Source organism: Cucumis sativus, chromosome 2 (assembly GCF_000004075.3).
Source record: "Cucumis sativus cultivar 9930 chromosome 2, Cucumber_9930_V3, whole genome shotgun sequence".
Taxonomy (NCBI): Eukaryota; Viridiplantae; Streptophyta; class Magnoliopsida; order Cucurbitales; family Cucurbitaceae; genus Cucumis; species Cucumis sativus.
In genome coordinates this window covers 6,740,887-6,885,065 of record NC_026656.2, presented here as the reverse complement: position 1 = coordinate 6,885,065, position 144,179 = coordinate 6,740,887, and the positions used below count along the sequence as shown (strand labels likewise).

The window sequence follows — 144,179 nt, the reverse complement described above, 5'->3', positions numbered from 1 at the left end:
ATTAAAAGAAGACAACATATAAGAAGAAGAAAATTTCTTATCCACTTTCCCAATTCCAGTTACCTTTGGTTGTGTGATGATTCCCTAGAAGAATATTTTTATCCTTAGTTTCATTATATTTTTAAATAGACTAAGGTTAGACCCCCCCGGTCACATTTATCTCTATCATAGTTATTAAATCCTCTTCTATCAGGTTTCTCTACACAATAAGACATTCTCATTTCTACAATTTCTAGCTAGGTGTCCAGTTTATTACAATTATATTAGACAATATATCTACCGTACTTCTAGTTGTTGGGACCTTAGTTCTGAACCTTCATTTTGTTTTCTTTTAATTCTAGGTCTAATTTTAAAATAGCCAACTTCTTATTGGGGACAACGTGTTCACTTCCTCGTTTTGATCATGCTTACGAGCTTCCTCCTCAATCCTTAGTGATTAGACTCTTCAGTGAGAAATCCTTCGTTTTGTGTCTTAGAGTATTCATAAAATCCTTCCACAATGAAGGTAACTTGTCAATAATAACAGCAACTTGAAACTCCTCATTAAGTGGCATACCTTCAGTAATTATTTCATGAGCAATTTTTTGCAACTTGTCTGATTAGGCCCCTACAGATTTATCGTTAGTCATTTGGTATATCATAAATAACGACTTACTTCATACTTCTTGGATCTGACCTCTTCGATGTCATACTTCTTTTGCAATGCATTTCCCATAATTCTTTCGCGATGAGCATGGTATTGTAGTAGTCATAAAGCTCATCAGTAAGTCCATTCAGAATTAGATTCTTACATATGAAGTATGACTCTATCTATGCAATATGGTTCCAAATCTCCTCCTTAGTTTGATTTTTAGTTGGAACTAACGGTGTGAGACTAGTGTTTTTAGATCAGAAGCATCAAAAAATTTTGTTTAATGTACAATAGACATTTTGAGAAGAAGCTTGCGTTTTGAAAGTTTGCCTTAAGTTTGGGCGAGAAAAGAAGGTATTATGCGTTTAAAAGACTTTTAGGCGTTTTGGAAGCCTATGCGATATGAAGTCAGACAAGAAGATGTCAAATCTTATTTAACATGGGTTTATGTGTAATATTAAGGATTAAGTAGGGTTTAGTGAAATATAAAACTTACACGTGTAAAGTTGTAAGTAGGAGCTGACAAAATTTTGAGAAGCTTAAGGATGACTAATTCGTTGTGGGGACTTGGACTTAGTAGTTTCACATTTGTATAATGTGATTGCAATACGTCACTAAGTAGGTTCACTCCACTTAAAATGTTCACCATATGTTTTTTTATTGTGCGAAATCTATGCGACAGGTCATAGGGCATGATCAGGGCATGTGAAATGCTCACTATATCTCTCTTCATCGCATAAGAGCTAAGTCCTCGTTGATTACAAGTTTTTCTACTGTTAGCCAAAGTGTAAGCTAAACAGTAGGTTTACTTGGGTGATCCAGGGTCAAACACAGGGAGAATTGTTTCTTGACATCAATTCTAGAGGTCTACTCATCAGTTAGGCATTATGATGATTGTGGTAAAAGAATATATAAAAAGAATTGAAACTACTTACTGGAACCTAGAGACTCGTGCATAAAGGAATAAATTATGGCAAGATGGAATATTGAGCAAACTAACTTGTGTTAAGAAGGAGGATGGAATATTGAGCAAACTAACTTGTGTTAAGAAGGAGGTGAATGAATGTCTCATGTTATCAAACAAACCATGTCTCACTACGTATAACTCACCAAGCTATCTTATGTTTAATGCATGCTCCTCTTGGAGTTATTGAACGCAACACTTGGTTTTCCTTTCAGAATCTAAATGTCTAAGATTGGATAAATGGTTTATATCTAGTAATACTTATTTATTCTACTTAGAGTGTTTCGCATTTAAGGACAACAACCTCTCAGCGTTTTAGTCCACACTTGTTTGGGATGTTGTTGATACAATAGTCTAAACGCGAGGTAATGAGACCAAGCGTAGAGAATGATTTGGGATCCTTGGCTGAATGAAATGATTTGTCAAGCATAAAGAAAGGTTTATGCGAAATGAAACGATTTGCTAGTATGTTTAAATGATTTGATATTGTTTTTGTGAAATGATTATGAAAAGGTATATATTGCGAAATGTTTTCATAAAACCTCACTAAGTCTTTTATACTTACATTTAAAAAATTTATCTTTCAGAATCAAACGTTTACTCCAAGTAGAGAAGAAGGTTGAAGGATTTGCGGCGAGGTGATTCAAGGTGTTTTGGAAATGGTTAAGCATTGGTTATTTGGTCAAAATATTGTAATAATGTATGAAACGCTTGTTATTAATAAAGTATATGTTTTTGTTCGTATTTATTTTACTTGGCGTTACATTGACCACCATTGCGTTTTGAGTGTTGTTAATAGTTTAAAAGGAGTTGAGAATAAGATTTGCAATAAGAAAATTTCATGGTTGTAACTAACTCGTATCCTATTCCCACTACTTCGGCGTTTTGGTCGCAGTGCGGATTGGGGTGTGACAAATATAGCTGAAGAGGATTAAAAAAGTCGGTTGATTTCTAAAAATTCGCCTAAGTGTTGAAGTTGTGAAGGAAGCTCTAGGCGAGAAGAAGAGGTGTAGTCAGACGGTTAATTTAAAGGAAATCAAGTGTTGTGAGTAATTTTGAAATGTGTTCTGTACTTTAAGCTTTCTTATAATTTTGTGTTGTTTTGTAATGATGTTTTAGACATGAATATTTCAAACAAAGGCTTATGTTTATTGAAGTTTCATGTTGTTTAGGAATATGAAAATGTGTTTCAAACCATTAGTCTTATATCTATCGTTAAGCTAATGTTTTGTGCACATTAAGAGTTTAGGTAGACATAAAAGGTCATCGCAGTAGTCTAAACACAGGGCAATGAGTCTTCGTGTTGGAATGGCCATGCTCTCGGCGAGAATGATAAAGGACTAATGTGTGTTATGCAATGATGTTATTATAAAACAAGGCGGTGAGCTTTTTTTTTTTTTTTTTACTGAAATGTTGCGTTTATGAAATGTGTTTCTAAAAGGTTTTCTTAAAACCTCCCCACTAAGTATATTGACTTATGTTTTAAATTTTCCCTTCTCAGGTCACAAGGCGTTCAGATCAGGTAAGAAAGGGCATTATGTTCATTCGGTGAGAAGGCTTGGTGTGATGCTTAGTTTTAAGTTGTTATATTTTGTATCAAGGAAGTTGTAAAGTATTTTGTATATCCTAAATAGCTTAAGTTAATAAAAGAAGTGGTTTAAGATTTTTGTATATCCTAAATAGCTTAAGTTAATAAAAGAAGTGGTTTAAGATTTTTTTTTCTACTGCGTTATGATGTTCTTGTCTCGTAATAGTTAAACTTTATGGTATTAAGATGTCGACTAGACTACGCAATAAGATCAAAAATTTCAAAGACTTAATCTAAATCACGTTTATTTTCACTTTACTCTTTATGTTGTAATGGATAGTTTGTGGATCAAGGCGTGACAGACGATTCTTCAATAGTGCAAGCGGTGGCAACCATTTTCAAGGTTAGAAATAACAACACATTTTGTTTCCAACACTTGAAATGAGCTCCTTCGAAGTAGAATGATCGATTGAGATCTCAGGTCATCGTGTCACCTTGATTTACACTGACAATCTAGCATAAGAAACATCTTAAAGTTGTTGTAGCACTTTGGTGGAGCTAAGCGTCAAAGTAAGACAAAAATTTGCAAAATGGAAGCACATTAATAAATTGGTTGAGTCGCGAATCTCGCTTTCTTTAAGACGTTTTGCGACTTTGCTCGAATGTACAAACAAATATTGTGTGTCTTGTATTCCCCAAAATAAAACAGCATCATTCGTCGATAAAAACTGCACCAGAACCAACCGGTACACCAACACTCAATAGATACCCAGTTGCTCGAAAAACTAAAAAGCATAAGAGACTAAAGTAGACAGAAAGAAAAGAATTCAAAAGAGAAATAAGAGAGCTTAGAATTTTGGTGGTATATCAAATGAGAAGAGAAGGTAGGTATAGATAGTCGATAAGGGAGACTTCCAACAACAAGAAAAATTATGAGTAAAAAATGATTTGACATTATGATAGTAAAAATGGGTTCAACAAATTAAACATGTAATTGAATCCAAATCGTTTTGAAAAAATTCAAAATAAACTTTTAGCAAAAATTCATGATCAACTAACTAACCAGATAGCAGCACATAGAAATATCATCAAACTCACTGTTGACTATCTCCTCTCCTCTTCTAAAACTTTGATATCCCTTCGAGCTCAAACCCATAAATGAAAATATGGGTATTTGATGGGGCTACTTTGATGTCCCTTGGAGCTCAAACCCATGAATGAAAATATGGGTATTTGATGGGGCTTCCACACGTTACTTTCTTAGCTTCGTGGAATCCCATCTTAGTATAAAATAATATTATATTTTTGCTTTTTAAAAAATTTTCATTAACATCTCTTTCTTGATCAGATGGACAGAGATTGAATGAAAAGCAAAAATAAATTAGAAGAAAACAAAATGGAAAAGGTGTAGCTTTGTGAAACTTGAATCGGGTTACTGAGAAAACCCTAAGGTCATATGAAGAAGAAGACGAAGTGGAATGAAGTTTGATGAGGTTGCAATGTCACAAATAGAAGATTCTTGGAAGCCAAGGTTTTTCTTTTTTGTTGTTGTTTTGAACTGAGGAAAGGGGTTTGTTTGAAGTTAAAGATCACAAAGAAGATGGTTTGAGAAGAAGAAGTTGAAATGGTGAACACTGATTGCAAGGTTAGAAGAAGAAAGTGGTGAATTTCGTTGCAACCTCACGAGAAGAAGAAGACGAAAAAGGATATATAAAACAAATTTGAATAATACAATTTTCACAACCTTATATAATGCCGAAGAAGAAAATAACAATAATGCTTTGTTTTAGATAACAAAATATCCTAATTTTTATAAATATAACAAATCGAAAAAATATTTACGGTCGTGTAACAAAAAAAATTCATTAAACTGTCATTCTTTTACAAAAATATTTCAAGTATCAAATATAAAAGATTTTTTTATTGTTTTTTTAAACTGTTATTCGATTATTTATATCGTGTAACAAATATAAAAGATTGTAAAAAAAAAATGTTAGATAATGAATAGCCAAATCGTCTACCAAAAATAGTTAAATTTACACCACCGTGTACTAAACAATCTTGAAAAAAAAGATCGTTTAAATTTAACGATCAAATATAAACGATCGTTTACCAAATATATTACGTGTTAGGTGTGAATTAATCACTGAGCATTTTTAGTATTTTTCATTGTTGATTTATCAGTTTTTTTCGTTTTTGAAATTGTTCTGTACAGTGTAAATATTTTGTCGTTTTGTTATATTTTTTAAAAGACTCAAATAAAAAACTGTATTTTAATTAAGATTGATCAAAAGTAAAAATTTTGTGTTAAAATTTTCTTGACAAACTATTTACTCTCCATACAAACTTTACGGTTGAATTTTAAGTTTTAATTATATTTCAAAACCTTACCCTTTTATTTTAGAGGTGGTTGGAACCATGGATAGTTACCTAATTAAATTTCATTACTTTTTCATCAATATCAGTTCATTTTAAAACTTCACATCATAATTGTTTTCAATTAATTAACATACATGAAAAAATTTAATGAAAATAGAAGTTAAAAGTGAAAATTTTAATATCTAAAGTTTAAATGAAACAAAAAAAATGAAATTATAATATTCTAAAATTTAGGATGAAAATCAAACTAAAAAATTCCATAAAAAAATATATTAATTTGAAATTTACGTGAAAAACAAAAACTTAAATCCGAACCTTTGGTGAAAAGTATATTTCTAAAAAGTAAAAGTTAGCTATGGGATAGACTTTTTATTAAAACCCTAATAAATATAGTATTTATTACTAAAAAGAAAAAAAAAATCAAAACACTACTTCTAGTTGTTGGAGAATTATAATTTGATAGAGAGATTTCAAATTTATAGATACGTTATTAAAATATTGATATTGATGTATACTTTTAAAAGTCACTAAATTTATATTTATTTCAATTAATAGTTACGTGACTTTTATTATTATATTTCAAACTAAAATAATCCACTCCTTAAATTCAAATTATTATAAATTTGAAGACTATAATAACAAACTCTTCGTCTTAAACACTTCATTTATATCCTTATAGATGAAAATGAATATAAACACACAAAATAGTATATCCGATAATTGGAGTTGAGAAAAAGAAAATTATAAACCAAACAACGTGTAAAAATTGAAAAGAAAAAAACTACAACATAACCCAACCTATGTCACTTGTCTTCATTTAATTATTTTCATGTATGTATTTAGATTTGTTCACGTGAGTCAACACAAATTTTCAATTATATTTTATCGGCATAATTTGATAAAATCTCATAAATAATAATAGTAATTTATAAGAATCTTATCAAATCGAAAACTAAACCTAAAACTTTTAGCGTCAAAGGAATGAAAAAACTTCATTACATTATACATGAATTACTGATTGTCATCAACTTAGGATGAAACACCATGCATATAAAATCACAATCCTCTAATTAGTAATTAATACTCATATGTTATCATTATTGTTAGTAGCATGCTCTAAGATTGCAAGAAGTGCTTTCTTAATACCTTCATCGCTAGAATATCCATGGCCAGAAGGAACTCTAACAACCAAATCTTGCAATGTAAGATCCTTCAAATTCCACATACTCCCATGTTCAACCTTCAACTCCAAATCTCTAAGCGCTTCCATTAATTTCGCCACAGCGTAACTCAAATTCCTACTCTCAACTCTAATAACAGCCCGATCTCCACCAATAATCTTCACATCGATCTCAATTCCCCTCTCTCGCCGATCTCTCGAACTGGCTTCTTCCTCCATTTCATTTTCATCAACACCGTTCTTCTTCTCCTTCTTCTCCTTCAAAACCCGAGATTCCATCTCCGAGATCTTCATTTCCAACTCGTTAATATACGACACGGCGTCCGATAACAACGACGCTTTATCCATTCTCGAAACATTGGGAACTACAGATCGAAGTGAATTGAACCGATCATTAAGCTTCTCCCGTCTCTGCCTCTCTGCTTCCACATGGGTTGAAGGATTATTCTCTGGTTTCTTCAAACTAAACCCGAATTCGGTTCCGATTCGTTTTAATAACTCGAAATCGTGTGGGATTGAATCGGGAGAGCCCAATTCCAAAACCCCATCCGGGGTTGGAATAGAGACGAGAGTATTGATCCCCAAGGATTGGAGTTGTTTCCCTCGGTGGGTTTGTTGGAAAAACAGAGAAGGGTGGTTGAGCCAGACGACGGCGGGGGCAGTGGTGAGATCGGAGAAGGGGAAATGGGGAGAGGAAATGAGGGAGTGGGCGACGGAAGAAGGGAAAAGAGAGTGGGGATGGAAACAAGAATGGGAAGAATAGGGAGTGGTTGTGAGGTTCCAGAAAATGGCGAAGGACCAATTATGGAGTTGTGGGTTAAGGATTAAGGATTGGAGTTTGGATTGAATTGGAGAGATGAGGTCTTGGTCCATACTTGATTGTATTATTTTCTATTTCTTTTCTTGGGGTTGCAAGGAAGAGAAGAAGATAAGAGAGTAATGGAGGGATGAATTCGTATGAGTGTGAATACTCATTTTTCTTTCTTGGAACTTAGTGGTGACTTGTCTTATCTAATGATATACGTTTTGTTTTTAAAAAAATAGGATGATATAGGTAGGTGGGGTTATGTTTGATGATTGGTGCAGTGTAGTCCCAAGTTTAAAACGTGAACTTTCTACACTCCATTCAAGTGTAAACTCAACCACTGCTATTTGTTTTTATGGACATGGAAATGGCTATCATGGATGGTTAATTTTTTCTGTTTTTAAAAATTATGTTTTATCTTTGTATGGTTTATCATATTTTAATAAATATTTAATTTCATAGTAGTCGATTTTTTTTAAATAAAAGTTTTCAAAAACTAGATTTCTTTAAACGTCTTAGGAAACAACTTTATTTTCATTTTTAATTTTTGAAAAGTAAATGTATTTTCTATTAACTTCTTAAAACATTATTTATATATATATCGTTAAAAATGTATGATAACAAATTTTAAAAATTAGTGGGGAAAGGAGTGCTTGAAGACTTAATTCTAAAATAATCAAAAACAAAACTTGCCTATGCCTAGGTTGATTTAATAAGAAATACTTTTTAAAATAGAATAATTAGGCAAAATATTTACAGCACATAACAGATTTTTAACTCAAGTTCAAACCATATAGTGAAACACTAAAAAAGTCCCTGGAAACTTAAATTCCAAAAACTAATCACGATTTTTTATTTCCATACTCAACACATAAAATGATATCTTTTTATCAATGATAGAATCTGATATTTTACTATCAATGATACAAACTGATATCTATTTCTATCAAAGTTTATATATCACATGTAATAAGGCTTAACTTGACTTTTCTTGACTTGAAAAGAGAGACGGATGTTGAATTAGCTTAAAAATTAGAGAGAGGTCAAGTGAGAGGATTAGAAGCTACAATTAAAAAAATGATTGAGAGTGGGTTTTTGGTCTTTTTGGTTCAATAGGGTTGAGAATGTATTTGTCCCTTCCTATGCACAAATAACTAAAAATAGAAGACTCGATAGCATGTAATTGATACATGGAGTTTCTTTCTATTGGTTTCTCTGTGTTCTATCAATATTGTTAGAAAATTATTAGTTTTATCAGTGATAGACACTGACATAAAATTATTAGTTCTATCAGTGATAGACACTGACAAAGAAATGTATCAGTTTTTATCAGTGATAGAAATTGGTATCAATGTTTATCGATTCAATTCTATAGGATTTAATTTGGAAAAAAATACACATGGAGTTTCAATGTGGTAACTTTGGTAGGCACTAAGATAAAGGTGCCAATGTGTATAATTGTATAAGTTTAATACACCACATGTTTCAATTCAAAGATGAATACAAACAAAGACATTGACGAGTTTTATTAATATAAACAATTTGAAAATAACACTCATAAATTTCCATATAAATCCATTTGGCAATACAACATAAAAAGTGCAACTATAATTATTACATCATTGATTAATTTGACTAAGTTTGCAAGTCCTAGAATTATGACCCTTGCCATGACAAGTACTACATCTTGTGGCACACAACCTAAATATGTTGACAACAATGTTAAGCATCCAAAAGAACATCAAGAGCATGAGAACAAAGAATCTCATGGAAATCCCATACTCGACAGCTACAAGATTCCAAGTTCAACTTCACTATAAATTGTTTATCACCGTCCATTACATTGTATTCAACATTGTTGATAGGATGAACCTAATAAATGAAAATAGAAAAAGAAATTAATATTTGCAAATAACCGTCCATTAATTGTTCTATCACAGTTTATCACTGATAGACAGTGATAGACTTCTATCACTACCTATCAATAATAGACTTTTATCACTGACTTTCTTTCTTCTATCAATTTGATATATCTAAATAAAAAGAATTAAAAAAAAAAAAAAACTCTTACCAAGAAACTTCTTGATTCTTCATGTTGCTTGTATAATATATTTTCAGCTCAAGGGGTTAAACTTGTTTTCATTGACAAACTAGCTTTTCTTCGATTGCTTTCCATCAGTGATAGAAAGTGATAGAGCTAGCTCTATTGCAAACTAATTTTGATCACTATATTTTCACACAAAGTATAATTGATAGATAAACCCTAAATCCTACGTCTTCACATAAAATAAAGAAAGAAAGAGAATAAAATTTCAAATTATATGTAAATCGTTACACAAAGAAATTGAAACCAAGGATGAACTATTATTATTTATGAAGAAGTTTGATTACAAATAATTAGTGGTAATTTAGTTATGGGATCAATTTGAAAAAGAAAAAGAAAAGGCAAGGAAGGAGGTGAGAAGGATGGGAGTGAAAAGCAAAATAGTTGGAGTGAATGAACACATGGCCCATCAACTTGTGAGAAGAAAGATGTTTTCATGGAAGCTGGCCTTCACCATTGCCTCATCAACCCATTAACCATTCAAAACCTTCAACCTCTTCTTCAACAATTTCAAAACTAATAATCTTATCAACGATTTCATTTCTTATATATTGTTGTACCACTTCACTTACTTTTGATTTATTTATCCCCATTTACCTTTTCTTTATCTTTTACTCCTATCTTTTACAATCTCATGTTTGCAATGCTTGTCCTTAATTTGGTTAATTTTCTTAAGTGTGATTCTCTTTGGTGCCATGCATATTTAGAGGGTGCACTTTTTAGTTTATCGTTTTTAGGTATGATTACAGTTTTGGATGGAATCTTATTCATTTGAATTTTATGGACTTGACTATTTGTCAAACACAAACCATGGATGTTACTTATATACATGCAAAGTTTTGAAGTTTAATGAACAATAGGAATGAACGCTTTTAGTAAAATGAAAACAAGTCAGCCATTTCATTGAGAAATGAGAAAACAATTGGAGAAAACGTTTAAACTCAAGGATTCCATAAAATTTTATATGCAACAAAATAAGGGTTTTATCAATAGAATCTTCTGATGGACCATTTTTTTTGGGTGTTCACATGAACAAGTGTAGAGACTATATAGTAGACTCTAATACCACACTGTCATAATATAGCTTTCCATGACACCATAGCCAAGGTTAATTACAAGGTGAGGGAGAGAAAAAATGTTATAATTAAAGAGTGGAGAAATGTTTTTAATTAGCAATGAGAAATGTACACAATTTGGGTCATTTGATCTTTTCTAATATGAGAACTTCGATCATGTAAAAATGTAGTATTTAATGCTATAATTTAATTTGGTTTTAATGATGATTTTATTTTTAGTAAATTAAACCAAGCAATATATATCAAAACCTAAATAAGAAGAAAAAAAAATTAATAGAAACAAAATTTATAAGATAAATTTCATAAACAAAATAAGATATTGAAACTAACATAAATAATAATAGTCTTATTCATGTCAAGAGTGGGGATTAATTTTAATCCACATCTACCATTTCCTCACTAATTAAACAAACAATCAACTAACTAAGCCCACCCCCACATCACAAGAAAAACAATAGGGAAAAAACTTCAACTAATTATCTCAACACTTAGATAATTTTTGAACCCCAATGGTAAACCAACTCAAGAACAACTCAACTTCAATAAAGTATATATAAATGTTGGATAAAGAAGAAGGCATATGAGCAGAGCCAAACAGAAGGCCAAATAATAATAATAATGACAATAATAATAAAGTAATGTGTGATTTTAGGTCCTTGAGTCCATAGCCAAAATGGTGCTGAGGTTCATTGGATGCATATACTCTTGAGTGCCTGTGAGGATTTGTTGAACAATTATTCTATTGGCTCTCTCTGAAGGATGGAATGGATCCCAAAATGCATACACATTTCTGTTACGGCATAAGTTTGAGGCTGGAGTGCATAATCCTATTCCATTGAATGGCCCTTGTCCACAACATGCCACCTTTGATGTTATAAACCCTATCACCAAATTCAGATTACGGGTTACCATAATCTTCGTATCAACATTTTGAACTATTTAAAGTTGTGACAAATACATTCTTTAACTTCAAAAGTACTTGATTTAATAATATTTTTGTTTTTATAAAACTGAAGGAGGTATTAGGTGGGAGAATTAAAAGTAAGAGACAACTATATTGAAATTTTAATTAAAAACCTATTTTCCTACTTCACAATCAAATCATAAGTTAGAATTTGTGTATCTTAAAATGTAAAAGGTGCGTCTAGATTTGGTATATGTGTTTTGCTTAATTATTTCAAACTAAAAATGCATGAGTCACTCAATTCCGAACCTAACAAAACTGAAGTTCATTATAGAGTGAAGGAAAAGAAGGACGTGGAAGTTTAAGAGAACAAAGTAGGAAAGAGAGAGAAAGAAATAGTATACCATAGGCTTGAGGATTACTGACGAAATCCATATGCATCATTTGTGTATTAACAGCAATGAAGACATGGGAACCAATTTCTTCGTTGAGAGAATTGATTATTTGGGCAAGCTGTGGGTTGAACAAGGCGGCAGCTCGTTGCAGCTCAGCCGAGCATTCACCATTTCTTCCCCTCATGGCCAACTCCGCTGGCACGCACCCTAGTGGCCCGGTTCCGGTCACCAGCACCCGTCTCGCTCCGAACTCATACAGGCTCTGCATCATCAAAACCAACACATGTGTTTAGGAGGGGATGGAGAATGCGTTCCCATTCCAAACTTGAGAAATTTTTCTTCAACTTTGAAAGGTAATATATATCTTATTAACTGAAATTGGTTAAATATATAATGATTATTATTAATATGGTTCAAAATTTATAATGCAAATGCTAAAAAGTAATAATTTTTTTTATAACAACTCAACAGTAAACTAATCTAGAAATAGTGGAGAATAAATATAAGATTTATTGAGAGGAGATGAACACTCAAATTCAACTATTAAAAGTATTTTTAAACACTTTGATTTTCTTATAATAAAACTATAATTAAAGTATTAAAACTTCATAATCTGAATTTGGATTTCCAATATAGAGAAAAAAGAATGGAATTGTTTTTTAACAAACATGAATAGTTGAATTTGTTAAAAGTCATAAAAGGTGAATCAAATATTATGTATTGGTTTATATTATTGACATAACTTTATATAGCATTTATTATATATATATAAAGAGAAGGAGAGAGAAAGTATCATATTGGATTAAATGAGTTGAAGGTTGTCCATAAAAAATGTTCACAAATTGGGTAAAGGCATTTATGGAAAAGCCATAAAAATAACTTGAAATTTTAATTAGAGTCACCAACCAAACAGATTGTACAAATTGACATCAAGTCTCATTACTTACTTTTCCCTCTACTCGTAGTCTCATACATTATTATAATGCACACTTTTATTTCTTTTTCTCATAAATGCTATTACCCCACTTTCCCCATTAATTCATTTCTACTTCTCTTTACCCAACAAACAATTTTATTTTCATTTATGGACTTGTTTGAATCAATTTAAGAAACAAAAAACAAAGAAAAAAAACCTTTGTGTTTATGTATGCAAAATGTGGTCATTTTTCTTCATTTTTCTTCATCATGATCATTTGATTAAATAAATATATTGATTTTAAGAGGTCAGTGGTTATGTGAAGTCACATCCAAGTAAATTAGAACCCTCATTAGTATTGTTTAAAGACATTTGGTTAGAATTTAATAAACTAATGTACGTACACTTCAAAAAATAATTAAATTGAACCCTTAAAAATATGGATAGAATTAATATAATTATATATCGAAGTCCATGGAGAAAAAAATGATATCAAATAATTTTTTGAAAGAAAAATGGAAGGAGAAATAGAGTGTAGAAGAGTAGAATATTAATGACAAATGTCTTCTTTTCCAAATTAAAACTTACTCTCATTAGTTAGAGCTAAATGTTCCCAAAAACTTCCAACATTAATTTTATTTCACACAATCTAATATATAATGATGTTGTAGTAGTTTTATAAACATAATTAAAGTAAAGCTTAATATTATAAGTTTTAGGGTATGTTTCAATTAACTTAATTAAGCACGTAAAACATTATTTATTATTCATTTAAAAATAATTTTTAAGAACTCGAGGAAATCAATTCAAACATGTCCTTAAAGCATGGTCCAATCATTTAATTTATCAAAAAAGGGTACATCTCAACTATCATCATACCTAAAACCTTACTAGTTGTCTCTAGGTTACAACCTATGAATTGTGTTATGGTGTACATACATTGTTGACAAAACCATAAAACGGTATTTGAAAGAAGGAACAAAGTAGTGAACTCCTACGTTCATCATATACGATGTAAAAGTGTAGTTAATTTAAAATGCAAAATTGCTATTATTATTTTAGTTGTGAAGCCTTCGAGTCATACAGAGTCACTCAACCTTTTCGAGGAGTCAAACATTCTAAATGTTTTTAAATGGTTTGTTTTAGGTAAGAATTTGAAAAATTGTCACAAACAAATTTCGACAAAAAAAAAACAACATAGAAAAGAAAAACAACTCATTAAAAAAGGAAGAAAACGAGAGAAAGGAGTTGTCATTTACCGCTAGGACTTTGCGATACTCGGAGATGATATAAACAACATAATCAGGGAGAGTAAATTGGCGAGAGCGAGCTGAGACCGGGACCAAATAATAGTTGTTTACGAAGTCATTTCCTCCCAGTGTTATGAGAACCAAAGCTTCATTCACTAGCCTTACTGTTTCTTCTTCTCCAATGAGTGCACTCACTCTCGCTTGGTATTGCCTGAAATACTCCAATTGCTGTCTGATTCTTATTATGTTCAACTGCAAATACAAAACATCATCTCATTATAATCAATAGTCTTCTATCCTTCTCTCATTTTCGTGGTAATTTGTTGAGTTATATTGAGGTTACTCGAGCTTTTCTGTATTAGGGCCTTTCTTTAAAAATATTTGGGTGTATAATTTAGATTACTTAACTTTCTGCATCTCAATCAATTGCTCAATCATAACTTTCATCTAGAAACTCCTCAAACAATTGGTTGTTGTGTGTATCCAAATATCGTTTCTTTTCTTTGGTAAAAGAAAAAGATGATGGTAATGAAATGAGTTTAAAAAAACTTTTGGATAATGATAATATTGGCATTTTGAAAGTGAGAGAATTCAACAAATATATATATATATATATATATAATAAAATAAACAAATAACAAAAAATACTTCAAATTTGTTTCTATTCAATCTCTAAGTTAGTTTCAAGAGGAAACCTTTAAGTCGTCCTTAAATTTTGATTTCATTTCAATTTAAGAAACAAAACCCAAATTTGAGAGCAAGATTATGACATTTTGACTTCTTAACTTCCGAAGGAATAAAATGAGTTTGAAAAAAAAGACAGTTACCATTTTAACAATGAATATAGTGACATTTTGAGAGGCAAATTTTGAAGAAAATGATATGATGAAACTTACGAACTGAATTCCAGTGTCATTGAGAATCCCAATTCCAGCAGAGGCAAAGTTAGCACCAACCAAAAGGTTCTCTCCTCTAAGTTGAGGGCTCAAATAAGGCAATGTAGATGGAGATCCCATTGCCTCACCTAAAACAAACACAACACATACATTCACTTACTTAAATTACTTTTATATGATAATGTGACAGGAACAAAACAAAGAAAACAAACTAAACTGATTAGATCAGGTATGTTGAGGCCATTGGAGAAACGTCCGGTGGGCCGACGAGTCGGGTAGTCAATGCCGTATGGGTAGTTATCGGCTCGGGCGGTGGTGAGCAAGTAGTTGTTATTTCCATTGTCGACAAGAGAGTCTCCGAAGACGAAAAAAGCTCTAGCTTGTGCTTGACAAACAAAGCTAGCAAGAAAAAACAAAATGAAACCCAAAATTGGGAAAAGGGAGAATGTAGGAGAAGGATTCTCCATTTTAGGGAAATGGGAGGAAGAGAAAAAGAGAGAAAAAAAATTGTGAAGAAAAGGAAAATTGAATAACGTGGTGTGTTGGGAATAGTGGGAGAGTGGGTGTTTATTTATAGGGCTTTGGTAATACAATCAACTTCTTTTCCTTTGCTTTGCTGTTTCTAAGCTGTGTCAATGTAAATGGGTGGGGGTTGGGTTCGGACCACTAAACCAATTTAACATTCCATGTGAAGTAATTTTATCATTATTTCATTTTAGATTAATTTTTCTTTTTTCTTTTTTCTTTTTTGTGTGTTACTTTTTGTTTTTGTAGTTTCATTAAAGTTATATACAACTTTAATAGAACCAACTGATTCAAAACAAAGGTTGTTGAATGACCATTCAAGAAAATGAGTGTAATAGTTTCAAGAAAACTCCTCCTTGGGTTTCATGTTGATTATGAGTTAACAAAGGTGATTCTAGCTTGAGCTTAAACAGTAGTTTTCTCCCATGTTGTAACTTGTGAGATTTTGATCATGTCGTTTAATTAATTATAATTTCATAAACTTTCTTTGGATTCTTTTTGTGTATTTGAATATTTATGGTTGTATTTGTGCTTAAGGTTGTGTGATCAATTGCAATACATGACATATAGTTGTCATTTGATCTAAGGTAGGAAATAGTTAGATTAGCTTTGTGAGTTATTGCTTCTCATATATAGTGAATAATGCTCCAATTGACATAGGAAGAATCATATATTGTGCAGTCAGACAGCATGTTAATTATGAAAGTAAAGACTTAGTTGCAGTAAAGGTTTGGTTGTCGTTTTAGCAGTGATTTATTGTTTAATAAAACTCATCTTCCTCTCCGTTAAAAGGTTTTGGTTTGAGTGGATTAGGGGCTCCAATAACTACGAAGAACGCTGTGATTGTTCCCAGAGAAGGGTTCTTTGGATTACCAATGTTCTCTCAAACGTACGAGGGAGAATGAATTCTTGCGCCTCTCAACGGGGAATATTTTGCAAAAGCATGTGTGACAGCGTCGCTTGTGTTGGCCCATCTAAATACCACTTTTCATCTCAAAATTCATTTTGGAATTCTTCATGAATGTGGCTATCAATTTTAGGTTGCCTACGTTTGAATTTGTTTTTTTTTTATAAAATGAGTTTAAAATCTAAACACTTACATGTTTGGTTTAATCTCTTTATAAATGTTTATATGCAAAATTGTGTTTGGTTTCTCCTACACTAACAATGTTTATACTTGAGTTAAATTATCATAAAAGACTATTAAACATTATGAACTAATTCTATAAAGAAATACACACTCCTTTCAAAAATATATTTTAAAATTAATGGCAGGTTATTTTGAAATTATTAATTTTTTAGTTACTTGAAACGAAACAATAATTTTATTCTTTTATTAATTTTTTGGACAATTCAATTTTTAGAAGCATAAATATCTTGAAATGTAAATATATAACCATTAAAAAAATAGTTGATTTCTAATTGACAAAATATAAATAAGAACAATATTTTTTCAAGACAATATTATATCAACTAGACAATAAGGTGTGCAATTCGATTATGTTCCTCATTCATCTTTATTTCATGAATTGAATGATCATGTTCTTCATTGATGTCCTAATTATTTCTTTAATAGATGTTAAGGCAAAGTAGATTTGTTTGAGAGAGGAAGAAAAATAGATATTTGTTCTAAAATTTGGTTGCATGTATTTTCTCTAAAATGATTTATTTCACAATCTCATTTTTTTAAAAGTTATTTTGAACTAATGTCAAACACTTCAAATTATCTTAAAATAAATTATTTTAAAAATTAAACACTTCAAAAATCAATCCAAATATACTCTTAAATGGTCCGCTCAAATAAATATGTTTTTAAAGTGATTTTTATGTTAATTTTCATCTGTTTCTCGTCGAATAGGGAAATTGCTACAAATAACCTTTTGAGAATATAATATATTTCAATAATGTTTTTTCTCTCTTAGGTTGTGTTTGGATTACCTTTTGAAGTTTTTAAATTTGAAAACAAAAAATCATTTAAAAAAATTTGAAGTGTTTGGTAACTTTTCAAAATGTATTTTTTAAAATTGAGATTGAAAAATAATTCATTTTAAAGAAAATGCGCAAAACTAAAATTTGAAAAAATTATGTATATAGACACTTATAAAAATATTTAACTCAAACGTGTAAGTGTTCAAATTTTAAATTCATTTTAAATAATTTTTTTTAAGAAAATGTTAATTTCTACAAATATAACAAAACGCTAAAATATTTATGGTTCATGTAACAAATCAAAAAGCCCATGAAGCCTGCCATTTTTTAAAAAATATTCCTAGTTTGTCTTTTTCCTTTCCATCTTCTTTCTTCTCTCTTCTTCCTCTGCAATTTTTTTTTCCTTTTCATCGTTTTCTTTTCTTTTTTTCTACAAATTTTCTTTTATATATATATTTTTTGAAATCATGATATTTATTTTTAATCAATCATAAATCTTTTATTGTTTTTTTTCAAAGTGTTATTTAGTTCAAGATCATATACCAAATATAAAATGTCTCGAAAAAAATCATTGAAATATTAGTACACGATCGTTTAGGTTTTGCTACCTAAACAATCGTGTACCAAAGATAATCTTGAAAAAAAAATCATTTAGATTTGACTAATCAAATCTAAACGATCACATACAAAGAATCTTTAAAAAAAATCGTTTAGATTTGAGTAGCCAAATCTAAACAATTGTGTACCAAGAGTCTTAAAAGAATGTTTAAGTGATCTATCCAAATCTAAGTGATCGTGTACTATGAATCTTGAAAAAAATCGTTTAGATTTGGGTAGCCAAATCTAAATGATCGTTTAGATTCTACACGATCGTGTACCAAATCTAAATGATAATGTACCATAGAATCTTGAAGAAAAATTGTTTAGATTTGGGTAGCTAAATCTAAACGATCATGTAGTCAAATCTAAACGATCGTGTACCAAATATATTACATGTTCGAGTTGACAATTAATTGCGTGTTAACTGAAACATTTTTTATATTTTTCATTGTGAACCTATGAGCTTTTTGTCGTTTTCAAAATTGTTCTATACAGTTTAAATATTTTACCGATTTGTTATATTTTTTAAAAAACAAAAAAAAAAATATTCTTGAAAGATATTTTTCTCCCTAGATAATCCAAATGCACTCTAATCTTCGTTTTGGGAAATCAATATTAGCATATCAATTGCAATATGAAGTATAATTGTTGTCGATATCAGAGTAATTTAACTTTGTTATTTGTGATTTTTCTCTACTTTATTCATGTGTATTTTGAGTTGAAGTTGATTTTGAATAAATTTGTATTTACAACTTTATTTTTTCTATCATTTTCAATTTTACTAATTAAATAGTTGAATTCTTAGCGAAATAGCTAAAAGAAAAATTAAAAATTTCTTTTAAAATTTAATCAAACTATAAGTAAGGGAAAGTAGTGCCTATAACTTAATATCATATTTGGGAGTTATTTTGATATTGTTAAAACCATTTTTAGCATGTTCAAGTTACTCAAAACATGTTCTATAATTCCTTAAAATTAATTTAATATTAATATTTTGTACTTTTAGCTTGAACAATTTAAAAGCATGTTCTAGATTTATTAAAAAAAAATGATACTTATAAACATTTATTTTAATATTGTAAAAATCAAATGAGTATCCAATTTTTTTAAATTAAATTCCAAATAATTTAAAAATGGTTAATTTAAATCATGAGTTAATAAATTGCAAATATAGCAAGCAAACGGAAACCCTAGAGTGTTCCCAAATACAACACAATTAACAAAAATGTTATTCAATCATGTAATTTTTGTTTAATCAAAAGAACATAGAGTAAGAGAAGAAAATAGTTTGTGAGAATTAATTAGTCATATATGTATTTTAAAACCCTACCAACTTAAGAAGGCGTTTAAATACAAATGTAAAGAAAGACACCAAGTGAAGTGATCGTATATCCACCCGACGTTTCAATAATTATTTTACTTTTATTTTGTTGATTGGATGATATCCTAAAAGTTCAATAATTGATGGTCTATACAGCTTCAATCCTTTTATGTTTTTCATAACGTATGTTCTCTTTCCCCAACCACCCTTTGGTAATATCTTAATTTTTGTATGGATTGTTTTTAAGTATAACACAATGTATCGGATTATTTACAAATAATACAGTAAAACTTTACTGCATAGAGGTTGATGAGCCTTTTTTCTTTTCCTGAAAAAGGGGCCTTGAGAGAAGCGATGGTCTACGGTAATGGCAAGAAGAAGAAGAAGAAGAAGCCCTAAGTTTATCGGGAAGATGAAGCGTTATGGTGTTCGAATTCACTTGAAGGCCGTACTTTTACGTTCATATTGCAAAGACTGAAAAAAGATTAAAATAAAGTAGAGTTTAAAAATGAGGTTCCTATTTTCCAATTTTCCAATACTTTTAAGTATAATTTTTGTAATTAAAATTAGGAGAAATTGTCAAAAATAGAACATTTAACAAAATATTCACACTTCAGGGTCGTTTACATTTAATACACGATTGTTTAGATTTTGTTTAGAATTGGGTGCATTTTTTAAGATTCGTGTACACAATTGTTTAGATTTGGCTACCCAATATTTCAACAATTTTTTTTCATAATCCTTTATATTTGGCACACGATAATATATATATAATAAATATTTTATATTTGGTACGCGATCTTGAACCAAATAATAGTGGAAAAAAATTGCAGAAAAAAAAAGAATAAAAGACAATGAAAAGGTAAATAAAAATTGGAGAAGAAAGAAGGTAAAACCCATACATATGTTAAAGAGTAATGTAAACTAAGTGTTTAAAGAAAGGGCGTTTTCAGAAGTGTACGCGATAAAAAGTTAATAATTAAGAAAGTTCACGAAAGAGGTTAAGCAACAAGACTTTTGAAGACTAGGTGTTACTATGCGAAGAAGAGTCTTCACGAGATTGTATTAGGCAAGAAGCTAAGGAGCTTTGCAAGAAGAAGTAAGGAAAACTTAGAAATTTCCTAAGTATACGTGTGAAGATTAAGTTAAACATGATTAAGGTTAAATCTTAAGTCAACACGTTCACCACTAGAGTAGGAGATGGTAAGCTAACAAGAGCTTGAAGGTGACTAAGCTAATTTTGGAAGTAGTATAAATAAAGAGTTCCAGCTAAATTATTTATTATTGTTAATTATATTTGAAAATTTTTTAGAAGAAAGTTTATGAGTTGAAGTGCTGACTTTTTTTCTACACGAGACGAAGTGAAAGAGGGTATTTTGGGTCTAAGTAACCAAGTGAAGTGAGTGTTTTCTTGAAAGAATTTATATGATTTTAAGATTCTTTTATAAAGTCATTGATTTGAAATGTTGATTTCAATTCAAACATTTACGTAAAAGATTTATATGATAAGCTTATATATTTTAAAGTATGTTTCATGTGTTTCAAAGCATGACTTGTTATGAAATGAAGCTCAAACCATTAATTACTTCCTATATATGAGTTAACTATTATGTGCACATAATACGTCAAGACAACGGGTGAAAGGGGTTACATGGTGATGAAAAGCTGGCTAATACATTGAAAGGGGCGTATAAGCTTAGCAGCCTGAGCAACAAGGACTGATTTGTGTATTCTTGGATGTTGTTTACAATTAAGAAAATTTGTTGGTACAAGTTTAACCCTAAGTTTTTAAAATTATGGCTAATAAATATATCAATATTCAAGAAAAATGGTTAAAAATTGAAAGAGTTTTGGAATAATTGTTGAAAATAAAGAAATTTATGATAAATGAGGCAGTGAAATATCTAAATTATCCTTATAAAAAAGAACCATAAACTGTTGGTCATTTTCCTCTAATTTCCTCCATCTTCCCTTTTCCTTTTCCCATATTCTCTCTCGCCACAGGTGACATTGACGAACCGACGACGGGGCTTTAGACGACGGGGTTTAAAGATTTTCCAAAATTTGTCTGTTTTCCTTTTTTTCCTATTTTACTTTGAAAGTCATTTTCACATTCTTTGTTGCACGCTGATCTTGTTCTCAAGAGAAATGGAGTAGAATGTAAACTTGTGTTAGCTTCTATTTCTGGTAATGCATAACCTTTTTTTACTGGCATTCACATTGTTGTACTCAATCTTGTTGGCTCAAACATGTTTAAAGAAAAATGTTGCCACATTTTTCAGTGGGTGAAGTAAAAAAACAAACAGATGAGTATATATATGATTGATATAGAGTGAGCTACTACATATTTTGAACTTACTTTGTTAGCTAGTTTTTCTGGATTAGGCAAAGAATAGCCCCATGGGAAAAGGAGATTGTGACTTTGTAGAGGATAAACGGGTGGAGGAAGGATAAGAAGTTCACTACAACAAAACACTCATTTCTGGATGCATGAAATCGTCGAAGAATGTTCAAAAATGTGTCAGGAGTTCGAATGTCTGGTGACAAAAGCGTTGTCAGAAGTGTGGTCGGGATATCCTCATTAGAAGACCATCTCTTGACTCTCAAATATCAACCGTCAGAAGTGAATGAATAATTCCCAACGCCTACATATGATGTCAAGAGTTGTAGAATATTTGTCGAGATTTATATGATCTTTCGATGATGCAAAAGATCTTCGAGGGCTTGATTTTTTTAAAAAAGATACCTTCAATTATGATCTCCCGACGATACCAAGTTGAGAGTTATCTATAATTCCCAACGCCAGAATCACCACCCATCGGGAGTTACTTCATTTTTTTATTTTAGATATCCAATTTTCAACGACATAATCACCCATCGAGAGTTACCACTAATCTGCACACCTTCATGTATGGCATCGAGAGTTACCCTCATTTTTTTTTAAAATTTTAGATATCTAATTCCCGATGGCATAATCACCCATCAAGAGTTACCCCTAATTCTCGACACCTTCATGTATGGCATCGAAAGTTACATGTCACACCTCACCCTAAGATCATTTCTTGCAACCATGTGAGGGCATGACCATCTAGACATTCAACATGAATCTCTCTGCAAGATAGCACGCAGAACACCTAGTAAGTGAAATACAAACCATACTTAATGCAAGATGGGAACTTATTTTGAAATAACAAAAGACTTCATTAATTTATGAAGGGTGTACATCTTTAACAAGTACAAGGAGTTTCTTTAAAACTAAAAGTATACAAATCTCAAAAACCATAAAATCTTGATTATCTCGCTTAGGACACTTCATGCTATGCAAACAGGCTAAGAATACTAACAAATTGATGCAACGCAATTATGGCACATCAGACGTAATTGGACACACATAACTCATTCTGGTACCAATTGAAAAACAATAAATGTTTTCTCAGATAACAAAGTTGGATCTAATGTTACAACAAATAATTAACAAACCGAACGGTTTCGAAGTTTGATGGCTTAGAGAGGTTGAACTAAAATTTAGTTTAACCCTTTGGTCATGAGTTCCAAGCCCACTAGGTACCAAAAAGAAAAAAAAAAGCAAGATAATTAACAAAGTAAATAAGTAATAACACAAGTGACTTGCTAACCCAGTTCAAAAGTTTATCTCGATATACAACAAGATTACTCCTAGAAGATCACTTAAGCTCCTCCTAAGTAATTGATACTTGATTGATCATTCTTATAAAAGGAGGCTCCTTCTAAACACTATATTCCAACTTCTCAATCAGTCATTATGAAAAAGAGCAACAATCTTTCTTCATAGCTTAAAAGTTTCTTTCACGAACACAAAAAACATACAACCACAACACACGTGCTAGGTATATATATATTCTTTTACTTCGTTACAAAATATAAACGCACAGAGCTAATAAACAAACCACAGAGAAAAGGAAAGACAATCAACTAGCCATAAAGGCCTCCCACACAATAATATGACCAATGCAATAAGGAAAGTTCAGAACGTGGAAACAAAATAATATAAGAAGATTTTTTATTGGCAACAAATTAGAAAAAAACATTAATAGAAAAAACGTAAATTTTTTGTTTTTATTTTAGATTGAAAGTTGGTTGTAGAATTAGACAAATAGAAAAAAATGGATTTCTTAAAAAATAGATCGAACAGTGTTTACACCGTAGAGAATAATTTTGAAAAAAAAAAAGTCTACAAGCCTACAACGTGAAATAACAAAAATATCCATGCAATTAATTGATCACACAAACTGAAAAAACGATTTTGTATCAAGTCTAAACAATCTTATACCATTGTATCTAGTCTAAACGATCTTGTACCCATTCTAAACAATTTTGTACCAAGTCTAAACAATCTTATACTAAATCTAAACGATATTTACCATTGTAACTAGTATAACTGATTTTGTACCAAATCTAAACCATTTATTAGTGATAGTGATATATCTTTGCCTATTTGGGATAGATAACTATCTGTTAGATATATCCTATATCAATTTTACTTAGATCTTTTACCAAGAAGAAGAAAAAAAAGATGAGAGATGAAGAAGAATGAAAAAATTCTAAAAGAGAAAATGAATAAATCACGAATAAGAAGAAAAGTGAGATTATGAAAAAAGAGAAGTAATAATATGAATGGAAGAATAGTAAATTGCAAAAAAGAATAAAAAGAAATGAAGTGAAGAATGCCGGAGCAATATTAAAAAACAACAAGAGGCAAATCTGAAATTTATGTAAAAATAATAATGGTGGTTGCATGGGCTTTAGTTCTTTTTGTTATAAATGCCGTAAATATTTTTATATTTTATTACATTTATGTAAATCAACGTAGAAGAAAACTAGGATTGTCTATACTTTAAAATTAAAATGATAATTTCTAAGGCCGGCTTGATAACCATTAATTTAAGCTCATAAACACTACTTCGTCTTTAAATTTCTTTCTTTTGTTTATATCTATTTTTTAGATACAAACCATCGAAAAAAATTAGAAGAAAATAGACTTAGCTTTTAAAATAAAAAACAAAAAACAAAACCCATTAGAAAACGTGGCCTAAGTAATTTGTATGTTAACAAGAAGAGTAGTTTTTTTAATATTTTTATGTTTAAAGATATTTTTCATAATCAAAAAACTAATAATTTCTATCCAAAATACTAACAAGAGTCTTTTTAAAAAAAAAAAATAGAGAAAAAGTTTAAAGATACTTTTCAAAATTAAAGTTACATCTACCTAACTTTTTAGCATAAATGAGTTCTTGACATAATGAAAGTTTTGAAAAGAAATTTTCAAAAAACATAATGCAAAGAAAATGCATGGCAACTATATTATAAAAGAATTGTGGATCCTCTATTTATATCTATCCATTCAAAATTATTTTCCTTTTATTTCTTGTATTATGAATCCACTAATGATATGAAAGCTTCAACAATTTCTCCATTCTAAAGATTTATTACATCAATAAAACCATTGTTTGTTTGGTTGTTTACTTGTAGTTTGCTTCTTAATCTTTTTTGGGTTTTAGAAGGATTGTGATCAATAATATATGAATGCAACACTAGAGGTCGAAAGAGATAGAAAGAAAGAAGTTTTTAAGTGACATGTGATTGCATTGAATTGGGCAGTTAGGGTTTTGGGGAAGATCTATAATTATTGACCAACCCCATTTTAACCATTTCCAACCTATAAACTTTTAGATCCATCTACTAATGTGATAAAGTTGTTTACTATTCTTAAACTATATATATATATATATATATATATATATATTTATATAGGTGCTCTAATAATTTTACAGAAGATTTGAAAGCAACCAATTTAGAAGTTGATCAAAAAGGTAGTGGATTAAATTTAATAAGCTTACCCATTGGAAAACAAAGCCAACTCATTCACAGAGTTAATAATTAAACTACTAAACTTTGGTTCCCTCATCAATATACACTCATCAACCTAACTCTCTCTACATCATTTAGGATAAATGATGTATCCTAAGTTAACAGAAACACCATTTAAATTACATATCAAACTAAAATGTTAATTTGAATAGAGGTTATATTAATCTTAATAAATATATACACACATAAATAACTACATGTAAAAATCGTAAAAATAAATAAATTAGGAGATAAAGTAAATGCTAATTTAATTTAAGAATATATAAATTTGAAGTTTTTTATATTACAAGAATATACAAATATAGATTTAATCAACAAATAAATTGATCAATATTGAATAACTTTGTTAGAGCTCATAATTTCAATAAAATTAGTTTAGCTTTAATATCTTTTCTCTCATCTTAAATAGATTACTTAGAGTTGAATCTCCAAAGCTACAATGGTCTTAAATATGGAATTAAGATCGTAGCAATTTCAAAAAATTAATGTTGAGATTGCAACAACATATGACAAGTTTGAGATGTGCAAATGTATGAAACCAAAAGTGTATGATGAAAATTGATATAAGTTGAGGAGTTTTTTGCTCATTTTTTTCTCCATATACAAAATTGTTTTCGCAACTGTTTCGAAAGCGTAAATTTACAGCATCCATCTACTTTGTTACTTCATAACACCGAAGAAAAATAAAAGTATTAGAATGTGATGATAAAAGAAAATTATTAAAATTTTTAGTTTTTCTATTCTGACTTCAAATCTTCTTGAATGTGATGATAAAAGAAAATCATAGCTTTCGTTTTTTTGTTTTACTGATCGTTCCATCTTCTTCTTTAATTGTATCTTCAAATTCATGGTATCAAGATGCGTCTCAGCATCAAGAACCCATGGTTAATAATTGCTACTTTGAATGTGGATGGTCGTAAATTCTAGTTTTGCAATATTTTTTTATGGTAACACTACCATAAAATATTAGAATTATATGTTAGAACTTTAATATCCATCAAATATGCAAAATAACATTTATTTTATTAATTATAATAAAGTGAGAAAATTTGACCTATCTTTAGAAACTACATTATTTGGCAAAGGTGACAATTGAATCTCGTTCTGATAACACATATTGTTAAACTAAGGAGCACAACGATGCACGACAAAAATATGGATATGAATAATATAATATATATAATAAATAAACATGATGCGCGACAAAAGAATGGATATGAATAATATAATAACAAAATCGCTCACATGAAATTCTTGAAAAGCACTCAAAAATTTTCACTATCTCCAAATTTTTTTAAACTTCAACCAATATACATGGTATATCTTACAAAACCGATCAAATACCATTGTTTATAGGTAATTTGACAAGCATAGGATGAATTAGATAGACATTAAAGGTTCATACCTCAAAGTCATATGACAATACGTAGATGACATGTGGAGGAACGGACACATAGCAATAGACTCTTAGAGATATATGACAATATAGATGTAATTTGAAGAGAGTGACGCATGATAAATGGGCACTATTAATATCTATTTTAATAATATTTATAATATTAATCTCATTCTCTATGGTGTAAATGTCATAATTAAATCATAATTATACTAAACGAAATAATGAATGAAAGGTAGCCTGAAAATGGCAAATAACATAGATTTAGAGTGAATATAATTTAGAAGATTTTTTTAGTAATTAGCTGTCTTAATCTCTATTGATAGGATATTGAAACGTAATTTATTTATTAGACCCTAAATTGAAAATCCGAAATTAATTGCGATAGTTGCAAATTTAGCAATTAGATATAAAATAATTAAGTATATAATAACATTTTAAAAAAAATTACAAATATAACAAATTTGTCAAATATTATCGATGATAGAAGTCTATCACTGATAGATCATGTTGTAAATATTAGTTTATCATAGATCATACAAATGTATCAGCGATACAAGTCTATCTGAGATAGTTTTGCTATATTTGTAATTTGTTTTTAAATGTTATTATATTCTTAATTATTACTTCTAAAATGGTCGTCAATTATAATTATTCAAATTAATTAAGATCGAAATATGTGAAACAGTCAGAAGAAGTCATATTGAGTCCAACCATTTTGGATTTTGAATGAAATATTAGAGAGAATTCCATTTATTTATTAATTTGAATATAACATATTAGAGTGGAAATGGTTTGATTATTTTGGACCAAACTTTGCCATTTTTATTTCTAATTCTTTAATGTATTTATCTTAGATATGTGTGACTAGTTAATACTCAAATATTACTAGGGAGCACATTAAATAAAATGTTGTTTAACATATTTAATAATGCAACAACCACATTTTAATTATTACAAACTTTTGTGATATGCTCGTTAAATGAAAGTTTGAGATTAGAACAACAACTTATTTAAACCTTTTTAAGATTGTTTGAAGAGTTGAAATATAACGTAGATTAGTAGAAAATAGGTGAATCTTGTATTAGTAGTCGAAGATAAAATGAAAATGATATCGTAAACTTTAAAAATAATAGAAAAGAGGATTCAAAATCGAATAAACTTTATATTATAAATCGAAAACCCAAAACTCAAAACTCCACGTTACAATCTCATCTCATTACCTTACCTCTTTACAAAATATAGGTTAAAAATAGTATTTTATCTTTGCCTCCTAGAATTATGAGATTGAAAAAAATTATTTGCAAAATATAGCAAAAAAAAAAAAATTAATTAAATTAAATAGAAAAAGTTTAATAGATTTTGCTACCGTTCGTAAATAGTTTTAATATTTTGCTATTTTGAAAATGTCTAGAAATATTATCTTTACTATCGTTGTATATTCTTTGACTATGAACTTTTTTTTAGTTTAATACATTTTTTTAAGACTGATTTCAAATACAACGAAAATAAACTAAAATATCTACAAATGTAGCAAAAATTGACAAACTATCAACGATACTACTATCTGTGTCGAAATATAGTCTCAGATAGTAGTCTATAGCGATTCGTGATCTATTATTTTTCTATATCTGTAAATATTTTCAATAATATTATCATTGAATACATTTTTTATAATTAATTTAGCAACAACAACAACAACCTTTGCAAGGAAGGTAGAGATACAATAAGTAGTTTGTTGTACTCAAATTGACAACCATCATATGTTATTATGATGATATTTTTGTTCTTAACTTTGATGCATACTTAAAACAAATTTCTTTAATTTGTAACCTACATATCCAAAAGTGTTTGGAAACATGTAGTCACCAAATAACTCAAAACAAATGAATTCATTTCAAGACCACTTTAAACATCCAATTAACCAAACATAATACAATAGTTGGTCTTGAAATTAAAATGGGTACCTCAATTATTGTACGATTTTTCAAGCCCAAACATAGATTTATTAGTTAATTAAGTTCTTTACTATTTTGAACCTAAGAAATTTTACCTTTTTTTCAAAGTCTTTTTGAGTTTCATATATGGTCTTTTTTTGGCACTAGAATTTAAGTTGGTGAAGGCACACTCATAACTCAAACAAAAAGAAAAAGGGAAGAGAAATATACATACATACATATATATTTATATCTTATGAATTTAAGTAAATGTAATGAAGAGAAGTGAGATGCTCAACTTTCTTTAACCTTTTACAAAACTTTCCTCAAGTGGTTGTTGTATTAAAGATGAGGGGAACAAATAAGTAAGCATGAATTTTAATGTCATGCATGTGAAGATCATAAATGAATTTATTAATTATCATTCAACAACACTTTCACCTATATATATATACACACACACACACACACACATGCATACATATATATTTGTACTCAATAGTCTATTCTTCTTGTACAAGTTTACAATGAACTTTTAAATATATAATGCATCTTTATTGTATTATTATTTTAGTTTTGTAATAATGTACTTTTTCAAAATTTTACCCCATTTCACAAACTTAGCTGGTTGCATGGATATTCTTACTCTATATATGTGTGTGTTTTTTAAAATAGTTTGTTTAAATTTAAAAATAAAAATGTTTTATAACTCTCTTATTAAGGTTTTTTGTTTTATCAAGAAATTTTTAATTAAAATGATTTTTCTATTAAAAAAAACCTTTTTTTTTTATTGTCTCAAATGAATGTTAAAAATCTACTTCCATAATTAAACATTTTTCTTATGAGCTATAGTTAACAAATTAGGCCTTTTAACTTTCAAAATCAAGATCATTATTTTAAGTGTGGACTAAAGATTGAAAAATGTAATGGTAAATAAGAACCTTCTTAAACATTCTTTAAACACCCTAATTTCTTTCTTTGAAGCTTTAGGTTCAAAGTTTTAAAATGCCAATTATAAAAAAATATATATTTAATGTCATTTATAAATACTTTAAACAGATATGTCAAACAAAAGGTCAAGATAGCACTTGGAAAGTACACTTCAGGCCACAGGGGAGGGTTTCCTAAATTATATAATAAATACTCATCGACTTTCTGGTGAGGTACATGTTGAGATATATCACATTTGAATAAAAGAGATCTTGAATACATGAAAGTATGGTTAAAAAAACTAAAAAAATACCATAAAAAATGAAAGTTAAGCCTGCTTAAGGTAGACCACCGGAGGTTTTTGAGAAAGCATGAAATTGTCCGGGTGACGTAGAGGAATGACAACACCATTTAGATTTTGAATCTTTATTCAAATCCTAAGACTAGAGCGTTATATTAGAAATAATGTTGACATTGCCTAGGTTAGAATCTGCGTTTTCTTTGAACTAAAAATTCTCTAATATGCTGTTAGGCAGTGAAGATTGGGTGTGTTTTTCTCCATTTTAATTTGGTATCAACACAAATTTGTTCACTGTACACACCTTAACAAACTGAATATTAAACTAGAAGAGTTTTAGGGATATTTTCTTTCAATAAACATTCTCTTCCCACCTTATTTATAGCTTATTATTTCGAAACCAAGTTTATTGTTTTTCTTAAATTTCTTTCTAATCTTCTAGCCTCAAACAGTTTATTAAGCCATATTGGAAAAACTTTAAGACGAGAAGCTTTAAACGTTTTTCTTTTCTTTTTTCTTTTTTTTTTTGTTTTAATATACTAAAATTAAGAAAAGCTTAGAAAATATACGAGAGATTAGCAAACCCACGAGAGGTAAGTGAATTGATAGGGTAGGAGATTCATATAGAGCTTAGAGGATATATGAGAGATTGGTGAATTGGCCATGAGAGAGTAAGAGAATCTATAAAAAAGCTTAGAGAATCCATGAAAGAGCTAAGACGATTTATGAGATAAGAGGACGACTCATGAAAAACCTCATTAGCATTAATGATGGATTAAGAGAACCTAGGAAAGAAGTGAAACGTGCAATCACATGTACATCAAGTAAGAATATAGTTTTAATGACATTAACTAAGTATCATGTTTAGGGAATCGATTATAAATATTATTAATTATTAAAAGATCGTTTCAATTTTATTTATGGAACCAATTTGTTATGAAAACTAATCCAATCTAGACCTAGGAAAGCAAATGATAGTAACTAACCAGGCCAAACTAGACAAAAATACATCATAAGGCAATGACTTTATTAATGGATTAACTAAACTAATTGTTTAATTCTTTGAACAATTAAATGCTATCTATAGACCTACAATCTAATATCGTATGTATCCTTGCCTGGGCTAATTATTTCTAACACCTAACCATTAATTTTACTTTTAAGCAATAATTAATTAATTAGATGAATCATTAAGTTCCTTCGTTATCAATGATCTCTATTAATCTCCCATCACTTCCATGCATACTTGATTAATAATCTAGCATGTTTGATCGTCTAACCTAACACCTTTTATCTCTCTCTTTGAAGCACCCCAAACTATCACCTCTGCCTAAAAAATTGGCTCTTGATTGTCACTCAGGAGGCTCTAATGGAAGCGATGCTGTTGAAACATGACGTGAAACTCTGCACATTGAAATCACAGTGTTGTGGTGCCACATGTTTTCTGCCCTATGGGTCATAAACTCATGAGTATGGCGTCGTTGTAGCACTGAAGAATCCTGATTTTTGTCTCTTTTGAACAAATGTTGACCTTCCTTAGACATATTTTTGTCAGTTTACTCTTCAATCAGCTCATTTTCTAGTCTAAGCTACATTCTTGCAAATTAAACGAGTATGTAGTCATATCGAAGCTCAATTTTCTTTATTAGGTGGCACATTCTTATGATTTTATTCCAAAACACAAGTTCACCATTAGTCTTTTTTTTTTTTTGGTATGTATCAACACAACAAGAATCTCATATTAATTAAAAACAGTGAATTTCAAGAGACTAGGAGAAGAAGATTCACCACCATGACTCAGAAAGTGCAGACAAACCTAATTAATTTGTTATTATTAAGCCTACAATTACACAATCACAAGCAATGAAAAATTACAAAAAAAATGAAGAAGAAAAATATTGTGAAAATGAGGCATAGATGGAATATTGAAACCCAGAAAACCCACTGAATGTCAATGTTTATAGGCAAATTGAGAAGCATGAGGTGAATTAAATAACCACTAAGTGTGAGTATTTGATAGACACATGACATAAATGTTGAATGATTAAGGAGTTGACATGTGACTATAGCCACTAAGCATGCTAATGGACATTTATAATAAAAAAAGAATATAAAGGTAAGTGATGAAAAATAAAAGAAAGAAAGAAATGGGATGGAGTATTTGTATGATTAAAGGTGATGTTGTGTGGTGGGGTAATAACTTATCAACAACTTTACATCCCAATCATTCAACTCTGTTTGTAAGAAAAACAAGAAGCTGTAAGGGCAGTTTTGATTTGAATGAAACCTAACTAACACAACTTTTAATACCAAGTAATAATCATATTGCATCCATACCCCCATTGACCCTACAAATTTATTTTACTTTCCCCATACCATAAATAATGCCCTACAATTTCTATTATTTACTTTAATATTCCTACATTTTCCGGCGCTTTATTCTCTCGACTCAATTTAGTACTGTACGAACACATCTATTCCTGTATTTTGTAAATTTTAGCGTCTTTGGTTTAGCAGTGAAACATAAATGAATCAAGAAAGATCCTGAGCAGGATATGAAAGTATGTTAAAAGTATGGTTAATAAAGACTTAAAATAAATGAAAATTACTATTATCTAATGCTATGTAGAGTGACTTCTTGAAAAAATTTCTAAGATACGTGTGAGTGAGAAGAACAAATGCATGCGAAAAAGAAGATTAATAATCACTAATATGTTTCTATTAGTGGTATTGATAAACAGTGATAGAAATTTATCAGTAGCTATCATTTTAGCAATTCCTGAGGGGGGGATGAATCAAGATAATTTTGAATCAGTGTTCTCGATTTTTTTTCATCTTTTGCTGTAATAATATCTCGGGGTTTGCACCGATAACTTGGTATATCCACTATAGAACCATTAACTAAAATATGTCTATGATTAACTAATTGTCGGGCTTGAGGAATAGTCGAATTATCACTATATTTATTCCTTTTTCTACTTCTTCTTCCAAGTGCAGAATAACCCCAAGAGGTTGCGGGTTTTTTTCTACCAATTGGGGCCCTCCCTTCACCACCCCATGGGGGATGGATAAAATTTTAAATTTTATCCTAACTTATTAATATTTTAATTTATTTTGCTATTTTTAGAAAATGTCCCTAAACAAGAGATGAAATTTAGTGAATGCATGATAACTTAATTAATTTAGAGAATTGACCCTAAACTTGGTCAAATTTATGAACACAATATATAATAAACCCACAAATTTTACGAGAGAAAATATTAATTAAAAGTAAATAGAATGGGATTGTCTCTTTAATAAATTGGGTCCAAAGTGGAACCCAATTTGAGTGAGAAAAAATAAACATTGGTTGAAAGCTAAAGTTCAATCGTTGGACCCAAAAGCTATTAGACCCTAACCCACCTTAAGGATATAAGGCCCAAGTGAACTTTACCACCTACATCTCAACTTCTAGAGCTTCCAAAAATAATTATATAATATGTACTTTTACACAAGTTATAACTTTTTTTTAGAGAGTAACGTAAATTTTGAAACATACGTGAAACAGTAAATGCAAAAGTTATTGACAAAAATAAGTGAGTTTAGGTGAAGTCGTGTACCTTATCCATGACTTCCATGCAGTGGACTCCACATTTTTTATTTTTTTTCTTTATCTTTCTTTATATATATATTACATTAGGTTCCACATATTTTTATTTTCTCATTATTTATATACGTTATGCGTGAGTTCCACACATTATACTTTTTCTCATTATTTATTTATACATGTCCACAAAGAGATGTATATTAAACATTCAAATTCTAAAAATATCTCTATTAAATTAATTTCTTATTTTTCTTTTTTCTTTATAAATATCTCAATCTTCCATCTTCAATTTTTCTTATTAAATTCATTTTTTAATTTATTTTAATTATTTCTTAATTAAAATTATACATATTTTTTTTCAATTTTCAAGTTTTTTTAACAAAATATGTTATTAAACAAATGAAAATAATAATAATAATAATGGAGAGAAGTTGAAGTTACTCTCCAATAATAATAATAATAACACTTGAAGCCACCAATGCACATTGAAATAAAAAAAATTAATGTTTATGATAAAAGAAAAAAAAAATAAAAATTGGTTGGATTACAAATTAAATTTCAAAAACTTAACTAAATCAATATTTTTCTTTTCTTTTCTTTTTCTTTATATATATATATATATATATATATATATATATATATATATATATATATATATATATTAAATATCTCAATCTTCCATTTTCAACTTTTTTTTTTATTAAATTCATCTTTTCTGATTTAATTTAATTATTTTTTAACTAAAATTATACGTATCTTTTTCTAATTTTCTATTTAAATCGATCTTTTCTAATTTAATTCAATTACTTTTTAACTAAAATTATATGTATCTTTTTCTAATTTCTATTTAAAAAGTATATATACCAATAAAATATGTTATTAAAAAATATATTAAACAAATTAAAATAAAATAATAATAATAATTAAAAGAAGTCGAAATTTACTCTAAAAATAATAATAATAACAATTTTACGATAAAAAATTATTGGTTAAGTTTTTTAAATTTAGTTTGCATTCGAAAATTATTAGTTAAGTTTTTTAAATTTGATTTGTAATCGAACCAATTCTTTTTCTTTTTCTTTTGCCATAAACATTAAAAAAATTTATTCAATTAGTGTATTTAAGTGTTATTATTATTATTTTTTGTTGGAGTAACCTCAACTTGTCTAAGTTATTATTATTATTGTTTTCATTTGTTTAACATATTTTGGTTAATATATGATAAAAAAAAAGTTGAAAATTTGAAAGAAAAAAAACAATATGTATAATTTTGATTAAGAAATAATTAAATTAAATTAGAAAAAATGAATTTAATAAGAAAAATTGAAGAGTGAAGATTGAGATATTTAAATATATATAAAGAAAAAAAGAAAAAAAAACTAATTTAATAAATATGTTTTTAGAATTTGAATGTTTAATATATATATGCGCGTGTACGTATATATAAATAATGAGAACAAGTAGAATGTGTAGTACCCACGCATAATGTATATAAATAATGAAAAAAATAAGAATGTGTGGAGATCCGTGTAATATATATATATATATATATATATATATATATATATATATAAGGTAAAAAATAGAAGTTGTGGGACACAACTTCACCTGAAGTCACATATTTTTGTCAATAGTTTTGGATTCACCCTACTATTTTTGACATGTGGTTCAAAAATTACATTATTTTTTTTTTAAAATCAAAATTAACATAATATTTATTCATAACAATAGAATGCAAAAAAAAAAAAAAGTAAAAAAAAATCAGTCCCTTGAATTAAAGATTTAAATCCCCACATTTGGAAGCGTTAGTTAAGAATATAAAGTATTACTATTGAATTTGATTTTGTTACAATAAACTTTTTTTTTAGAAATGTCTTAACGCCTCACTATGTGGTAAACAACACAATAATCACATTAGTCTCTACTTATTTCTAACGCCTGGACATTGAACTTCCTCAACACAAAGACTGTTGTGAATATGATGATTACAACTTCACCATCAACATCCCTATAGACCCTTATTCAATACCAGTTGCTTGGCAATTAACTTGAACATGAACCACTCAATGCATTCAACCATCTTTCTACCAAGCGGACCACTCAATGCATGGCATCCTTTACTCTTATGTACATATAATAGCTCGCTTTGATCAGAAAAAAGGCTAATTGTTTTGCATACATACAAGCATCACAACAATACAACTTCACAAACAAAAACATACTTCAAATCGGTCATGTTCTTTTATATGTCTATATGAGATTACAACATGAGCATATTTAACAACATGACTTTGGTGATAAAAAAAATTTCAACTTTTGAAGGGGTCATTCACTCAGCTAAGCTTTTCTTTTTTCCTTTCTCTCCTTCTTATCGTCGAACTCTTTTAATTCCTTCTTATCATCTAGTCCTACAATGAACTTCATCTTTACTCCTCTAACAGACCTTCCTCTAATCTAAACACTAGAATTAATCTATCTTCAGACCTATTTATACTCTCCCCAAATTAGGTTAGTCAGCATTACACTTCTCCTAAGCTCGACAACTCCTACATAGTGTGTTACTTGTGTTAGTTTAGTATCCTTCTTAAACTATGCTTAACTTAAATCAAACTTAATCTATGTTTAGCTAATTAACTAGACTCCTCCTCTCCTAGCTCGTCACATGATAATTGGTTAAGTGTTCACTGTCATATTCCCTTATCGTGTGTTTTAATTTGGAGATTTACTTTTTTACCTGTGTTTTAAAAAATCAAGTCAAAATTTGAAAGGAAAAAAGGAAGTTATTTTGAATGACAAAATTACTAAAAATATTTATAGATATAGCAAAATATCTCCGTTTATCACCAATAGATCACGATAGACTATTATCTATGCATATCTTTGTCGTGATAGATAGAAATAGTAATGTATCACAATCTCTATCACAAATAAATTATGATATTTTACTATATTTGTAAATATTTTTATTTATTTTTTTCTATTTCAAAAAACACGAAACACGTAACCTTAAAAATTTTGTTTTTGTTTTTCGAATGGGTTAAAAATGCAACTCTTCTAAAATAAAAGAAAATAAGCTCAATTTTTAAATAATAATAATAATAAATTAGAAATAGTTAATGAATAACCCCATAACAAAAATGAAATGGCTTAGTGGTGGCTCTTCACATTAACTTGATCTCCATACAATATGAGGATTTTGAAATCCAGTTTGATTGTTGCATTCTGAATCCGAAATTTGAGTATTGAAATTCAAGCTTCATATTCTCTTCTCACATTTCCTTTGGGTTGCAGTTTCTATTTTATTTTGGTTCCATTACATTCTTTTTTTATTTCACTTTTTAAATTAGTTTTCAACCTCTCAATATCTTATTTTTCCTTTAATTTTATTTTGAGTTATACTTTAATTTTCATATGGTACCACCATTTCAAGATTCTACATGTGATGTTACAATCATATCATTGGCTGAACTTGACCAACATGTACTTTGGAAGGAGGATTTTGATGCATCTAGGGCAGCATTGGATTAAAAATAGATGCTTTTTTTTTTCGAGTAATCGAGAGTTGGAAGGAAGTAAAAGGCCAAATTGACCTTGCTCACAAATGTTGTAATACACCACAACACATTAATGGTCACAAAGCTCTTGGGTAGGGGCGTGGTGAGGTATAACTTAGCACTATATAGTATACAGCACTTGCCTTTTTTTCTAGAAACATCATCGCAATGTTACTAATAGCATCACGACAATCTCTTGATAAACTATATAAAAATTTCCTTTATATCATTTGAGCTTTGCATTTACTTGATTTTTGGTGAATTCCTTGAGTCTTACTCAATTTTTTCTTTGTTTGGAAGATCTAAGTTTCGATGTTCGAAAAGGCTCAGAGTGCCAATTTTGAGGTTGGTTGGGCATATAGTACTTGTAGTTTTTGTGATATTTTTTAACCAAATGCTACGAGTTCTTCAAATTACCATTTTTAGATCAATTATTGTTATGATTTAATCTAGGGCTTTTGCCATAGTTATCATATTGAACTATAATGAATTTTATAATTTTAGAACTGATTAAGTGAATTTGATTAGTTCAATTCATCATCCTAATTATTGGTTTCCAAGATTAATGAGATTAATTCATCATATATTTAATGAATTGGTTACATACTCCATAGATGGAGTCTATTCGACTTTTTGAAACTAATCAATTAGAGTATTAATTAAAAAATCTTATTTATGTTATAATAAACCAATGAACGACATCACTAAGTAACATAATCACCTTGAATTGGAAACGTAATCTCTTCTACCATGATCTCTTCTAAATACTACAAAATATTTAGTGTTAGATTTGGTATTATATAAATAAATTTGGTTCACATCATAAGTATAAATAAAGAGATGGAAGAAAAAAAAGAAAAGAAAGACAAATGAATCTAAAGTTTTACTAGAGAAACACAGAATTACCAAAAGAAAGAAGCAACAAGAGAGAAGGGAAAAGAAAATTAGGAAAGGGAAAGAAGAGGAGAGAGAAATAGAATATGTTTGGAGAAAAGGATGAGCCTATCCTTAAGATATGGATATGTTATCTACATGGCAACATTCAATTGGTTTAAACCCAACATTCAATTTTTCCATAGGCTGAGAAAATTCCACCAACAATTATTACCCATAAAACATCTGATTCTTTCTCCTTCAACATGTGGTTATCATTATTTCATTGGGTTTATCTCTTCATCTTCCAAAACCATTAACATATTCTTCATTCATCAGTTATTTGAGGGCATAGAGAAAAAAGATCATTCAAAACACAAAAGGGCAATGGCAATGGCTGCCTCTAACCTTTCTTGCATTGCTTCTGGAGTTGTCATCCCTTCCTCAACCACCATTTCATCTTCCTCTTCTAGGTTATCTTCTTTGGCCTTCTTCCCCAAGAACTCCAACTCTATTTCTAGATCTTCTCGATTGGTTATCCGTGCCTCCGACGAGGCTGCTCCCCCACCCGCTGCTACTGCACCCACTGCCGCCACCACCGAAGAGCCCAAGCCTAAGCCTGCCCCTATTGGTCCCAAGAGAGGTGCCAAGGTGTGTGTGACAACACTTTTCTTTTTCTTTTTCTTTTTTTTTTTTTTATTAGTCAATGGAGATTAGGAATCGAGCCTCTTAACTTAGGTGTGGAATTTGATTGATGCTTCATTATTTTTTAACAGGTGAAGATCTTAAGGAAAGAATCTTACTGGTACAAGGATGTTGGATCTGTTGTAACAGTTGACCAGGTTAGACCCTTTCATTTTTATTCATTCCTTTTGGAATAATGAGATTGAGACTCACAGAATCAAGTGAGGGGAACCATGTCCTGTTTAAGGGTTAATTAGGTTGCTCTGTTTAACTAGGGATTTAGATTGTGCATATTTGATGTTACAACTGATATGTTTCTAACATCAAATGTAGCTATACTAATGGTTAATATATGTATAAATGAATTTCTGCAGGATCCCAACACTCGATACCCAGTTGTGGTTAGATTTAACAAAGTAAATTATGCAAGTGTATCAACAAACAACTATGCACTTGATGAGATTCAAGAAGTTGCTTAAGCTTTTTTAATTTGCTTGTGTACTTTTGAGTTAAAAATGTTTGTATAATACTCCAATTTCAATCTATTTCTCCCTCTCTCCATGAGTGTGTGTTTACTGATTCTAAACACTGTTTCTCTTCCCTTTTACTTACATGGTTCACAGCAATCAGAATTTTGCAATGCTTCTAATTTTAGGAGATTGAAATCATTTTTACTTTCAAAACATTCTCGCTTCTGAAGTAGAAGCAAGGGAAAACAACGGTGGAAGTTTGAATCGTGTAAATATATCTCTTTCTTTTCTCTTTTTTTTTGGGACATTATAGAAATATCACTTTAAACTGATTCTTTTTTTAACAAGAAACTAGAAAGACATCAGTTTATAACCTGTTGAAGTTGTATCAATTTGAGCTTTCACATGTAAACTCGAAGTTAGATTTTGTTTAAAACATATTCTGAAAATTATAATTATATCAATTCTAACTCTTAAATTATTGGAATCAATTTAGACAATTGATTAAGGAAAGTTGGAGCAGCAATCTTAGATTATAATTTATGGAAAATAGATTTTGTAGAGGTGATTTTCCAATACTATAACCAACCAAACTTCTCAAGCTAATTTTTCAATACATTATTAGGATTGGTTTCAATTTTAAAATTGCCAGATTATAATTTATATTTGAAATTTTATTTAACTAATTAATTGTGATAAATATTTTTTAATAATTTATTTTTTCATATGTTTTCAAAATTGTTCTTTAAATAAGAGTTCCTAGCTAATTATAGTCGAAAATTTGACTGGAGGCACTTGGTGAAAAAAATAGCTGTTAGAAGTTAGCCTTCAATTGTCATGAGGAAATAGTCAACGAAAACGAGATTGAAAGTTGACTGTTGGCATTTGACGAATGATCACCTGAAGTTGGTTGCTTATAGTTATCGAATAAAGTCGTCAAAAATTGTACAAAGGTTGTTAGAAATGATTGCCAATCGATGGTCGTCAGAAAACATCACTGAAAGTTGGCGTCAACCTCCAAAAAATGGTCACTAAAAGTTGGTCAGTGGTAATGCCGAAATATGATCATCGAAGATTGACAGCAATTAATGTCAAATGTTGGTCGACGACAATCACCGAAAAATAAATGTTGGAAATTTACTAGTGAAGCTTGCCAAAGAGCGGTCATTGAGGGTTGGTAGAAAACAGTTGTCAAGAAAAACAGTCACCGAAAAGTTGGTCGTCGATAGTTGCTGGGAAACAGTTGACAAAGATGTGATCGGAGGTTAGCCGACAACAATTGTCGAGGTTTGTCCATGACCGTCATTGAAAAAGGAATAGGGTAAACTCATCAACGAAGGCCACCAGAAAATGGTGATTGAAATTTGGTTAGCAATGACTTTCATAAGTAGTTGTCAAAGGTTGATTTGACAACGGTTGCCACAAAAATGGTAATTGAAAGTTGATGGAGTCCATCGGAGAATTTTAATAAAAATCTAATTTATTGTTTTATTTTATTTTATTTTATTTGGGCCAAATTCACAAATTTGAGTAGTATGAGAAAAATGTCGGAGATGGTTTCCATTCAACACTAAAAGAAAAATCACTTGGCTAGCGATTCTTCAAATAATTTAAATTGGTTTTTTACTTTTCAAAAATCAATTTCTTTTCTTACCAATTATGAGTAAAGTGATTTTAACCTGACAAAAATGATTTTAGTCATGTCAAAATCGCTCCAAACATAACCCTAAGATTGCTTTTGCAAATCAATAACATGTACATTAGCTCTTAAATCATGTGTAGACTTTTTCAAACATAGCATTAACTAAACAAAAAAAAGAAAAATTGAAATGATGCATGGTCAATTTCCAAATGAAATCTTATCTAAGATTCATATTTAATTGAGTTAAAGTTTATGGTTCAATTTAATAAAATTATAGGTCTCACTTAATGTTTATTTAAACAAAACACAATGAAAAGGGTGTAAGATATAGATTTTAGTTAACGGTTTTAATGAATGTAGATGGGTTGGGTCGAGTCAACCTACCTAATTTGGATTTCGAATTATGGACAAACTTGACCAAACCAGCTAGAATCAAATTGGGCCACTCTTAGTATTTGTGGATCAAATGATATTGGCATTTCCTTCTTCTTCATCATATAAATTAATGACAAATTGCATCAAATGACAAAAACATTTTAAAAGAACAGCTCATAACACTAATTTTTTGCATATTGCGAATATAGCAAAATTAGTGATATCATACGGTAATCATAGGACTATCAGATGATCGTCATTTTTATATTTGCTACTTTTGCAAATTTAGAAAATATTGTGTCGTGGACTCTATTATTGTAAACTTTTTTGTTATTTTTGCAAAAATTCCTAAATTAATTTTCATCTAATGAGAGAAAAAAAAATCCACAAAGCCAACATCTCTCCTTCTCCTATAGTAAAATAAGCTCCATCATCTTCTTCTCCTTATTAATCTTCATCATGTCTTCTTCTTTTTAATCTTTTACTTCTCCATCGTTTTTTTAATCATCTTTCACGAGAGAGCATAGAAGAGATAAAGGGAGAGGGAGACATGGGAGACATATTAGAAGGGAGAGAGATGGAGACGTAAGAGAAAGTGTAGAAGAGAGAAAGAGGGAGATGTAAGAATAAGATGTGGGCGGCTTAAAGAAGTTGGAATGGAGAAAATAGAAAATTCTCTAATTCTTTTTTAAGTGAGTTTGGTTCGAGTAAAATGGGTGGACAAGTTTCAATGCTTACTCAAGAGGTTAGGTTTCATTAGAAAGCGTCAGGGATTTTAGGAAATAGAGAACGTCTTGTCACTAGTTAAGTTCTTATACTTCCAAGACGTAAAGAGTAGGTCGTACCTCAAGCCATGAGTTATCTGTCAGGTTTATCATGTCATATTTAATACGTCAATACATTAACCTTTAGATAACGAAACGGTAACCCTAGTTATGAATGCCTATTTAAACTTTTCAAAACCATGAGTCTCAACATTCAGACAAACACAACATGTCACAAAATCAAAGTTTACCACCTTATTCAAATCACTACCAACTTAAAAATTCGTGTTCTGTTTCTTCAAGTTATTCCTTCTCTCTTTCAACAAGGAACACTTCCCTTACAAAATCCATGGTAAGAATACAATGTTCTGGAAACCAAGTAATCCAACCTTCTCGCCATATTATGCGATAAGTTTACAAGAGATGAAGGAAGGCGAGAGAGGTTGGAAAAGGTCGAGGGAGAAAACACATAAATAAAAGAAAATGCAAGGGAAGAAGTAAAAGAAAGTGAACCTGCTAGCTTCTTCTTACATGTTATTTTATTCATGTGTACATAATCATCTCAACCTCATTCAAGCTACAAGTCACATCTCATTACAGGCGCAAAGCCCAATATAGAAAATTTGAGAGCTTGAATGCATACATAATTTAATAAATAGCCATTGTTAAAGATATGATTTGTATACATGATTTAATAAATGGTCAATGTTAAAGAAATGATTTGTTTTTCACTAGCATTAGAAGGAGGTATTGAAGAAGGAAAACATAAAGTAAAATCCCAACGTTTGAAAAATTAATTTGGAAGAAGAGAGATAAAAAGATTTGACTCTATTTTGTCTTGACAATGAAGGACAACCCCAAATTCTCTTCAAATTAATTTGTTGTTTGACTATTTCTTATAGGAAAACGTACGTTTGTTTTAATGACAAATGCAAACGAGAGTGTAAGATAGTGAAAGTTATAGAGTTTAAAAGTAGGATTAAGTTTGGTCGCATGAAGATTATTTATGGGATAATTTAGTTATCTGATACTGACTAGTAATTGACAGTAATCGTTACAGTAATTTGTGACTAATCTGCTTTTAAATTTGTCTTTTTTTTTTTAATTTAGAAAATGTAGGTGACATAGGCTCTATTATCATAAATTGTTTTGCTATTTTTGCAAACTCCTCTAAAAATTTTGAGTAAACAAATATTTATTATTATTTTGTTCTAAACATGCATTTTTACGTTGCTAAGATAGTAGTGTGGAAGTCTCATTTATAAACCCATACATTGACTTCTGGGTTTGGTCCTAAGGGTTACCTAGGTTTTGGAAGGGGAGAGGAGATAGACAAAAGTAGGTTTGTCGATATCTCCACACACGTGCATGTCGTCAGTCGGGTGGGCTAGACGACTCAAGGAATTAAAATAATACTTTTGCTAAAAATTTATTTTGAATTTTCAATAAAAATGTTTCAAAAAATCATAACTGACCGACACAACAAACACAAACAATTTCTTCCTTTAAAAAAATCTCATGTACCTCTTCGTCTACTACCCCTCTCTATACTGAGCATAAAAGTATCTATTTGAGTGTTGGTATTCTGATCAGTATTCAATGCAATTCTGATTGACGAAACACAACCCTTTTATTCTGGAAACAACAGGGCTGTACAAATCTATTTGCACAAAAGAGCAGAGTCGCGAAATGTTTTCAAGAAAGTGAGATTCACGATTGTTGTTGCAAATCGCCTAGAAGGAGTGATGCATTGAGAAGGTTTAACGCCTAGAGAGAATGTGTGCTTTCTTGCCTTGTATTTTGCATAAGGTACTGGTATCTTGCTTCGTCATAATACCTTCTTTAATTAGCTCATGTTAAGTAGATCACCAACTTATTAGCTCGACTACTGGTCAAAATGCCAACTGATCAAGTCGCCTGGTCAAAACATGCACTGCAAAACATAAACAAGTTAGAAGGAGCACTAAGTCACGGATCTCGCTCTCTTTAATTAAGACGTTTTGCGACTCTACTCCTTTGTGCAAAACTGTTTTGATCCCCCCATCATCTCCAAGATAAAACAATCTTGTTCTTCAATTAGTTTTGCACTAAAACTAACTGAAATTCTCAACACTCAAACAACCACTCTAATGCTCGGTATACTTAAAGATAATTTTGGAAGAGAAGGAAATCGAGTTTGTATCAAAAGAAGAAAGAGACCCAATATATCTATAGTAAGCGTGGAGAGACCAATGACAATTAGGAAAAAACATATTGAAATAAATATCATTTATTTTGAAACGGTTTCGATTTTAAAAAGTTTAATATATCAAAAAACGTTTAAGAAAACAATTTTGAAAAATTAAAGGTAGTTTTATAAAAAAAAACATAATACATCATTATTTTATTCCTCTCCTCTCTCACCACACTCGACAACGACGGCAACGGCGCGCGTGTAGAGATATTAGCAAACCCTACTTTTGCCAATCTCCCCACCTCTTCCAAAACTTGGATGCCCTTGGAGCCCAAAACCAAAAATGAATGTATGACATAAAGGAGACTTCCACGTTGCTATCTAATCAATGTGGGAATGCATGTTTAGAATAAAATAATAATAAATATTTATTTGCTCAAAATTTTCATTTAAGAGCGACTCAACCTTTTTTTCTTAACTTGTTTTTATTTTGCAATAGGTGAATTGACCAGGTGATTTGACTAGGCAAATTGATCATTAGGCTAGCTATTAACCATGCAATATACAAGGTGAAATAGCACGTGTCTTGTCTAGGCATTCTGTCAAACCAACATCACAATGTGAAATAAGTATGTGTTCCGTTTAGGCGTTTCATCTAGGCGATACTACTTCCAAGCGTTCCAACAATAATTAGATTTTACGTGTTTTTATTAGGCTCTAGAGTGCTTGTGGAAATGCAGTGTATTTGCCCTTATCGGAGAGTTGGGTCCAAAAGTCTTATTCACCTACATTTGGCCATCATGATCCTATCTTGGTCTGGATCAAATTTTAAAAATGATGCATAATTATCCTAAATTGCAAAAGTAATTGAATTTTAGGTTCGTATACAACTTTACACTTGTGTGCCAGCCTTGGTGCATGTGCCAAAGAAGGCATCAAGTGAAAGATAAAGTAAGCGAAAAAACTCCAATCGGCTCAGCGTTCACTCCTCTTTCATGACTCTCCTATGTGCATTACACTTCGTTATCAAAAATCGTCAGAGTTCAAGGCTTTGATCTTGCAAAATTCATCTTTCTATGACGGAACTGGTCTTTTGTCAATTTCATTTCACCAATTTTGGCTAACTCGTCAAATTTTAAAAATGATGCATAATTTTCCTAAATTGCAAAAGTAATTGAATTTTAGGTTCGTCTTTAATCGACATACTAAAGGAATGAAATTTCTATAACGGAAGCATGTGAACACATGTAAAAGGAATTTAATTCGAAACACAAAAAAATTCAAAGAAAACATCTAAATATGTTTCTAAGGAGGAAAAGAAAAAAACTGACTTTTGTAGAATTTCTCTCAAGAACAAATCTTTGAATCTCCGAATACCATGAAGTCTTCCTTGTTATTCTCAAGATGAAAATCAACAAATAGTTGTGGGCTTCTGTGATTTTGTTTTGGTAAAATGGAAATTTTTTTGTATATTGAGAGATTTTGCGGAGAGATCGTTATGCAGAGTAGAGAGATGAGGTTTTTCTTCTCTATCTTAACCCTCTTTCTTAACAGAGATGGAGGGGAACGTTATCAAATAACGTTAATTAAAAATAAATTTAATTCATATAATATAAACTTTATATTGTATCATATATAATATAACCAAGGGTTTAGATATCTCATATGATCCATAGTTCTAATATAAATCCATATTAATTTTAATTTATAGTTTATTTATGAATTTTATTTATATTATTATTATTATTATTTAAATCATGTGCAAATATTAACTTCTCTCATGAAAACTTTCTATTATAATGTGTCATTTACATCGAATTAATTGTATCATATACAATTTATTCTCTTTAATCAATTTGAACAATTCAAATTAAACTAAAATAAATTTAGTTCTCATTTATCCTTATTAAGCTAACAAGGAGACCTTATGAAAGTACATGATATAAGATTAATTTAATTAAGATTAATTAATTAAACTCTTTAATTAAATTAATCTCTATTAGTTAACTATCAGTTATTCTACTAAAGACTAATATTTGCACTCTTCTTAGTGCATATATATTTTTGTGTCCGTTAGATATAACCAATCAACAGTGCAATGACTCTTTACAAATTGTTCGTAAGTACAACTAGGTCAAAAATTACAGTTTTGCTCCTATAGTTACATCTAACTCCTTAAGTACCATCGATTCCTTTAATGAACAATAATTATAGTCCCGCTATAACTGTCAGGCAGGGTGTGATGCCATATTATTCAAGCCTTGAAATCAGCTCTTAAGAGAGCAATTTTCTCTACTTATTCTATCTATAGAGAATGAGTGAATTCCTTTTTGTGTAGTTTTGTCCTCAGCTCTCTATTCAGATGAATCCCTAAAATGGTAGGCATATTGAGTCGACAACATAGGCCAGTCTCACCCATTCAAATCAAAGGACTACCTTCATAGGTAGGAGTTCACAACTCACTTATGATTCAGGTTAAGTTACCTATGGTCATCCTGGTGAAATGTAGTCTCAACAAGTAATGGTGTTAATAAGAGAGATTATTCATTTCATGGTCCGGTCTTATACAAACTCTTTGTATATAATACCTCTGCTCAAATATCTCGACATGAACAATTAGGATCAAATCATTTGCATCACTTTAGAACAATTGTAACAACTACAAAGCAGATTGTATTCATAGTGTCACTAGGATAAAGTATCCAACCTTATCCATCTACTACAGACCATTTAGGTTATCACTTAAACATGATCCACTTGTATGTCTCCACATACATGTTTAAATTACAGAAGATAACATTAGATGTTAGTTTATTAGTTTTGTGGGTTAATGCAATTAAATGTCAAATAAAATAAACACTTTATTTTATTAAATAAATAAAATGTTGGTATAATATACAATTACAAACTACAAGACAACAAGATTTAGGACATCAACCCAACAATAATGCAAAGTGGATGTCATGTAATGATTATAAATAAGAAATTAGCAAAGTGGATGGTATATATGAAAAACAATGAAAAGCGAAAAGAAATTATGTGACGTATATACTTCATTCACTCTAAATTTTCTTAATCGAAAAAATTCATCGGCATACTATAATTCACAATTTCATAAACAAAACTAATAATATAAAACAAATATGCATTCACCGAAAAACTTGAATGAGATGAACGAAATAAGAAAGAATGGACGGAGAGAAATGAAACGAAAGGAGAGTAGAATGACACTAAATAAGGTTTTAAGTCTTAAGTTAGGTGTTTTGTATTGATTTTTTTTCTTTTAAGAAATGATGTGCACTCGTGTGTGTGCGCCTAAATGAAATTATAAAAGAAAAAAATCTCACTTCTTTATCCGAAATTCTAGAGCTCCCTTGGGAGCTTCATCATCAACCTCGCTTCATGGGTGTTCCTGAAGCTTGTTCGTCGTCTCACCATCTCGTATTGCACCGCCGCTTCCATCTCTCTCACCCTTGGCCACCATGCGCCCACAAGTTTCTATCTCCATCTCCGTAAGTTTTCAATTAAGGCATCCCGCGTTCTTCGTTGTGCGTTTGAGTTTTATTCGAAGTAAGAATGTTACTGTTAGTTGTTAGTTATACTCTGTTCTTAATCTGTTACAATCAGTTTACTTTACAGTTGCAACAACCATCGTAAATAGCATTACAAATATCACTCCTGATCTTCTCAATTCTCTTCAATATGGTATCAGAGCAATACCTTTCCTCCTTAATTCTTCTTCCTTCGGCCATCATAATTCCCTTCACCATTTCACCATTTCACCATTTCACCATCTCCACCATCTTCCGCCAAACCCATAACCATCATGACAACCCCCCACAGACCACGTCGGAAACCCAAGAAAATCCCACCCCAATTCAGTCTGATACCTCTCCCTAAACCTCCCTTTATCAGAATCAAGGATATCTAAACCCCTATTTTCTACCCCATAATGATAACACAAATTTAGTGTTAGTCACAGAACAGCTGACTGAAGAAAACTATGTTTCTTGAAGCCTAGCGATAATCATTAGCCTCTCAGTGAAGAACAAGATTGGATTCATTGACGGATCCATTACCCGCCCAACTAGTGACCTTTTCCCAGCCTGGGTTAGAAACAACAATATTGTCATTTCCTGGATACTAGACTCCGTGTCCAAGCCCATCTCAGCAAGCATCTTGTTTGCCGCCGATTCAGCAAGAGCCATTTGGATTGATGTTAAAGAAAGATTCCATAAGAAAAATGCACCAAAAATCTTTAAACTAAAACTCTCACTTGCAACCTAGCACAAAATCAAGACTCCATTAGTATGTATTTTACAAAATTCAAAACTCTGATTGATGAGTTAAATACAAGCAGACATTGGTTAACATTTTGGTTTTTGGTCTGTATAAGTTCAATGTTCTGATGGGTTTTCTTTGTACGGACTTGTTTTGATGTTAATGGGTTATTTGTGTTAAATAGCTGCTTTAATCCTTATTGTATGTCATTCCAGAAGAGAAGTATTTATTGGTTAATTGTACTTCAAGATTGTTTTGTGAAGCAGGTTGGTTTTCATGGATAACTGACTACATGTTGGTGTCAACTATCCATTGAATATATGCATGAATTTGACAAGTTTGTAGTTTAAGACCTACTGTATTGAATTCTCAGTCATTGTACTTTCATGAATGTAGATCATTTTCTTGCATGATTGTAGGACTTTTAAACTTTCTCCTGTCTCTTTGAGTGGGTTTGAAATGGCTTTTAAGTGTACACTTTAAGGTTAGTATTTTAGGTCAAGAGTACTTTCAAAAGTTCTCATTAAATAATTTAAATTGTATTTAAGAATCACTTTTGGATTTGGTCAAAAGATAAACTATGAAGTGTGTGAAAAGTACTTTTTGGCTACTCCAAAATTTAGGTCACGCTTCCTCTCTAAGACCTACAATGTAAAAGCAGGTGCATACACCTGCATATGACCCTTGGAAAGATGATGTTCCGTCTCTGCACAGGGCAGAATAATTATGTTGGAGGATCACCTGTAATGTCGACAATAAAAGGTAACTAGTTGCTGTTGTTGATTATTTTATTCTATTTTTAAATTTTCACACACACAGAAGTTGATGGTCAGATTTTGCTTGAAAATTTTTACATTTCTGGAAGTCGTAGTGCAAATTTTGCCACTCGTATGACGAAGTAAAGATGACACATAGCATTGATTGTGTTTTCTGTTTCTAAAGTAATTTCTTAATGACTGAAAAAAGTTCGTGTTAGGTCACCAATCTTACTGAAATATCATAGGATGGGTAAGATGGGAAGATGGGAACAGTTTATGTAATGGGAATTATAGCTTCAACATCTAATAGTTGAAGAACGGGCCCCAATGTTAGTTAGAGAAAAGGTGGGAGCATAGAAGGCGGCAACGGGGGGGGGGGGGGGGGGGGGGGGGGGGGGTTCAGTGGGATTACTTATCATTTTGAGTTTGTAGAATCTTCTTGTGAGGGAGAGGAAGGCCTTAGCTTCTATGTGAGGCTGGGCATTGTATCTTGACTTAGGGCATTATTATACTATGCAATAAGAATCTTGTTATCTTCTTCAATACCTATCATATTGATATCAGAGCAACATAATGGGAAAATGGCACGGAGGAGGATGGAGGAACACATAGATGCCCAATGGATCGAGAGTTTTCTGAATTCCGAGTAGATGAACAGCTAAAAGTGTAGGCAATTAAGTATCCAAGTGGAAAAGCAACAACAAACTTCAGAGGATACTTGGAAAATGATCTCTACATTCTTAGCATAAAGAAACGTTAAAATTCTGGTTGGATCGTGGTTGAAGAGTCGAGTGGTGAAGGGAGAAACTTCAGCCATGGTTGCTGAAGTGTTGAAGACTGAAATTGCAGACTCCAATCAGCATATCAAATTCAATTTTATTTCTAGGAGTTCTTATCTTATTTGCAATTTGCATAGATGTTCTGAAATGTGAATGATGGTATTCTGATTGCAATATAATGCGAATGATGTGCAAGCAGGTGCTTGTGGGTTTTAGTTTTTTTGAAGCTTGAAAATTTTCCTCATATCCATTGCTCCAACAGTAGAAAAGGGTCATACAGTTGAATATGAATGTAAAGTTTCAACGTAGCTTACATGTTCTTTTTAGGTGAATTGGGATATAATTAGGTTGCTATTGGCAGTCATCTAGTAGCTAAGAGTGCAAATTTGATATTAACCACTTCAGGACCGAGGACCATGCCTCATGTAATGTGTTGGATGTACACTTCCTATATCTTATCATAAATATAACATTCTTGCTCTCCTATCATGTGTCTACTTTCCTATTAATTAGAAATGCTGACAGAACATGAATTGTTTCTGAAGGAGTATGCAAAGTAGTTTGGACTATTGAAGCTGATTTGGAAGTTGATCAACTTCTTTATCTAACTGGGGACCCTATCACATTAGGCTCCTGGGAACCAAATATGGCGATTCAAATGTCTCCTACGCATCATGCTAACTTATGGAAAGCTGAAGCCAAGGTGATGACATAAGCCACGGTTCGTTGTATGTTATGTGGAGGTTTTTTCCCTGAGCTGTAAATATCTTCACATCATTCTCTTTGGCTATCAATTTATCTATGCTTCTTACACTTCATGTCGAGTAGTGAAGCATATAATGACTGTTGTCAATACCATTTAAGGTCTTACGACGTATTTTTGGATTATTGATCAATTTGCTAAAAAACAAAAATACATAACACGATATACAGTCTTTTTGTAATTGTGAACAATGCTTTCTGCAACTTAATAATATCAAATGTTCGATTTTATTCTTACATAAGAGTGAATAGGTAAATGGAGTGCTTAGTTCATTCTTTATCGTTGTTTATTTTCATTTCAAAGGCCCCACTTTACATCATTGGCAGATAACTTGTGGCATAAATTTCAAGTACAATTATTTTATCAAGGACGAAGCATTGCCTTCATCAGACATCATTTGGAGAACTGGACCTGAGTTTTCTCTATCCCTGCCTCAAACTGTTAATCATGATAAACATATAACGGTGAGGGATTCATGGATGAGGTTTGCTGTCACACCCCCTTCAGTTTTCACATGGGATTCATGGATAGAGGAACTACCACTGAAATCTCTTCCAGCAGAGGGTAATATCTCATTTTGATTTTCATCTTCGAGCAACTTCCTTTCTTAAAATGCCTCTAAACACTTAGGTGCTTCCATTGATTTGACAGATGAACGTAAAATTGAAGAAGAATGTCTTGAGAGTGATTCTATTGAGCCCTATGTAAATTTGAATGGTACCATGATATATGATAAATTGTACTCTGATCATGAGGAACTGATGGATTCTACCAGTCAAAGTTCAGATTTTCATAGACATCAACCTGTTGAGGAACCATGGTTACCCCTCTCTTTTTATCTGCCCAAGAATGTGTTGGAGCCTGATCTGCTGAAAAATGATGTCAGTATAAAAGAAGAGGCAACAGTATTAGAAACTCGAGATCCACTATTGGAAGATGCAGCAAATCTGTTGCCTACATCAGGGGCTGATACAATGTTGAAGGACCCTATTTCTACCATCATACTGATTAATTCGTCAATATGCACCATGCAGCGGATTGCTGTATTGGAAGAAGGAAAATTGGTAGAGCTGCTTTTGGAACCGGTTAAAAGCAATGTGCAGTGTGATAGTGTGTATTTAGGGGTCGTCTCAAAACTTGTTCCTCACATGGGTGGTGCATTTGTAAATATTGGAAACTCTAGACCGTCGCTAATGGACATCAAGCAAAACAGGGAACCTTTCATATTTCCTCCTTTTTGTCAAAGGGTAAACAAACAAGTGATCAATGATTGCTCCATACAAGGACAACTGACATCACTAGGTGAAAGTATATTGAGTATTCCAAAAAATGATGGTGTTGCAGATATTGAGATTCAAAATACTTCGATGCTGTCTGTGCTTGATGACCACGAGGACAATGAAGTTGAAGATGGCTTTGATGTTTTGGAGGTTAGAGAAAATGTGAATGGCAGCATAGTAGATGATGATGGTGATTTAGATGCTGACTTTGAAGACTGCATAGATGATAAGGCACATCATTTAGAGGGCCATGCTAGCATCAGTTATTCAGCTACTGCAAGTTATTCTAGTGATTCTCAATTATCTTTTCTCCAATATGGAAAGGATTCTAAGCAGATAGTGACTGATGAAAATAAGTGGCTCCAAGTTCGGAAAGGCACCAAAATAATAGTTCAGGTTGTCAAAGAGGGGCTAGGGACTAAAAGTCCTATGCTGACTGCTTACCCACGACTAAGAAGCAGATTTTGGGTAGGTTCCTCAAGGTTTATGCTTCATGCATTAACTATATTTTAGTAATTGTTCCCCTCAACTCATCATCATATGTAACATTTGTCTAGGTGTTCTCTGATACAAGTTACATGGCTTGCAGATATTGTTAACTCGTTGTGATAGAATCGGCATCTCAAAGAAAATTTCTGGTGTCGAGCGTACACGCTTAAGGGTTATAGCTAAAACCTTACAGCCTCAAGGTTTTGGTTTGACCGTAAGAACAGTTGCTGCTGGTCATTCTTTAGAAGAATTACAAAAAGATTTGGATGGTCTAATTTCAACTTGGAAAACTATAACAGAAAATGCAAAATCAGCTGCTCTAGCAGCAGATGAAGGTGTTGAGGGAGCAGTTCCAGTTATTCTCCATAGGGCCATGGGTCAAACACTGTCAGTTGTGCAAGATTATTTTAATGATAAGGTGCTTGTATAATTTATTATTATCCTTTCTTCAGTTCTTGTCTATGTTGTGTCATTACTTTAATTCCAAGATTTATACCTGTTGATCAACATTCCTGCTCTGCTTTTTTTCACTCGATTTTCAGGTTAAAAGAATGGTAGTTGACTCTCCAAGGACATATCACGAGGTACATTTTGATTTCATCACTAGGTGATGGATTTAAAAAAATAGATATCTCTGTGTGAACATGCACGAGAATAGTATTGTAGGCCCTGTTAGGGGTTTGTATTCTTTGGAAGCTAGAACAACAAATATTTCTTCCCTCTCTCAAACATTTCCACTTCATAATTTTTTGCAAATAATTTACTTCAGCCTTCTGGATGTAATATTTAGTGAGATAAGATAAACTTGTGTAGTGATTTGTTCTTTCTTCAATGTTAGGTTTCACGGTCACCTGCACAAATACTAATAACCAGCACACACCCAGCACAAGGAATAAACCAAGGAATGATTGGAGAAAGATGGATAGATATATATTAATGAAGCCACAACACATAGATTCACTAGAACCCAGCCAAATAAGAGGGCTACCCTCTCCCAATGAAATAGTGTTCACCCACAAAAAAACACAATCACCAAGATAACCAACCCTAGCACAAAATACCTTCATATATTCTACCTCCCCCCCCCCCCCCCAATGCCACGTGGCTTCTAGGACAACTGACTCCTCTAACTACCCTTTTGTCTAGGGGGAAATCCCTTTTCTACCCTTCCTCTTGTACACCTGTGTAATGGGGGGCCAGCATTCCATCTGTTGAAGTAGGTGAAACTAGATTCTTATTTGGGTTTTCTACCTAAAAGGATTTTAGAACTCTGAGTTTCCCTTAGTCCAATCTTTAATTATCTCAAGTCATGACCATTCACACTAAAAAACGATCAACTATTGTTAATAATAAATTGTAGATGGACTGCATCTGAATGTTTATCAAACGTGTGACATTTTTCATGCTGCCAGTGTTCCTAAGTGTGTGAACCTGCATTGTTTTTCCAGGTCACTAATTACCTTCAGGAAATTGCTCCTGACCTTTGTGACCGAGTGGAGTTATTCCATGGAAGAATACCCCTTTTTGACAAATTTAATATTGAAGAAGAGATCAATAGTATTATCAGCAAAAGGTGAGTTTTGTAAGCCTTGTTTATGTAGTCAGTTAATGTATGCAATCGAATACTGACTAGTCTACTTTAGCTATGCAATCGAATACTGACTAGTCTACTTTAGCCCCCCAGTCTTCTGTCCATGTTGATTAATGGACATCTTCCATGTAGGGTACCAACTGTCGACAATGCAAGCTGTAGTCTGATCATTTATGGATTATGAATGGCATCAATACTCCTGGCCCTGAATAAATATAAAATGAATTCAGTCCAGTGAAATTTCGTTGTTAGTGTTCTTTTTATGTTTTAGCCAAGTCTATTTGTTCACAGGGTTCCACTTGTGAATGGAGGTTCTTTAATAATTGAACAAACTGAGGCTCTAGTTTCCATTGATGTGAATGGAGGACATGGGGTATTTGGTCAAGCATCTTCTCAGGAGAACGCTATTCTAGAGGTCAACCTTGCTGCTGCAAGACAGGTATGTTGGGTGATATTTTTACATATGGCCGAGTTTTTTGTCCGAGTTGATTTGATTTATTTCTTGTGCAATCAAAATGCATATCATGATTCACATTATACAAAAGTTCTCTGTTGGAATCTCTCTTTTCTCCTATATCCTAGACTTTGCATTCTGCTAAGCTATGTAGGTAGGTGTGTATTACAATTATATTGCACGAGGGAAGGGCACTGTATACCCTCTGCGTTTTTTGTGTTGATATTTGAGCATAACTACTTTTTTGAAGCTGTTGCGGTTGCTTGCTTGAAAATTATCTAATTTGTTTGTATTCATCATTACTTATTAAGTTTGTTGTATTGAAGTATGATTATGTTATCTACTTTCGCAACTAGCAGCAATTTTAAATATCTGATTGACAACAAATATTTTCAGATAGCAAGGGAATTACGATTGAGAGATATAGGTGGAATAATAGTAGTAGATTTCATTGACATGGAAGACGAATGTAAGTTTAATTTTCCTGTATCTCTCGGTCTCTCCCCCTACCTTCATGCTGTTCACACCTGTATAATTTTTCATATCTCCAAAGTATGTTGAGTAGACATTTTGTGTAACTCAAATTATGTTTCACTTGGTTTTCTCTATCCCCAATCTTTCTGGTCCTATGTGTATTTAACTTGTTGTACTGAAGTGAAGTAACAGGATGTGCATGTCATCCGACTTGCAGAAAATAGAATAGATTGTATATAAAGCAAATCTAGATACTGCGGGTTGATTATATAGTAGCTTGAAATCTGTAATTAATTTTTGAAATGGACTAAAATACTTGTTTAAGATCTATCCCAATACAATCGACTGGACCTATCTGTGTTGCTCTTTCACTGGAACAATGTGCTCAAAAGGAGAAAGAGAGAAGCTTGTTGAACTTGCATGTAACTCTCTTGTTTTGTCTCCTTTATCTTTAATCAAGGAAATTGCGTTATTGTTAAGAAGAATTTCTTCATTTTTGTTGCTGCTATTGTAGGCATCGAAAATGGTCATTTTTATGTCTGTATCTTTATGATTAATGACATGGGATTCTTTTGTTTCAGCGAATAAGAGGTTAGTCTATGAAGAAGTAAAGAAAGCTGTTGAGAGAGACAGGTCAATAGTGAAAGTTTCTGAGTTATCCAGACATGGACTCATGGAAATTACAAGAAAGAGGGTATCTATCCTAAACTTTCCTTAATTCAACATTTTCTTTCCCTGAAAATAGTGAAGGTAATTGCCGAATAACATGGAGCTCTCCAAGCCCTTGAAAATAGTATGGGTCTACATCTTGTTTGTCATACATATCTAAGTTTCAGAAGTATATGCTTCATTTTTGTCCATAGACTCAACACATTGAGATCTTAAAGTTACAGTGTTTCGAGTACAGGTTCGGCCAAGTGTAACATTTATGATCAGTGAGCCGTGTGCTTGTTGTCATGCTACTGGAAGAGTTGAAGCTCTGGAAACCTCCTTTTCAAAAATCGAGCAGGAAATCTGTCGACAGCTTGTAAGATTTTACATTTAGTTATCATCAACATAAATAACAGTGCCAAATCTCTAGATATACAAACTTGGTTTGCGCCACTATTGCATTTCTATTTCTTATACGGCTTACACATGTGAGTGACATTACCCCTCTTTTACATTGTGGTCAGGCAACATTGAAGCAGAAACCAGATCCTGACAATCCAAAATCCTGGCCAAAGTTCGTCTTAAGAGTCGATCATCACATGTGTGAATACTTAACTTCGGGAAAAAGGACGAGACTTGCAGTCTTGAGTAGTTCCCTCAAAGTTTGGATCATTTTGAAGGTATATATTGTGAAAAATACATTTCTAATCAAACAGACTCGTAGTTCCTTGTAAAACTTTCTGAAATTTGAAGTTGGAATCATTCAGGTAGCTAGAGGATTCACAAGAGGTTCATTTGAGGTGAAATATTTTGCAGACGATAAGTTGAGCAGAAGTGAAAATCAAGCGCCGATTTCTTTGTTACAACCATTAGAGGGCAGAAGTAACAACTCTGGCAAGAAAGTTACCCTCTTTCCAGTTAAAAAGTGGAAAGGGACTAGGAGATAAAAAGACGAGACTAGTTTTTACAGCCCAAAATTTTGTAAGCCAAGCTCAAAGGTCTTTTTATTTGTCATTATGCTAGACTACGTGCAATTGCATATTCAGATTGACAAACTTTTAAAACGATCAGTCAAAGTGATTAATTTGAATTAACCTTGACGTTTTAGTTCATATCAATGATTGAAGATAAGAAAATTGAAAAGCATTAAAATTTTGCGTCTTAACGAACTAGAATTATCAGTATTCTACAGTAGACGTATTTTATGAGATCTGATAGTATGATAGAAAGAAATATATGAATCTTTCTACCATACCATCTAGATTTATAGATAGAGGTTGAATATTGATCCATTTGAATAAAGACGAATATGTAATATATATCTTTCTACTTATGTATACATATCAATTATACATATGTAATATTAATCCAATATACATAGTTGTCCAATTCTATTTCTTTGCTTCATAGTTCATGTTGATTGCAATGAATCTGAAATCAAATAATCGATAGGCTACTAATCTTTTTTTAGCATTAAAAAGAAGTAATTGATTGAGCTGTTGAAAGATGATACAAAAGTTCGATTCCATGGAAACTTTATATCTTTGAATTTTGAAAAAAATTAGCAAACCTTATCATTATTTAACATCTGATGCATGAAACAAAACTAGTTCCCTAAAACAAGAAAAAAAAGTCATATTTTGAAAATAACTAAAACAATGATAATAAATAAATAAAAGAAGGGGTAAGCACATAATATGTGAGTTGCTACCCTGAGGTACTATCTTATCTTTTTTTCTAGAACGATCTTATTTTCAAAATAATAATAATAAATAAATAAAAGAAGGGGTAAGCACATAATATGTGAGTTGCTACCCCAAGGTACTATCTTATCTTTTTTTCTAGAACGATCTATAAAATAAACTAAAAACAATACAATTTTATTTTTCAATTAGCAATACTATTAGAGTCTACTTCTTTTCCATACTGCGAGAGAAAGAGAAAATGTAAAGACTACCATTAAAGCAGACCAAACGAGACTTACCATATCCATGCGAATTATGTCTCCAATCTCTATGAATACAAAAGAATTATTTCATTACTGCTCACTAATAATTATTATTCATTAATAATAGTGGAATCACTAGCACATAGTCAAAAAGAGATTCATACACAACACCATTGATGAAATTATACAAAATAGTGGAATGTTAGTAACATGAAGTTATACAAAGTTTGCTAGAAGAATTCCCACGTCGGGATATCCAACACAACATCGATCTCATTCTAGGTTCTATAGAATAAGCCTAAAAGAGTATGAGTTTCTATCGGAACAAGTTAGTGGAGAATTTGTGTGGACGGTCGTGCCATCAACAAAATTACAATTAGATAATGTTTTTCCATTCTCGGAATGTCCGATCTCTTTGATCAACTTGAAGGAGCAAAAATTTTCTCTAAGATCGACATAAGGCCAGCAATACCAATGTGGTAGCAGATGTCCTTAGTAGGAAATCTAACCTACTTAGTATTCTAAAAATTCAAGTAGTTGTATTTGATTCCTTACCCACTCTTTATAAAGACGACTCTAATTTTGGCCATTGGTCTTTTTGTGTTGATCATGTCAATTGTAATGACATCCATTTAACTAACAATTTTCTTTTCAAGAATAATCTTCTTTGCATCCCTAGAATATCTCTTTGTGACACTTTGATTAAAGAGTTTGATAACAATGGACATTTCTTCATAGACAAAACTTACCAACATTGAGTGATAGGTTTTATTGGTCTTAACTTCATCAAAACGTTTCAAAGACTGTCAAGCACTATTACGTGCCAAACTATCAAAGGACAACAACATAATATAGGGCGGTATACACCTTTACCTATTTTCGAAGGCATTTGGGAAGACTTGTCCATGGATTTTATCCTAGGCCTTTCAAAAACTCAAAGGGGTTATGATTTTGTCCTTGTTATAGTTGATCGTTTTAGCAAAATGTCTCACTTCTTACCTTGTAGAAAAACATCAGATGTTGTTTATAATGCTAATATGTTTTTTAAAGAAGTGGTACAATTACAAGAAGTATGAGTTATGTAGACGCAGACATGAATCGTTAAAAGTCCAAAATGCGTCAGCAATGTCTATGCCCATGTAGAAACGCACGTCAGCACGCGTGTCATGAGTGGCACATTGTAAAAGATAATGTCAACGCTCAAACGAGACGATGTTGACATAGGGTTTTGGGCGACACATGATTCATCGACAAGGTCAACACATCGACAATAAGCTAATGTTGACGTCAGGTTAGAGCATCGACAGAAGTGTTTTGTCGATGTTGGATCAATGCGTCGCCATTATGGTATTGACGACACCATTGTGTAGCCAGCTTATATGGACGGCTGACGCGACATTAGCATAATGAGGAATGGCGTTGCATTGTAGAGGCGTCCATTCTCGATGCTTTTGTTGCGTCGGGAAAACCTTTTTTATAATTTTATAAGTTTTTTTGTTGTTATTGAGATTGAATTCAATTTAAATTGATTCAAATTTTAAAACGAAAAAAACGTGTAACGTAAATTAATAAAATATCAAATCAAATTTATATCAAAAGCAATTTAAATATAAAAAATGTACACATTTGTAGTTTGAAAAAGTACATGAATATGCTAAACTAAAAACTAAAAACATAATCTAAGTTGTGCGGATGCAGTCCCCCCATGCCTTCAAACCTACAATGCAACAAAATTAAGTTTAAATATATATCACTCCAATAAGAGATTAAAAAACGTAAAAGTTGAAAATTACGTACATCAATGAAGAAATCAAGATCCTCCCGTTCCCTGAGTGAGTTCTTCAATCATCTTCTTAACTTCTTCCATCTATCGAGCACTTTCTTCGTGCCTCCAAATACTTTCTTCTTCTACTTCCTGAAGACGAGCTTTTAGCTCGGTAACCTCTCTAGTGTGCATCTCTCGCTCATGGGATGTAGAAGAAGAACTGCTAGATGCGTGAGCATTTAATGCTCAACGAATCGAGTTAAGTACTGGATTTGTGAAACCCAACATGGATCATTGCTATAAAAGAAAAGTACACACAGATTAGGATTCTATCTGTAAAGCTAATGAAAACAATAGACATGCGCAACCAAATAAAGATCGGATTTTACTCTAATTGCAACTAAACAAAATTTAGTGATCAACATGCATAATAACCCTAATATAAACAAAGATAGAGTTAAAAGAAAAACTCACATTTTATGTTTTTCTCTTTTTGTAATCTCCTCAACAACTCTTCGCAATCACCTCACGATCTTGAAGCTGAGACTACCACTAGAGTTTACCCACTATTCTTCAGACTTGGAACCGAGTTGTGGGACTTGAATGATGGAGAAAATAGAGGGAGAGATGAATTTAGGATGATGAACTTGACTTTGAGAACTTGTGGAGAGAAAATGAATTTTGGTTTGATTTTGCAATTCCAAATTACAAAATTAATTTCAACCAAAACAACTACTAAACTTTCATTTGCAATCCATTTATAAGCAAACTACATGCAAAATTTGCAAGTAGTGAGTTTTCACTCTCCATACTTGGAATATCACCAAGTAGGTGTCTCACATGCATGAAGTCATTTGTTAGTTACATGCAATGTGCTTCTAAGGGTAATATGGTAATTTGACATTTAAAAAGTCAAAACTCAACATTTTTAATTTTTACCATTTTATCTGTCTTGACTAATTTCAATATCTCGAGTATGAATCTGTATTCATTTTTCCAAAATTCAAATCATACTTGAATATAAAGTCGATCAAAGTTAAAAGTAAACATTTTGACTTTTTACATCTTAGACCTTTTCCATCAATTTCGAGCTTTCGAATATGAATCCTTATTCATATTTTTAATATTTAATTCACATTTAAACATGAGGCTCTATCTTAAACTTATAACCAATGGCTATATCAAATATATTCATCGATTTCTCTCTCTTGACCTAATTCGAACAATTCAAATTATTCCACCATAATGTTATAAGTTGATTTCTTGTCAACTAGTAGAGGAACCTAATGGACCTATAGATCATGAGCTCCAAAGATCCAAGATTAACTGGATAAACTCTTTAGACCGAGATAATCAACTTTCGTTAACTAACAGATCATTCCACTAAAGTCTCATATATAGTTGCAGTTCCCTTACTATAGATATATTTGTGTCTATGTGATATAACCATGATAAGTAAGTTAATCTTTCACAAGGTTGTTCGTAACCTCAATTGGGTCAAAGTACCGTTTTACCCCCGAGACTACATTTTGTTCCGTAGGTCCCATTGATCCACTATTGAACAATTGATTTTAGGTCTAACCTATAAACCAAATTCCTCTCGCGCCAATGAGAGGGTGAGACCCCTTGTTCAAGACCTGAATTCAATTCTTAAGGGAACAACCTATTTGCTAACCCTAGTGTGGATATGAGTGAATTCTGTCTTGCACCCTATGTCCCCAGCTATCCACCCGATCTTAACCCTAAAATGGGAGGTTTATTGGGCCAACACCATTGAGTTGCCCTCACCTATGCAGATCTAAGGATAATTCCATTTGAACAGAAATTCATTAGTTAGCTTTGGATTAAAATTAAGTTATATTGGATATTTATAAACAAAATAGTATGTTTTACAAAGTTAATGGTGTTATAACTTAAAAGTGACTATTTCATAGTTATAGTCTTATGTAAACTCTTTACATAGGATGCCCCCACTTCCATGTCTCTACATGAACGATTCAGGATCATATCGTTTGTACTAACTACAAAGCGGACCACATCCATAGTGTTCTCCGAATAAGGTACCGAACCGTATTCGTATACTATAGACTATTTAGGCTATATACTTAAACTTGATCCACATTTATGCCTCTACACATAAAGTTCAAGTTTACACAATAATAGCCTCGGGTCCTTAGTTTATTGGCTTTAAGATTATAGTATCAACAATGACTTTATTGAATAGAATATGATTACAAATTACGAGGTTTAGGACATAAATTCCAACAAAAGCGTCATTTATAAGATTGATATACTTTGGTGTAATGTCAGTCCACTTAAGAAAGCGAACTGAAAAAGTATCATGTTACCACCTTGATGGTACAACTGAAGTGAATGACGTGTGGCGAGATCGGCTTATCCTATCCTGGAGTGATCGATATATGGGGATCTTCCCATGTTGTGCAACATATCATTTCATCCAGATTCCTCGAGTGCTCCCGTCTCCTCGAAGTGCAAGTAGTAGGTTAGAGGTCATCTACGGAAACAAAACAATTTTATAAACAAAACTTTAGGTTTAAGCAATTAATTGTTTATGTAACGGTAATGAACCTGATGTGTCTAAAGGGATAATGAGGCCAAAACACATAAGAAGATGATCAAAACGCATAACTTATATTGTAAATTCACAAGTATTTAGAAATACATCTTACATAAACATTATGCATGTTTTACATGATTTTCATGTCTTAACGTAGGATGATTAGAAAGGAAGGAACTAGTGAATCACAGAGGACATCTCACACAAAGCTATGTGATGGGAAATCGTTTGGTGATTAACACCTCTATGCAAGGAACTACATCATCATGTGAGGAAGATTCACTAGACGACAAGGATGGTAGTTGAAGTTGATGTAACGTGACAAGGCTGGTACCAGGATTGACATGATCAAAATAATAGAAATTTCTCGAAAAAAAGATGCCTATAAAAGAACTTCGTCTCTACCAAGAAGAAGAGGGCCTATGGGGGGCCTATGAAGAGCCTGAATGGGCAAAGATGACCTAGATGTCTGAATAGACCGACTGAACCCTAGAGAGAACGATGGAAATTAAAGGATTAATCTTCCCACCGTCTGTAAATGTTTTCTTATTCTTCTTCTCTAATCATACTGTAAGTGAGAGTTTAATGTATGAGTGGTGAAGATTCCGTTTTCCATTCTCTTAACTTGTAACATTTTCCCTTCTCTTTTCTCTCCATTTTTTTAATATTTCTTTGTAATATATGATGTTCATATTGTACAATGGCTTAAGGTCTACACTCGTTAATATATTACATGTTTATACCTTTTCAATCCATCATTTCTTAACTTTCCATTTGTTAATGTGTTTTTAGTAGTTTAGAGTTGTGATAAGTTCTTGATAGGAAGACCAACATATAATTCTTATCGCGTTAGTTGAGCTATGTTCATCGACTGCCCATCGTCAATCGCCAACTACCCGAGAGGGCAAGTAGCAAGGATAAGGCTAATGTGCACAAGAAGGAGTTTGGAGACAAACCCCCCTTGCGAGATAAATTTCCATCATTTGTGTCTCGAAGGAGAACAAGTGTAGATATTAGGTGTTGAGAGGTTGTTGTCCTTAATCCTGAAGTTCTATAAGTATTATAGGTGAGTTCTTCTAAATATACCCCGTCTAATCAAACTTAGTCGTTTGCATCCCGAGAGGTGAACAAGTGTGGCGTCTAAAGACTTCAAGAGAAGCTCACATTAGTCATAAATTGGTTAAGCTAGTAATATCGCATTGCTTAATCGCCTAATAATGCATAGACATTTCTTCATCTCCTTCCCACACACAAGTTAATTCACATCTCCACTTCGTATCCATCTATCCCCATTTACAGATTCTATAGGCGTACATACGTAGATAGTTTTGATCCGTTGATATATTATTTAATTAATTCATTTATATCGCCTGAATGATGAGTAAACTCTATAACTAAAGCTTTGATAACAACTCCCTGTGTTCGACTCTAGATCACCTAGATAAACCCATTGCTTCACATATACTTGGGCAAACAGTAGGAAAACTTGTATTATACGAGGACTTAAGAATTAAGCGATAAAGAGGTATATAGTGAGTACTTCGCCTACATGATCATGACCAATGACTTATCTCACAAAATTAATTGTGTATGTGGTTGCTTCCTTAAGTCATAAGTTAACTTGCACGTCACAACAAACCCTCACACAACCAAGTACTTGGCACCGTGGGTTAACTGAAACACACACACAAGCATGTATCTAGGTGAACGGTTTGGATTACATCATTTGTGACCTTAATAAAGTGGATCGTATCCACATTTCTACTAGGATATGACACCTAACCTTATTCATATACTATAAACTCTTTAGGTTAGATAACAGAAACATTAAAAAAAAAAAAAGCAAATGACACATTTTTTTTTGCAAATGACAAATATGACAAGTAATTAATGATATTAGACTACTATTAGAGGACTATCAGACAGCTACAAGAGAGTTATTAGCTTTTAAACTTGCTACTTTTGCAATTTAGAAAATGTAGTGACATGGACCCTATTATCATAAATTTTTGTTTGTTATTTTTGCAAGCGTCCATTTTATTTATGTAAATAAATAATTTGTTCACATTGTACAAACCACACATTTAGAACATAAACCTCCACATTTGAAAGTTAGTAGAATTTAACTGAATAAGCTACAAGCAACCAAACATAAAACAAAACTCCTTACATGAATTGAGCCCTTTTCAATTGAGGCAAAAATCAATATACAAGAGCTTGTCTAAACTAAGAGATAAACAAAGACAAGAAGTTGGAGGATAAATGAGAGGGGAACCTATGAAGAGTGAAAGTTCATTTTTTTTAAATATACTATAAACTATTTTTCATAATGTACCATTTTCCAAATACATGAAAAAGATACTTAAAATAAAAATGTGGAGAAGTATTGATGATAGAGGAAAAGAGAAAAAGTAGAAGAAAACTGAATGATGTTTAATTTTATTACGGGCAAAACATATATAAATTGGAAGTTAAAAAGAAAGAAAAAAAAAATTGTATTTAAAGAATTTGAGTGTCCATTTATTCTTCTTGTTGTTCCTAAAACCCTAAAACTAAGGTTGAAACCTCTGAAAAGCTATTGTTATATGCAGCAGCATCACACTCTTCGTCTCACCATTTTCAACTTACTTATTTGAGGCCACGAATTCCCAATCGGAAGATATTCGTTTCTACCAATGGCGGATTCATTGGACCTTCTCAACTCAATTTCTGGGTTGGTATCCACTCCATCCACCAAGAAGCGGATCCGGATCTTCCTAAACCAAATCCCTGCTATTTTCAAGAATTCTGGTTAGCTTGGTTTTTTTTCACTCACTTATTATTATTATTTTTTTTTTTTTGGAATATCGATGCTTGGGTGTAATTCAATCATTGTCAACATTTTGTTGGATTTTGGTTCTGGGTTTCGCACTCTATTTTCTTCTGGAGTACGAGCATTTCCTTATGCTTTAGCGTTCATGTTGGGATATATCCCCTGGAATTTTGTTTTGTTTTTTTTTTTTTATGTGATTTTAAGTTCTTTTGTTGGGTTTATCTTTATTTGTAAGTGTGTATGTCTATATGTTTTCGGTAAAAAAGCCATGCTTTCTGTAGCCGTGTATTTACCTTGCACTATAATCCGCATTCCACCATCTCTGTTAGTACTTAGTTTAGTATTTTTCATGGTTAAATAAATTTTACTTTTTGTAAATTATCCAGGGAGGAAAAACACACTCGAAGTGACAGCTCTTCTTGCTGTAGTAGGATTAGTGTAAAATGGAGTATCTTGCTCAAATCCTTCATTGACCAGGACTAGGATTAGTTTCCTTAATTATTCAGGCTTAGGATTAGTTTTTCTTCATTAATTAGGATTAGGATTAATGAGAGTCAGTCTCCCAGTTTTGGAGAAGAAACTTTTCCCTGAACTCCTTGTCCTGCTTAGCACCTTTCTTTTGTGGTATAAGACACACGGATGTTTCTTCAAGGGAGAGATTCGAAATGCTTCTTTCAAAAAATTCTTTGAAAACATTTTCCAAGTCCCTCTTTAGAATATTCCAGTTATATTGGAAAAATGCCATGGAAAAACCCTCGGGACGGGGAAAATTATTTGTATCACTCCCAAAAACCATGTTCCTAACTTCCTCCACAGTCAATGGGACCTCCAACTCCTCACCTTCTCTGGATGAGATGGGGCACCATTCAATGCCTTGCACAAATGGCCTAGGGATAACCACATGGCTTAGTAAGTCCAAAAAAACCGATGAAACCTCCTTATCGATATGAGTTCGCTCCTCATTGGCCTTGATCAAGGGGCCTATTCAAATCTTGTTTCTTCTACCACTAGCCATTGGATGGAAAAAAGCAAAATTGCAGTCCTCTTTTATCCACTTCAATTTCATCTTCTGACACCAACTAGTATTCTCCTTGTTAATCACTTTAGCCTACTTACTTTTGCTAAATTGGTGTCTGGTGGATCTTATCCAGAAAATAAATCGGTGTCGTGTGGCATCCCCTTTATTATCTTTCCCTCTTTCAAGGCTCTAGTTCGGTATGTAAGAATTTGGAAAAGCTTATGAGAGATTTCCTTTGGGAGGGGGTAGACGAAGGGAGAGGTTTTCATTTGGTGGGCTGGGAGGTCAAAAAGGGGGGGATTCAGCTTGAAAATCAAACGGTACACAACAAAATTTTACTGGCTAAATGGCTTTGGTGTTTTGACTTTGAGTCTGAATCTTTATGGGACGGATTATTGCTAGTAAGCACTATCCCCATTCTTTTAAATGGCTGTTTAAAGAGGTTAAAGGCACATCTTCGGATTCCTGGAAAGATATTTTTCTTGAGCTCACGACCTTTCTTGAACAAGACTTGTTCTATATGTTGTACATTTGTGACCTTGAGTTCTATACAATATTTCTCTTGAGCTGCCTTCTTTCCCCCTTCATGTTCTTTGTGTTGTTGGGAAAGCTCAGGATACATATTGTCTTTTGGTGGCCCTTGTATTCTTTCATCTTTTCTCAATGAAAGTAGTTTCTATAAAAAAGGATTAACAAAATCTTTGGGCTGAAAATAATCTTCTTAAAAATTTTGAACTTCCTTCCAAGAGTAGTGCACAAGCATCTGAGATACCACCAAAATGGGATTAAATTTCAGTTCCACTACTTCCTTTTCTTTTTAAAATGGAGATACCACCATAAAATAGTTAAATTCAAATTCCACCACTTCCTTACCCTACAAAAAAAAAGCCTCAGTGTATCGAACTTTTGTTGTTAGGTTTGACAAGTTACGGTTCTAGAAATAACATTGAATTATGCTTGGTTGCCACAACTTCTTCTAGTTTTCTTGTGAGTAATCAACTCCCCATCTTGAGAATTTCTTACATACCTTTTGCTGAAGAGAAATTTCATACTCCTATTGTATCTTGTTCTCAAAAGTTGGAAATCGTTTACCATATCTCTGAGACCTTTGATCCTTTTCTTTATCAGTCTCACTTGGAACTTGCACGATCTTTCTTTCCCTTGAGGAAGGCATATGCGTAACAGAACATTTCAAATGTCAACCAAAATATGATATGGATTTAGATAAACGATCTACTTTGAAATCATCCTTAATTTCTTATGAAGGAATGAACTGGATTTTGCAGTACCATTGCACATTTAAACCAGCGAAGTAGAGAAACTGAAAGTGAAATGTGTTAATTACATCCCGTTTCTTACACAAAAAACATATCATTTCACTGCAAATATTGAAGAAAATATTCCAAATGAATCAACTTTTCATGTCCATGAAGGCAAAAGGTTCTGAAATGAACAGACAATGTGGAGAACAGAGGCAAAAATAAGAGAGCAAAAGCTGAACAAAAAGAAAAAAATCCAACTCTAGTTTTTAGTGATGGAATTGATGAGGAGGATTGGCAGTCAAAAGTAGAGGTGGTAATCTGAGGCTGGACAGAGGGAAGTTGAGGGCTTAGAGAGGAGAGGGAAAATGTTGGGGAGCTTCCAGAAGAGAACAAGTTCTGTATTTCAACTCTAAATCATGTACCAAACTCGATAGACTCAAATGATTGTGGGGTAGATGAGCGGTTGAAAAGCAATAGACCCGGAATAAATTAATGGGGGACAAACAATTGGGAACAGGTGTGATGAAGGAGGTCAAGGAGCTATAATGGACTTGAACCAAATGTTCGATTAACAAGAGGGTGGAGAACACTAAAGGTTGATGATTGATTATGGCTTATGGCTGGGAGGAGTTGAATTTTTTGGGCGAGGGGAGAGTTTTTTACTAGTTATCTTTTGAAAATTTGACATTAAAAAGTAAAGTCATTGAACTTTGAATCTTATGTCTAATAGGTCATTGAATTTTAATAATTTTAAGTAAGACATGGGCTTGGAATCTATTCTAGGGTTAGGGAAGTAAGAGTTTTGCAGAACAAATGAGAAATGCCAAGAACCTTAGATAGGTTGACAATGACTGTCTGTGTAGTACCGATTTGAAATAGATTTCACACCTTTTTTGTACTCCCAATGCCATGGATAAACAAGCAGAGAAAGTCATAGTAGACGCTTTGAAAATATTTTGAAGAATGATGAAAGAAATTGAAGACGGAAATGGCGAAAGCATAAAGCGATCGATATAGGACATATGACTGGTTGAAGGCAACAAATCTATTCTATAAGACCGTAGACTAATAGGGTCATAGTCCAAATTTTTTACAGTTCCTTCCAAGAAAAAAAGTTTTTTTTGTGGTAGACTAGGGTTTGGTCAATTTTGTGGGGTCTTTGCTGTGAGGGAAACAATGGAATCATTCAAGGGAAAGAGATGTATTTTATCAATGTTTTGTTCCTTATTAGGTTTTATGTTTGTCTGGAGTTCGATGATTAAATCTTTATGTGATTTCCTGTGGGTTTTATTTGTTGGATTTAATGCCCTTCCTATAATTAGTTGTTTAGCTCCCCCTTTTTTGTGAGCTTCTTTATTTTTTGTATCCTTTGTATCTTGCATTTTTCTCAATAAATATTCAGTTTCTAAGAGCACTAGTCTTTTTATCTTTCTCTTAATTTTTTCTTATCTTTTTTCAAAATCAGTTCATTTTCTCACTCTAAAAAGGATTGAATTTTGTGTCCAATAGAATATTCAATTTTCAATTTTGTGTCCGTTCACGAGTTTAAAAATTTCAAATGGGTCAAGGGCCTATTAGACTTGAACTTCAAGGACTTGCATGTTTAGAGGCTTCTTAGACTTTTTTCCTTTTTAAGAGTTTAGGAACCTATTTAACACAAAATTGAAAGCGGGACCTCTTTGACTCAAACTTGAAAGTTCAAGATTGAAATTGTAGTTTGACTTTCTTTTTATAAGAAACTCATTTGCTGCTGAAGGTGTTCCACATTTTAAATGACTTATTTCCAATTACATTTGATTTTTTTTATTGTAGCATTTGGATCCAATGGTGGTATTTTATTTGTGTCCCTTTTAGAATTCCGTCGGGCTATTTTCCCCATGTTTGTCCATGTAACGCAAATTTTTTCTTTGAAAAGGAGACAAACTTCTTTATTATTAATTAACTCAATGTACAAGAGAGCTATACAATGAGAATAATAGGGAAGCCAAGAAATAGGGGAGAGAGAGAGAGATAAGATCGGTAGGTGCACCCGGACATCTCATTAGTACATTCCATTATTGTTATCTTCATTATTTTTGGGCGAGAAATGATATCTCATTGATGTGATGAAATATACAAAGTCACGAACAAACAGACAAACAATCTAAAACCAAAACCACTAGATTGTCACTTATCCTACCACATCAGTTGATCTGAAAGTTATAATAATGATTATTTGTATGGAGAAAGGTTGCATAGTTTCTCATGGGAAAATTTTTAGATGTAATTAGAAGACTTTTTATCTACTCATGGTTAGGTTAAGGGTATGCTATTGAAAACCTTTTTATGAGCATGCTTTTCAAGATCTGTGAAAACGTTAGATACTTGAATCATCTACTTGCTTTCCCACGTTTTTATTTTTGGAATTATATGGACATATTACTTACAGAATATGTGCTGTACCAGCTTTGTTTTAGATCCAGAAGTTTTTCCCTTGTCAGGTTCTCTGGTTTCGATTTGCAAACAGGAATTTTGTTTTGATTGATTTGTTTTAGCAACCTCTCATGTTTGGGCTAATTTGTGATATCAACACTCTTTTACCGTGCAGAGGCGTACGAGGAATTTGCTTTGCAGTTGGTTGACATAATATTTAGTACACTATTTATTTATGATGATCGTGGATCAAGGGAAGCTGTGGACAATGTAATTATAAAAGCTTTAAGTGAGATAACGTTCATGAAAAGTTTTGCTGCAGCACTTGTGCAGTCCATGGAAAAGCAGTCAAAGTTTCATACACGTGTAGGATGCTATAGACTTCTCAAGTGGTCATGTCTTCTTGTTTATAGTCAGTTTTCCACCATTTCAAAGAATGCCTTTTCTAGATTAGGGTCAGCTCAAGCAACTTTGATCCACATTCTTATGGAGGGGTCTTTCCGAGAGCGAAGGGCTTGCAAGCAAACATTTTTCCATTTATTATCTCAGGTTTATTCTGTGCCCTTTTCCATAAATAATGAGATGCTACATGTTATTAGCTCAATTTTGATTATTTTTGCAAATTTATTCTACTGTGCAGTCGGCAGACATCTGCAAAATGTACATTGACGAAGTAAATGACACACGTATACCATACAAAGACGCCCCGGAGTTATTGACTTTGTTATTGGAGTTTTCAAATACTCTACCTCCCTTATTTGAAAACTTCAAGGTCAGTAGTTAACTTTTTTTAGACTGTGATCAATATTGGCGATTTTCATATTGTTAAGTTTGATTCGATCATGTTCTCACTTGGCATCTTTGATTGTGTGTGTCTTGTACAGCCAACATTTCTTGATCTCTATGTCAATTCAGTTTTAAATGCCAGGGAAAAGCCTACCAAGAATCTTAGTGAAGCATTTCGTCCTCTTTTTGGACATATGTTACACGATGATCTCCAGAGTGTTGTGGTGCCATCTTCTGTTAAAATGCTTAAACGCAACCCTGAGATTGTGTTGGATTCAGTGTCATTCTGTTTACAATCGGTCACTCTTGATCTAAGTAAGTATGCAATAGAAATTCTTTCAGTGGTATCACCACAAGCTCGACACACAGATGAAAATAGAAGGATTGGAGCATTGGCTATCGTAAGATGTTTAGCTGGGAAATCGAGTAATCCAGATACTCTGGAAGCAATGTTCAACAATGTTAAAGCTGTTATTGGAGGTTTGCCTTCGCGCTTTTTATTGCTTTTATATTTTTAATTGGTTGAGCTAATGGTCCTTATGTTTTTTTGAGGCGGAAACAAGATTTTCATTGAAAAAATGAACGACTCTAATGCACAAAGTACAAAAGAGGAAACAAAATTAGAAAAACTTCAAGCAATTCAATACAAGGCTAGAACCAAATTACAACGTAAGACTAAATCCTGAAGAAAAATGAACAATCCAAATGAAGAAATGACTCAAGAAGAAAAATCAGCAAATAGCTTAGGAAGTGATCAACGAGGAAGGACATAAACTTGAGCAAACCCAAAATGATTAGAAAAAAAGCAACCATTGCATCAGCCAACAAAGTTTATCTTATTTATGTATTTCCTGTATGCAATTAATACATTTAGTTTCTTTTATGAAACAGAAAGTGATTGGTGCTTTTATGCTTTGTTTTGCTATTTTATGCACCTCATTGGACCAAGTTTTTTGATGTCTTTTAACCAGTGGTGATTTTCAGGTTCTGAATTTTAAGGTATTAGTGATTATTCTTCTGCCTAACTTCTGGCCTATGTGGTTTGATTTTTGCAGGCTCAGAAGGAAGACTGGCATTCCCTTATCAGCGGATTGGTATGTTCAACATGATGCAAGAGTTGGCTCATGCTCCAGAAGGGAAAAGGATCTGCAGTCTTTCACAATTAGTATGCAGCTTTCTTTTGTCATGTTATAGGGGTGAAGGTAAGCAGTGTATCTTTGTTGCTCCCATTAACTGTTTTGAGGCCAGCAGACACTACTTTATCTTGGGTTATTTACAATGGCTTTAACAATTCCCCAACTTATGTTTATGTTCTTGATATGTTTTCATTTTTCTCTTTGATCTCCACATTGATTCTAATTTTGTATTGTACTAATTGTAGGAAATGAAGAGGTAAAACTTGCAATTTTGTCTGCTATAGCTGCTTGGGCTGCACGATCTTCTGATTCCATTCAACCAGAGCTACTTTCACTTTTCACATCTGGTCTCAAGGAGAAGGAAACATTGAGGAGAGGACACCTTCGTTGTCTGCATGTTATCTCTAAAAATTCTGATGTGGTTGCAAGGGTTAGAAAGCTGAATTTCGTTGATTCTCTTTCTTCCCTACATTTGTTTTCAAGCTTTGTCATAAGGAATTCATATAGTTTTCATTTCTTGTGAAAAATCAATTGCAGATATCAAGTCTTCTGGTGCCTCTTATCCAACTTGTGAAAACTGGTTTTACAAAAGCTGTGCAGCGGTTGGATGGAATGTATGCTTTGCTTTTAGTTGGAAAGATTATGGCTATCGATATTAAAGCAGGTGTTTATCACAATTAATCAGGTTTTCTTTTTTTAAATTATCTATGAGATTTGAATCCTTGTGTGTGCCAGATAATACACCCTCTTCTTACTTGTCAGTTTTGATTTTTTTCCCAAAACAAGAAGCTTTCCATTGTTAAATGAAAAAAGTCATCTCTTTTATACTTGTCAGCTTTCCTTTAATATTGATTGTCATGTGTTTGGTGTTTTTCATTTGTGATGTAGCCTAAGTATTTCCAAGGAGTAAATCTCCAAGAACCCAAGATCATAAATCTTTTTATCACAATGAATAATGTGCTTCATACAAGAGGAGAAGACTTGTATATATAGAGTTTTATTACAAGTGGGGGTAAAAAGAGAAGTAATCTAGAATATTAACTAATTACCCAATTGACCCCTATTTTTCACATCGTTGGATAAAGCTCTTTCTACTACTTACCCAAATCTTTACCGGTTTTCTTTTCAAATTTGGTCGATTTCGAAACTCATGGTGTGGTCAGAGAACTCTATGTCTTTCTCTTTTGGGTTTTGTTTATTAGTCCAATAGAGAAACGACGGAGATTGCTTCTCTTCTTTCCTTACTGAAGGTTTGCAATTTTAAAGTGGGGAGAACGGAGATTCGTATTTGGAGTCCAAATCCTAGGGAAGGCTTTTCTTGTAATTTGTTCGTTAGATTGTTGTTGGATCCCTCCCCTAGTAGAGTGTCTGTGTTCGATGTGGTTTGGAGGATTAACTAAGAAAGTCAGGTTTTTCGCTTTCTTGATGATACCCCTTTATAGGGTTTTTGTTTTGCGTAATTTGTTCTCTTTTTTATTTGCTGCTGATTGAGTTTCTTTTGTTACCTACTTTGCCCTTTGGTGCCATTTAGGTTTTCTCTTTTCTTCTTATTTTTTTTAATGAAATTATCCTTATTTTGTTTGTATACTTCAGTTGCAAATAGTTTTTTTTTTCATATTAAAATAGTCCCCTAAAGATTTATTGCTTTTAAATATATCATTAAGAGGTTGTTTTTTGTGAAGAAACATTATCCCAAAAATCTCAGATGTTCTTGGTTGGGCCTATTGCTAAATGTATAATAATATATCTTTGCCTTTTTAGATTTTAAAAGGTTCATTCATTGTTTTCTTTTTTGAATAATCTTCCTTTTTTTATTGTATGTTATCTATGGTTTCAGAGGAGACTGTTAGCAAGGAAAAAATCTGGTCTTTGGTATCTCAAAATGAACCTTCAATTGTACCAGTTTCAATGGTAGCTTTTCAGAACCTGTTTTTGATGCCCATTTAAGTCTCTGTAAGTATTTTTTTGAAAGATAACTTACTGTTTATCTGGGTAATTTTTTCTTTTGCTGTGCCCAGGCGTCGAAACTGTCAGTAGAAGATTGCATTGCATGTCTTGATCTTTTTGAGGTGCTGCTTGTGGAACACTCACGCAGGTTATGTTTTGATTCGTGATATCATCAACAATTCTTTCGAATTGAGTGAAGTAATGGTACTAATTTCCACAGCTGCTTTGTGATTTTATTTTGCAGGGTGTTGGACACTTTTTCAGTCCAATTGCTCTCGCAGGTGACTTTTTCACTAAATATATTGTCATTCTCATTTCTGTCTTGCAACAATGTAAGTTCTTGGTCACTGATTAATTAAACTCTTGCAGCCATTACTGTTCTTTTTGTGCCATCCAAGTTGGGATGTTAGAAGATTCGCTTGCAGTGCTGTTGGAAAGCTTGTTGCTGGTGCTCCAGAGCTGAGTGAAGCTCTTTTACTTGAATTTGCAAATTTCCTTTCTACAGTAGGAGAGAAACTCCATTTTTCAAAGATAAGGTCCGTCTATTATTTACAATTTTATGATTGATTTGGTTAATAGATGCAGTCATATGATAGTTGATACAGTTTCTGTTAATCTAGTATAATTACTGGCCAAAGCATTTTGTAATTGTTTTCTTCCATGGTAATCAATTATTGTAATTCAGTTAGTGCCTCTAGTTCCTAATTTTTCTTCAATTTTTATGCTGATGTGATGCAATCTTTTTGGCTGCAGTGACACAGAGAATTCATTGGACTCCCAAATTCCTCACCTTCTATCTACTGAGGTTCTGGTTAAGTCATTGTTTGTAATCTCAAGAGTGGCCACAATTACTACTTCTAGGGATTCTTTCTTAATAATGTTATGCTCACATCATCCATGCTTAGTGGGCACTGCAAAACGAGATAGCATTTGGAAGGTAATTTGACTTTACATGCATCCTAGGCCTAGGCTGCACCCATTATTTACAGGCCAACTCAATGGTCTAATGATTGAAAGCTCCTTTTTCTTTTTCTTAACATATTTTTGAGCTTTTTCTGCTTTGTGGTTGGAGTGGGCTGCAAAAGAAATGGGCGCAACCAGGATGCGCCCAAATATTGTGCTTTAATTTTTTTTTTTTTGCTTTCTAGCATTAACACATTTACATTGTTAGTGACGTAGTGTTCATACTTTGTGAACAATATATGCAAAATTAATAGTTTCTGTTGCATGATTGGATAGAAACTTTCTTTTGATCATCTTAAAAAGAAACAAAATATTTCAATGGAACGTAAAAAGATATTATGCTCCAGGGATATAAATAAACTCCAAAAAGAGTTAACGTTAAGTTCATTATAAGAAAAAAGTGGAAGAAGGTACAAAATAAAATGATTGACAAACTTCAAAATGAGCTACAAACTCCAACTGGACAGGGAATCTTGGCACCTGTTCATAAACATAATCCAATGACATTTTCCCTTTCATGATGCAAAAGAGTCCTGCAATTGCTGCAAAAAGGCCCACAACAATTGTCCAATAAGGGGGAGAAATGAAGTTTCTCTCAGAATAGCTCAAACGTCATCTTGTCCAAGAAGACTTGAGCATACTTTTGAATATATACACAGTTGAACTAAAATATTTCTTCCTTCTTCCGCTGGCCCACATGGGTCCCATCTCCTTCTGTTTGCACTATTTCTCTACTGTATAACAAATTTTAAAACATTGTATTTATATGGAATAATGCAATGGAAGACTAGATTCGTCACATGGAAGACTAAAATCCTGAAAAAGGTGAAATTCTTCTTATGGTCGCTCGCCTATAGAAGTCTTAACCACTCATGAGAAACTCCAAAAAAAAATTACAGCACACAATGCTCAATAGAAGTCTTACTGGAAAGCTTGGAACACTTCATTTAGAATTTTTGATTTGGAGCTTTGTCTTACTAGTAAGGTTGATAGTTGGTTGATTGAAGGGCTCAACATAGAGGTTATAGCCCGAAAAGAAATATCTCATGGAGATATGCTACCTGGTCCTTTTTGTGGTGCATTTGGAAAGAAAGGAATAGTAGAATTTTTGAAGATAGCTTTAATTCTTTTGATTCTTTTTGGATTGTATTACAACACACAGCTTCTTGGTGGTGTGCGCATTACACCAAACACTTTTGTAATTATAGCATTTCTATGATTTTCAACAATTGGAAGACCATCGTTATCTAGTTTCTTTTGGGGAGGGCCCTCTTGTCCCTTGCCCTTAGGTTGTTCTTTTTTTGTTATATAAATATACATGTTTCTTATTAAAAAAAAAGGAATAATGCAATTTGATGTTTTGTATTATTTTGGAATTGAATTTTAATCACATTGATGCAGTATTAGACATTATGATATGGGCTGAAATATGTATGCAAGGAAAATTGAAGAATTTGTAATATTAGTATAATTTTTAGGACAACGTTCTCCTCACTTTACTTCCTCCTTTTGCCACTTACAATATGTTATTCACAACTAAGATTTCTTATAATAGATAATACTATTGTATCAGCCAGGGAATAAGGGAATAAAAAAAATGCTTATCCTCTCTTTTTTATTACTTTTTCACATATCTTTTTCATTTCCCCCTATCAACTGCAATGAGTTGCCTTTTTATTATTTATGTTTTATCTATAAGAAAGTGAACTTTCATTGAGAAAGATGAAAGAACATATAAGGCATTAAAAAAAAAACCCACAAAAAGGGATCTCAACACTAAGTTACTATCTATAAAGTGAATCCAAATCCAAAAGAATGTGACCAGAAGTTGATTTTACTCTTTTTGTGGGCGTGCTTTACGTCCTTATCCTCAAGATTTGTGGGTTGGATGCATAGTTTTAATCTTCTTATCTCCTTTTTGTAATTATTTTTCAATCTTTGGTTTGTGCTCTTGGTTGTTTTCTTTAATAGAATAACTTGGGATGATTCTAACTCATTGATTTTTTGTTCACTCTTCAGCGGGTCAATAAATGCTTGCAGGCTCATGGACTAAGCTTCATTGGAACAGTTTCTACTAATATAGAAAATTTGTGCAAAGTAAGTGATATCTTTGTTGATTTGAATTTTGGAATTTGCAAGATTTTTTTTTGTTTTGAATGGTGTATTGCTGCAATATTGTGATTCATCATGCAATATTACTTTATGCTTCCTATTTGTTTGTTTGTTCTTTTTATAAGACCCATATTTCGTTGATGTATGAAATTTACAAAAGAAGGGCTCATGTCCAAACTGAAGGAGTTACTCAAGATTTCTGTAATTGGTCGAAGGACAAGTGATAGAGCCAGATCTATAAAACATTCAAAGTAACAATCGTAAGAATTTTACTTATCTTGAAAACAGCGGTTGTTGCATTTTTTTTCCCTTTTGTGTAAGGGTGGCCATTGAGGTTGTAGTTGAGAAGACTGATGTTCAATAGGAAGCATAAAGTGCCAATTTGATATAACAATATCATCCAAATTGCTTCTTGTAAAGTGTGAACAGTTGCTGTTGTTGTCAATGTCAGCCAAAACTGAATTTGTAGAAGAACAACCTTTTTTAGTCAACTTCTAAGTTCATTGATTTTTGTGACGAGTCATGTGAAAAGTATTCACAAGATTCATGATTTTTTTCTTTAGAAATGCCTCACGAATATACTTGGACAATGAAGAAAAAATAATCAAGTTGTTAAGTTAGTGGTGGCAAACAACATATCATCAACTGATATTTCAAAAACTCCAGACAGCGAATTCAATAATGTAGATCCTAGTGGGAGTTCAACAAAATTGCTCATTGAAAATAAAGCTCCTGGTCCAGATGGTTACACAATAGAATTTTTTTTTTGCATTTCTGGTCGTTCTTCAAGGATACATTAAATAGTGAGAAGCATCCATGGATCCGACTCCTCCCAATGGCACAGTTCTGGAATTTGGTCCAAGTCTCTGCAGCTCCAGGATCAGTATATCGAAAACTTTTAGTTCATTCAACCATCTTGTATCTTTCAAGCTAGGTAATGTCCAGGAAATCATATTCTGGAGGGATCCTTGGTGTTCAGCCCAACCCTTCAGCCATGCTTTCCCCAATCTCTTTCGAATTGCAGGCAATCCCAAGGCCAAGGTTAATGCAATTTGGGATTCTTCAACAATGTCATGGAGCCTCTTTTTTCTCTTTGCACTGAAGGATGAGGAAATTGAAGAATTTCAGCTTCTAATCAGTGGTCTACAAGATAAAGGCACTTCCTTAGCATCTGATTCAAGAGTGTGGTCTTCGGATTCTTCAGGAACTTTCACGGTACAGTCTCTTACGAAGTTCTTTACGGTCTCTACACCACTTGACAAATGCATTCGGCAAACTCTATGGAAATCTAAGAGCCCAAAGAGAGTAAACATTCTGGTCTGGATTATGTTGTTTGGATCCTTAAACAGTGTGGCAACTCTTCAACAAAAACTCCAAGCTCATGCCCTCTTCCCTTCAATTTGTCCACTCTGTCCTGCTGTGGGGGAGGATCTTCAACATCTTTTCTTCATTTGCTCTTAGTCGCGCGGATGTTGGTGGAAGCTATTCTCACTTTTTCAGATTTCGTGGGTATTTGGCTCTTGCTTTGGAGACAATATACTTTCAATGTTGAACGACCCTTCCCTTCCCAAAGAATCAAATACCTTATGATCCACTGCAGTCAAAGAATTGCTGTCGGAACTTTGGTTTGAAATAAATCAGAAAGTTTTTCATGATAAATCATTTATATCGTCTGATTGGTTCGCTGCAGCACGACTCCTAGCTTCCTCTTGGTCACCTCTCTCTCCGCTTTTCGCAGATAATTTTATTCAAGACATTTGCCTGAACTGGAATGCTTTCCTTTTTACATTATAATGTATTTCCATTGTCCTTTATTGAGCTTTCTACTTAAATGTATTTTCTATGTACTGTTTCTTGTGTTCCTTGGATGTTTCTTCGGTGGTAATGAGGCTGAGTTATCCTATTTGTATCTATTTTACCATCAACAAAATCTTTGTTTCCTTTCCAAAAAAAAAAAAAAAAACCAAATTGCTCATTAAAACTAAAAGGACTCGGTAAGAATCCAATAAAAAACACAAGAAAGTGAACTATCACTCGTCCTAGATTTGTAGCAACCAGAAGAATGATTGTCCTTTTTATTTAAGAAGACACAAACTATTTGGGTCTCTGCCTCATCTTTCAGTGCTTCCCCTTCAAATCTTCTCACTCTCTTCTTCTTCCACTTAGCTCTCACCAACTGAATCACCAAAGAACAACAATTGTGTGGTGAATGAGGCGAATGACGAGACCGACGACAGTGAGACTCAACAAGATATGCGCGAATTATTTTTCTTTGATGAAAAGACATTTATTATAAAACAAAATCATGGATATTTTGGTGTCTCAAACATTTCTTACATTAGTGGAGTCTTCTGTCTTGCTCACAAGAGTTAGGAAGGATGTTTCCCCTCTTCTTACCTTGGGAATTAATAGTGATCAAGACAAGGTTACGAGGTTTGCAGAGACGTTTGATTGTGAGGTTGGATCTTTCTCCTCTTCTTACCTTGGGCTTCCTCTGAGTGGGAACCCAAGAGCTTTGACATTTTGGGATCTTATTTGTGAAAAGATCCGTAAGAGATTGACGGGGTGTGTGCTGTTATTTAGGGTGTTTGGAGGAAGAACCAAGATCTGCAAATTTTCCTTATGCTACTTGTTCTTGTCCCCAATCTTGCGAAATACTAGATCATTTAAAATCAATAGTTGCTGATTGTGGAATTATTCTAATTTGGTTATTCAGCCATTTAATGTATTCCTCCTCGAAGTTCGGACCAACTTTAGTTTTTCTTGTATTTCCCTCCATGTGCGTGGCAAGTAAAGCCTTCACGCTGATGCTGAAATAGTGGAAGACTTTTTCGAGTGGAAGACTTATTCAAGACATTTGCCTGAACTGGAATGCTTTCCTTTTTACATTATAATGTATTTCCATTGTCCTTTATTGAGCTTTCTACTTAAATGTATTTTCTATGTACTGTTTCTTGTGTTCCTTGGATGTTTTCTTCGGTGGTAATGAGGCTGAGTTATCCTATTTGTATCTATTTTACCATCAACAAAAATCTTTGTTTCCTTTCCAAAAAAAAAAAAAAAAACCAAATTGCTCATTAAAACTAAAAGGACTCGGTAAGAATCCAATAAAAAACACAAGAAAGTGAACTATCACTCGTCCTAGATTTGTAGCAACCAGAAGAATGATTGTCCTTTTTATTTAAGAAGACACAAACTATTTGGGTCTCTGCCTCATCTTTCAGTGCTTCCCCTTCAAATCTTCTCACTCTCTTCTTCTTCCACTTAGCTCTCACCAACTGAATCACCAAAGAACAACAATTGTGTGGTGAATGAGGCGAATGACGAGACCGACGACAGTGAGACTCAACAAGATATGCGCGAATTATTTTTCTTTGATGAAAAGACATTTATTATAAAACAAAATCATGGATATTTTGGTGTCTCAAACATTTCTTACATTAGTGGAGTCTTCTGTCTTGCTCACAAGAGTTAGGAAGGATGTTTCCCCTCTTCTTACCTTGGGAATTAATAGTGATCAAGACAAGGTTACGAGGTTTGCAGAGACGTTTGATTGTGAGGTTGGATCTTTCTCCTCTTCTTACCTTGGGCTTCCTCTGAGTGGGAACCCAAGAGCTTTGACATTTTGGGATCTTATTTGTGAAAAGATCCGTAAGAGATTGACGGGGTGTGTGCTGTTATTTAGGGTGTTTGGAGGAAGAACCAAGATCTGCAAATTTTCCTTATGCTACTTGTTCTTGTCCCCAATCTTGCGAAATACTAGATCATTTAAAATCAATAGTTGCTGATTGTGGAATTATTCTAATTTGGTTATTCAGCCATTTAATGTATTCCTCCTCGAAGTTCGGACCAACTTTAGTTTTTCTTGTATTTCCCTCCATGTGCGTGGCAAGTAAAGCCTTCACGCTGATGCTGAAATAGTGGAAGACTTTTTCGAGCTTCCTCTGGATTCTGGAATAATATGCAGGGCAGCTTCAAGACAGCCGGTTGCATCTTCTTGCAAGTTTTTAGTTTCAAAGTAGTTCTTTATGAGAGAACTTTTCATTATGCTTTGTATTTAAATTTCTACAGTTATGGTATTGTTTAGCTTGATCTCTTCTGTTTTGAATTTGTTTCTTTAGCTTTTATGTAGGTGTAGACTGAATTTTTCTCTTTTCTCTTGCTCTTTGTATAATACTCTTGTACTTTGAGCTTAATACTCTTTTGTTAATTATAACTTAAGAGACTTGGCTCCATTTAAAAAAATAAACTAATTATGATTAATTGGTTGGAAATTTTCTCTTTCATTACATCAACGAAGTGGCTTGTTTCCATTTAAAAAATAGCTAATCAGCACGAAATTTGTTCATTCCAGCTAACTGGCTAATTATATAGCCTTATAAATTAAAAGCTCATATAACTAAATATGCCCTATTTGATGTTACATGTTTGTGTTCTATGAAGTTGCATGCATGGCTTGTGTTTGTGTGTATGTTTTTCCCCCCCCTTAAAAGAGTTACAGTTTGATCGGTGGTTTAGCTTATTGGAGGCTTTTGCACTACTTTCTGTAGCTCAGGATTCGTTTTTCCCTTCTTTTTTGTATATTTTATCAATGAAATATCTACATAATATATACATACACATATATAGATATAAAGAATTTAAATTGTTTAGTTTGGGAATCATCTACCTCTTTTTTGTTTACATTTTTTACTAATAATAAATGTTGACTTTCTTCAAATATGTATATATATATACACGTATATATTTAGCTTTTTAAGGCATGAGTATTTTCTCCAGGGTATACTTGGACCACAAGGATTGATGAACACTGCGATTGATAGACGGGAAGCAGCAATTTATTCATTGTGCACGTTGATGACTATTGCTCCAAAAGAAGTTTACACAGAATTTGAGAAGGTTTATTATTCTTGATGTTATTATTACAAAGTTTCTAGCTTGATTATTTCACATTCGTTTAGTACTAACTGTAATATGTTCACCATGCCAGCACTTTGAGAATACGTCAGATCGTCATTCACACAATATGCTTTCAGAAAATGACATTCAGGTACACACCTGGCCCAACTATATTTATGCCTTAATGGAGCTGCTTCATGTTAACTTGTCTGAAGAAAGCGTAAATGGCAGTTTGGATTCTATCACTTTATGAGTGTTAACTTTTACTCGTTCGGAAGTGTGGTGCAATATTTAGAAGGCCAAGAAGTTGGCCTCTAGTACTGGTGTGGTTGATGTTATTTCTTCGTCTTTTTCTTCTTAAACCTATATAAAAGGCAAAGAGTAAACCTCAAACATCAGAAAATATTGATTAGAATGCAAAGCCCTAAACTAAACATAAAGATCATTACGTAACTTTTAGAGTAAAATTTCATCTCCTTTAATTTGTATTAATAAAGATTGTAAAAGTCATCATCAAATTATCAATACTCCTAATTTAGTCACCTCTTAACTTTTTCTGCAATGTTTTTAAGTAGCAGAAGAATTTAGAATAGACTATAATACTATAATCTATGTTGCATTAGGATTATGTACATGCGTGGACTTTTATATTTTGATGAATTGCTTGAATGGGCAATGAGGTCCTTATAGTTAATACAGTCATAATATGGGACGTAAAGAGTTTATGTTTTGCTTCAAACTTTTAAGAGTTAAGTATTCTAATTTCTCACGAAAGTTAGAGTTATGGACCATCTATCTGCATGGCCATGAAAGGGTGTAGGGGGTAGGTAAGCTTTATGCCAGACATCATCAATGTAGATGTTCCTTTTTTGGGGGAGGGGGGGGGGGGGGTGGTGGTAGGTAAGCTTTATGTCAGAAACCATCATGTAGATGTTCCAAGCCTAGACACGGTAAGATCCTCAATTCTTGGAGCTTTAGGAACAAGTCATTAGAACATTTTGATAAGCTCCAACTTGTAACATGTACTTCCCATTAAGATTCCATCTCCTTTTGTTGGTAATAGTGTCTACTAAGAGATGCAGTTACTTTCTAAATTGGACGTGCATTGTAATTCTATCTTTAACTTGAGGTTTGTATTCCTCTTTTCTGGAAGCAAAGGTAGTATTGGTACTGTCAGGACAATGAAAATTATCTTGTGGAATACAAGGGGGACTGGGTGATAAATCGAAAAGAATGGTAATCAGAAAGTTGATAAAGAAGATAAACCCGGATTTGGTTCTGCTACAATAAACAAAAAGAAAAAAGTTTGATTTAGAATTGGGAGAAATCAGCTCTAATAGGGGTCAATTTGGAGGTTCATGAGGTTAATTCAACAGCTGCTAGATTGCAGTGTAAGGTGGAGAACCTTCTGTTTTCTATCTTGGTCTTCCGTTGGGTGGATATCCAAAGAAGGTGAGGTTTTGGCAGCCGGTTATAGAAAAGCTACAGCAGAAGCCCGATAAATGGAGAAGATATAATATCTCGAGAGGAGGAAGAGCAACTCTTTGTAATTCAATTCTCTCAAATCCGCCATACCACATGTCCACTTTTATGATTCCAGAAAAGGTGGTTAAATCAATAGGAAGGTTGATGCGAAGTTTTTTTGGGAAGGTCATAAGGGAGGAAAATTAACCATGTTGTCAAATGGAAGTTGGTTTCTCTTAATCAAAAGGATGAAGGCTTAAAGTTCGAAGGATCAAAGATGAGGAATTTGGCCTTACTTGCTAAATGGGGCTGGAGACATTTTAATGAGGAGAACTCTCTTTGGAAAAAGGTAATCCGTAGCATCCACAGACAAGACCAATTTAATTGGTGTACAGCTGGCAAGGACAATTGTAGCTTGGAGTGAAAAGGTTGCTTTAAAACTGCAATTTCCGAAACTTTTTAGAATTGCTTTTTCGCCGAAAGGCTTGATAGAAGATGATTGGGATTCCATGACACAATCTTGGGCTTTACTGTTTAAGAGAAATTTGAAGGATGAATAGATTAACGACTTTCAGAATCTTATGAGACTTTTATCTCATAGGAATTAAGTGAGATAAACGATCAGAGATTGTGGTCTTGGGACCCGGGTCAAAAATTTTCAGTTAATTAGTTGGTTAAACATCTTCAGTTCTCTTCTCCTTTGGATAAAGAGCTGGAAAAAGCACTATGGAAATCCAAAGGCCCACGTTGAGTCAGCATCCTTGCATGGATAATGGTTTTTGGTAGCCTAAATAGTTCAGAAACACTTAAAAGGAAGCTGCCTAATCAGTTTTTGTCCTCCTCAATCTGCTCTTTATGCCTGGAAGCAAGCGTGTCTTCTCAGCACCTTTTCTTTGGCTGTCCTTACTCATCTTCATACTGGTACACTTATTTGTAGAATTTAACATCAATTGGGCTTTTGGAAATTCTTATGAAGAAAATGTACTGCAACTTCTCATGGGTCCTTCCTTAAAATCTGCTTCTAATTATATTTGGATCAATGTGATAAAAGCAATACGTCGGAATTGTGGCTGGAACGAAATCAAAGAATTTTTCGAAGCAAAGCATTTCAATGGTGGAACTGTTGTGAGTCAGCAAAAATTTCAGCTTCTACTTGGTGCTCTTTCTCTAAAGAGTTCAAGGATTATTGAGTACATGATAAATTGGACGTCTTTCCTTCAGTTAAATGGCTAGTTTTCTATGTGTATTTCTCTTTTTGCAATTTTAATTTGTATGATTGGACTAGATTGTGGACATTATCTTTGTCTCTTAGTTTGTTTTGTATATGATGAGGGTGCTAAGGGGGTCAACCTAGTTGAGATGTCCAGATTCACCTCTTAATGGTTATTTTGTTTTATTTTGTTTGCTCATTCTATAATCCTCTTGTACTATGAGCTTTTGTCTTATTGTTTATTAATAAATGAGATGGTCTCCTTTTCAAAAAGAATATTTTCTTGAACAAAATGTTATGAATTGAAATGGCCCATGAAATTAGCTGGTGTGGTCACTGGTCATAAACTGGGCTAAATTCTCTGGATAAACAGTTTTCATGTCTTTCGATCAATTAAACAAGAATTAATTTGTAATTCATATAGAAGTTTGAAACAGAATATGTCAAGACTATTTTTCTTCTTGTATGGTGTTACATTATGTTATAACTTATAAGTTACCCTTGTTTCTGGCTTTTTAATTTCTAATGTGAATTATAAGATCCTCTATTTTTCCTCTGCTATATGTTGTTAGAAAAATATTCTTTGGACAAGTATGAATTATTATTGTGATTCTTGACATGGCATGTTCTTGTCTATATTCCATCTTCCTATTACTTCAGATTTTTCAGACTCCAGAAGGGATGCTGTCTAGTGAGCAAGGTGTTTATGTGGCAGAGTCTATTTCTTCAAGTATCTCAAAAGAGTCCAAGGTTGTTTTACATTCGGTTTTTGCATGTCTATTTGTTTAATTTTGGGTAGTTATTATAATCTGAAAATAACTTTTAACTTGTTTCTACCATTTTGTCAGAAAAATTCAAGTTCTAATAATTCAATTAGAAGAGAACCAACTAGTAGAGAATCTTCTGGTCTGGGCAAGAAGGATGCTGGAAAGTTTGCAAAAAAGCCTGGCATGTCACTTCGGTGCTTTGTCTTTGCAATTTAATTTGTTTCTGTTTTATTCTTAAAATTAGTTAATATTTGTAAATTTTTCGTGGTTAACCTAAAATGAATGTTTTTTTAGAAAAACTTGAAAACTTCAAAAATTATTTTATTATCTTTATTTTTTGATAATGCTTCTTGTTTGTTTCCCCTTATCCTTAGATAAAGGAAAGACAGCAAAAGAAGAAGCACGTGAATTGTTACTTAGGGAGGAGGCATCTATACGGGAAAAGGTCAGGAAAATACAGAAAAACTTATCATTGATGCTGAGGGCTCTTGGAGAGTTGGCCATTTCTAATACTATATTTGCACACAGTCAACTATCGTCAATGGTATGTACTTTTGTATATTCCTGCTTTTAGAAAATATTTCAATCATTATATTAGCTTGTAATGCTTACCCTTTGGAAATGGGAGTTGCTTTCTCTTTTGTCTTGTTGCTTGGTGTAAGGAGTCTTCAATGGGTTATTCTTAGGTACTTAAGCACCTTAAAGAACCATCCCTCAAAAGCTAGCTTTGGGGTGGGAGAGCCAAGCCACTTAAGTTCGACATTGGTCATCCTATTCTAACTAATGTGGGACAAAGACATCCCACGCTTACCTTGGTTCCTAACAACACCTCCACCTCCTGGAAAAAAGGTAAGTTCAAGCCTGCTGGAAAAAAGGCAAGTTCTCTCCCCTCTCTCCTCCCTCCTCCTCCACCTCTCTCCCCAGTTTAGCCAAGTCTCTTCGATGAGCCCCTCAACGTGGAAATTTCCGGCTACAAAGTTAATCAATCTCATTATTGGATTTGGAAAGAGGACGAAGATTTTATCATTGAAGATGTGGAAGCTAACAAATCCATATCAATCTCCAAAGCTCAACTCTGATGGACCTTGCATACTATTTCTGATCTCCTCAATAATCTAGTAGACCGTTTCTTCAAGAAAGATGGTGAAATTTTGTAAGGACCCAACACCTGCCACTCAGTAAAATCCCAACAAACAATAGAGAAACAGAGACAGTACTCTGTATTTATATATTGATATAGTTATAACGGAAGACAAGGTTCATATACTATCCTCTAACAAAGGAAACACCACACTAGACAATATCAACAAGAAGAAAATAACAAAGATAAAAGATAACTCTCCAGCTAATTCGAGAATGCTGGCCTTCTCCTCCAAAAGCTGCGGCTACTCTTTTCCCTATGATGATGCCGCCGCAATCCCAAAAACATTCCCTTATATACTCCCATACCTTCCTGTCAGTCCCACTTCAGAATATTCCTTCCATAAACCTAATAGGTTAAGCTGCCCCCTGGTTATTACCTTTTCTGCCCTCACGTTTGTATGTGCGAACGATAGGGGGCCTAACAAATTGAGAGAGGGCGAATGAAGGTCTTCAAGTTTCAAGCCAACTCGGGGTTAATCCTCAACGGTGACAGTTGGCCTTATTCAGGAAGTCACTCATCTGCTCAGGAGTCAACATGCAAGGTTGGTTCTCCTTCTGTAGAATGCTGAAAGAGTATGCAGATATAGTAGACTACTCCCATTGGTTCTCGACCATTCCTATTAAAGCTCCCTTCCAACCTTTGGTGGAAAAACAAAGTTATGCTGCTACTGTTAAATCCAAAATCTCCTACCAATCATTACTTGGATCTGGAAAAATGGAACCTCGCCCGATTTCCAATCGTAAAGTTCATTCTCAGGTCTTAGTTTGTCATCCCCCTTCAATTAAAAAACAATAGTTAATTAAAAACCATGAGGTGGCTAAGCTTGACTTTGATAACCTCTAGATTATATCAAAACTTTTCGCTTCTGATGATTGGAGATTGATCCGCAAATTTTTGAAATCGAAGTTCCATTCCAGCATTGTTATTAACCCCCTTTATGATGACAACGCCCTTATCAGTCTTGATCAAGGCTCCCTTAGTGACTTCATTGGTGCAGTAGGTAAATGGCAGAAATGGGGCAATTTTCACTGAAAATTTGAAGAGTGGTCAAGAAAAACTAGTGTGGATTTGTTACTTCAATGATCAAAATTACCGACCAAAAGAGGGGAAACAATTCCATTGACCGGTTGAGGGTAAGAGAAGCTTTGCTCGATGAGGGGTGTGATCTCTCCTCCTTCCCACCTGGACTTAATGTACCAAGATTGGTTTTTACAACCTTGCCAAAATGTAGAAACCCTTTTCAATCTCTGCAACATTTTCCAGCCAACTTCCGGCACCGGAGAAGATGAAAAGTTCAGTTACACAGGTGGCATCCAACTCCATTGGCCGGGAATCTGAACAGTCTCCACTTTTAATTAATGAAAACCCTATTGGTCACAACTGTATTAAAAAGAAACTGGGGCCCACGGATTTTAACCAACTTCCCATTAATTCGGCAGTTGTAAATCTAAGTAGTGAGAGAAAAAGGGTAAATCTCCTTTTAATTACGATCATGCAGAATTATGAGATTTCCTCAAAAGTAATTAAAGATTACAGCTTTCCCTCTAACCAACGGCAACTTCCTATTTGGTCTCCACGGATCCTTCTCCTTTACTTTCTGGTTTCTGCAACAAGACTAATCCTTCACAAGGTGACAAAGCTCTCCAAGTACATGCTCTGAAAATTCTGAAGCACTATTCTCGGAAGTATACAACTTTTAATAATTTATGGACTGCCTTACTGAAATCTGAGTTGAATGGAGGTTGTGACATTAAATTACCATTTTCAGCCCCCCCTTGGAAGCATAATTCAAAGCCTTCTATCTCAGCAAACAATCCTGACCTTTTGGAGGTTTGCAGCTCTAAAATCCAGACTTCTAATTGTCATTCCAGGTCAGTAAACTCAGGCTCTCCTGTCAAGCATTTCAAATATTCAAAACTCCCCATTTTTAACTCTAAAGTTAATTTGTTTCAAGGCTCCCCTTGTCGTGCCGACATTGACAAACCGACCTCCAAGACCTGGAGTCTCTATTTAGTGTCAATAGTGAGGAATCCCTGGGGTTTCCAAATGGTTTTGATTTCAAGAATAATGAAGAAGTTGAAGGGGCTGATCTCTCTTCTCTACATGATGAAGCCATAGTTATTCCCATCAAAGTTCCCTCGGAATTGCCTAAGGATCTGCTGCTCTTAGTCAATGATTGTGGCATCATTTTGGTTTAATGAAAATTTGATATCCTTCCTCCTTCTCATTTAGGATAATGAAGATGATTTCTCGATAGTAGAAAAATGCAAATTAGTTTTCTTTTGAGATCTGATTTCAGCCACCTTTTGGTCCAATAATCGGGTACTTTGTAAGGTTTGAAGGTTGCAGATAAAGTGTTCGGATTCAAGTCTCTTGAACACTTATTCAGAACTAGTTCTCTCATATTCAGGAAAGAGCTAAACTTTCTAAATGATGCAGTTAGCTTAAAAGTTTTAGCTTTTTGGATGTTTTGTCTTCGTTAAAAAAAGAAATAGGGTTAGATTGAAAATTGTTGGAACTGAATGAATTTTATAATACAAATTGAATCCAAAACATTCAATCCAAACATGAGCTTTGGATTATATTACAATGCAAACCCATCCCATTACGCTCATCAAACACCACCTTTGTAGTTTATTGTGTGTGCCCATGCAAGTGTGACTAAGCTTCCATAGGAAAAATTTCACCTAGGTTTCCCCCTTCCCACATAGTATGGTAATGATCTTATTTCGCTTTAATCCCTTTAGAAGCATGACTATTCTCAAGGGATTTGGAGTAGAAGGTTCCTGATTTTTCGCATCTCCATAGCCAAGAGCCATTTGGTTCGTTAAGTCAATAGATGATGGATCATTCATATGAATGACCCAGTTGTCTATTTCAGCATCATTGATGTTTCTTCGAAGGTTTAAGTTCCATGTAATGTCTCCTTCAATGTTTCGAGGTTTTCTAATATTTGCATACTTCAGTGATGGATGGTAGAGTTTAGGACAAACTTGTGTTAGAGCAGAGGCTTGGGAGTTGGTTAGAGTTAATGTCTCTCTTTGTGCACTTGCTGTTCGACCTTTTTGTAGTTATGATCTTCGATTGATGTTGCTAGATTGAAGCCCTTAAGCAACTTAGGAATATATTGAAGTTGGTGTTGGCTTTATTTTCAGATTATTTTGCTTTCAACAAGTTTTCTATCTTTTTTTCCTTCTATCAGGTGAAATTTGTTGATCCATTATTAAGGTCTCCAATTGTAAATGATGTGGCATATGAAACCTTGGTGAAACTTTCTAGATGTCTTGCTCCACCACTCTGTAATTCTGCCCTTGATATTGCCACTGCATTACGCATTATTGCGACGGATGGTGATCATCTTCTCCTTAATATGATCCCATCAGTTGGTGAAGCAGAAGCTAATGGAAGTTCATCCTTGGGTATTCTCGAGCGAATAGTAACTGCTCTATCTGTTGCTTGTAGATCTGGATCTCTTCCTATAGACACGTTTACCTTCATTTTCCCGGTATGTATGTTATTGCCATTGGGCTCTCGTCATTTGTGATGTTTTTTGTGTGCTAATGTTCTTTCTTCTTGCTTTTAGATCATGGAGAAAATTCTATTATCCTCCAAGAAGACAGGACTCCATGATGATGTTCTTCGTGTTCTTTATTTGCATATGGATCCCTTATTACCTCTTCCTAGGCTACGGATGTTATCTGTAATATTCCATTTCATAATTGGCTATGGGTAAAATTTCATTTCTTTTGTTCTTGATAATAAAGGGGCTCTGTGCTGCAGGTTCTTTATCATGTTCTAGGTGTTGTTCCAGCTTTTCAAGGATCCATTGGACCTGCACTGAATGAGTTATGTCTTGGTCTTCGACCTGATGAAATTGCATCTGTATGTTCTTTCATAATCTCTTGATTTTTATACATGTGTGTTTGGTTGTCGCATTTCATTAAGAGTTATTCTTCAGGCTCTAAATGGAGTCTTTGCAAAAGATGTTCACGTAAGGATTGCTTGTCTGAAAGCTGTAAAATGCATCCCAGCTGTTGCTAGCCGGTCTCTTCCTGAAAATGTGGAGGTTGCTACAAGTATCTGGATGGCTTTACACGACCCAGAGAAGGTTCTTTAATCTTTCCTGCTAAAAATAATTTAAGGGTTAGAAAATCTTGCTGTAGGGGAAGCTCTGGAATTTCTCTGTAATGTTTGTGTTCTTTTAAGAAGTTCTGGAGGTTTATCTTTCTATTAATTTTCATGATTTCGTTTGTGCATTACTAGGCGTGAAGGATGTTGGGATTTTATGATATATTTGGACACTCTTTTGCTAGACTTTGCTTGTAAGGAATAAAAGTCTTTGTGTTTGTAGAGGTGGTTGGGAAAATGCCCAGAATCATTATGGGCATTCTGTTCAAGCTCTCTATAAAATGGCCAAGTTTTGATAATGGAGTTTGAACATTCCTACAATGGCCATGTGTTGGTGTCAGACACTAACACGCTCTGACATGTTTCTGACACTTGTCCGACATGCCAACTGACATGTTTGCTATTTTATTATTGTTATTTTTTTGTTTTCTGACACTTTAGGACACCTTTTATTATTTATTTATTTGTTTTTATTTTTTTAAGGGGAGGGTACACCTAGGACAGCATCTGCAAAAAAAAAAAAAAAAAAAGAACATGAAACAAGATCCACTCTGGGGTGTGATTTAAAATATGGGATACATGGTTCTATTTCAAATCTTTACAAAATCTGAGACATCTTGTGTATTGGAAGCTGCATATTTTAAGTAATGAGTACAAACAGAAATTGCAGGTTGAAAATATGTGAAATTCAGTAGTGAAGTTTGAACATTTAAGAAAAAGTACATAACAATTGTAATCTATCCATTTTCTACTGGTATGATGTGGTATGTCTTTTCAAAAGAATTACCTATCCATTTTCTACTGATATGATGTGGTATGCCGATTTTTAGTCATGTTCTGTCTTGTAGCTCCCAATTATTTTCTCATTCTGTTTTCGTTGACTCACTCTTACATCTTGTTGTTTATTCTCAGTCTGTAGCTGAAATTGCAGAAGATATTTGGGATCGCTATGGATATGACTTTGGAACTGATTATTCTGGGCTTTTTAAAGCACTTTCTCATGCTAATTATAACGTCCGGTTGTCTGCATCGGAAGCACTTGCTGCTATTTTGGATGAATACCCTGATACGATACAGGTAATTCATCAACTGGAAATTCAATTTTTAGTCAATTTTTAGTAAGATACTTTTCTTATTTTGAAGTGGTAATTTCAGGAATCTCTTTCTACATTATTTTCTATGTACATCCATGATGCCAGCTCTGGAGGGGGTACTGTAGATGCTGGTTGGTTTGGTCGTCAAGGGATAGCATTGGCATTATATTCTGCTGCTGATGTATTGCGAACGAAAGATCTTCCTGTTGTCATGACATTCCTTATTTCCCGAGCCTTGGTATGATGTTAATGTAGCTAGCCTGTACAGTTACTCTGGCTTTTCTAGGATGAGAAAATTTTATTACTAAAAATATTCATCCCATATAAAAATTGTAGATGTGGATTTCTTTTTCTTTTTATAAGATGACATTCCATCTTCCGTTCGTCAGTTTTCTTTTTCTTTCATAAGTATTGTAGATGTGGATTTAAAAATTGTTTGTGTAACTCTTAAGATAAATTTCTTTTTCTTTTGGATAAAAAAACTTTCTTTGAGAAAAAAATGGAAGAATACAAGGGCAGTCAGAAAAGTCAGCCGATAAACTTTTTTAGTTCTTTTCATTGTTTCTTGTAAGATTAGGTGTAAAATTAGTACCATCCCAACTATTTTAGCATTAAATATATAAGCGAATACTCATTTGTGAAAAGAGACAGCAAAATCATATTATGCATGTGACTGATGACTTGAAGTTCTTTAACGAGAAAAGTAGACAGAAGCTCTTATTCTTATAATTCTAGGATAGGGGCAACTTTTTTAATAACTGAAATTGTTTTTTTTATTATTTGGAAATGTGGAAGAGAATGTTTTGAATTTTATTTAATAACTGAATTGTTTTCTATTATTTGGTACCATACTTTGGTATTACAATAGTATTATTTTTCTCTTCGGAAAATTGAAATGTTGAAATAAGAATAATAATTAAAATTATTGATACTAAGAAAATATCTTAACAATTGATATGCTCGATATTTTCTAACAGTGGAAAATATGCCAGGTTAGTCATTTTTAAATTTAAATGAATTGTTTCAAGAACAAATTGAGATATTTTAGTTCACCTATTAATTTTGCAGGGTGACCCCAACAGTGATGTTCGGGGAAGAATGATCAATGCTGGTATTATGATTATTGATAAGCATGGGAGAGAGAGCGTTTCCTTGCTGTTTCCTATCTTTGAAAACTACTTAAACAAAAAGGTATTCTTGTCATGTTAGAGAGATTATTTTTCCTTAAATTTCCTTTTGCTTCAAGTTTATGAGGTCCAAAACTTGTTTGTTCTGGGAACCTAGGTCTACTGCTCTGATTCAAAGTGTGCTGGAAATTTCTATTTATCTGATATTCTTGGTTTCCCAATTTTCTAGGCATCAGATGAAGAGAAGTATGATTTGGTTCGTGAGGGTGTTGTTATATTCACTGGAGCATTGGCGAAACACTTAGCAATGGTATTACTTTTTTGTAATATTTCAATTGCTGTATTGATGCCTTCTGTATTTTAACTTAAATACTTCATGATGAACAGAATGATCCCAAGATTGACGCTGTTGTGGATAAGTTGTTGGATGTTTTGAATACTCCATCGGAAGCTGTTCAACGTGCTGTATCTACATGTTTGTCTCCATTAATGCAATCAAAGCAGGTTGGTCACGTCTTATCTGGATGGGGTTTCTTACAAGCCTCGTATTTGATTCTTTATTATTAGCAGTGTTTTAAAAAACTATTTGATTCTTTATTGTTCTCTTTGTTCTGAACTTTCCGTTGTATTTTTTTTTTCTTAGTTTGCATATTTGTACTTCGAGCTTTTGACCCATTCCATTGTATCATTGAAAAATGCTGCTATCTGCCTTGTCTAATGATTGGAAAGATACAATGATTTTCCTAGCTTCTTAAAAATATTAAGGTTTGAGTTGTGACAATTTAAATTTGGATTACTTTTACTATTGACTTAAAATACATTGGAGGCAAAATTTATTGTATAAATTAATCCTATTAATTATATTAGTAGTAGTGATGATACAAATATCATTTTAGAATTTTTGATATTGCAAAAATTGTGGGGTGAATTGTTTTTTTACTCTTTTATATGACAATCATGTTTAGCAGTAGTAGGTCATACTAATTTAGGATTTTTGATATGTTTTTTTATTCACATTTGAGGCTTACATGTCGCCTCTTCAAAGGAGTAACTTCAAGGGTGCCTTCATCGTTTTAGAATATTGATTGTTGTTGCCCAAATGATTTTTGATTAGAAGTTTCTCAAGTTTTTGGCTGATTTTGATTGTTTACACTTTTTTTTTATTTTTTTATTTTCATGAGTGTTTGGGTTAGCTTATGCGCACCTCGACTAATCTCATAGGACGACCTATCTGACCCTACAATATTTGGGTGTCAAGATAACTAGTGGGAAATTAATTCCTAGGTAGGTGACCACTATGGATTGAACCCATGACCTCTTAGTTAGTTATTGAGATTGTCTCTCTTTTTACCATTAGGCCAACCCATGATGGTTTCGATGTTTACACCCTTTTCCATATGTGCGTTTTTCTCTCTCTCTAATCTTCATATTCCGAAACTAACAGAAGTACAAAACATAAATGTAGCTGGAAATGAAATTAGTGAATTCTACTTAAGATTTAGCCATCTTCCTTCTAAGAGAGAAGTTCGAATCTTGTTGGTTTGGAGAGTTTCATCTGCCTCTACTATATGTATATATTTTTTCTGAAAAGGAGGCTAGTTTCAAATTTGTATTAATAAGATGAGACTAATGCTCCAAGTATATAGAGCATTCAAATGAAGTGACTGTTACTAAGTGACCCGGACATCTCAACTAGATTGACATTCAATAGTGTCCTCATCGTATCCACTAATAAGAAACTAGTGTCCTCATCATCTGCCTCCACTATATTTTCTTGTAAAGGTGTAGGGCAACGCAAATGTTCACTTGCTATCTTCATTTTTTCTCCTTAAGTTTTGTAGCTTCATATGTTTTTTGTGCTTTTACTTTATCCTGAAGTAATTTTGGATATTGATTTGATAGGTTCTCTTTATCTGGAATTCTGGTATTTTCTTTTGTTAGGATGATGGTCCAGCTCTTGTTTCGAGGCTTTTGGATCAGCTGATGAAGAGTGAAAAATATGGGGAACGGTGTGGAGCAGCATTTGGACTTGCTGGAGTTGTTAAGGGATTTGGAATCACAAGTCTTAAGAAGTATGGAATAGCTTCTGTATTACGCGATGCTCTTGCAGACAGGTTTGTTTCATTACGAATTAATTCAAGTTTTTAATGGCTTGATCATTGCTTGTTTTGACGTATTGCTGGCTCTATTTTTCTGAAAGGCTCTCCTTCTGGCCCTTTCGGTTGCCTTGAACCGTTCAAGGCAACACAGACGGTTTGTCTTCACGAAGGCAACATTTATTCGGTTGTTCATCAAATTATTTGTTTTTTTTCTCCTCAATTCTTTGATTAAAAGAAAAAACCAGAGTTTATAGAGGAAAAATTAAAGGAAAATTAAGGAGTGGAAGAATCATGGAAGATGAATTGAAGAAATGAAAAGTCAAAGACGAAAAGAAACTGAATCGAAGAAGCGATCTCTCTCTTTTATGTTCAACAATCTATTAGCCACTTCTCTTTCTCTTTGTTCAACACAAAGAGGAGAAGGATTGTGTTAGATACCTAGATTAATATAGTGTAGGGGTATAGAGGTAATTAGATTTGTTGGTAGTTAGTTGGTTATAAATAGGAAGTTGGGGAGGGAAGAAGGGTATGAAGAATTTGGTGAAGAAATAGGGCTGCAACATTCCTTGAAAGAATCTGGGATTCATTACCAGCACTGAGGAAATGCTAGCTGCACGGGTGTCTAAATGACTATATTTCTACTCTAATAAAATACAGTCTTTGACGGTTATTTATTTATTTATTTGTGTTTTTAAGGAAACGAGACAGAGATTGATGCTTTTTTTTGAAATGGATACAAGCCTCCTTATTAAACAGGAGAGAAAAAAAATGAAAACCTTTACAACCAAATAAAACAGTTAGTTCCTTGATCCTCGGGGTCTCCGAGGTGAAAAAAAGATTCCTTGATCCTTGGGTTGTCTAGAGAGTCCTCATTAATTGGATACAAAATCTCATGAATGACTTTTCGCTTTCATCAAATGCGGGAATGAGGGACTCCTTTTTATTGGCATCCAAAAAATCATTCCACAATTTCAAAATTAAAGCTCCCTTTGTGCAGCAAAGGAACTCTTGAACTACCACTACCTTATGGCAATCCAAGGCCATTTTAGAAACTGAACACCTCCCGAACATTAAACTCTTCAACAATGCATTTCTATTTCTATTTCTTTTTTCAAATCTCTCTCTCTTGTAAGTTTTTTTTCTATCAAATATGTAGTTACCTATGTTATATCCTGTGGAAGTTATCACTTAGTATGTGTATTAACTGCAAGTGGTATGTAACAGTATACATTTTTTGAAGAAAATAATGTAGTGGTGCGATGGATGTGGTTGAGTTTTTTATCCTTTTTCTCATCTTCTTTCCCTTTGGTATCGTTGTAATATTCTATATGACAATCATTATATTCTTCTTTTGTAATCTTTGGATACCTTTTGTCTGTAATCTTTTAATATTTTGTTTATCAATGAAACAGTTTCTTATCCCAGAAAAAAAAATTCAGTGGTGTACTGGATAAATATAAATTTAGATTGTTTTGAACAATAACAATAAATTTAAATTGTAATGCTTTGCATGGTTTTGGTGGGGTTTAAGTGAATTTTTGAACTGCAGGAATTCAGCAAAATGCCGCGAAGGAGCTCTATTGGCATTTGAATGTCTTTGTGAAACACTTGGAAGATTATTTGAACCGTGAGGAGATATGCTAGACTTCAATTATCTTATCTATTGTTTTGTTTTCTCTTCTTGGAACTGACTGTGATTTCTCAGGTATGTGATCCTGATGTTGCCGTTGCTTTTAGTATCTTTCTCTGATCAAGTAGTTGCCGTTCGTGAAGCTGCTGAATGTGCCGCTCGTGCAATGATGTCTCAACTTACTGCTCAGGGAGTGAAGCTTGTCTTGCCTTCTCTTTTGAAGGTAACAATTATTTCTGTTGTAACCTTTCTGATCATTTGACCTATGATGTTCTTACTTGTTTCTGTTTTAGTCAAAAGAAAGTGACTCTTTATCGTCTAATATCTTATGCATTGAATGGTTACATTTTATTTCATTTCATTATTTGTTGTTGTTCTAGATACTCTAGTCTCAATGTTTGAACACTTCGTTAGATACTGTGGGGCCTATTTATGTGAATTTTATCAGACATTTTTAACAAATTGCCGCCCTTGAAAATGTTCAAATTTAAATTAGTCAGTAAAAAATAAAGTATTGTATATTTATGCAATTTTACTACTGCTCAGTTCAAAATGAACATCATATCATATGTGTGCTTTTGTGAAAAATACTATATATTTATGTTGTTTATTATACTAATTTTATTGTATTAAGTTTGGAAGGAGGAAGATATTACTTTGAATATAATTAGTTTGACAATCAATTTTAAATATTTTTGAATAAAAGAAACATTTAACATTTCATTGATAATTTTATTTAGTTTTAGTATGTTAACCTCTTTTATTAGTAATTTCTTAATATGTGTTATCCTAAAATGCACTTTTCTTCTCTTATGATTTGAACTTTTATTAGTTAAACATAGAAATTAGTAACTTCAGTTTAAAATAAAAATTGTACATGAAAATCGAATTCAACAATCAAAAAAATTTTCTTCTTTTTTTTCTTTTTCTTTTTGGGGAGGGGGGTGGGAGAGTCGCTCGTGGTGGAGGATCCTCTTTGTGCTTTGCTTGTGTATTTATGCCTCTAACAAGTTGCTACATCTTGTGGCTTCCATTTTTCCTTCATCAAATCCTTCTTCTTCACTGGGTTTCTATTCGAAGACTTTTGACCGATAGACAGCCAGTAGATGTGGCAGGTCTTTTTTCTTTTCTTCGTGATAAAGTTGTTCCAAGGAGATGAGATGAGTTTTTTGTCTCAACCTTCTTGGGTTTTTCTTGTCCTTCATTCTTTCATATATTTTTTTCCTCTCTCTTTTCCGTTGCCCCTGTATTTGCCTCACTCTGAAATGTGAACAATCCAAAGAAGGTTGACATATTTATGTTGTAGATTTTACAGGGGAGAGTCAAGTCACATTCATAGATTTTCTTCCATTGTCTTGTTCCTGCAATCTAGTATTCTTTTTTTCCTTTTTACAGGAGACACAAGGAGATCTAGATCATCTGTTTTGAGGTTTCAAGTTTGCTCACTAGTTTTAGAATCATTGGATGAGATTGTTTAGCGTTTGTTGAGGATGGTGATGGTTAGGTTGAGTTGGTGCTTTGAATTCTCCCTTTTGGAAGAAGGGCAAAGTTTTGTGGCAGGCTAGTTTTTCATTTCTTTACAACTTTGTAAAGCATTTTGAATGAGCGCGATATTACAGAGATTGAGAGATTGGGTGAGGATATTTGTTGGTGCCTAAATATAATGCCTCCTTATATGCGACCCGTTTGCTAGGCCTGTTTGTAATTAAGAACTTGCTTTTTGGTCTTTTGGATTGGAGTTCATTTACGTAGTTAGCATCGGACCTTTGTCAGGGCTTGATTTTTTATGCCCTTGCTGTTCCATTCTTTGGATGAAAGCGTGATTTATTAAAAAAAAAAAAGAAAAAAAGATCTTTCTTCAAACATTAATAGATTGGGAATAGATTCATGTTTGAGATGGGTAAAGACAAACTGTAATAGCATAGAGAACATAATAAGGATTCTCGGTGAGGTAGTAGGAATAGGATCCTTAATTTATTAGGATTAGGATTAGTTTCTCTGATTTATTAGAATTAAGATTACTTTGTTTTATTAATTAATTTTAGGATTAGTTTCTTTTATTAATTTGGATTAGGATTAGTTTGTTTTTCAATTATAACGAGAGTACTTGTATTAGCATAGAAAACATTAATAAAATTGTCTGATTTGGTATACATCACTTGGGGGATGTGCTATGATTTCATTTGGTTAATATGTATCTCTAGATGGATATGGGAGAAATCCTCAAACAGACCGCAACCTGCAAGCAATGAAAGCTTTCAACAGATCACTTGGGGTGTCAAGGAAACTCACATGGGGGGATGCGCGTTATGATTTTTTTTTTTTTTTTTTAATATGTGCGAGTGTTGAGGCCAGCTTACGCGCATCTTGACTAATCTCATGGGACAATCCTCTTGACCTTACAACATTTGGGTGCCAAGGAAATTAGTAGGAAATTAATTCATTTGGTTAATATGTATATCTAGATGGACAGGGAAGAAATCCTCAAACAGACTGCAATCTGCAAACAATGAAAGCTTTCAACATTTTCATAGAGGGAACTGATTTCATTGACATTCCCTTACGAAATGGATCTTTCACTTGGTCTGGGTTCTGGCATTACTTTGTCTCCACGCTTATTGATTGGTTCTTGATGACCAAGTCTGTATCACAGGTATTTGGTTTTACAACTTCTAGACAATTGGAAAGACCGACTGCCAACCATTTTTCCCTTCTTTTAGTTGGTATCTGTAATTGGGGTCCTACTCCTTTTGATTTCGGGATTAGTCCACACAAGACATTCACCTCAACTGGCAAGCTTTTACTGTTTAGTCATTTTGAGTCCAGCTGAGGACATTTAGGCAAGGGCTCTGTTTCTGCTCAGTTTAAAGTTGTCTTTGTCTTTTGTTAATGATAGTCTACTGATGTAAAGGTCTCATGTTTTGGACCATTTTTACTTTCTCAATGTCAAGCTCTGCCTCATTTTTTATAATAAATGATATTCGTTTCCTTTTCAAAAATAAAAATTGGGGTCCTACCCTTTTTAGATTCAAGAACATGTGGCTTCAACACAAAGATTTTGATAGTACAGTAGAATATTGGTGGAAGAACACAAGGTCACAAGGTTGTCCTGGACATGCTTTGATAACCAAATTGAAGGGTCTTAAAGCTATGCTTAAAAAGTGGAATAAAGTTACTTTTGGAAATGTCCAAACTCTAAAAAATCTGATCATATCAGAAACTACATTGTTTGACAACATGGAACATACATTAGTAGTGGCAGAAAAGGATGCTCAAGTCCCAACTCTTAGAGGTTGTGGCAAAAGAGGAGATCCTATGGAGACAAAATTGCAAGGCTGAATGGTTAGAAGAAGGTGATCTTAATACCCGTTTCTTCCACCGTATTGTTGCAACTAGAAAAAGACATTGTTGTAGTTTTCCTTGGATTTTACCAACTGCTCTATCCAAAATGCCACACCTCACTGCCTTGCCAATTTTGTCTTGGCCCATTTGATTTGATCATGAATCTGAATTTTTGGAAGCCCCTTTTCTAAGTTAGAAATCTGGAATGTTATTTATGCCCTTGGTACAAATAAATTGCCTGGTCCCAATGGATTCATAGCAGAATTTTACAAAAGATCTTGGCTGATTCTTGAGGGGACATCCTTAGGATGTTCGACGACTTCCATCACAATGGGATTGTCAATGCAAACATTAATGAAACATGTATTGCCCTCATTCCCAAGAAAATAGATGCAAACGGGGTTGGTGATTGTTGTCCAGTTAGTCTAGCCACAGATGCTTACAAAATCATTGCATGAGTTCTATCAGAGTGCCTGAAGGCTGTGCCTGCTGACCCAAGCTTTTTTCTTTTCTCTGCTCTTTGTATATTCCTCATGTACTAAGGGCTTTGTCTCTTTATTTTTCTATCTAATAAAGAAATGCGTTTCTTCTTTTTTTTAAAAAAAAAAAAAATCCGAGAGCCTAAAGGGTATCCTACCAATCCTAATTTCTAAACACCAATCTGCGTTTATTGTGGGTTGCCAAATCGTGGATGCTTCGCCTATTGCCAATAAAGTTACTGATGATTGGACAATAAAAAGGAAAAAAGGAATCGTCATCAAGCTCAACATTGAAAAAGCTTTCGACACTGTTGATTGGATTTTTCTTGATTCAATACTCATGGCAAGGGGGTTTGTAGTAAATGGAGAAGCTGGATTATGGGTTGTGTTTCTTCACCTAATTTTTTGATTATTATGGCCGACCAAGAGGGAAAAATTGTGCTACTAGAGGTATCAGACAAGGTGATCCCTATTCACCTTTCCTTTTTAATATTATCATTGACACTCTCAATAGATTATTGTGCAAGGCTGAATCCGAAGGGAACATCCATGGTTCTGATATCAGTAAGGATAAACTATCCATGATCCATCTTCAATTTGCTGATAACACCATCTTGTTCTTTTGATACAACTATCCCTCCATTAAAAATCTGTTGAGGTCATCAATGAGTTTGAATGTTGCTCAGGGCTTTCTATTAATCATCAAAAATCAGAAATCATGGGTATATCTCTCTCCATCTGAACTCAGTGCTGTTGCTGATACCTATGGCTGCAAAGATGGCTGTGGGCAAAGTACCTATCTTGGCCTCCCCCTACATGGTAAACCGAAATCATACAGTTTTTGGCAGCCGGTTATTGAAAACTTGAAAATAAGCTTAGCTCTTGGACATCTTCTTTCATATCAAAGGGAGGTAGGCTTACCCTCGTCAAGCAACTTTGTGTAATCTACCAACTTACTATCTTTCCATCTACAAGATCTCTAATAAAGTTGCACAAGTGATTGAGAAACTTTATAGATACTTTCTCTGGAAAGGTAACAGCAAAGCTCACAAAATGCACATTGTCAATTGGAACGAAGTTATCTTTCCACAAGTCTCTGGAGATCTTGGGATTACTAGCCTCAAATTGAGAAACGGAAGCCTTCTTGCTAAATGGATCTTGTGCTTTAGAATGATGTTGGATGCCTTATGAGGAAAGTCATTGCTGCCAAGTATGGTATTTTCTGCTCTGGTAACAAAGCTGGAAATCATTCCATGTTCAGCGCAAGAAGTCCCTGGAAAGTTCTCTCATCTCTCCAAACATCTGTCGATCAATTTGTTGCTGCCACTCTAGGCAATGGTAACACTCTTGCCTTCTGGTTTGATAGTTAAATAACAACCCACTATCCTTGGCTTTTCCTAGACTCTATGAGCTTTCCCTTTCTAAGGATGCATTCGTAGCTGATATGTCTCATGCTTTGGATGCTGGCTTGAATCTTTGCTTTCGAAGAAATCTGAACGATGTGGAATTTGCTGAACGGCCAGCAACAAATCATCGAAAAGCTTCTGGTTAATACACTACAAAATCGTGATTGCATTGATACGCCACTGTAATAATCTCCTTCTTGATAACCTCCCTTCTGCCATATGGTCAGAACAGTACCCAACATAGATCAAAATTTTCCTTTGGAAACTTGCACACAAAGCTGTCCTAACAATGATAAGCTTCATCATCGACTACCGTCAACCTTGTTATCCCCAGGCTAGTGCTCCCTCTGTCAACAAAATTTAGAAACCCAAAGTCATCTTTTCATCTTTTGTCCCTTCGCAGAAGCTTGTTGGGATTGCATTTTATAGGCTTTCAATTGGTTGGTTGTCTTCCCTATGGACATTACTCTCTTGTTGTGTACTATGCTAAAAGATCATCCTTTTTAGGACAAAGGGGGATTACTTTGAAACCACATGGACATGGTTAGAGCTGCTCTATGGCACATTTGGCTTGAACACAACAATCTGGTTTTTAACAACAAAATTCAGTTTGATCTTTTTTTGATCATGTTGTCTGTAATGCTATTGCTTGGTGCAAGCTCTCAGGTGCCTTTAAGTCATATGGTTTTGCTTAATTGTTAGCTAATTGGAGATGTAATCTGTAGTTTTAGCTTTTGGGCCTTTCTCCCCTTTTTTCTTGTAATTTCATTTTATCAATGAAATTATTTATTATAAAAAAATATGCATCTTTAGAAGAAAATACAAGTTAGTATGTATCTTTACGAAAGCTAGTAGATTAGAAACAAGTCCATGGATGAGCTGAGAATAGGGTTTCTTATTCTCGTCTTTATCAGGAGTGTTTTTCTTGCCTTTCTCTATATCGGGGTTTAGTTTTCTAATCAACCTTTGGTGCCTGAGTTTTCTATTATTCTTTTTCTGTGTAGGGTCTTGAAGATAAAGCATGGAGAACAAAGCAAAGTAGTGTACAGTTGCTTGGTGCTATGGCATATTGTGCTCCACAACAGTTATCTCAATGTCTTCCTAAAATAGTGCCAAAATTGACTGAGGTATGTGCTATAAATGGTGAAATTTCTTTTCTACAATTGTCTCATAACCATTGAAAAAGGAAAAAGGTTAAGTATTTGTGAGTTTCTCTTCTTTTAAAAAAAGGTTAAGTATTTCAGTTTCTTTAGGTTTTGACTTTTCTCCAAAAACACTGCAGGTTCTCACAGATACCCATCCCAAAGTCCAGTCAGCCGCACAGACAGCCCTTCAACAAGTAATGTTTTCAAGCCATTTAAAACCACCTTCTCTTTCTATTTTTCCAATTATTTGATCAGCTCCTTCATTGTTTGCTTCTTTTAGGTTGGAAGTGTCATAAAGAATCCAGAAATATCTGCACTTGTTCCTACACTTCTAATGGGTCTTACTGATCCGAACGACTATACTAAATATTCTCTTGACATTCTTCTGCAAGTAAGATTGATTGATGGCTAGATTTAGGACAAATTTTCGGTTAACATTAGTGAAGTTATTTGCCTGTTTTCACCAGCTAATTGACTAATTGTTCATTCACTTGTTGCAGACAACTTTTATTAATTCAATCGATGCTCCTTCCCTTGCATTATTGGTACCCATAGTGCACAGAGGTCTAAGGGAAAGGAGTGCTGAAACCAAAAAAAAAGCAGCGCAGATTGCTGGAAATATGTGTTCCTTAGTAACGGAACCAAAGGATATGATTCCTTATACTGGGCTGCTACTTCCAGAAGTAAAAAAGGTAGTCACACTCATATACTTTATTCTTGGATTAGATTAATTTTTCTAATTTCCAAATTTTTTGCAACAGGTCCTAGTTGATCCAATTCCAGAAGTTCGGTCAGTTGCTGCTCGGGCAATTGGATCCCTTATCAGGGGAATGGGTGAGGAAAACTTCCCCGATCTAGTACCATGGTTGTTTGATACACTTAAATCTGAGAACAGTAATGTTGAGCGCTCTGGTGCTGCCCAAGGATTGAGTGAGGTGAGACTAGATCTACTTTCTAGCCATATTTCAGTTATTGCTAATGTTGGCTGATCCCCTATCCGCCGTGGTAATTGTGGCAATCTTACCATTCAAAGATGTGATTTCTAGAGGCATACTTTTCCATTTTTCTTTAATTTTAGCTTATCTAAATAGCATAGACACTTTGTTTTAAGGGAATTGTCATTGTTAGACACGTGTCTGAAGGACACATGTTTGACACGTAAAATTGGGTCTCCTTTGTATTTTATTTACTTTTTTTACTTTTGAACACGGAGTACATGCTACGCTACAAACTTGGGGAAACACTTGTAAAAAAACTCAAACCTTTGAAGAAGCAGTGGGAGGTCTAGCAATCTCAATAGGTGCTTGTTCAAGTGATTTCTTTATAAAATTCTCAACTTCTATTTGCAATTGGAAGAATTGTGTTCCTAAGAACGTTAAGGTCTGCCTTTGGTCCTTGACTCTTGGAAGTTTGAATACCCAAGAGAGACTCCAAAGAAAATGTGCAAATTGGTCTGTTTCCCTCTTGGTGTGTACCTTGTGTTATGTGGCAGAAGAATCCTTTTTTGATTGTTTATTCTTTTACTTCCCTTTTACTGGAGGTGCTTGACATTGTCTGTTTAAGGAATTCAGTCTCTCTCTTGCTTTGCTGAGTAGAATAGGTTGGAGTTTAATAAACAGAGGACAGGCTTTATGGGCCATGGGGCAGTTAGAGCATGGAACTTATGGCTTGAAAGAAGTCGTTGTACTTTTAAGATAATTTATTTTCGGTTCAAACTTTTTGTCACCCAATTTATAGTCTGTTGGTGGTGCACTAAGAACAGGATATTCGTTCGTACGTTTGTCATCTAAATGAACTGGAAAGCTCTAGTTTAGTTTGGCTATTTTCTTTTTTCTTTTGAGGAAGGGGGTTTTCTCTTCCCTCGTTCTTAATGTAATTTTGGTACTTCCTTTCTTATCAAAATAGTTTTGACCTTTTTGTACTACTGAAAATTAATAATGATTTTAAAGAATATGATGAGAAAGGGCACATTTTGATCGACTGGAGAAAAAAAGGTTTTTCAAAAACCTCCTTTTTATTTAAATTCTTTTGATAAAAACAGTTTAAAATATACTTCAAAAGCTATTTTTAGTAGTTGCCAACACTCATGTGTTTTTTAAAAAGGACATTGATTAGTATTACTATTACACTTCGACTCTTTTTGCTGCTTCTGTTAATAATTCTTTATTTCTTTGTTTAATAATTGATGTTTCCGGTTGTTATTGATTCTTCTATAGGTTTTAGCTGCTCTTGGAATTGATTACTTTGATCATGTGCTTCCGGATATTATTAGAAACTGTTCTCATCAAAGAGCACCTGTCCGTGATGGATATTTAACACTTTTCAAGGTAATTCAATTTCTTTTCAAGTTTTTAATTGTTCTCCGGAAAGTATGAACTAAACTGTCTGAATTTAACACTAATTTAACACATGTTAGTTTTAGTTTGATAATTTATTTTTGTTTTAATTTTTTTTCCTTTTTTGTTTTGTCCCCTTCAATTTGACACTGAAGAAATATACAACGAAAAGATAATATTCTGAAAGTGAAAATCATCCAAGCTTAATATACTGTGTTTTGGTCTTTTTCCTTTCATCTTGTATCTTTAAGAACCAATCTCTTTCCATTTCCTCAATGAATAGTCTCAGTTCTGATTTAAAGAGTATGCAAAGAAATGCGCAAATTCATTTTTATGGAAACAAACTATACTTTTATAAAGAAGGCAAAAACACTAATTATTTGTGGCTCAGATAATTAATCCAATTCCACACTTTTAGTCACTTTATAATTATATTGTTGAATATTTTTTTTTTTTATTTTTACTTTTTTTAAATGCGATTGATGCTAAAGTACAATGATGATACAAAGGAAAAATAACCAAAGGACTAGCAGGTGCACTCGAGCATCTCAACTAGGTTGACTGTGACACCCCCTTAGCACCAAAAGTTCAAACAATTATATAGGGAAACAATACCGAACCGAACCGATACAATACAATACAAAAAAACTACAAAACAAACAACACAAAACCAAGTTGGAGCTAAATTGAAAAAGAACAGAACAAGTGTGTACAAAATAATTGGCTTCTGTCCAATTGGCTTAGGACGGTGCTTCCTTCTACGATCTCAGAATCTCAAGGGGCTTTTGTAGTTGGAAGACAGATTTTAAATCAAGCTTTGATGGAAAACGAGGCGATTTATAGAGTTAGAAAGAAGGAAGGTGTGTTGTTTAACATTGATTTTGATAAAGCTTATGACCATGTGGACTGGAATCTCGTTGTGAAGGTGTTAGAAAGGGTTTTGGCTACAAATGGCGATGTTGGATTTGGGAGTGCATAAGGAACGTGAGTTACTTCTTTCTCATTAACGACAACCCTAAAGGTAAGGTGAGAGCGACAAGAGGGTTGAGGCACGGTGATCCCCTTTCCTCTTTATCCTTGTAGTGGATGCCCTCATTAGGATGGTGAGTAAGTGTGTGGATGGTAATACTATTGAGCCCTTCGAGGTTGGTAGAGAGAGGGTCTCTCTTTCCTACTTTCAATTTGTGGATGATACTCTCTTCATTTGCTCGTGTAGTGCCACCTCATTTCTTTTACTGAACTATGTGTGGCCTTCTCTAAGGAGATGTTGGGGTTAAAAATTGACAGGGGCAAGTGTTGTGTATTGGGCATCAATAGTGAGGAGGAGAAGATTAAAAGATGGGTGGATTTTATTGGTTGTGAGATGCTAAGCTTTCTCTCCTCTTTTCTAGGCCTCCCTCTTGGGAATAATCCAAAAAGCATTGATTTTTGGGATCTGGTGGTGGATAAGTTTGTAGGATGTCAGCTTTGTGGAAAAAGGGTTCTTTTCTAAAATCGGTCATCTCACTTTGATTAAGCATGTGTTGAGTGGTATTCTGATCTATTCTTTTTTGCTTTCTAGGGGGAGGTGTGCAAGTGTTTGGAAAGTTTAATGCGAGACTTCCTTTGGGAAGGGATGGATGAAGGTAATTGTAAAGGCTCTTATCTCATTAGGTGGGAGTTGATCAAGAATTCTTTAGCTTTAGGAAGTCCTAAAATTGGGAACCTAACAACTAGTAACAAAGCCCTCCTAGTCAAATTGCTATGGCGTTTTTTCACTGAGCCCAATTCTCTTTGGCCGAGAATTACTTCTTGTAAACATGGTCCCCATCCTTTTGACTGGTTGGCTAAAAGGGTTAAAGGCACTTATTGGAATCTATGGAAAGACATCACAAAAGAGCTTCCTGATTTTATTCCTTGGGTCAGTTGCTAGAAGGGAGGGATGTATTTCTGGGATGACCTATTGGTGGGAGAAATACCTTTTGTGGGTTATTCCCTTGGTTGTATCAAATTTGTCTTTGAAAAGTTATTTTGTGCCTGATTTTTTTGTTTGGATTGGGTTTATTTTGAAAAATTATTCTTTCCATCTTCGGAGGAGAGATGTGAAGGTTTGGAGCCCTTATCATTTGGAGGGGTTCTCGTATAAGTCCCTTTTCCGGTTTTTGGTTAACTTTTTTTTTATGTGTGAGTTGATCTTTTCGTTGGTGTGGAGGACTAAGGTCCCTAGAAAGGTGAGATTCTTTTTTTGGTAGGTTCTTTAAGACTGTCATAGACTTTCTAGGAAGTTGCCTTCGTTGGTTGGTCCTTTTTGCTGTCTTATGTGATGAAGGTGGAGGAAGGCTTGGGTCACATTATTTGGCATTGTGAGTTGGTGACCTGTGTATGGAATGCCTCACTTAAAGATGTTTGGCATTTCGTATGCTTGTCCTAGAGATGTAAGAGTGATGATCGAGGAGTTCCTTCTCAATCTTCCGTTTGAGGAGAACGGTCGTTTTCTCTGGCGTGCTTGTCTGTTACATCTTATGGGTGTTGGGGGTGTTCTGTTTCCTTCTAAAAAAAGATGTTTAGGGGGTAGAAAAGGGGAGTGGGGAGATTTGGTCTGTTATTAGATTTCATGTTTCTGGATGGGCTTTGATTTTGAAGATCTTTTGTAATTATCCATAAATTAGCAAGCAAAGCCTTAATTGTATTATTTCAAAGTAATTTTGTTGTTGATTTGAGCGTTGGACCCCATATTTTCCAAAACATTATCATAAAAATATTTTTCGAAAACCGAACTTAGTTAAAGCAAGCAAAAAGACTGTTCCAACATTTTCCAGCATAAAAACAATCAAAGAACAGGGATACGATTCAAGCAAAAAGACATTGATTGCTGAATATTCTGATGTTGACTTCTTTCAAATTCTAAAATACTCTTAAAGTGCTGGAAGCACAAAATATCTACTTCATTGTTGAGGAAGTTTCCTAATATAAGTATCATGAAGCGAAACAAAATTCTTGTTTGAAAATTACCATGTTTGTATTATATCCACTCGTGTCTATACTTCAATTGGACAGATTTGTTTAATTTTGTACTTGGATTTTATGTGAAATTGGTTACAGTATTTGCCAAGGTCATTGGGTGTTCAGTTCCAGAACTATTTGCAGCAGGTGTTGCCTGCAATTCTTGATGGTAAGTTTCACAAAGTATACAGCTATGACAATGTATAAGAAATACTATTTTTACAAGCATTTGTCATTTTTTTTAATAACATCATTACAGGTCTTGCTGATGAGAATGAATCTGTCCGGGATGCGGCATTAGGTGCTGGGCATGTTCTGGTTGAACATTATGCAGCCACGTAAGTACTATTAAAATTCTAAAGCCTTGCACACTGCGTGGACACAGAAGTTATGGTATAGATAGTTAAATGATCTATTGTTTGCTATATTGTTCATTCATAAGAGAACGGAAATAAATGGAACTGCCATTTCACACAGCCATAAAAGTCTTCATGTTTGTTTAGTAGAACTACTATTTTTTGCTTTTTGTTAAAAGGTAGAAAAGAGAACACAAGGTTTACGTGGAAAAACCCTGGAACATGGAGGAAAAAACACGATAAGAGTCTTTGTTACTACTTTCATACACACTGAAAGTTACAAACGAAGACGACTATATAGGCTCTAGCAAGCCCTAATAAACTGTCCACAAAGCCCCTTATTTCCAACAGTTTTTTTGTATATAAGTTTTACAATTTTTTGTCCATCTATTTTTTGGTTAACCAGTGGTTATATATAGAAGTCTTTATCTTTTGCCAATATGCTGCTTTGTTAATCTCTTTCTTTCTCCCGCTCTCTTAAATAAGAGAGAATGATAGTAATAATAATTGTTATTATTTTCAGATCGTTACCACTTCTCCTTCCTGCTGTGGAAGATGGTATTTTCAATGACAGCTGGCGTATTCGACAGAGTTCAGTAGAACTGTTGGGTGATCTCTTATTTAAGGTATTGTACATCTAAATCGTGTGAGTGCCTGTGTGTATACGTCTGTGTCTTAGTTTCTGTTTTGCAGGTTGCTGGAACTTCTGGAAAAGCATTGCTTGAGGGTGGTAGTGATGATGAAGGTTCTAGCACTGAAGCCCATGGACGTGCTATTATTGAAGTTCTTGGTCGGGGAAAGCGGGATGAAATACTTTCTGCCCTATATATGGTTAGAACTGATGTGAGCATTTCCGTTCGACAGGTAATACTGAATTACGAGTTGGGTGTGTCTGCGCGTGTTATGTGTATACATATGTAATTTTTGCGGTTGAAATTACATGGTATAACAATTTATTAAATTTCATCCTCTGTCAGGCTGCTTTGCATGTTTGGAAAACTATAGTCGCAAATACTCCAAAGACTTTGAAGGAAATAATGCCAGTTTTAATGAATACTCTAATTTCTTCTCTAGCTTCATTATCTTCTGAGAGGCGACAGGTTTTTACTCGTGTACATATAATCTCAATTTTGCTGTCAGAAAACTATATGTCTAAATTGATTCTCGTTTAGGTTGCTGGACGAGCATTGGGTGAGCTTGTGAGAAAGCTTGGAGAAAGAGTACTACCTTTGATCATTCCTATACTATCTCAAGGCCTGAAAGATCCCAACGCTAGCAGAAGACAAGTGAGAACTTTACTTTAAATGTTATAGTTTCTATCTCAAATTATCTCGACAGAGTACAGAGGTCATGGAAGAATTCAAGACCTTTCTCTCTTCCATAAGATTACAATTCTCAGCTTTCTCACGACCTATTACTCTATTAGTAACCTGATCCAGGTCCATATTTCAGCCTTAAATCTAGTTACAAAAGTGGGTCCCTTTTAACTAATTACATTCTCATCTCACCTTCCCTACACATTCCAGATGGTGGTGTATAGGATTTCTTTTCTCTACTGTTGTAGAAGTGGCTAAAAAATATAAATTCATCTTGATGTGGAATCCGAAATAACTTAAGGTTTTTGTGGCCTACATAGTTTTGCTGGATGTGGAATTTGTAACCTTTAAAAATGTGCAAAAACAAAAACATGGATTGGTTGTTGAGAAAATTGGTGTAAGCTAAGAATTGGAAAATTAAGAGAAAAATGAGAACATCTATATGAAAAAATAAGGATAGCTATATAATTTGTTTTAAAATTGGATCTTTTTGAACTCGAGAAAATTCCAAACAAATTAATCACCATATTAATGTTAGGAGCGTTTTTCAACTTTTTTTTTTATGAAATGGTTGGAGTTATTTTGGTCATGAGAAGTGAACGGTATCTGTTCAAATGTTAATGGGGAGGTATTTTTTAACTTTTATTAAGTTAATGGTATTTTTTAAACTTGTTAAAGTTCAAGGGTATTTTGAAACAAAACTTTGACTGTCTTCACCCAAAACTAATGTCAAAGGTACTTTTGAACTCCTTTTTAAAGTTTAAGGGTATATTTGTAATTTTTGAGATTTCAGGTGTATTTTTGACACTAACTGTAAAGTTCTGGGTTTTTTTTTTATAATTTAACCAACAAATAATGTTGTTTCTTTTTTTTACCACATTAAATTAGAGTTTTATAATACACTGCTTAACCTTGAACTTCAGAGTTCTATTCATTTATTATTATAATCTTTTTACCCTCAGGGGGTTGTGACAGGATTTTCTAAATTGAACATTTGGGATGTCTTTCTCTCTCCTCTGGAAATAAGGGAAAATGATTAATATTTGTTTAATTGAAACAATGAATTTTTTAGGGGGTTTGCATTGGGCTCAGTGAAGTAATGACAAGTGCTGGTAAAAGTCAGTTATTGAGCTTCATGGATGAGCTTATCCCTACCATACGAACAGCCCTTTGTGATAGGTTTGAACTTTCTGTATAATCTCAATTTTTTCTTTTCATGATAATTCATGGCGAATTTAAGTTCTGATATCTGTAATCAGCATGCCGGAGGTTCGTGAGTCTGCAGGCTTAGCATTCAGCACTCTTTACAAGGTACGCAATAAATTTCATTCATAGTTTACAACTGAAATGTTGATTTTTCTTTAGTAACAGTTTTGGCATCGTGTATAGAGTGCTGGAATGCAAGCAATTGATGAAATCATTCCTACTCTCCTACATGCATTGGAGGATGAGGATACATCGGAGACTGCCCTTGATGGTCTTAAACAAATCTTGAGGTGGCGGCCCTTTCCTACCCCTTGTATATATTTTATTTACATATTTTTTCGTTCATGCAGATAGATTCCGCATTTATGTTGATATATCCTTGGGAAACGCCATTTGACATGTGTTTTAAGATGAGAGCTGAACTCAATTGTTTGCTAATTATTGGTCTCTCTAGTAATTACCGCAAGATTGGGTCAATATAATATGCTGATACTTGAGAAATTATAAATTTCCTGATGGGTGAAATGTTGAATATACTTTTAAATATTTACCCCAATATCTCATAGACAAGCAAACAACTTACTGTCAACTGACAGCATGGAAGGTGTACTTGAGCTTTTTATTGAATTAATTAAAAAAAGAACAATTGCTCACAGATTGAAATCCCTTAAGGTAGGAAGGAGGAAACAGTAAAAAGGAAATATAGGAGGTATAGAACCCTCATTCCAAGATCATGTATACAAAAAAAAAAAAAAAGATTCACACTAGGAATCTTATATTCCAAGCTATCACATGAAATTCATAAATTCTATATGCCGCCTGGTTCTCCATTTGATGAATGACTAATTGATGATGTTTTCCCTCTGCAGCGTGAGAACAACAGCTGTTCTGCCACATATATTGCCGAAGCTGGTCCATACTCCTCTTTCGTATGTCCCTTTTTCTTTATCTCAATGTTTATTCTTGTGATGTTTGCCTGACTATATGTCGACTAAATATCAAATTGTGTACCAATAGTGCCTTCAATGCACATGCTCTTGGAGCCTTGGCAGAGGTTGCTGGTCCAAGTTTATACATCCACCTTGGTACTGTCCTTCCTGCTTTACTTTCAGCAATGGGTGGTGATGATGAAGTAAGCTATTTATAAATAAAATTTAAATATATAGTTATACATTAATAGCTGAATCATTTTTCTTTACAGTCATTAGTTACATAGTTCTCAATTTGTTTTATTGATTTTGAATCAGGAAGTTCAGAAATTGGCAAAGGAAGCTGCAGAAACTGTGGTGCTGGTTATAGATGAAGATGGTGCTGAATTTCTAATCTCTGAACTGCTTAAAGGTGTCAGCGATAATCAGGTACTTCGTATTCAATGACAAATATGTGTTATATGTTTTGAGTCTTTTGATTGCTGTCTGTATGTTTCTGTTTTCTTTAACATTGTTTGTTGAGTTTTTTTCTCAGGCCGCTATTAGACGAAGTTCTTCTTATTTGATAGGATACTTCTTCAAAAATAGCAAATTGTATTTGGTTGATGAAGCTCCAAACTTGATATCGACCTTGATTGTCTTGCTCAGTGATTCAGATTCTGCCACCGTTGTGGTATGATGTCTGATATTTATTTATTTACTTTCTTTGACCATCTTTATGCTGTGAACTTATGTTTACTCTTTACTTTTTGACAGGTTGCTTGGGAAGCCTTATCAAGAGTTGTCAGTTCTATCCCCAAGGAGACACTTCCTTCTTATATTAAACTTGTGCGTGATGCTGTATCTACATCAAGAGATAAAGAGCGAAGGAAAAGAAAGGTGCTGTTGAGACTATGAAATTTGAAGTTCATTTTGATATTTTAAATAGTTCAATATTTTTTATTTCTTTTCTATTATAATTGTTTCATTTAATGGGTGTGCAGGGAGGAGCTATACTAATACCTGGGTTATGTCTCCCTAAAGCTCTCCAGCCTTTACTTCCAATATTTCTCCAGGTATTCATATTCACTTTGCAATATGGTCTAATATTTGTTGGTTGTCGTTGTCAACAGGCTTTATTCTTGTGTGTACCCATTAGACAATGTCTTCACAAGGATACATTATCCATATTAGTGGTGGTCTTAGAGTTGTCCGTTTCCATCTTCTCAATTTTTGTTTGTTAGACAGGGTGGGTTGTCACGAACATTAATTTCCATTTCTATTTCCAGTTTCTCCCATGGTTGTAACAAACATTATCTTAAAATATTCTGAGACTTCTGCTAGGGAAATGAGAAATTATGTGGACACACTTTTGACTACATTGACGCTCGTTGGATAAGGATTATTCTAACCGGGCTAGGAGAAACTGATGAGTTATCTCCAACATCTAATGCTTTGTTTACAGCTTGTATTAAGCAAAGTAGAAGAAAACTGATGAGTTGGGATCTCCACGTTGACTTTACTTGGTCAGCATGGATCATCATTTATGATGTATACAAATTTAATGTGTCTTCTGGTGCCATGTTTTTTCCCTTTTGCTTGTGACCACCCAGTGCCTTTCTTTTTGGTCAATTGGCTTTGTTCGGGGTTTGTGTCTTATGCTTAAAGCTCTTACAATCAATTGTATTTGCATGTCTAATGTATAGGGCTTAATTAGTGGATCTGCTGAAACAAGAGAGCAGGCAGCTTTGGGCCTTGGTGAGCTGATTGAAATGACTAGTGAACAAGTCTTGAAGGAGTTTGTCATCCAAATAACTGGGTAATTGCAATTTAAATTTGGGTGATATCATTATAATGACATTAATATTTTTATGTTTGAGAATACTTGTATTAGTCACTTAATGGTTAAATTGATGTTTTCATCCATTTTCAAATTTTCCTTCAAAATTGTTTGGAAAAATGCCTTGGTGCTATTATGATGAAGTGTATGTCGTGTTCAACTATAACTTATCATTTTTAGTTAAGATAATCTAGAGCCTTTTATGGAAATGAAACTTACTTCTGATGGATTACTTTACGGATTATTATTTGCTGTTGGTGTGAAAGTCATCTTAGTCAGCTTAAGGTAAGGTTGAGTTGTTAACTATCTTTGCATCTCCTCCTTGCATCTATGAACATTTTAATTTCCTTCTTTGTGCACCCATTAGACATGATAAATTGTAATTTATTTTTTTATGATCTCAAATATTTGTTTGAAAAGTACATCGTTCTAATATGTATTTACTTGTATGACAACTTAATAACGCTTTTGTAGTTTTCTGAAATAAGCAAATCAATTTTTTGTTAGTAACGATATCCCACTTTGTTTCATCATTGTTAAATGACTGAACAATCTTGATCATTATCAATGATTCATCTTTTTATTTGGAGTGAGATGGTTTCTGACGTATAAAAGTTCTATTTGCGATTTTCATTTCCGTTACATGTTGACTGAATTCTGACATCGATCATTATCTTTTTGTATATTCCCAGGCCTCTTATTCGGATTATAGGGGATCGCTTTCCTTGGCAGGTGAAGAGTGCCATTTTATCTACTTTGAGCATTATAATTAGAAAGGGTGGAATGGCTTTAAAACCTTTTCTTCCTCAACTACAAACCACGTTTATTAAGTGTCTGCAAGATAATACAAGGTTGGTGAGCTTATTCTTGTTGGTCATCATTGATTATCTTTTAATCCATTCCATTGTGATGTATCGTTATTGCCTACAACTTCTTGACTTTTGAAGAGTTGATAGCAAATTTATGTAAATAGCCATACAGTACCTTTTCTTTTTCCATCACCTTAGAATACCTGTTAACAGTGGAGCTTATTGGTGATACAGGAATTAGAAAATTCATATTAATAAATGATTGGGTAGGAATCTTTTCCTTATAGCTTGCTGCTAAATTCATATTACTAAGATGATCTTTGTTCAGGACTGTACGATCAAGTGCTGCACTTGCTCTTGGAAAGCTAAGTGCTCTTAGCACGAGGATTGATCCATTGGTTGGTGATCTGCTTTCCAGTTTACAGGTGACTTATCATCTTTGAGTCTTTCTGCTTGAGAATATTACATATGGTCAGTCTTACTAATTTTTTGCTCAGGCATCTGATGGTGGTATTCGCGAGGCAATCTTGACTGCCTTAAAAGGTGTCATGAAGCATGCTGGGAAGACTGTAAGTAGTGGAGTTAGAACTCGTGTCTATACTCTTTTAAAGGATTTGATTAGACAGGAAGATGACCAAGTTCGCATATCAGCTGCGAGTATTTTGGGTATTATATCTCAGGTATTGTGCAATTTCTATGAACGCAGAATAAAAAATATGTATAGGTTTTTTTATATATTTTTTTTTATAATTTCAGAATTGACAAAAGTAATTGGGGTTTTTGCAAAAGTAGCAATAAAAAAAGTTATGATAATAAGGGCTCATGTCACTACATTTTCTAAATTGCAAAAATAGCAAATTTAAAAGTGGACAGCCCTTTGAAAGCTCTGTGATATATCTAATTGCTTATCATATTTGTCATATTTGCAATTTGTAAAAAAGAGTATTATGGACCTTTTTTTTTTATATAATTTTTTTTGTCATTCTGATGCAATTTTTCAAAATAATATCATATTTTTGTAAATTCTAAATTCTAAATTTGATTTTTAGATTTGGTTTTCTAGAAAAAAAAAAGATCTTAGTCAGTTTTTAAAAATGCATACATCTAAGATTTGAAATTTAACCTTTTCATTTGAAATATTTACTAAAATTTCAAAAAATTTTAAAAAATTAATGTGATTCAACTTTATTCATAACATAGAGCATTTTACAAGTGTTAGCAAACTCAGGATAATAAGTGAAAACAAACCATATGCATAACACAGAGTATTTATGTTAGTTGGCTTTATTTTAGTTTCTTTGTTTACTGCTAATTAATTTAGAGTTTGGGTTACTTTTTTCCGAGTTGGTATGAGGCACACTCTATTGACGGTTAATTTCATGTATTTTGAAATTTTTTGGCAAATCAAACCATTGGGTTGATCTTTATTACTTCTGTTCTGTATGTTTGACAAAAGTGTTATGTGCTTGCCTACTAATGTGCAATTTATGGTATGTTCTTGGCAACCATTGATTTGTATAATTCTACTGACTTGTATGTTTTGTTGTTCCAGTACTTAGAGGATGATGAACTGACCGGCCTGCTTGAGGAACTCATAAACATGGCCTCGTCTAGCTGGCATGCTAGACATGGATCGATGCTGACTATTTCATCCATTCTTAGGCACAAACCTTCTGCCGTTTGTCAGTTTGCTATGTTCTCATCTATTTTGGGTTGTCTCAAAACGGCATTGAAAGATGAGAAGGTACTATTCTGTCATTGTTTGTGTATGTACGAAGTTTATAGTTAGCTGACAATCTTCTGTTTCATAATACAGTTTCCAATTCGAGAAACTTCTACTAAAGCATTGGGGAGGCTGCTACTTCATCAAATTCAAAGAAGTTCGGCAACAAATCTTGACATTCTTACATCTCTGGTGTCAGCACTACAAGATGATTCCAGTGAAGTAAGAAGGAAGGCTTTATCTGCAATCAAAGCAGTCGCAAAAGTACGTCTCTTTTTTATACTCACTCGAGAAAAATGTTACTTATTCTGTAGGTGATAATTTAATAATACATTTTGTGTTACAAATATGGTGTATTGCAGGAAAATCCTTCGTTTACTGTGACTCATGCCTCACTAATTGGTCCAGCACTCGCGGAGTGTTTGAGAGACGGCAGTACTCCTGTAAGATTAGCTGCAGAAAGATGTGCTTTGCATTGCTTCCAACTGACAAAAGGTATTTGTCTGTATTGTGCTTTTTAGTTTTATTTTTTATGATCTAATACATAGAACCCTCCATGACCCATCAACGTCTCATTTTTCAACAAATGTACCTGCTAATGCTTTAATAGTCGTTTTTGAAACAAGAACTGATATTGAAGGTCTAATACTTTACGTCTTCTTTTATGTTTTTAAGGTAGTGAAAATGTTCAAGCTGCTCAAAAGTTTATCACAGGCCTTGAAGCTAGACGATTATCGAAGTTACCAGAGCAGAGGTAAACCTGTCATACATTTCGAGATGGAAACACTATTGAGGCAATTTTAGTTCTAAGTTTTTAAAATATAAAATGATCCATATATATTCTTCCTTCCTTAATCTCAATTGCTATTCATCATAAACTTTCAAACAGATCAGGAATCATAAATTTTGAAGTTGTCAACTCTGCTTACGTTTGTTTTCTGTTGTATTTTTAGACCAACTTCTATTTTTATTTCTTAAGATTGGAGGATTTGGGTTTTAGGAAGGTATAACTGATAGGATGTTATTATTTGCTGATGTTTGTGAATGCAGTGACGATAGCGAAGACAGTGAAGCGGAATCTGCTAGCGGTTGATTTGTCTTCGAATATTTTCTTTGGACAGAATTATTAATAGACCAGAATTTTAATAAGCGGATAGTATTTACAAAAGGTTTCTTATTTATACGAAAAGGACAACACCCATTTTTGTCGTCTGGGTGTAGTTAATGTTGATGTAATTAGCTCAGATACAAACATTATGTTGTAATGTGTATAAAATGGGGGGAGGAATCAGAGTTTTATTATTTATTTTTGCTGTGATATAGGTTTTGTCAAACAACGAGCTTTGAAATGCAATTGAAGGAAATAATTTTGATTTATATTATCTTTTGAGTTGTGAATTCTTGGAACTTTTACAATTTTCTTTTTTTTTTTTGTTTAAATTTTGTTGTTAGTATGTACCGATTTAGTTATATTGGCATGATCATTTCTAATAGTCTTCTACCCTGTGGTTGTACTAAAAAACATTTAAGTAAAATACACTTTTGGTTCGTGAGGTATAAAGTTAATATTTCTTTGAGGTTTTAAAAAAAAGATTTTTTTTTGTCTTGTCAAAGTACTTTTTTGGCCTTTGTTTTTAGTTTCTATTTAGTATTTAGATGGTAACATTTTTATCCTTCGAATTTTAATAATTTTCAATTTTAGTCTTTTAAGATATGGAAATTATTAAAGGTGAGGCTATTTCAATCTTGTGAAAAGTTTGTTTTTAATTTTCTTTACAAGTCTAATTTTGTATTTCTCTATAGGAAGCAAAAGTTATAAAAAAAGGAAAAAACTTAAAAGAACACTTTCTCACATATGCCTATTAACAAACATGTAATCCGGATGTTTTAGTGAAAAGAAAGGAAGAGATTACATTGGAATTTCCTTTACAATTATTAAGATGAAGAAGGAAGAGACTTGTCGACATTTTTGTTCAGGTCTATGCTTCAACATCTTTCTTCTTCGTTTTCACCCTTACATCGAGTTTGACTCTTTTTCTTTCACCCTTACAGTTGTGTGAAAATACCAAATTCCTTAACCATTATTGTTGTCAATAAATGAAGAAGTCTTAACTTATTCAATAGAAGGTTTAACAGTCGTCCAAGTTGTCAACTCGCAACTCAGTTGGCATTGTCATTGAAAATGCATTAACCTTTGGGGGAGAATGCATACTGACTGCTGAATTTTTTTTATCAAAATAACTCCTTCGAAGTTGCTAAGTTGGAAGTCTCCATTCGAATTGCTTAACAACTTGCCCAACTATCAACCTCTAAAGGCATTCAGATGTCTATGCTATGCTTCCACACTTTCACACAATTGCTCTAAATTTCAACCAAGAGCAATATTGGCTGTTCTCATAGGCTATGTCCAAGGCATGAAGGCATACAAACTATACAGCATTGACCAAAAGAAATTTTTTTTATCTCAAGAGATGTAATTTTCCACGAGGAAATCTTTCCATTCAAAGGCTCCCATATTTCACAGCCCATGGAAGACTCATTTCCAGGTTTTTCCCTACCTAAAGCCTTCTATGAGTCTACTGACTATCACCATCCTTCACAGATTACACCTATTGTTCCTTCGCTATCAGTTCTCAATTATTACAGCACCTCAGAACCCATAGATCAGCCCACAAATGAACCATCCCAAAACCAACAACATGACCAAAATCCATCTCAAACTTCTAACCCCATAGTGAGAAGATCAACTCGTGCCACCAAACAACCCCCTTGTCTACAAGCCTACCACTACAGCCTCCTTACCTCACAAACTTCCCACTAGGACTCCACTAAATATCCTTTAAACCAATATAATACCAAGCTCTCTCCCTTTCCTTCAAACATTCAATACTACAAATGTCCACCTTAAGAGAACCTACCTTTTACCATGAGACTGTGATACATGATGATTGGAAAAGGGTCATGGAAGTTGAACTAAAGGCTATGGAAGCCAATCATACGTGGAGCATAGTACCCTTACCAACGGACAAGAATACTATTGGCTGCTGGTGAATATACAAAATTAAACACAAAGCTGATGGTACCATTGAACGTTATAAAGCTAGACTTGTTGCAAAAGACTTTACGAAGCAAGAAGGCCTGGATTACTTTGAAACCTTTTCACCTGTAGCCAAGATGGTTACTGTCAAAACATTGTTAACTATTGTTGTACCGAAGAACTGACAATTGACTCAGCTAGATGTGAATAATGCCTTTCTCCATGTAGACTTGTTTGAGGAAGTGTACATGGACTTACCACTTGGTTATAAACTAAATATCACCATTCAGGGGGAGAAAATGGTCTGCAAACTTCACAAGTCCATATATGGTCTGAAACAAGCCTATCGTCAATTGTTTGCTAAGTTCTCTCAGTTTCTTATCTCAATAGGCTTCCGACAATCAAAGGCAGATTATTCACTCTTCATAAAAGGCTAAGGTAACAACTTTCTTGCCCTACTTATTTATGCTGACGACATTATTATCACGGGAGCAAATAACGGCCTCATCCGTAATCTTCAAACTGAACTCAACCATAAATTCCTACTCAAAGACTTGGGATCCCTTAAATTCTTTCTTGGCCTCGAACTAGCTCAATCTTCAACCGACATTCTCTTGTCATAGAGACATTACGCCTTGTGTTTATTGGAAGAAGCAGGTTTACTTGGTGCCAAACCACCCTTAGTACCTATGAATCTCATTGTCAAATTAAAGAGTTCGGACAAAGACCTTCTCCAAGACCCAACTGCTTATAGAAGATTAGTTGGGAAGCTTATGTATTTTACCATTTCAAGACCAGACATCACGTTTACTGTTCACAAACTTAGCCAGTTCATGGCAAAACCGAACAAGACACATATGGATGCCGTAAATCATCTCTTGAGATACATCAAAGGCTCACCTGGTCAAGGAATCTTCTTGTCCAAAATAGATGATTTATCCCTAAAAGCCTTTGCAGATGCGAATTGGGGATCATGTCCTAGCACTCGTCGCTCAGTTACTGTGTTCTGTGTCCTCCTTGGAAAGTCTTTAGTATCATGGAAGTCAAAGAAACAGCAAACAGTTTCTCGGTCATCGGCTGAAGCAGAGTACCGAGCATTGGCCACAATATCCTTTGAAGTTATATGGCCCAAAAGTCTCTTCAAAGAACTTCAAATTGAAGTAGATATGCTAGCCATTGTTTACTGTGATAATCAAGCTACCATTTACATAGCTAATAACCCTATGTTTCATGAGAGAACCAAGCACATAGAACTTGATTACCACTTTGTCCGAGATAGGGTCACTGATGGATCCATGAAATTATACTCCCTATTCGCTCTGCTCATCAACTTGTTGATGCTCTTATTAAGCCCCTCAATGCCACAACCTTGTCTTTTCACATATGCAAGATGAGAGTCAAAGATATATTTTCTCCATCTTGGGGGAGTATTAGAGAGTTAGTATGTTAAGAATTAGTTATCAGTTTTCTTCAACTTCCAGCTTGTTAAAGTAGTTTCATTTTTTGTTAGAACTCTCAAGTCTGTACTTGTATAAATTTTCTTTTTCGCCCTACTCTCCCTCTCTGCTTGCATCCACCACCATAATTGACATGTCAACATCATACTAATAAGTCATGATGTTTGATTAAAAATTATATTAATTTTATAAATCATTTTCAAACTATATTGATTTTTTATATCATCCCCTATTTGACATATTTAACGTGGTGAAAATATGATATAAATTGTGTTACATTTCACACTTTTGCAATAATAGAGATTACGATTGTCAATTCTGTTTTGTGCTTAAACTAATTATAAAAAGTAAGAGAGTATGAAATCAAAGACGTGGCAACATTGAAGCCATGAGAGACGATATAATTTACTACTACTATTACTATTTTTGTATTCTTCACCTCTCAACTCTCAACCTTTCACAATTCTATTACTATTTATTTACATATTTAATTTACAAAAGAAGATCGTGACCAAGACAGTTTAGGGTGAAAATACTAACAAAATTAGGTTTAAAAAGTGAATGGTCAACAGGTTCTGTTTTTGTTTTTCAAAAAAATAAATTTGAGAATATGTTTTCTATTTAATTTAGTTTCTACTTTACTTTTGAATTTTCTTTTGTTTTTGTTTTTGTTTTCTTTTGAAAACCAACCAACAAAAAGATACAAACAGTGAGTTGAACTTCCATTAATTCTTCTAACTTTATAACAATTTATCCTCTTAACTTTCTAATTTAGTTTGTATTAGGTGGTGGCTTCAAGAATATGTTTTCTACAAAACTAGCTTTAGCTAGTTATTTCTGCAGTTATCTAAATCAGTACGTTTTTGTTAATTTTTTGTCATTATGAAAACCAATTTAAAATGTTCTTATTACAATTATTTTTGTCTACAATGTCAGTCCTATACGTTATTGTATCTAATTTCATGATTGTTTCTAAACTGTCATACCTTTTAATGTCATCATAAATTATGATGAGAGTTGTAGAATAATGAAAATTTAAAATTGCCATTAAAAACATATGTCATCATACACACAATAATGGTTAGCTATGATGTCAATTTAAAAGTGAAAAGTCAATTCAGAAGTTTGCAACAATAATGATGGCGAGATAAAATTTGCAACGACTATCAACATTATCATTATATATTTATTATTTACGTACGATGGTAACAATTCTGCAATTATATCAGTTTTAAATTGATATTACATGCGTGAATTGATAATGCTTTGATAATCGTTGTGAACCGACATTATTCCTAATTTGTTTTAATGACATTTTATAACCATCATCATTATTATTGCCTCCTAAACTAACATTTTTTATGTATAGTTTCACTTGCAATAGACCTTTTAGCAATTGGAACCAAACATTGAATAAAAGTTGTACGTACAATGCTTTCACAATATTCTCCTGGTGCCACTAATTTTATTGCAATCCACCTAAATACTCTAATTAAACATATTACTAATAATTTTGAAGCGTAAAATCGTCTAATCCTAAATACAAAATGATGATTACATGCAAACTCAAAAAAAGTAAAAATGTAACTATAAAATTGAAACGAGAATAATGATTAGATACGAGTGTGTTAGCGATTAAGAGATTTATAGTTTAAATTCTCACACACTTATACTTATAAAGAATACTATATACTAGAATATCACACTCAAAATATATAGAGTTGGTATAGCTCAAATTCCATTGTTCACGATAGAATGTTGTGCAAGAGAGAAAACTCAGTTTCTTTTGGACCTAGGCTCGTTGGGAGGGAGCTTCTCTCTCCTAGAAGTTTTGTGTTCAATGGTTATCCATAGAAGGATAAGAATAGAACTTTCTTTCACTCGAATGGTTAAGATTCGAGTGGTTTAGAATGATTTTTCCTCGTTGATTGATAATTTTTGCTGAAGACTCTTCTCTAGTGTAGATATCTCCTCCACAGTTGGTTATTTTGAAACTTTATTAGATCATAGCCAGCTCCATATAAGATATTGTGAACTTTTTACTTAGCCTAGGGGTGTAGCAATGCATTATTGTGTCGACTTATTACTCCTTATGAGGTTCATACTGCGTTATTTTTTATGGGGAGCAAGAAGATCCCTAGCCCTCATGGTTGGTTACTCTATGGGTTTCTTGTAATTTACTTGGAGTATTGTTAGTAAGGGTGTTAGTCCTCCCGTCCCACTTTTTCTTTTTATTATTATATTTCGGTTCAAATTTTGTTGTTAAAGTTGTTCAAATGGTTTGTACTCTCCATCATTCTCAGTTTGTTTAGAATGTTTCTCTCAGTTTATGGTTACTTCATATTATTGGGTGGTTGTTTGGTTATGATGTGTTGAGAGAAAAAAAGTTTTTGCGGTGATATAATTAGATTTGTGAAAGTTTCGGTGTGTCCTTTCTTTAACCTATGTCTTAGGTTAATTGGGACTTCATTTTTGGCACTTTTCTTGCTATTGGCACTCATGTAAATTTGTGAGTTAGGATTATGATTTGTATCACATTTCCAATGTACTTTATGCTTCTATTAACGAGTCTCTGTATGGTTATTTTCATGAGAAGAAATGATCATTGTCTCTATATCTCTTTATAATTGTCATGGAAGTGTTGCCTCGTTTGTTGAATTCCCTGCTTTCTAATTGTTTTCATTGTCATTGTGATTATATTTTGTTCATACCTATATTTGTTTTATGGATGAATTTGACGATCTTTAATGCTCGAGATAATGGTTCTTTGACTTGTTCAAACTATTTTGAGAAGTTTTTTTTGGTGTTGTCTAATCTTATGGCCAATGATGGTAAAAGTTTGTTGTTTTGTATTAGCATGTCACGTGGTGAAGATTAAAAATCATCAACGGTCTTTGGATTTTCTAGTCTTCTCTCCCTGTTCATTATCTTGGATGGCCTCTTATTGTGGAAAGCGTTTTGTACCCATATTATTTGCTTTTGTTGGAAATGGTTACTCCCAAGTTGAAGAGCTGGTTCGCTAGAGCTCTTTAATTATTATGTTGGTTGACTTCACCTTATTTGTTCTATTTTACAAAGCTTCAAAGTATATTGGGCTTGTGTGTTTGTGTTACCATATAAAGTTGGTCAGGACTTTAATTGATTGCTTTACTTCCATGGGACTAAGGTTGGATAGTGTTGGTAGGGCTAACGTTGCTTGTTTGGATGTTTTTTTTTCTAAGCTAAGTAGAGAGAGTAGACTTGACATCCGTTAGATTCCTTTTTAGAATATCGCTATGCTATCATGGAGCTCTTGTGGATTATTCTAATTAGTTTTGGGGTATTGTTGTAAACCCCGAATCTTAGTGAAACTTAAATATTTTTGAAGAACGTGGAAGAGTTAATATTAAAAAGAGACTCAAATGTCTCATTAAAAGTATGTCATGATTATTGAAAAAGTGCTAAGAAATTTGGCTACATATCGAGGAATTGAAGCTAAGTGATTGTTGAAAGAAGCTAAGCAATCGTTGAAGGTTGAATCTCGATGCAGAAGTTGTTAAATCTCGATCTTGCTCGACCAAGAGATAAGATAAAATACTTATTAGAGATAGATCTCGAGTAGTCATGTGGAATCTTGAAAAAGATTGAAGATAAAGTGTAATTTCAGGGCAACCTCGATGCTTGTTTGGTCGAGATGAAGTACATAATGCTTAAGAAGTATAAATCCAAGGCAATCTCGGTGCTAGTTTGACCGAAATTAAAAGAAGAGAAAAAAATTAGTGAAATCTCGAGCAATCTTGGGGTCGAGTTCCGTTGAGATTGAACGAAGAGAAGCAAGTCTAAGGAGATCTTGCACACGAATCTAGCCAAGATTGATGGTAAAAAATGAAATTGGAAGGATCTTGGGGCTATCTCGAGGTTGTGTTGGTCGAGATGGGAGACAAAAAGGGTTTAATTGGTGATCTTGGATCACTTTCAATAATGAGTTTTATAATTTAAGTGTTCGGTGGAGGTGGAGTTGGAATCTAGGTGTTAAGCATACAAGAAATTAAATTTCGACTAGCGAGTGGTGTCAAAAGGGTTAAGCATGCAAAAACTTGATTAGTTAGGTGAATTTTAAAAGAGTGGTATTTTCATTTTACTCGGACAAATCTTTTCAAACCAATTGAAAAAGTTTTATCCAAGAGTTTAATTTATGCAAAGAGGTTGTCTGACAAAGAAAACTTGAAAAGGGCAGAGTTTAAGCCTGAGGAAGAAGTAAAGGTTAAAGTTTGAAGGTGACTGGGCTGTCTTGGGTGATTTTTGGATTTATAAGTAAATTTTTGGTATTTGGTTGTTCAAAAGGAATTAAATGAATTTATTTTTCTTTTTCAGGCTAAGAGGAGATTGGGCAAGTTTACAAGTCGAGGGTCTGAGCTACATTATGTGACTGACAAAAATGATTTAAAGTTGATTTGTTAATATTTAAAGCATGATTTAATATTTTCTTATTTGAGTATACCCATTTACAAAATAATTTCTATGGAAATTTGTAAGTATGCTTTACCAAATTGTTATTTTAAGTATGATTTGAGCTTTACTAATGTTTGTCAAGATTTACAAGCAAGGTTACATGTTTTCAATTAGACTATTTTGAATATGTTTAAGTTAATGAACAATGATTTACGAGTATGTTTTACGTTTCTTGAAATAGAGTTGTTTACTGTTTCAAAAAAATATTTGCAAATGCATGAGTTTGAAGAAAAAAGCTTTAAGAAAGAAAGTCATGTGGTTCTATATATCGAGATCTCGACGTTCAATGTGAATAGTCAAGACTATGGGGATTTGTTGACCATTTAGCCAGCTACCACTGAGTTCAGACAGAATAGTAGGAACACAGCTCTACTATCTTGACCGAGATTATTAGATCAGGTATGGTAGATCAAGCTAGTTACTATCATGACCGAATTTCCAGGGTGTAGAACTAACAAAGATAAGCAAGTAAAGATTTATTTTAGAAAGTAAAAAAGCTATTGAAAGATAGAAAGAGTTTATCGAAAAAGAGGTTTTAAGAATTCTATGCTTCATATTATGCATGCTTCATGAATTATTTATGCAAAAGACTACGTTTAAAGTTAATTTATTTTAAAAGTATGTTTTATAAAAACTGACACTCACTAGGCTACGTAGCTCACCCTTTCCAAATGTTTTTCCACTTTTTAGAAAGAGATCATGGTCCGAAAGTTTAACCGTTGTCACCGACCTATTGTGCCAGTTTGTTATTAACTTTTGTTCTTTTTGTTAAAACTTTTAGATAAGATCATGTCATGTGTACATAAGTTTAATGTTAGATTATTCAAGTTGTTAGTTTTCGTTGGGTTTAAAGTGTTGTTTGTAGTTAATGGCGTTTACCCTTAACTTTTTCTCAGAAATTATGTATTGAAGTTTGTTTAATATCATTAGTTATTGTGTTGGTGAACTGCTAAAGTTTTAATTTATTTAAGTTGTTTAACATTCCAAAAAGTTTAATGGTCAAGGTAAACTGGTGTTGTTCATAAGAGGAACGATACCGGTTGACTTCACGTCGTTTCTCAAGTTGAAAGTAGATAATTCAGGGCAGGGTGTGGCAATTGTGGGTAGCTTGAGTGAAGGCGTATTATTTTCGGTAAAAACATTAGGGTGGTATGTGCATCTTAATCAACTTTAGGCTAGTACACCTAGGCTATATATCCTTCATGTTATTTGGGATAGTTTGATATTCTATTAGTGATTGGTGGTGTTGTTCTATTTGGTTAAAGCCTTGGCTAGAAGAGGGCCTTATCCTCTATTAGTAATTGCGTCAGTTTAGATGAGTATAATGTTTTTCATGCTAAGGTGAATGATTTCTTGTGCTCTGATGGGATTTTGGACTAACTTATTAATTCTATAGAGCTTATTACTCTTTTCTTGCAGATCGATTTGTATGATAGTGATCGAGGCTAGTAGAGAGGGTCGTATAATCTGGCTTTCTTGTCGAATATGGGTGCATTTTTAGTTGCTAGTGCATGATAATCGTCGTGAGGATGAATTGGGGTAGCTGCGTTTGGTTTACAAGTAATATTTCTAGAGATTTATTCATTTCATGGATTGCTGTCGAAATTGATTATAGATGATGCTTTGATATTGTGAGTAATACCTTTTGTGTATCGAGGGACTTGAGTCTAAAGATCATTTATTATTTTTTTTAATGTTCTTTTATTATAGTTGTTTGGAGGGACATCCTTATTATGGTGAAGATGTTCTCATATAGGATCTCATAATAAAAACATGAAGACTAATGAATGAAAAAAACAATAAAGAAATGAAAGGATGAAAATAAAAACTTGACCTAAATTTCTTTAAAAAAAAACACAACAAAAAAATATAATCAATTCTAAAGTAGGGTACAAAGATCCAACCATACCAAATTATGACAATCTTAATCTTCAACCCTAAACCCTAAACCCTAAACAAAAATCCAAGCTATTATTGAAAGAATAACCCTTTATCAACGTAAAAAAATAACACCTTCTTATGTGAATTTAGATCAACCAAGAGAAATTATTATTAGATTACGACCTTTAAATCGAGTCATTTCATAATCAAACTTGAACAAGATTAGATTGAATGACTTATATAAATTCTATCATAAGAATTGTAAGTTTTAAGGAAAAAGTTTGAACACGTGATCTCGAATTTCATTCATAAAAATATTTTTTTATTTAACAAATAGAAAGGTAGAAGACTTTATAGCTTGTAAAGTTTCTAACCTATTTAATATAAATACCAAAAAAATCAAAACAAAACACTAAAGAAGTTCTCCGTCTTCCAATAACTAATCTTTCAACCACACCATCTTTATTGAGCACTCTATTTATGACAACCACCATTTTTGACTTTATCATAAAATTAAATAAAATGGAATTACAATAAAAATCTTATGTGAACTAAACATGAATTCTTCAAAGAGCTTGGGCTCATACATGGATGTACAATTAATGCTTACTCTATCGTCTACTTCAATTGAGCAAACATTGACATTCAATAGTCAAATGGTTATTCATCTCTTGGATTAGCATGTAGCAAACATTGACATTCAATAGTCAAATGGTTATTCATCTCTTGGATTAGCATGTAGCATATGAAATTAAGGAATGATTGTCAGATGAAAAGAAGAATGAGTGATTATTTTTTAATCGCGTAGTTGTTTTAGACCTTGTATTAGTCCAATCAAAACTTGTGGAACATCATTATTCTTATCAATCCCACCTTGCGATATGAAACTCAATTTGAATTTGTCACTACTTAACAACATGTAATCAACTAAACGATTTGAATTTGTCACTTAACAACATGTAATCAACTAATTAGTTATTAAAGGTTTTCTTAATGCACCGTAATTTATCATGTTTGGTGTGAGGGTACTATGTAATGTTCATAGTTCTTTGTCTTTTCTAGGTGATTAGTCTAAATATTCAGTCTTAGGTTAATTTTATTTGCCACTTTTAAGTGTGGGAAGAAATATTCAATATAATATGAACGAAATACTAGCAAGGGATTACAGCTCAATTGAAAACAAATACGCTCGATGTATAATATTCAGACTCAAACATAAGCTAGATGAGGTAACTCGACTTAAACATGAAAACAATTAAAGACTTGTAGCAATCTTTGCAAATAAGTGATGATAATTTGCAATTCTTTCATTTGATTGACCATCAATTTCGTAGCAATCATCTTGCAATCGAAGAATTTTTCCACGAGAAATTTCTTAATACCAGCATCTTTCAGCTTTTACTTCTTGTCTGGTACCTCCCACAATAATTTTGATGTATTGTAAGCATTGCAATATACATTATAAAAAGTGTCCTCAGAAGACCACTAGGTATATACATATGGCACAGGAAGTTCAAATGTATCTATGCTTGCTTTGCAACTTCCATTTCGGGAGTCACGTTACATCTTCTAGTGGGTAATTGCACAATCTTCCTTCAAAATGTAAGCAAGATTCTACGTAGTGAGATAGAATATCATCTTTTGTTGCCATATCTTGAAGTTGTCTCCCTTGAACTTTTATCTGGTTTTTCTGCCGGATGTTTGACAGTGGGCGATCTCATCGTGGTAGAAGTAGCAATGTTGGTTGAAGAGTTTGCAGCCATTCATTTGGATATTAATTGTCTTTAGATCGTAAAGAAATTTTGAATATAATATGAACGGAAGACACTGACAAATTGATTACACCTCACTTGAAAACAAATATATATTGAGTATAATATTCACTCAAACAATTGAAAACAAATATATATATTGAGTATAATATTCACTCAAACATAATCTATAGATGATGTGTAACTAGGTTAAATATGAAAACAATCAAAAGCTTTAGAACATTTTTAAAACCTTTGTACACTAAAATCGTTGTCGAGGCACACTTATGCTAAGGGACTGTCTTGATGACAATTGTTCGCTTTGCACAAGCTTACAAGTAAACTACAACGATCTTCTTAGCATGATACAATGACCTAATTATAGTAAAACATTGCCGTTTCGAACTACTTGAATTTGATCTAACTTTTTGATTCTTCCTTTCGACTCAACTCAAAAGAAATAAAAAAAATATAGAAGAGAACTCTTCAAACTTGGAATAGGATACAACAAGTGAACACAACTAAACAAATGGAAGAAACTACAAATTTAACTTTAAGTTATAAAATCAATTCCATTGGTATGCTTCAATATTCAACAAACTTTCACTTTCTTTCACTGTATGTATACATATACATCCAACGCTAAGTTGCTTGGGGGTTTCTCATGTGGTGTCTCGTGCAACCTCTTATCTCTTTTATCTTTTCCCTTGTCTCGTGTGTGCCTTTTATATATCTGTCTGTTTGGTTAGTTGATGCCTTAGCTTTGTTGTATTTTTCTTGTTTTTGTAGTTTTCTTTTTCTTTTTCTTTCTTCAAGCTTTGGAATCCATTATCTTCCATTTTAGCAATCCAATATCTGTAATTATAGAAAAAAGTATAAAGATTTCATACCTTTTAACAAATTGTTTCACAGTTGATCTGCTGGATGTTGTAAAAATAGCTACTTTTTTTTCAACATGCACTAATCAATTGAAAAGATCTGATGTGTGAAAACAAATATTGAAGACGTACGTGTTTTCATTGTTTATTGCAATTTGAAAATATTTGATTAAAGCAGATGATGATACCTTAGCTACTATCCCTCGTCTTTAATTTCTCAAAATATACCAACTCCATCAAATTAAACTAATCAAAAAGCTGATTTTGTTTTTCGTTATTAAATAGTCAGAAAAAGAAAAAAAACTAATCTAGAATTAAGAAGCAACAAACATAGTGTAAAAGTATGAATTCTATGATCCTATCTTTACTAAAAATTAATAGTTATCTACCAAAGTTTAATTTCTTTTACTAGGATTGTGATCACTGTTTTCAATAAACTTTAATTTAATTCGTTTCTATATTGGTTATATTACATTATAAATAGCCAAATTTGTTTTAAAAAAAGATGGTAACGTATGCAATATTCGCTGTCGATTCTTGACATTTTGCAAAATGTTACCAAATTGACATATTAAAAAAAAAGTTAGATCACAATCTGATGACGTATAGGTTAAATAGTTTTCTTTCCAATTGCAATAATATAGATTAAGATTGTCAAATCCTTTTCTTGCTTACAATAAACAAACGTTATAAATTATATATATATATACATAACATATTATTCCATGTAGCTTAACCTTTGGTGATGGCCAAGTTGTGTTTATTTCTGACTTTTGGAATTTATATATACAAATTAATAAATTAGTTGGATCCATGTGAAAATCAAATCTTGAACATTTTTAAAAAGGGTTTAGTGATACATTAATTATTGTTGGATCTTTTTGAGGCATTTTTCAATTATGTAACCATTTAAGAAACAAAATATTTTATGTAGCAGATTATTGGTTTTATACACCAAGTTTTTGGAAAATAGTTATAAATAACAAAATTGCAAAACCTACTTATGATTATAACAAAATTTTATAATTTGTAGGTGGACATGGATTGATAGATATCAGTCTATGTCTACATTATTAGTGGTAGATGATAATAGTTTATATTAATGTCTATCAACACACATATATATAAGTGATATTTTGTTGTATTTACAAATACCTTCGTTTATTTTGCTATATTTAAAAATAATTTATACTTTTTTCGTTTTTTCAGTTTTTTTAGAAATAAATCGTCATTTATTTTTGAAAATGATAATATTCTATAATGCCTTAATTAGTTTAGGTGAATAACATGAATAAATCGATATCACGTAACATTGAGAAAAGCTTAAATGAACTGAAAGTTACTATTTGTACCAACAAGTTGTACTTTTCTTACGGTTGAATCAATCATAAGAACTTTAAAAAATAAGTGTGTGTTGGGTGACCTTTTGAGAAAATTTTCTATGATGCATATGATTTAGGACAAAACTTGTTAAAATGACTCGTGTTGGTTTGTCTAGCCAAGTCGTAGGTAACGCAGGAGAATGTCGAAGTTGTTAGTTGTCGAATTCTGGACTTGGAGCAATACATATTTTTTGTCTTTATTGATGATGTCTAATAATAAGGTACTCTTTTAGGTTCAACCATTTTTATTAATGATTTAAAATATAGTAAAATGTAATATAAGAAACCGCACGCTTGATACTAAATCTAAAAACATAAATTTTAAAAACGAAGGATTAGATGAAATTTTTTTCAATAAAAATAAAGTTGTATTTGATGTATTTAGATAGGGGTTTGGTAGCAGAATTCAAACATTGATTCAAATTCAAATAGTTGTGTATATAAGTTGTAGTTGCCCACTAACTATTGGTTGATAATAAATTATTAATGTATTTATGAACATGTTTTATGTTAAAAAAAATGTACAATTTTCTTTTGCATTGTTAGGAATAAATTAAAATTTACGTCTGATAGTTTTTAATTGGAACTTACTTCTTAGAAATTTTATAATAAATAGGTAGAAAATATTTAAGAGTAACAACTTTAAGTTTAACATAATAATTTAATGTATATATAATAAATTTCAGAATATATATTTTTAAATTGAAACATGATATACTATATTTTTAAATATTTTAAATTTCAAAATTCAAATTTTATATACAAACCAAAAAAAATGAAAATGAACTTTCAGAATTAATATTTCTTTTAACACAAATTCTCAAAACAGTTTTAAAAAATAGAATTCAACATGTCTATCCATGCAAACCTAAAATAGAATATGAATTACGAACCAAATAGAAGATAGTTATAATTTAGCTTAGCATAATAATTTTTTTTATTTTTTTTGGTTTTCTTATATATATTTTTTACCATGGGTTTTATTTTCTTTAAGTAAATTCATTTAAACTTTGAACTATTTGTTGTATTTTGTAATTTGGTTATGAATCTAAATGTTATAAGAAAAGTAAGCAGAGTAAAATAACATAAAAGTTTCAAATGTTTGTATTAATTAGTACAACAATTTTGATAAATGAAGCAAGAAATTGACATTCTAATTTTATTATTTTAATGATGATGGTAGCAATAGCCTATAGGTCAATTAATCTTAGAATAATTTTAGTTGACATACAAGAGAGCCAACGCTATTAATAGAATTAGTAGTTTCTTACAGTCATAACAATGTTCATATTTAATTTCCTGTTTTTGCTTTTCCTTCATTTTCAAGCTTTTTATACATTTGTTTTTTCGTTTATTGTTTATAAATATATGACGAAAGCTAAGGTTTCCAAAACATTAAATAATTTAATCAAACATACTGAGGTTTGTTTATAGTTTTATTAGAAAACAAATAACAGTGGACATAAACCACAAAACCAGATCTGAAAACTAAGAACACAATAAACACTAATTTATAAAAATCTTATGAAACCATTTCAATTTAATTCAACTATATATATATATACTAAATTCTAAATTCCAACTTCTAATATTTTATATATAACAATTTAATCCTTCAAAGTCGTCGGATTTTAAATTTTGTTACAATTTAATTTACGAGGTAAATTATAGATTGACAACTAATAAAAAACTTGATAATTATAAAATACAAAAACCTACCTCGTAACCCAATGAAAATTGATTAACTATTTGATGTTAGAACTAAATTGTTATAAATTTGAAAGTACAAAAACTAAGTTCTTAGGTACTAAAATTTATGGATCAAATAATGGATATAAAATTGAAGATAGAACGGACCTAATTCATTACAAATTAAATTTTAAGAACTAAATTATTGTTTTTGGACAGATGGATCAAAGGGGTTCTTGTTTAACTTATTGTTATATGATTATTATTATTTTGAAATCATTTTCTTAATTTAACTTATTATATTATTAAAGTTGAACTTTTGTTTTGTAATAAATGTAATGTTTAAATTAAGCTTTTAATCAGATTTAACAAGTCATAGAAAATGAAGTTGGTAAGCTTACGAAAGATATTAATTAAAATTTTTAATTACAAATGGTCTTGTTTTAGCAATATTTTTTTAGGGTTTATGACAGTTTCATATTAATTAATCAATTTAATAAAGTGATTTCAACAATTAGTGAAAACGAAAGATATAAAACTCATAGTAAACAACCTGCATGATATATATATATATATAGTTGACTTCTTATCATACTCAATTTTTACAAAAAAAAAAAAAATGAAAATGATTAAAAATAAAGCTATTTTCAAAAGTAGTGCCCACCTCAAATCATGTCCAAGCTAAATGATCAAACAATTGGGGGATTAAGAAATTTATATATGAACATATCTACAAATTCAACCATCTTAAAGCTCTCATAAATGATCATTTGATTTTTTTTTTATTTTTAAAAATTAACCCTAGAGTTATCATGTTCGTCTATGTGTTTTCACATCGAGAATTCTTCACCGATGAAGAGATGTCAAAGAAGATGTTTACTTTCCGAATAGATTTGTCTACATCTCTGTATAAAATCTGGTTTATAAAAAATAGTTTGATGTTATTTAAACCCTACTGATACTTTTAGAAGGAAGCTCAGTTTTATGAATTTTTAAAAATTTGTTTAATTGGTATTTTAATATTGGCTAGGAGTTTAACTCCATTTTTTTTAGAAACATGAAAACTATTATGAAAAATTAGTAGAAACATTTTTTGTTTTTTATTTGAAAATTTAGCATATTTTCTCGATATTTTTTCCTCGAGCAAAGAAGTTTAATTTTGAGCTAAGTTTTCTTTTTTAAAATAGATCTTTAAAAATCTGGTCCCTTTTCCTTTCAATTATCTTAGAATGATTTACATTTTTCTTAAATACAAACTTTTCTAAATTTGGTTTTTTAGTTTTAAGAATTTGGCTTCCTTTTTTAAAATACTGATGAAAGGAAGATAACAAATCATAAAACTTACAAGTTGAAGAACTGAGTTTTTCTTTTTACAAAACTAACCTCTTTCCTAAAATTACTTTTTCAAATTAAAATTCAAGTGTAGGGTCTCACAGAGTGAATCAATTTTGTCCCTCATTGAGTGCTAATTTAATTGGCTTCAATCCTACCCTTACCTAACTTACCAAACACAACTTTTTCGATCCACAATTTGAGTTTGAAACCTTAAAGTTCAATCTTTTCATTTTATTTTCACAAAAAGGTTGTACTTGAGAGTCCCAATTTGAGAGAAGCTAAGTTGTCTCTTTCCTTCTTGAGGGTCCCTTTGATCGTAAGCATACAGTGACAACATGGGGTCTTCAAATATGTTAGAACACTGCAAACGATTTAGAAAGTGCTTTTGAAGCTTATATTGGTAGTTTTATGATTTAATTTGTCCAAATTAGTTCTTTTAAGGAATTTAAGTAACGGGGGCAATTCGGACTTAATCGAATCGAAGTTGGAACAAAATCGCTTAATACAAGAATTCTAAGACCAACCAAGTAGAAAGAAATTAGAAAACGGAATCGAAAATGGAGTATCGGAAAAGTTCAAGGGTGTAGCAGTGCCTGGTAAGTGTTTGCCCGACACTTTATCCAGAGAGCAATGTTTTTTGGGAAGTGTTGTAGCGCTTCGAACTCAAAGTACATGCATATTTAGCATATCGTCGCAACACTCTATAAAACTTGATAGGGACGCAAGTGCACGTATGGAAGTAATAACCCCTACCGTGTCACAACCTAGATCTTCAAACCTTTGTTCTTGAGTTTTGGATCAATTCTCAATAATGGTGTTCTTCCAAAATAGATATTTATTTGATGTAGGTGAAAATCCTCATTGATAGAAAATAACGAAATAAGGTGGCGGGTAGAGTTTTTAAAGAAAAATGATTGAAGAGCCACAACGTTGTTAACACTCTTCTTGGGGCGTTAGGCTAAGCTAAGCATGTGCGGACAGTGAGTTGAGAGTGCCACTATGCTTCTCAAAAACCATTTCTCTTAGAAAAAGAACATTGGGTGGGAGCTTACTAGATGCTATTACGCTTCTAAACTTCTCCAAAAGTTTGTTTTTGGCCTCGTTTTCTGACTTCTTTGTGCATGGTTGGTCATATAACTCTTGTATTAAGCTTTTTTTACTCTAATTTCCATACGAGTAAATCTAAATTTCTCATGCACTACAACAAAGATGGTCTACGACGACAATTATTTTCCAGTCATAGAATTGGGAGTCATGGAAAGTCATTCCATGACAGTTTTCGAAAACTGTCGCAATAAGTTTTTTCGTGACAGAAAATAAATGTCGTTAATTAATATTTGATGATAACAATTAATTGTAATATTTTTATATAACGACAACAAATAACTGTCATCAGTTGACATATTAACGACAGTTAAAAAAATGTCGCAAATTCATTTATTATGATATTTTTTTAAAATGTCAAGGATATGTCAACTGTGACAGCTTTTAAAAAATAAGTGTCATTTTTTGGATATCGACGACATTTTTTTTTCTGTCAAATATAGGTCAACTATGATAGTTTTTTTTTTAGAAAATTAATTGTCATTGTTTGGCTATTGATGACATTTTCTTCCTGTCAAATATAGGACAATCGTAACAGTTTTTTTAGAAAAATTAAATGTCATTATTTTAACGACATTTCTTTCCTATCAAATATAGAGTAATCGTGATAGTATTTTTTTTTATAAAAAAATGTCATTATTTTTCTATTGACGACATTTTTTTTCTGTGAAATATAGGGCAATCGTGCAGTTTTTTTAAGAAAAAAAATGTCATTGTTTTAATGTTGACGACAATTATATAGTGTAACAAATTCATATAATACTACATTTATTTCCTGTTGCAAATTCCTCAATTACTACCGTCTTTCCCTATTCTCCTTGTCGCTCCGCCATTACACGAACCATTTGAATGACAATAAAGTTATAATACAAAACACCCATATAGAAACAAATGGTCGACACTTTAATATATATACACTATAATACACTTTGTAATATTCGTACATTTCCAATCAAGTTTGAACAATTTACAAGTATGGAATTACAACCCTTAATCAAAACCATTGTAAATACAATCATAATACATATAAACATAAACAACCAATCGGTAATCCTTAAAGAAGTTTCACCTCTGAAAATATTCTTTGTTGCTTGACCTAGATTAGCTTTTTTTTAAGGAAATTTCATGAACTTTTTTGGCTCCATTAGAACCTACAAAGACAACATGAATATAAGGAAGTAAATACAATGGTTGTGCATACCAAAAAACAGAACACAATTTGCATACCAATCTTCCATCTTCATCTCTAAAAATACCCCCACAAAAACATAATACAATCTCAATCACACACACAACCTTCAAAGTTATACCACACCCCAGATCAAATCTCATTAAACAACTCAAGAATTCCTCCAAACATTATGAAACACCTTCAACAGAATCAATCCTCTACCAACAAAACCATCTCCAAATCATTATCTAGATCTAAAAAATAGCAAAAGAATAATATACAACAACAAAATCAATCCATACAAAGTTTTATACACATACAAATTAATACTAAACTGCAACGAAATGTTTGGTTAGATATATATGTATGTATATAAAGAGAGATATTTGGTTTTATTTTAACAGTAAAAACAAACAAAAACCTTATACTACTTGAAGAGCCATGTTGTCTTGCTCGAAGAAAAAGTTGTTTTTTATCCATTATTCTTGGTACTTCTTTTTCTTCATATTCCCATTAAGAGCTTATTCTTGATTGTCACACAAGAATTTTCACTCACAACTTTCCTTTAAGCTTTTGCTTGAAATTGATCATCAAGTACGTAGAAAATTAAGTTTCATTATTTGTAGACTTCAATAGATTATCATCTGTTTCCTCTCCATGGAATTAATTTTCCATTTTGATAAGGCAATCTAATGACTTTCCAACTCAGAGCCTCTACTTTCAATAACAGAATTTCAAAACTCTCTCTTTCCTTGATTATAAATTATAGGAAAATATATAGTAATCAAAAGCATAAGTATGGTCAAATTCGGATATGAAAGTTTACCATTTTCCGCATATACTCACTTTCAGCAAACAGGAGTTCATTCTGGTTTTGACAGAAAGAGATATGTGGTTTTCTGCACTTACGTGAAAAAAAGGATAAAACAGCCAGCAGTGGTGTTAAAACAATAAAGTTAAGGCAATTTATAATAATGAAAAATTTAATACCTTCCAAATGATCTTAAGTAATTCATCACAAAAAATCATTACCAAAGTCCATCCCTCAGTCATATTGCAAAATAAATATCAAATGCATAAGAAGCATTTCCTATTAAGGGTTGCAAGCCGATGAAAAAGATAAAAATAAAGCTTCAAACACTTTCTAGATTGCTAAATACATTCGATGGTCATGGAGTTCAATAACATTATAATGAAACTTATCCACTGCCTTTGCAACAATCTATACTGAATCATAGCAAAAAATCAAGGCAAATATTTAAAATAATGCATGGAAATATGTAGGCATAATTTTACAACAAACTTATCCAAAAGAAGTAAAACTTGCATAAACTACAATCGAATTTAATTTATCTAAGCATAATTCAGTACAATATACAAAGATAAATGATTCTTTGACTCATCACACCAACATACCTCATACTTGATCTTGGGATTACTAGGAAAACAGAATACAATATGCATACCAATCTTCCATTTTCATCTCTAAAAACACCCCACAAAAAACAGAATACAATCTCAATCACAAACACACAACCTTGAAATTTACAACACCCCCATATCAAGTCTCATAAAAATAACTCAATAATTTCTCAAAACATTATCAAACACCCCCAACAGAATCAATCCTCTACCAAAAAAAAATTATCTCCAAAACATTATCTAGATCTCAAAAAATACTATGGTTGTGCATACCAATTATTTACAAACAAAAGTTTATACACGTACAAATTATATGCATACAAAGTTTTATATCAACATGAACTTACAAATTTTTAAAAATGAAAAATAAAATTACAAGTAACGTACCAAGGTAGAATCCCAAACAATTATGCATTGGAGATCGACAAGCTTGTGGGTTATTGATAGGAGGGTCGAATTGCAGCAATTCCTATGAGTTGTAGGCCCCCAAACAAAAGGTTTTCGTGAACATGAAACTTTTACTTCAAAAATATCGGACTCTTCCTAAGAAAAAAAATAAATGCACACATATTCATATTCGTTTAATTATAAGCCAGTCACATATATATAGATGTAATAGAAGAACCATGAACTTACCTATGTGTTGCTTTAGTTTGTTATAAACTATGTGCTTAAACATTATCTTATGTGTCGTTCGTGTTCAACAAAACTATATCAACAAAAAACAATCCAAAAAATACATCACAAAAGTTTATGAAGAATTTGATGATAAGCACGATATACGTGCTTAGAAAGGAACTCATCTCATTCTGATCTAACTTCATCGATGTCATCTTGCGAGTATGTACGAGGTAAACTTTTCATATGTAGACAATAAAGTGGTTAAGAATGAGTTTGATTCCAAATAAATGACATAACGGTAGTTCTAAAATTGTTATACTTACAACTTCTACAATAGAAGTACTCTTGGACAAAATTATGTCACAAATGAACCGCATGGCATAATACCCACATTCTACCACCCTATTTTGTTTGGGACACTGTTGATGCACATACAACATACATGTATGTTAAAAGTAATAACTAATTTATAACTATTCCAACAGACAAACTCACATACCTTCACAACCTTCCAGTTTGGTTTTCTTTTGTTCGATATATTGAATGACCTACCAAATAATATAAGATTGTTACGTACTTAAAATAGTTGCTCACAAAATAAAGAAAGTAACGATAATAGTATGGCATATATTTGAAGTACTTCATACATGTCTCTGTCAATCCGGTTCTTCAAATGGTCAATCCAGAATGCAGCACTCTTTGTAGGATTTATAATGACCAAAGTCTAGTGATTGCTAGGAGCACGTTTCAAACATTATGACTTCATATTGGATTAATGCATTGAAAACATGAATGACAGTGAAACTATCACGGTCATGCACTTACCTAAACAATACTAGTTGGTCATACTTGACTCTGAGCAATCGAGCATTTAGCAACTGTGCACACGATTCTTTGTAACTAGAGTGACTTATAGAACTGGTATCCAAGAACTTGTAGAACCCTAAACTTCTGCCTTCTTCCATAATTGTGTGAAGGTACCTACACAATTAGAATGGAATTACATTAAAAGGATATCGTACATCATGTAAACATCAAGTACGCATATATAGTAAAAAGAAATCTTACATCATGTAAGCATCTAGACATGCTGTACATGTTGATAGCATTGAGGAGAAATCTCTTAGTGACTCAATTATAATACAACATTTTCTCCTCACACCGAATACCTCAATGGGCATGGTTAGTTGAATTGATGACCCCCTATGTTCAATTAGTCTTACCAAACTCTGAAGTGCCGCTGGAGCACGTAGATATGCTGTGCTAGAGAATGTTGACGGATCCTTACTGAAACCCACAGTATCCTTGTATCATAAAGATTACAAAGTGTTAGTATAAATTGATGCATGAAATAGCAACACAATAAGACACTCAATTACTTTGTCATTCCTAGTAAGAACTAGATGTTGTAGCCACATTAAAAGTGAACCCACTTCCTGCGTCATTTTGGTGACTCCTTCCTTCGTCGGGATGAGAATTGCACATTCACCATCAAGGACAACATCTACCGACACCTTTATGTTGTCACTATCACCTTCATCATCAAATATTATCTCGTGGGCAATGATATTATCTTCTTTTTCAAATGCCAGCATACACAGGGTTCCAACTATGTTAAATATGTGTACATACACTTAGTAAAGAAAGTGTCCACTTAGTAAAGTTTTGTGAAACTAACCTTCATGTCATTTGATCTCGTATCTTCCACATTCTCTTCTTTCTTCACTTCGGCCATGTCATCTGCCACTTTCTCTGGTGCTGGATCAAAGGGTACATATTCAACCTCATCATCTGAATTCCCTTTGATTGATGGTGTTCCTTTCGAACACATACTCGGTTGTTCTTCTTCACCTCCTTTGCCACCCTCATAATTTTTCGTTCTTTCTAGCTCCGCTTCTAACTCCATAATTCTTTTTGTCATTTCATCCTATTCCTCATACACTGTCTTCTCCTCGTTACATATGTGACTCAAATTCCTGGAAATAACTTATTTGGACCAATTAAATCTTACAAGTTAGTAATATAAGCTCTAAATCCGAAGGTAAGGAAAACAAACCATTGGAAGAAATCAGAGAATTCCCAACGATATCACCAATAAAGCGTTGGTAGTTCTCTGATTTCTCCCGACGCTTTATTTATGGTGTCAGAAGTTCCTCCCTATCTCCTAGCGCGTAATGGTATGTGTCAGAAGATCGAGTATCTCCCGTCCATCCAATAATTGCATCGGTAGATATGTTATCTCCCAACACGTGTTCTCTCGACGTTATAAACCAACGTCACGAGATTCATAATTTATTATAGTTAAATTCAACTTGTTTTCTTCCAAATGTAGAAACTACAACCATTTTTATACTAATTAAAAATGTTATATGAAATGACACAACATTTAATTCTTACATTAAATACTATAATAAATAAAAATACATAACATTAAATAAGTACATTATGCATTAAAGATGTGAGCGTGAATTTAAATTTCTAGATTCATTATAACTTTTAGGTGTCCAAGAGACTATTGAAGTTTCAACTTTCAAGTGCTCCAACCTTCAAGTTTATTGAAAAGCTTAACTTAAAAGTAACTCACTCAATGCTTAAACTAATCAATGCCAATTATTTGTTTATCATTAGTGTATATACAAAAGTTTGGATATTCCTTCCATATCAATTAGGTTTATTTTTAAAAACTTAAAGCAAATTTACATAAATCAATAAATGTGGAATGAAATAATAGTTATAAAGATAAATTTATAGTGTGAATAAACAAACAAGATATGCTAACAAGTAAAAAGAATTCTCTAGTTATATGGTAAAATAAAAATAAAAAGGGACATTTTTAAAAGTAACAAAATAAATTAAAATATCTACAAGTTATAGCAAAACTTTAGATTTTATCACTGATAGTCTTCTATCACTATAGCATATCAGTAACTATCAATAATAGAATTTTGCTATAGGTTATAAATATTTTTTAAAATTTATTAGTTTTTGAAAAAGTTTCAAATACAAATAAAAAAAGAATAGAATAAAATAAAATAAATGAAGATTCTTTCTATATTAATAATGTTTTAAAAGATTCTTTCCACTTGGTTAATTACTATTTTAATTTAGACTCCTTTCTCTATACATTACTCTCCCAATAATTGAACCTCTATGTATGTGTTGTATTGCTTCCCAACTCTCCCTTCTTAGGACCACAATATTTTTTAATTTTAAATTTACATTAAAAAATGTATTTCCATTAATTATAAAAATTATGATGACGTACACGGCGATGCTATAAAATATATATATATAGTTTAACTAAAGTTTGAATTTCATTAAAATTTATTTAATAATTTATATATTTTTAAATTTTCTATTACGTCTGCATTTCTTTTTCACCAATGAACTTGAGTCCTTGTATTTTAGTTAACGTGAACTAACGTCTAACCCCGTTAATTAGATAACAATTTTAGAGTTAATGTTTAGTAACATTTACAAAAATAGCAAAAAATTTATAATAATAAAACCATATTATTACATAAATGTAACAAATTTAGAAGCGAATAGCTCTTATACTATATCCAATTACTTGTCATATTTGCAATTTCAAAGATGTACTATGAAATGGACTTTTTCTAAATTTTTTTTTATCAACTTTTCTAATATTTAAGTGTATTTGCTCTTAGTTATTACATATATTTTAGTTATTAGAAAATAAACTTTAGACAACTTTTATGACTACATATATTTTAGTTATTGAAAGTTGCCTAAAGTTTAATTAAATCAAATTAAAATATTGAGTAGTTATAGTAAAATTTTGGATTCAATCGATAGATTTTAATCACTATCTATTAATATAATTTAAAATTTTATTACATGTTTTTAAATATTTTTTTTTCAAAGTTGCTATTTTTTATAATTACGCTCTCAATTATATTAAATTATATTATGTCACTAAAATAAAAGAATAAGTATGCAAAGAAATTAGAAAATAATATTTTCTTCCACTAAAAAGAGAAGTAAAAATTCTCCATCTGAGAGAGTGTCTTTCCTCTCTATTTAAAGCTCAACCAAACTCCTCCACAGCCCATCCCACACTCTTTCATTTCCATTATCCTCTAAAAACATCTCACCATGGCCACCCTTTCTTGCCAATCTTCCGATTTAGTAACCCTTCTCGGGTCTTCCACCACCGCGAACAACACAGCCATAGCGGAGTTTCTATGCTCCAGATTCACCACCATAGCCACCACTTTCAGCACCACCACCTACGCGGTCGACAACACCTACCTCCTCTTCTCCGCCTACCTTGTCTTCGCCATGCAGCTCGGCTTCGCCATGCTCTGCGCTGGCTCCGTCCGTGCCAAAAACACTATGAACATCATGCTCACTAATGTCCTCGACGCAGCTGCCGGTGGTCTCTCCTACTACCTCTTTGGGTTCGCCTTTGCCTTCGGTGCCCCCTCCAACTCCTTCATCGGTCGCCACTTTTTTGGGCTCTCCGATTTCCCCAACCCCACTACTGATTATAGCTTCTTTCTCTATCAATGGGCCTTTGCTATTGCTGCTGCAGGTAAACCTGATAGTTTACTGAGAAAATGTAAAACATTATCATATTCATATTGCTTTTAAACTGACCCTTAAGTATTAAGTTTAATTAGACCTTATATTTCAGGATGTTTGACAAGTTTAATTTTAACCGGTTTGAGTTTATTTACTCCTTTAAATTTTTTTAAAAAAATACAAAAATTAATTTCAGGATGTATGTTTTTTTTTTCCATTTTTTTTCTAAATTTTACTGAAAATTTTACGCTAAATACGTTATAGCAATTATTACTTAACAAATTTGGATGGGATAAAAGTTAATTAAGTTTCAGAGATTAAATTTAAAATTTATTAAAATTACATAAGTAAAATTTGACCTTTAAAAATGTATGGACAAAAATAAATGATTAAAAGTCAAAGTATAGGAGAAGTAATGGTATTTTAACCGTACAAGAAATTCACATTGAAAAGTATTTTTAGATGATTACGAAAAAAAATCATAATTATATTAGTTAATGCGTTTGTTTTTAGTTTTTTGACATTTCAAACTTTGTTTGAATTGATGGTTGGAATAAATAATGTGATGATATTATTTTGATTTTAAGTTTTGTGCTAGTTTTAATATTGAGAATCTGTTTCCCCATGCATCATTAAACCCAAGAAGCTTATTTAATTTGATGTAGCAATTATAAAGTAATAATTTTTCAAACTCATATTTTGAACAGGCATCACTAGTGGTTCCATTGCTGAGCGAACTCAGTTCGTGGCTTATCTCATCTACTCCAGCATTCTTACTGGTTTCGTCTATCCCATTGTGTCTCATTGGTTCTGGTCTTCCGACGGGTGGGCCAGCCCAACTCGCCCTAGTAATCTTCTATTCAATTCAGGAGCAATCGACTTTGCCGGATCAGGTGTTGTCCACATGGTTGGTGGTATAGCAGGCCTCTGGGGAGCTCTAATTGAAGGCCCTCGTATTGGCCGGTTCGATCGGTCTGGCCGATCTGTAGCCCTTCGTGGCCATAGTGCCTCTTTAGTTGTTCTTGGCTCATTTCTCCTCTGGTTCGGCTGGTACGGGTTCAACCCAGGTTCATTTCTAACAATCTCCAGGTCATACAATGACGGTCGCCCTTACTACGGTCAATGGAGCGCCATAGGTCGAACTGGAGTCACCACAACACTAGCTGGATGCACAGCTGCATTAACCACGCTCTTTACAAAACGCTTATTAGTTGGCCATTGGAATGTAATTGATGTCTGTAATGGTTTATTAGGAGGATTCGCGGCCATCACGTCTGGTTGTGCCGTTGTCGAGCCATGGGCTGCGGTGATATGTGGATTCGTAGCATCCTGGGTTTTAATTAGCTTCAACAAGTTAGCTGAAAAGGTCAACTACGATGATCCATTAGAGGCAGCGCAACTGCACGGCGGGTGTGGCGCGTGGGGTCTTCTATTTACTGGATTATTTGCTAGAAAGGAGTATGTAGCAGAGGTTTACCAGGCTGGGCGTCCATATGGATTGTTGATGGGCGGTGGAGGACGACTTCTGGCTGCGCAGTTGATCGAGATACTGGCCATAATTGGGTGGGTTTCTGTAACGATGGGGCCATTATTTTATGCGTTGAAGAATATGAAATTGTTAAGGATATCAAGGGAAGATGAGATGGCTGGGATGGATTTAACAAGACATGGAGGATTCGCTTATGTCTATAACGATGAGGATGATCTCTCTGGGAAGCCATCTGGATTTATGATGAGGAAAATTGAGCCTGCTA

General features: G+C 32.8%; 6 protein-coding genes across 10 annotated transcripts in view; 4 read left to right on the top strand and 2 right to left on the bottom strand.

Moving 5' to 3' along the window:
• Positions 1-6,413: 6,413 nt before the first annotated feature.
• On the bottom strand, positions 6,414-7,657 carry LOC116401970 (transcription factor bHLH14-like). Its single transcript, XM_031880534.1, has one exon. The coding sequence runs from the start codon at positions 7,553-7,555 to the stop codon at positions 6,587-6,589; it is 969 nt and encodes a 322-aa protein (XP_031736394.1). The 5' UTR covers positions 7,556-7,657; the 3' UTR covers positions 6,414-6,586.
• A 3,313-nt stretch (positions 7,658-10,970) lies between these two features.
• Positions 10,971-15,590, bottom strand: LOC101203608 (GDSL esterase/lipase At5g33370). The gene is made up of 5 exons (XM_004152758.3): positions 15,246-15,590; positions 15,029-15,156; positions 14,142-14,384; positions 11,976-12,228; positions 10,971-11,548 (listed from the first exon to the last, which is right to left on the bottom strand). Exons 1-5 carry the CDS (start codon positions 15,493-15,495, stop codon positions 11,316-11,318), a joined length of 1,107 nt encoding a protein of 368 aa, XP_004152806.1. The 5' UTR covers positions 15,496-15,590; the 3' UTR covers positions 10,971-11,315.
• Positions 15,591-38,134: 22,544 nt separating this feature from the next.
• On the top strand, positions 38,135-39,175 carry LOC101203850 (photosystem I reaction center subunit IV, chloroplastic). The gene is made up of 3 exons (XM_004152759.3): positions 38,135-38,535; positions 38,661-38,726; positions 38,943-39,175. Exons 1-3 carry the CDS (start codon positions 38,272-38,274, stop codon positions 39,045-39,047), a joined length of 435 nt encoding a protein of 144 aa, XP_004152807.2. The 5' UTR covers positions 38,135-38,271; the 3' UTR covers positions 39,048-39,175.
• An 8,164-nt stretch (positions 39,176-47,339) lies between these two features.
• LOC101204095 (ribonuclease E/G-like protein, chloroplastic) lies at positions 47,340-56,664 on the top strand. 5 transcript variants are annotated; one of them, XM_031881009.1, is made up of 14 exons: positions 47,340-47,504; positions 48,935-49,035; positions 50,356-50,513; positions 50,900-51,137; positions 51,225-52,321; positions 52,443-52,760; positions 52,885-52,926; positions 53,791-53,915; positions 54,225-54,372; positions 54,784-54,856; positions 55,443-55,555; positions 55,769-55,888; positions 56,037-56,192; positions 56,266-56,399. In XM_031881009.1, the coding sequence occupies exons 1-14, from the start codon at positions 47,395-47,397 to the stop codon at positions 56,281-56,283; spliced, it is 2,817 nt and encodes a 938-aa protein (XP_031736869.1). In that variant the 5' UTR covers positions 47,340-47,394; the 3' UTR covers positions 56,284-56,399. The 5 variants fall into 5 exon arrangements, with proteins under 5 accessions (XP_031736869.1, XP_004152808.1, XP_011649023.1 ...); XM_004152760.3 differs by having other exon boundaries at positions 47,341-47,504; positions 56,280-56,664; XM_011650721.2 differs by lacking the exons at positions 47,340-47,504; positions 48,935-49,035 and having other exon boundaries at positions 50,394-50,531; positions 56,280-56,664.
• Positions 56,665-64,311: 7,647 nt separating this feature from the next.
• On the top strand, positions 64,312-117,059 carry LOC101204332 (protein ILITYHIA). The gene is made up of 60 exons (XM_004152761.3): positions 64,312-64,593; positions 69,483-69,856; positions 69,948-70,079; positions 70,192-70,573; positions 71,149-71,295; positions 71,475-71,659; positions 71,767-71,893; positions 73,067-73,140; positions 73,248-73,324; positions 73,421-73,457; positions 73,546-73,712; positions 73,930-74,113; positions 76,159-76,236; positions 81,031-81,150; positions 81,242-81,301; positions 84,485-84,574; positions 84,673-84,772; positions 84,966-85,135; positions 88,938-89,240; positions 89,319-89,435; positions 89,516-89,617; positions 89,694-89,843; positions 90,776-90,940; positions 91,019-91,195; positions 92,026-92,148; positions 92,314-92,394; positions 92,472-92,588; positions 94,026-94,198; positions 95,733-95,810; positions 95,889-96,036; positions 102,045-102,167; positions 102,323-102,379; positions 102,466-102,576; positions 102,686-102,877; positions 102,947-103,120; positions 104,402-104,512; positions 107,603-107,672; positions 107,763-107,841; positions 108,383-108,485; positions 108,553-108,723; positions 108,837-108,959; positions 109,032-109,145; positions 110,248-110,354; positions 110,435-110,486; positions 110,565-110,671; positions 111,251-111,310; positions 111,399-111,513; positions 111,629-111,739; positions 111,846-111,983; positions 112,067-112,189; positions 112,294-112,365; positions 112,996-113,108; positions 113,822-113,980; positions 114,267-114,363; positions 114,436-114,618; positions 115,491-115,682; positions 115,755-115,925; positions 116,024-116,156; positions 116,337-116,415; positions 116,712-117,059. Exons 1-60 carry the CDS (start codon positions 64,479-64,481, stop codon positions 116,752-116,754), a joined length of 7,836 nt encoding a protein of 2,611 aa, XP_004152809.1. The 5' UTR covers positions 64,312-64,478; the 3' UTR covers positions 116,755-117,059.
• Positions 117,060-141,935: 24,876 nt separating this feature from the next.
• LOC101222356 (ammonium transporter 1 member 2) overlaps positions 141,936-144,179 on the top strand; it is a 2,485-nt gene continuing 241 nt past the window's right edge. Inside the window, exons 1-2 of the mRNA XM_004151472.3 lie at positions 141,936-142,435; positions 143,133-144,179. The exon at positions 143,133-144,179 is cut by the window's right edge and continues 241 nt beyond it. Coding sequence (XP_004151520.2) covers positions 141,997-142,435; positions 143,133-144,179 — 1,486 coding nt within the window. The 5' untranslated portion in view covers positions 141,936-141,996. The remainder of the gene's footprint in view (positions 142,436-143,132) is intronic.

Excerpts from the sequence above, each read along its gene's own strand:
- LOC101204095 (XM_004152760.3), top strand. The coding sequence starts at position 47,395 with ATGGGTGTTCCTGAAGCTTGTTCGTCGTCTCACCATCTCGTATTGCAC. Across the intron at positions 47,505-48,934 it reads AAGTTTCTATCTCCATCTCC|GTGCATACACCTGCATATGA; the intron begins GTAAGTTTTCAA and ends ATGTAAAAGCAG. Across the intron at positions 52,927-53,790 it reads CTCCAAGGACATATCACGAG|GTCACTAATTACCTTCAGGA; the intron begins GTACATTTTGAT and ends TTGTTTTTCCAG.
- LOC116401970 (XM_031880534.1), bottom strand. The coding sequence starts at position 7,555 with ATGGACCAAGACCTCATCTCTCCAATTCAATCCAAACTCCAATCCTTA.
- LOC101203608 (XM_004152758.3), bottom strand. The coding sequence starts at position 15,495 with ATGGAGAATCCTTCTCCTACATTCTCCCTTTTCCCAATTTTGGGTTTC. Across the intron at positions 14,385-15,028 it reads ATGACACTGGAATTCAGTTC|TTGAACATAATAAGAATCAG; the intron begins GTAAGTTTCATC and ends TTGTATTTGCAG. Across the intron at positions 11,549-11,975 it reads CAGTAATCCTCAAGCCTATG|GGTTTATAACATCAAAGGTG; the intron begins GTATACTATTTC and ends ATTTGGTGATAG.
- LOC101203850 (XM_004152759.3), top strand. The coding sequence starts at position 38,272 with ATGGCAATGGCTGCCTCTAACCTTTCTTGCATTGCTTCTGGAGTTGTC. Across the intron at positions 38,536-38,660 it reads GTCCCAAGAGAGGTGCCAAG|GTGAAGATCTTAAGGAAAGA; the intron begins GTGTGTGTGACA and ends ATTTTTTAACAG. Across the intron at positions 38,727-38,942 it reads CTGTTGTAACAGTTGACCAG|GATCCCAACACTCGATACCC; the intron begins GTTAGACCCTTT and ends GAATTTCTGCAG.
- LOC101204332 (XM_004152761.3), top strand. The coding sequence starts at position 64,479 with ATGGCGGATTCATTGGACCTTCTCAACTCAATTTCTGGGTTGGTATCC. Across the intron at positions 73,458-73,545 it reads CAGTCCAATTGCTCTCGCAG|CCATTACTGTTCTTTTTGTG; the intron begins GTGACTTTTTCA and ends AAACTCTTGCAG. Across the intron at positions 109,146-110,247 it reads CCAACGCTAGCAGAAGACAA|GGGGTTTGCATTGGGCTCAG; the intron begins GTGAGAACTTTA and ends TGAATTTTTTAG.